The 113,869-nt window shown below is 44.2% G+C and overlaps 4 protein-coding genes across 6 annotated transcripts; 2 read left to right on the forward strand and 2 right to left on the reverse strand.

Moving 5' to 3' along the window:
• Positions 1 to 365: 365 nt before the first annotated feature.
• Pex19 (peroxisomal biogenesis factor 19) lies at positions 366 to 7,838 on the reverse strand. 2 transcript variants are annotated; one of them, XM_059280755.1, is made up of 8 exons: positions 7,746 to 7,838; positions 5,874 to 5,983; positions 5,288 to 5,453; positions 4,630 to 4,715; positions 4,267 to 4,428; positions 1,870 to 2,046; positions 1,607 to 1,651; positions 366 to 1,444 (listed from the first exon to the last, which is right to left on the reverse strand). In XM_059280755.1, the coding sequence occupies exons 1-8, from the start codon at positions 7,813 to 7,815 to the stop codon at positions 1,361 to 1,363; spliced, it is 900 nt and encodes a 299-aa protein (XP_059136738.1). In that variant the 5' UTR covers positions 7,816 to 7,838; the 3' UTR covers positions 366 to 1,360. The 2 variants fall into 2 exon arrangements, with proteins under 2 accessions (XP_059136738.1, XP_059136739.1); XM_059280756.1 differs by lacking the exon at positions 5,874 to 5,983 and having other exon boundaries at positions 7,746 to 7,818.
• Positions 7,839 to 15,714: 7,876 nt separating this feature from the next.
• On the reverse strand, positions 15,715 to 63,409 carry Copa (COPI coat complex subunit alpha). The gene is made up of 33 exons (XM_059281087.1): positions 63,256 to 63,409; positions 56,922 to 57,035; positions 55,607 to 55,680; positions 53,288 to 53,368; positions 51,146 to 51,222; positions 50,004 to 50,113; positions 44,560 to 44,669; positions 42,178 to 42,277; positions 40,933 to 41,068; positions 39,775 to 39,857; positions 35,593 to 35,743; positions 34,603 to 34,669; positions 33,497 to 33,572; positions 31,331 to 31,413; positions 29,985 to 30,124; positions 29,345 to 29,430; positions 29,103 to 29,241; positions 28,091 to 28,253; positions 27,850 to 27,996; positions 26,592 to 26,781; positions 26,378 to 26,473; positions 23,695 to 23,783; positions 23,385 to 23,508; positions 21,792 to 21,881; positions 21,509 to 21,618; positions 20,380 to 20,457; positions 20,146 to 20,214; positions 19,158 to 19,294; positions 18,712 to 18,898; positions 18,517 to 18,627; positions 18,083 to 18,244; positions 16,597 to 16,791; positions 15,715 to 16,363 (listed from the first exon to the last, which is right to left on the reverse strand). Exons 1-33 carry the CDS (start codon positions 63,293 to 63,295, stop codon positions 16,304 to 16,306), a joined length of 3,675 nt encoding a protein of 1,224 aa, XP_059137070.1. The 5' UTR covers positions 63,296 to 63,409; the 3' UTR covers positions 15,715 to 16,303.
• A 46-nt stretch (positions 63,410 to 63,455) lies between these two features.
• Positions 63,456 to 79,436, forward strand: Ncstn (nicastrin). Of its 2 annotated transcripts, none has more exons than XM_059281088.1 (17): positions 63,456 to 63,606; positions 64,933 to 65,037; positions 69,533 to 69,656; positions 70,052 to 70,173; positions 70,591 to 70,736; positions 72,253 to 72,403; positions 72,707 to 72,816; positions 73,000 to 73,152; positions 73,703 to 73,807; positions 73,926 to 74,003; positions 75,193 to 75,365; positions 76,547 to 76,649; positions 76,759 to 76,854; positions 77,145 to 77,232; positions 77,459 to 77,613; positions 77,931 to 78,143; positions 78,725 to 79,436. In XM_059281088.1, the coding sequence occupies exons 1-17, from the start codon at positions 63,522 to 63,524 to the stop codon at positions 78,845 to 78,847; spliced, it is 2,130 nt and encodes a 709-aa protein (XP_059137071.1). In that variant the 5' UTR covers positions 63,456 to 63,521; the 3' UTR covers positions 78,848 to 79,436. The 2 variants fall into 2 exon arrangements, with proteins under 2 accessions (XP_059137071.1, XP_059137072.1); XM_059281089.1 differs by lacking the exon at positions 63,456 to 63,606 and adding an exon at positions 69,312 to 69,426 and having other exon boundaries at positions 64,951 to 65,037.
• Positions 79,437 to 91,078: 11,642 nt separating this feature from the next.
• On the forward strand, positions 91,079 to 91,480 carry Nhlh1 (nescient helix-loop-helix 1). The gene has a single exon (XM_059280106.1). It carries the CDS (start codon positions 91,079 to 91,081, stop codon positions 91,478 to 91,480), a length of 402 nt encoding a protein of 133 aa, XP_059136089.1.
• The last annotated feature ends 22,389 nt before the right edge of the window (positions 91,481 to 113,869 follow it).

The following is a 113,869-nucleotide window of genomic DNA, read 5'->3' on the forward strand; positions in this document are numbered from 1 at the left end:
AAATATATATTTAAAAAGTTATTTTCCAAGTGAACCAAGACAGCTAGTTGGGCTAGACTATCCATAAAATATATGGCGACCACGGTCCTTAGACCTACTGAGGTCAATTTAAAATAGGTAATTTAGAAAACATGTTAACAATATACCATTAACATCAATTATAATGTAAGAAGTTAAGACTGAAATACCAAGGAGATGATGACAGTATCCTTTTACCAAAGGAAGGGCAGCCTGAGCTGGAGGGCAGGGCCATGGTAGAGCTTAGCAGAACATTACACAGAACTATCTCCTAACACTTCCCATTCTGCAACTTATAGAAGCTCAGCAAGATTAGGAGCAGACCTGGATGAAAAATAACCCACACATACGCTCAGAATATTTATTAGATACTGTCCCCTGGGGCTTGCAGGAAAAAAGACTCAGGCCACATCCCTTTCCCAAGCACCTTCCTGAACTAAGGATTCTAGGGAATCTGATATCCCAACTAAGCCAGAATGTATCTGGGTAGAATGGCCATTCATTTACCAGATCTGACACTACAGTTATGTGTTGGCCAGGGAAGGGAAGGGTCCAGTGAGAATGGTAGAGGTACTAGATGAAAGGAAACAAGATTGGCCTTCATCAATCACAACATTGGTTCAGAGGGGCTGGAATAAATAAGAGTCTAAAAAGAGAGGGAAGAGGACAGCCAGGGGGCAAAGGAAGGTCAAGAGCTGGGTTCACCTAAATCACAGAGTTGTAGAAAGAACCAGGGTAGCAACTTGAGTCCTCAGGAGGAAACAGGAATTAAGAGTACAGCACCTAGGGACAGGAAAAGCCCAGGGCATCTCTTCCAACTTGACCACAGGTAAGTGCAAAGTTCCTTTCCCTTCAGAGAGTTCAAAATGAAGGTAAGGAGATGTAGTGACATACAGCCCCAGGGCAGGCTACATTTCTCCTCATTCCCAGAGGCCCTGCCTAATGGAAACACCAAGTCTGAGGACTCAGCTCCTGCTCCCTAGCTCCAAGAGAGGGAGCAGAAACAAGGCACGAAGTCCCTGGGAATCAAGGGGACATCAGTATAGTCATATATAACATTACTTTTGGGAGCAGGAAGAAGTGAAATGCCCCAAAAGGGATGCCTTCCTTCACCTGGCAATGAATTGGCCTGTTTCTAACAGCAGAGCGCATGATGGAGTAGGGCTCATAGAAATGGCCTAGAGAACAGATCCTCAGCTGGTATGGCACAGTCTTGAAGGGGATGTAGAGAGTGGGAGGCAGCTGGCTCCCAGAGACGACACTCCTGACTCAGTTCACAATGGTTCTGCTGACTCCAGATGCTCCCCATGGCTCGGACTCAGGGAGGAAAACCTGTTGTGTTTCACATGATCAGACACTGTTCGCCATTGGCACCTGGTGGGCCCGATAGATTGAGGGTATCCAGGTCAAAGTTGAGGCCAGGAGGCTGGAGAAGAGATGAAGAGGCTGAGAAAACCACTTGTATTTCAGGTCAGAGCTTCTGAAGGTCCATCCCTGGCAGCCACAATGATCACCTTATATGAATTAACTAGGGATTACTGGAGTCTGCAGACTGGGAACTGGGTTAAAATGTAGAAGACATACTCACCATCTCCCCAGCCAGCTCTTTTGGAGGATGGCCCAAGTCCTGTAACTAGAAAATAAAAAGAATAAGCGATCATAAAATAAAAGTCACAGAAAACATCACAAAAAGCAACAAAAGGAATGTGACTAGTGATCTGATTCCTCTGACCATGGTATGCAGCCTTGGGTTCCCTCCACCCAGGCTTGGTCGTGTAGCACCCTTCCCAGACACCTCCGTTCAACCAGCGTGGACAGCTCCAGGAGGAAGGCAGTGAAAGGAGGGCTTACCTGCTGCATAAGGTCCAGCACCGTCTCGAAACGAGCCCTGTGAGTAGCCTCACTGTCCGTGGGTGTCTCTGCCTCAAACTGCTCACATATTTTGCCCATAACAGTGTGCTGCTCCTGATACTTTTCAAACTGCTCTGGAGGAATAGATTCCTGGTGACTCTGCAACCATTCTGGATACTAAGGAAAGAGGGAATGGGTGGGAAAGAATTAAGTGAACAAGGAGAGAAAGGGACTTAAAATGTAAAGAGCATGAAGAGGGAAAAAAACGCTACATAAGCAAGTTCATTGTGAAAGGACAAAGTACTGTTGACTCCAACAGACCATCTGGATATACTGGTATTTATGGTAACTGCAGATTAGTAAACTATGTGTGAAAAGCAAGAAAGTAATCATTTTAGGCTCTCAGGATTGTTCTAGTTTCATTTCTGTTGCTACAACAAAACATCAAAAACAACTTGGGGAGGAAAGGGTTTATTTCATCTGATACTTCCAAGTAACAGTCTATCACTGAGGGTAGGAACTCAAGCAGAGACCACGGAGGAGTACTGCCTACTGGCTTACTTTCTTGCGTGTTTTTTTTTTTTCTTATATAGTCTAGGCCTATTGGCCTAGGGATGGTGCTACCCACAATGGACTATGCCCTTCCAACACTAACCACCAATCAAGACAATTCCTCACACACATGGCCATAGTCCAATCTGATCTAGGCAATCCCCCAACTGAGATCCCCTCAAATGACTCTGGGCTACGTAAACTTGACAGCTGCAGCTAACTAAGACATGGTCACATATGATCTCTGTTGAACATTGTTGTTCTCTGTTATTTTTTTAGATTTATTTATTTTTATTTTGTGTGTATTAGTGTTTTGCCTGTATGTATGTATTTGTACCATGTGCATTCCTGGTGGACTTGAAGGTCAGAAAGAGGTGTCAGATCCCCTAGAAATGGGAGTTATAGATGGTTATGAGCTACCTACCATGCTGATGCTGGGAACCAAACCTAGGTCCTCTGCAAGAGCAGCAAGTGCTCTTTAATAAGCCCCCTCTGTTGTTGCTGTTGTTTTTTATAATTTTTAAAAATTCTATCAATTTTTTATATGAATGTTTTGCCTGTATCTATGTCTGTGCACCATGTGTGTGTCTGGTGCTCTCGGAAGCTGGAAGAGGGCATCAAATCCCCCAGAACTGAAGCCACAGACCATTGTGAGCTGCCATGTGGGTGTTGCAAATTGAACCCAGATCCTCCAGAAGAGCAGCCAGTGATCTTAACTGTTGAATCTCTCTCCATTCCTGTGTTTTTAAACTTAAAAATATAAAAACCAGGGCTAGGGAGATAGATGGCTTAGTGGTTAAGAGTACACACTGCTCTTGCAGAGGACCCCAGTTCAAGTTCAACTGCCAGCACTCATGTTAGGTGGCTCACTGCCAGTTGTAACTCTAGTTTGAGGGTGGTCTGGTGCCTGTAGCCTCCACAGGCACCTGAACTCCCTCCCTCCCTCCCTCCCTCCCTCCCTCTCCCTCCCTCCCTCCCTCCCTCTCCCTCCCTCCCTCCCTCCCTCCCTCTCTCTCTCTCTCTCTCTCTCTCTCTCTCTCTCTCTCTCTCTCTCACACACACACACACACACACACACACACACTCCTAATTAAAAAATAGTAGTAAAAATAAAATTTTATGTAAACAGCCAGGCGGTGGTGATGCACACCTTTGATCCCAACACTCGGGAGGCAGACACAGGCAAATCTCTGTGAGTTTGAAGGCCAGCCTGGTCTACAGAGAGAGTTCCAGGATAGGCTCCAAAGCTACACAGAGAAACCTTGTCTCAAAGAAACAAAACAAAACAGCAAAACAACAAAAAAGAAAACAATGTAAACAATACTCTTAGCTTGAGAGTTGGACTTAGACTTTACAAACACTGGTCTGCAGACTCCTGGTGTTGCTACTCATTTCCCACTCAGTCATCTGTTGCCCTGTGATGCCAAAGAGCTTCTCTTTCTCTACTTCATTTCTCTAGTGAAACGATATGCTTTTTAAAGCAAGAACTATCATTGAAACTACTCTCAAACTGTTCATAACACCCACCACAAAATCCTGTGAGTTCTTACTAGAAATACAAGAAGGAATGTATCAGTCAAACTCAAGAATCTTGAACTAATTTAGAGAAAACTAAAGCTGAAGAATTTCCCCTTCTAGCTCAGACAGTCCCTGTGTGAACAAATGATCAGATCATCTATGTACCTTTATTCTCTCAATAACAACTTCCACCTTCAGCAAACAAATGTTTAAAAAAAAATGTACTTGTACACTCAAATTACCCTTTTACTATGCATAATCTGAGCAAAGTGCCCATGAGTTGATATAATGAAGCAAGGCGAAAAAGCAGAGTAGAAATTCACAAACCTTTTCCGTGATCTCCTTTAGGGATGGGTACAGTACATCTTTAGACAGTAGGTTCTGCATGATACTCTGCATGATGGGGAGAATGTTCCCTTCCCCATCCCCTTCATCCATGCCCAGCCCTTCCATGGCTTTGGTCAGCTCCTCTTCAGACATGCCCGAGTTCTAGACAAGATAAAAGAGAGGCGAACTGGTTATACTGCCTTCCTGGAATGCTTATCACACTTTCAGATGGAAAGAACAATCTAGATGTGCCTGTAACAAAAATCAAGGCAAGGTCAGATTTGGGGAGATCCCCTAGAGCATCTACTTTGTGAGACTGCTCAGGATGCATCTGGGAGTGGACCCCTACTCCTTTCCCTTTACCTGAAGGTCAGTGGCATTTTTGGCTAGCCCACTTAACGTCTCCTTTAGGCAAGAAGTAAATTCTTGTTGAGAGTTTGCATCACTGCCTAGGAGAGATGAAAAGAACCAAGATTACCTAGGATTTGAACTGTCAGCTTGTCTAGACTGACCTACTTACCAGCCTGGATATAAAACATTTACTAGCAAACTACTACCACTTCAAAATCTTAACCACTCTTTGGCCATCTTCATGGTCATGCTATAAATCTGTACAGATAATGTGTTAATTGTTCTCCACGGTAACACTGTCCTTTAAAAGGGTTGGTTTGGGATAATCTTATTTATTTATTTACTTTTGAGACAAGGTCTCACTATGTAGTTCTAGCTGTTCTGGAACTCACTATGTAGACCAGGCTGGCCTCGAACTCACAGAGCTCCATCTGCCTCTGCCTCCCAAGGGTTAAAGGAATACACTATTATACCTGGCTGGAATAATCTTTTCTTTATTACTTTCCAAAATAGCCTAACCTTTTCTTTCAGCAAGCAGGATTCCCAGACCTGTTTCTCTTGCCTTGTCCCATTCCATCGCTGTGACACTACAATGGTTATCAATTTTACAATCCTGGTACTGTCAAGCAATAAAGAGGTCTGTTCAGTATTTTTGTTTGGGGTTGCTCACCCACTCTCCCAGCTGCTTCTGAGAGCTTTTGGAACTGTTCCACCAGGTGGGGCTCTTCTTCAGCCAGCTCCTTCATTGCCTTCTCAAACTCCGCGGTGGCCTGGGAAGCCAGCTCACTGTCAAACAGTTCCTGGAAAAACTTCTCTTGGGAGGCGAAGAGGGCATCCTGCAGGGGGAGGTGGGCAAAATTCACCTCTTACAGAACCACCCTGAGTCTAGCCTCCTAAAGGAGCTCAAGTGGTAGTTTTGGGAAATGAAACATCTCCCCCACAAACACCTCCATTTAACACTCTATCTGCCTCTTCTCAGGGGGCAGCAAGCAAAGAATCTGGCCACTGAAGGAATAACAGGGGGGAACATACAAATCCAATCACTTAAAACTGCTCTTTTCTCAAGACACTTCTTTTTCATCCCTCAGTACAACCCCAGGTCCTTGTTTCACAGGAGCTGAGGCCTGAAAGAACACTCAGCAGCGTGAGGCAAAGGCATCCTCCCACCCACCCTTCTGGCCCACAGGGGCCTGCCCCACCCCTGCTCTGAGCAGCATGTCCATCCTCCCCCTCCCTTAAGGGGGTGGGATTTATACTTTGGCAGTGTCTCCTGGCGATCTCTTCTGGGGCCCTGAAGCATCAGGGGCCGAGGTGGTAGGAGGGGGTGCTGGGGAGGGTTTGGCTTTATCGAAATCATCAAGAGCACCTTTGGAAACAAGAGACATGATGGGTATGTTGGGGATGGATAAGGCTAGAAAACTGTGTGATTCTGAGCAAACTATCAGGAAAATAATCATATAACGTGCCAGATCTCCTGAACTTCTCTCTTCTTGGTGTCTCTCTTGCCTTGTCCACTGATCAACAGGCTTCCCACCTTTCCTTGGGAATCACCTAATTTATCGTGACCGATTGGTAAGAAAACCCTTTACATAGAACCAGTGTTCATCCCAGAACTAGGAGGAAAGGATTAAATAAGCTGTGCAGAGATTTTTTTTTTAATAAAAGTTTTGAAATATTTATTGAGTGCCTAATAGGCCAGATACAGAGGTCTAAGGAACTTGATTGCTTGTGAAGAATGACACATGAATAAACCTGTCTGGCACGTAATATTATTCAGAAGTCCAAAAACGAGAGGAAATGCCTAACTGGTAGACTATCAGAGTGAACTGTGTGGTCAAGCGGCAGAGAAATCTTTATATGCATACTATAAGGTTCCCTAAAAACCCCACACAGTTATCTAACATGAATAGAGGGGAGAGATAAGGCTTATTTCTTTGAACTCACTTTGAGGCCCTAAAGGCAATAACCTCTTGTAAGAAAGCACAGGATATCCCACCCAACTTTCCATGGGCCCTACTACAAACTCCACTCATTCTACTGGAGGGTATTAAACGCTTAAATTATGTTCCAATTTAGTTGTCCCTCAGCAGGCACCTAGAGCTCCCCTTGGCCTTACATGCAGTAACCCTGGGCCAATCGAGCCCCTTGGCATGCCTCACTAAATCTGTTCATTTTCTGCCCGCCTACATCACTGTGACTGAGCAACAGATAAAAGGCTCACCTTTGCCCTGAAAAGCCTGTGGTGTCACCACCACTCTGCTTGCCAGAGCTAGGGAAAGGGCACTGGCCTCACTCTGGGCAGGAAACCAGAGAGAAGGGCAAGAGCGAGAAACAGAGGAACATCCGCCATCATTTCAGGAAGATGAAATGTTTTCCCCTGGGACTGGCTCACTCTCAGTTTCTCCAACGGATGAAAAAGGGTGTCAGGCATGGTGGTGCATGGCACCAGGAGGCAGGGGCCAGAAAAACCACAAATTCAAGGCCATCCTTGAGTGTGAGGCCAGCCTAGACTACACGAGACAGTCTTTCAAAACAATAATTTTAAAAGTAGTTTCCTTGAACTACTGACACGAAAGAACTAAGGGCCTGGTAGAAGAATGAGGACAGATTGTGAGGTAAAGAAGTTAAGAAAGATATGATCATGGACATAAGGGCCCTTGGAGTCGAAGGTTATTTTGTTCTGCGGATGCTGCTGACAGGAGAGGAGATTTCAATAATTTACTAAAGCCGGTCCTGGAGGCTCCAGCCTGTAATCTCAGCACTCCCAGAGGCTAAGGCAGGAAGACTGCCACGAGTTCAAGGCCAGCCTGTGCTACAGGGTGAGATACTGCCTCAAACACAGTCCGACAGTCTAAAGCAAGGGAAGTTTGGGGCGGGGAGGGGTGGGTCATGAAACATCTCATTACGGTTAGTTTTCCCCTCCGCAGTAAGATTTGCGGTCTGGACTGATCAGTGACCAAGGTGAACACCCAGCTCCCGCTAATAAGGACGGCCGGGGTCGAACTCAGACCACCTCCCCCGCCAACCATTAGAGAGTCTCCCGCTCCGCCCCCAAATCTCAAGCTCATTTAACCCCCAACGGGTCCTCGCCCCCGACCCCTCTAGCCCTTCCCATCATGGGCTCTTACTTTCCAGAAGCTCCTCCAGTTCCCGGTCCGCTTCGACCCCAACATCGCAACCTTCCTCAGCGGCCGCCATCTTGCTGCCTCCGACTTGCCGTAGGAGGTGGAACCACTGGCGCCACCACATGCCCCGCCCCTAACCCCGCCCCCACGACTTGGGCAGCCAATGATATCGTTCTACTGTGCAGGACCGCCATTTTTAAAGGGACAGGAAACGTGGGTTTTGTTGTTGTTTTTGTTTTTCTTCTGGGAATCAACCTAGGTTCCTGCACGAGCTGAGCAAGCGCTGCACCCCTGGAGCTACACAGCCACAGCCGTTACTAGATAGGTTGCGCAGGCTGGTCTAGAAATCGGGCTCCTCCCTTCAACATTTCCCAAATGTTTGACCCAACAGGCTCAGCTTGATGTGGGGGCCAGGGTTGGGGGCAGAAGAGGTGAGAGGATTTATTTGCTTTCGTTTTGTTTGTTTACTTTCCCTTTCATCTGAAACTTTTAGTCTGGAGAGGTTTTGTTTTCAGTCAAATTCTTCTAATCCTACTGCCTCCACCTTCCAAGGGCAGAGAGTACACCTCAAGGCTCAGCTAAATCCAGAGCTATAAAACTTCTGGTAATGTGCATTTTTTTTTTTTTTTTTTTTTTAGGCTAAGACAGAATTGCCAAATTGAGGCAATCTTGGTTTCATCCCCAGAGCCTGCATGGTAGGAGAGACTTCTACCACGCACTGAACTCTGCCTGCCTCCTGTACTCCTTGACACATACACAAAACAGATGAACAAAATAAAGATTACCAAGTCGATTTTCAGCAAGTAGCAAGTATCTACAGTTGTATACAGTCTTATTCTGGGCACAACGAAATAAACAAATAAATCAGAGTTGGTCCTACCTGTAAGGGTTGACTGGAGGTGGAATTGGAAACACAGATGGTAATTAATAGAATTAAGACAGACTCAAAAACAAACATAATTCTTTCTCTGAATTAATCCTGAAAGATTGTGTATGCATTTGTTTTGTTTTGTTTTCTCGAGACAATATTTCTCTGTGCAGCCCTGGCTGTCCTGGAACTCAATGTAGACCAGGCTGGCCTCAAACTCAGAAATCAACCTGCTTCTGCCTCCAGAATGCTGGTAATAAGGGCATGTGCTACCACACCTGGCTCTGCTTTCTATTCTTACTATTGATATCCTTAACATCCTGTCTTAATGCTAATTTACCCCGACCAACCGCTCTTTCTAACTTCCTAATATATTGTGAATAGTGACAAAATAGTATTTTATAGCTTTCCCCTCCCCTTTCTTGCTTGAAGAGGGGGCTCATTTAGCTCAGGCTGGCCTAGAACTCCTTATCCTGTTGCCTACACACTCCAAGTACTGGGGTTATAGATACTCACCACCATTCTCTATTCTGCTCATAGCATTTTTTCGTCTTGTTTAAGGACTTAATGGCTCTCCACTGCTTATTGATTAACTTCAGATTCTTGACTGATATTCACAATTATTTCATATACAACCATTCTTCTTTCTCCACTTAGATAAGTGACAAGAAGCAGAGATCGTCAACTTTGTTCACAAACTCACTTTAGATTGTGTATAATTTTGTGATTTAATTTGCAAACTTATAAAAAAGACTTTTTTTGTAGACAGGGTCTCACTATGTAGCACTGGCTGGCCTAGAACTCACAGAGATCTGCCTGCCAAGACTGAAAAAAATATTTTTTTCTCAATTTTCCCCCATTTTTATTTATTTATTTTTCTATTATCAGCTTGATACAGTATAAATTCTTATCCTAATATAGTGAAATGTTTGATTGAGGCTTGCCCAGTAATTGAGTAAAACTAAAACTTATTATAAGTCACAGTCATCCTAGGGTCCCCCCTGCTATATAGCCTCCCTGGTTCTGTGGGTTGCAGTCTGATTGTTCTTTGCTTTATATCTAGAATCCACTTATGAGTGAGTACATACCATGCTTGTCCTTCTGGGTCTGGGTTACCTCACTCAGGATGATATTTTCTAGTTCCATCCATTTGCCTGCAAATTTCATGCTGCCATTGTTTTTTTCTGCTGAGTAGTACTCCATTGTGTATATGTACCACATTTTCTTTATCCATTCTTCGGTTGATGGGCATCTAGGTTGTTTCCAGGTTCTGGCTATTACAAATAGTGCTGCTATGAACATAGTTGAGCATGTATCTTTGTGGTATGATTGAGCATTCCTTGGGTATATGTCCAAGAGTGGTATGGCTGGGTCTTGAGGTAGATCGATTCCCAATTTTCTGAGAAACCGCCATACTGATTTCCACAGTGGTTGTACAAGTTTGCATTACCATCAACAGTGTTGGAGTGTTCCCTTTGCTCCAAATCCTCTCCAACATTGACTGTCATTAGTGTTTTGTTTTGTTTTTTTGTTTTTTGGTTTTGGTTTTTTCCAGAGCTGAGGACCGAACCCAGGGCCTTGCGCTTGCTAGGCAAGCGCTCTACCACTGAGCTAAATCCCCAACCCCTCATTAGTGTTTTTGATCTTAGCCATTCTGACAGATGTAAGGTGGTATCTCAGAGTCGTTTTGATTTGCATTTCTCTGATGATTAAGGATGTTGAGCATTTCTTTAAATGTCTTTCAGCCATTTGTGATTCTTCTTTTGAGAATTCTCTGTTTAGCTCTTTAGCCCATTTTTTAATTGGATTGTTCAGTATTTTGATGTCTAGTTTCTTGAGTTCTTTATATACTTTGTCAGATGTGGGGTTGGTGAAGGTCTTTTCCCATTTTGTAGGCTGTCTTTTTGTCTTATTTACCGTGTCTTTTGCCCTACAAAAGCTTCTCAGTTTCAGGAGGTCCCATTTATTAATTGTTGTGCTCAGTGTCTGTGCTGCTGGTGTTATATTTAGGAAGTGATCTCCTGTGCCAATGCGTTCAAGAGTACTTCCTACTTTCTCTTCTATCAAGTTCAGTGTAACCAGTTGAGGTCTTTGATCCACTTGGACTTGAGTTTTGTGTGTGGTGACAGATATGGATCTATTTGTAATCTTTTACATATTGACATCCAGTTATGCCAGCACCATTTGTTGAAGATACTTTCTTTTTTCCATTGTATAGTTTTGGCTTCTTTGTCAAAAATCAGGTGTGTGTAGATTAATGTCAGGGTCTTCAATTCGATTCCAATGGTCTGTATGTCGGTTTTTATACCAGTACCAAGCTGTTTTTATTACTATAGCTCTAGAGTAGAGCTTGATGTTAGGGATGGTGATGCCTCCAGAGGTTGCTTTATTATACAGGATTCTTTTAGCTATCCTGGGTCTTTTGTTTTTCCATATGAAGTTGAGTATTTTTCTTTCCAAGTCTGTGAAGAATTGTGTTGGGATTTTGATGGGGATTGCATAGAATCTGTAGATTGCTTTTGGTAAGATTGCCATTTTTACTATGTTAATCCTACCTATCCATGAGCATGGGAGATCCTTCCATTTTCTGATATCTTCTTCAATTTCTTTCTTTAGAGATTTAAAGTTATTATCAAAAGGTCCTTCACTTGTTTAGTTAGTGTTATCCCAAGGTATTTTATATTATTTGTGGCTATTATAAAGGGTGAAGTTTCTCTGACTACTTTCTCAGTCCTTTTATCATTTGTGTATAGGAGGGCTACTGATTTTTTTGAGTTGATCTTGTATCCTGCCACTTTACTGAAGGCGTTTATCAGCTATAGTGGTTACCTGGTAGAATTTTTGGGGTCACTTATGTATACTATCATATCATCTGCAAATAGTGAAAGTTTGACTTCTTCCTTTCCAATTTGTATCCCTTTGGTCTCCTTTTGTTGTCTTACTGCTCTAGCTAGAACTTCAAGTACTATATTAAATAGATATCAAGAGAGTGGACAGCCTTGTCTTGTTCCTGATTTTAGTGGAATCACTTTGTGTTGCTCTCCGTTTAATTTGATGGTGGCTGTTGGCTTGCTGTAAATTGCCTTTATTATGTTTAGGACTGTTCCTTGTATTCCTGATCTCTCTAAGACCTTTATCATGAAGGGGTGTTGGATTTTGTCAAACGCTTTTTCAGCATCTAATGAGATGATCATGTGGTTTTTTTTCTTTCAATTTGTTTATATGGTGTATTACATATTCTCATATGTTGAACCATCCTTGCATCCCTGGGATGAAACCTACTTGGTCATAGTGGATAATTTTTTTTGATGTGTTCTTGGATTCGGTTTGCCAATATTTTGTTGAGTATTTTCGCATCAATGTTCATGAGTGAGATTGGTCTGTAATTCTCTTTCTTTGTTGCATCTTTGTGTGGTTTGGGTATCAGGGTAATTGTAGCTTCATAAAAAGAGTTTGGTAATTCTCCTTCTGTTTCTATAGTGTGGAACAATTTGAAGAGTATTGGAATTAGTTCTTCTTTGAAAATCTGGTAGAATTCTGCACTGAAACCATCTGGTCCTGGGCTTTTTATGGTTGGGAGACTTTTGATGACTGTTTCTATTTCTTTAGGGATTATTGGTCTATTTAAATAGTTTATCTGGTCTTAATTTAACTTTGGTATGTGGTATCTATCCAGAAAATTGTCCATTTCTTCCAGATCTGAAAAAATATTTTTAATTATTTAAAATTGTGTGCGCATGAACATACACTTTCTGGTATGTGTATGCACTTGCGCTCAGGGACAAGAGGTGGCAATCCCTCTGGAGCTAGACTTACAGGTAGTTAGGAGCTTCCAGATGTGGGTGCTGGGAACCAACCTTGACTCCTCTGCAAGAGCAGTATTTGCCCTTAACTGATAAGCCGTCTCTGTAATCCCCAAGATGTCTAGTTTTTGAGACAGGGTCTCACTCTTTAGCCAAGGCTAGCCTTGAACTTGGGGCACTTGTGCCTCAACCTTCCAAGGATTTGACTTATGGGGTGAACCCCCATGTCTGATGTTTGCCTGTACTTGCAGGATGTTTAAAACTTGAGAAAGGCCGGGCGGGGGTGGCGCACGCCTTTAATCCCAGCACTCGGGAGGCAGAGCCAGGCGGATCTCTGTGAGTTCGAGGCCAGCCTGGACTACCAAGTGAGTTCCAGGAAAGGCGCAAAGCTACACAGAGAAACCCTGTCTCGAAAAACAAAAAAAAAAAACAAAACAAAACAAAAAACAAACAAAAAAAAACTTGAGAAAACATTTTCATAGTACACAGACTTTTGAGAAAGCAGTCTTAATTTGAGGATTATATTTAAGAAAGTAACTCTTAGATCTGAAAACATAAAAGTCCTGTACTCTTTGAAGCAGGTATTCCTCTTGTAGTTCAGCCTCAGGTACACTTCCCCCACCCATACAATGTATGTTCAAGTTTATTTATTGCAGCAATGCTGGTAATTGCAAAAGGTTGCCCATAACCCAGATACTGTGAAAAGCTTTCATAACTCACAATAAAATATGCACGGAGAAAAACTGAAAAAAAAGTGGATATGTAGGGAAATACTTTAAAATGTGTATTGAATGAGCCGGGTATAGTGGCACATGCCTTTAATCCCGGCACTTGGGAGGCAGAGGCAGGTGGATCCCTGTGAGTTTTGAGACCAGCCTGGTCTACAAAGTGAGTTCCAGGACAGCCAAGGCTGTTACACAGAGAAACCTTGTCTTGAGAAAAACCCAAAACAACCAAAAGTTTAAGGTCCTTGGCTATACAGGTCACAGCCTGTCTTAAGAAACAACACAAAGAAACTAATATATACTTTGTACATCTCCCCCCCCCCCCCATGGATATAGATAGCTCAGTAGTAGAATGCTTGCCTATCATGTGCGAAATCCTAGGTTCAAAATTCCTAACAAAATCCCTGCATTTCTCTAGTTTTTGAGAAAGGTGTGTGCTACCATATGTAGTGCTAGGAACTAAATCCAGGACCCTGTACACACTAAGCCAGCCAGCACTCTACAATGAAGCTACATCTCCAGCTGTGTATTTATATGCATCCACATGTTGGTTTATGCTTGTGAATGCAGGTGTCCATGAAGGCCAAAAGAAAACACTGGCTCCCCTGGAGCTGGAGTTACTGGTGGTTGTAAACCATCTTGCCTGGAACTAAACCCAGGCCCTCTGGAAGAACAATACTTGCTCTTAACTGCTGAGACACCTCTCTACCCTACTTTGTTGTTTTTGAGATAGGGTAGTCCAGGCTGGCCCTGAATTATCCTGAACTTTATAAAAAAAAAAAAAAAAGATTTTGTGGTTGAATGTTTTGATGGGTATGTAGGTTTATGTACCATGTGCATGCAGTACATGTGGGCACCAGAAGGGTGAGTTAGATGCCCTGGAACTGAAGTTATGGATGGTTGTGAGCTACCATATGGGTGCTGTAGAATTGAACCTGGGTACTAGAAAGAGAGATGGATAACTGCTGAGCCATCTCTCCTGTCTCTGGTCTTAAAACTTTTTTTCTAATTTTAATTTTTTTTCTTTTTTTTTTTTGATGGGATTTCACTGTGTAGCCCTGGCTGACCTGGAACTATGTAGAATGAACCAGGTTGGTCTTGAATTCATATATTTGCCTCTGCCTCCCAACTGCTGGGATTAAAGGCATGTGCCACCATGCCTGGCTGGCCTTAAACCTTTGATCCTGTTCCAACCCTGTAAGTGTTAGAACAGATGGAGCCACCAGGCTGGGCCTGAATGTATTTTAAATCAAGGGAGTGATACATCATTTAGCCAATTATTCTTAGTATAGAAGCAAAATGCCCTACTGACAATTGTGACAACATTTCTATCAGTTTGACATCATCTAGAATCACCTGGTAGAAGGACCTCAGAGAATGTCTGTGAAGACTTATTATAATTGATATGGGAACACCTGCCCACAGTGGGCACCAGCACTTGCCGGGCCTGAGGTCCTCAATTTAAAGGAGAAAGCTCCCTGCCTCTGCCTCCAGTGCTGGTATTGAAAAGAGGTAGACTTTTCTTTTTTCTCCAGTCTCGTCAGTTCAGGGCCAGCCAGGGCTACCTAGCAAGTTCCAGGCCAGCTAAGTGAGATCCTGTCTCAAAAACAAAAGAAAACTCAGTTGAGTACTGGCAGGAGTACTTGGATTCATTGTTCTCTGCCCTTGACTGTGGATATAGTGTGATTAGCTGCTTCAGATCCCTGCCCCCTTCACTTCCCTGCAGGGATGGACTGATTGGAAGCTGGAATGAGTCAAATAAACCCTTTCTCCCTGAAGTTGCTTTTGTCAGGGTGTGTTATCACAGCAATGGGAAAAGAAGCCAAAACAACTATGTATTGATTGTAAATATATAATTTATTATGTACTAATCATCTTCTATGTGAATATAATGTCAAATACATAGAACAGTGATGGACACTGATAGATGCTCAGCAAATATTGGCTGTAATTAGCAACAGATAGAAAGCTGCAGTAAAAAATGGAACAGAGAACTTTTTAAAATTTTTATTTTATTGGTGTTTTGTTTGCATGTATTTCTGTGAGAGTGTCAAATCCTCGAGAACTGGAGTTACAGACAATTGTGAGCTGCCATATGGGTTCTGGGAATTGAACCGGGGTCCTCTGGAAGAGCAGCCAGTGTGCTTTAATCACTGCGTCACTTCTCTAGCCCCAAGAGAACTCTTTTTACCATTTTCCAATAACACAGATGGCCGGATGGTGGTGGCGCACGCCTTTAATCCCAGCACTCGGGAGGCAGAGCCACGTGGATCTCTGTGAGTTCGAGGCCAGCCTGGTCTACAAAGTGAGTTCCAGGAAAGGCACAAAGCTACACAGAGAAACCCTGTCTCGAAAAACAAAAAAACAAAACAAAACAAACTACAGATCTATGCTTCACAAATCTCTTAAGAAAACAATTTCTCCTTGCAGTGTATATTAATTTAAAAATGTATATGATGAATATAATAACTAAAAAATGATTCTGAAGCAAAGAATCTGCTCTGGTGAGAGAGCTATGTGGATGTGAACAGGGGCATGAAAGTAAGTGTCCACCAAGTAAATGGCAAGCTAGGGAATTCCATAGAAATTTACTTTATTTAGTGTGAGCACAAAACATAAGAACAATGGTTATAAAGGACAGAAACAAATCAGTGAAAAATGACACATTTTGAAAAAAAAAAAGACTTCTCAGCCTGCAAGTGTCTGGGCCCACAGAGGGAAGGAACCTACTGATGACATTAAATGCCCAAAGAAAAGATGGGGTAGTTAAGAATTTCATGTGGCTGAGGAAAAACAGCATGTATTAGATTCCACTGTTTTCCAGTGGCATGGAAACAAAGGTGGTGGGTGAGAGAGGAATAAATACTGAAAGAATTTGCTAAACAAATGTCCAGCACAAAGTTTTCATTTGTTCCTTGGAAGACCCAAGTTGAAAGTCAAAGTCATCTATGATCACAACCAGTCATCTTCAGGAGAGAGGTTGCAGGAGCAAGAAAGTCCAGCATGAAAAGTCTGATTTGCCACAGAAGAGAAAGGACATGAAGTTTTAGGGAGAACCAGATGTCAACAAGCTGAAGAGTGAATGTAACGGGAGAGTGGCGGCTGGGGGCTAGAGACTCTGAAGGGAGGGACAATAAGTGATTAACCCATGCACATGAAGGGGCTTTAGCGAAACTGAAGAGGACTGATCCTCAGACCAATCACATCTTTGCCAATCTCCGTCACCTGCGGAAGTGGAAAACAGGATCAAGTTAGAGATCAATAAGGCTGAAAACCCCAGAAAGCTCATGCCCTACACCCCCCAACAAGCTTGGTACTGAGAAGTGGACAGTGGGTAGAAGCTCTAGCCTTCTCTAGTGTCACTGCCTCAAGGAGCTGGGTGAGAAAACAACCACCATGCTTCCTTCTCCTGCCCCTCCCCTCAACATCCTAGACACATTCTTGAGGATAGTACTCACTGTGGTGACCCGGCAGATTTGCCCCTTGAACTCGGGGGAATAGCAGGCCCCACTGAGTGGACACTTCTCCACCGGTTTTCCACGGTAGATGGGCCGGTAAGATGCAGCACAAATGTCAAAGGGGTTGTGCATGTCGTAATTGAGCTGGCAGGCATCTGTGGGGTTCTTCTCACAGGCAGACAGGATTTTTCTGGTCTAGAAGAAGGAAGAAACGTTTTATTTGAGAGGACAAAAAGCAGCACAAATAATCTTTGATGCAACTATATGCTGGGCATGATGCTCTAAGTCTATAATCCCAGCACTTAGGAGCAGAAGGACCTCAAGTTCCAGGCCAGCCTGAGTTACATACTGAGACCTAATCTTAAAAAACAGAACACAACAATAAAAGTAACTACACTACAGGAACACAGGTCCCATCCTATGTATAGGATGTATGTGAAAAATTAACAACTGCCATTGCTGCTGAGTGTAGTGGTGCATCCCAGTACTCCGGAGGCAGAAACAGGAGATTCAGGAGTTTGAGGGCCAGTTTGGGATACACAGTGAAATCTTTCTCTTTCTCCAACATGGCTCCATTGCTCTAAAGCCACAATTTCAACAAAGTCTGGGGATTAGATTATCAGGGTTGGGCCCTGGAAAGAGTTAAAACATATTTCTATTGCCCAAGAAGATTGTTTTTGGATGGCATAGATAATGGAATACATATGAGACATACAAGAGGTCAAGATGTGTCACCTGGAGCTTAAGGACTGATGCATTACCTGCAGGTGCACTGGAGCTTAAGGACTGATGTATTACCTGCAGGTGTACTAGAACTTAAGGAGAGATGCATTATCTGAAGGTACACTGGAACTTAAGGGCTGATGCATTATCTGCAGGTGCACTGGAGCTTAAGGACAGATGCATTATCTGTAGGTGCACTGGAGCTTAAGGACTGATGCATTACCTGCAGATGCATTGGAGCTATTCTAGATTGCAAAGCCATGGAGCAGTAAGATGCAGCACACATGTCAAATTAAAAATTAAATCAAGCTGGGTATCGTGGTGCATATTTTTAATCCCAGCACTTGAGAGGCAGAGACAAGCAGATCTCTTTGAGTTTGAGGACAGCCTGGTCTACATAGTAAATTCCAGGACAGTCAAGTCTACATAGAAAAAAAAATGGAGCCAAACTTGGGCAAGGTATTTTACTTCCCTGTATTGCTTTCTCATTACTAAAATATAGTTATAGGATCTATTCCATTTAAACATCTATATAAAGTATTTTAGAATGTCACTTACCCAATGCCATGTCTGAATAAATTATTGCTTTAGTTTCAAGGGAAAAAAAAGAAGCCCCAAGGTCAGAAGGTAGCCAGAGGGTGGCATTCCATTGGCTTCTTTTGGGTTGAATGCTATTATACTGTTTTGTTTCAAAGACAAGGATCTTGGGCTTCTACTCTTTCCATTTGGTGCCCCTAAAGTCACTGATGGAATTCCCCTGTACCTGTTGGGCCACTTCAGGCTTGGGCCCAAGTTCCAGTAGGCGCCGGGCAAAGGTGGCCGCTGTCTTGAAGTTCTTGAGCTTGAAGAAAAGGTTGAGGGCTGTCCGAAGCACCAGGATCATATGCACAGGCTGCAGGTTTGAGTGTGTGAAATAGGCTGCCATCTAGTGGACAGAAAGGAACACAAGCCAGGCTGATGCTCAGCTGTTGTTTATAAACAGGTACACAATCGTAAAGAACAAAACAACAATACAAAGCGAACACGATTGGCTATAAGACAGGGATTAGTTCTACCTATTCTCAGGAATAAGGGTGGAGAAATGGAGTACCTCTTTATGGAGATGAACTCCAATTTCTCTTCCTCCCCGAAGCCAAGAAACATCCGAACCAAACAATTTAGATGGTGCCTTTGCAGTGCTGGCCCCACACATCTTACCTCGCAGATGCGCTTCTGCTGGTCTAGGCTTTCCTTAGGTAGCTTCTTCCTTTCTATCTCCATGCACAAACCCACAATGTATTCACGGCAGATGGTGATGAGCTGCTGGGCCTGAAGAGGTAGCAGAAGACAGTCATGACATACACAAGAATATGGAGGTGCCCAGGACTGGGCAAGTGGCTAGATTCTTCCTACCTCTGCAATCTCCTGTTTATTGTCCACAACAAGAAGAGGCACACTGAGCAGGATGGAACGAAATTTTTCCACAGCTTCTTCAAACTTGCCAACTGTGGTAAGCTGGTAGCACAGCTGCAATCGTTGGATCAGGTCATTAAGCTTTAGGCCTACAGCTGGTACACCATTCTTTAGCCCTGCATCCTTCCTGGAAAGGGAAAATTAGAAAGAAAATAGGATAGTCAAGAGTTAAGGACTCATGCTCTGTTTCTAGCAAACACAATCACCAACATCCTACTGTGAAAGTTGCTGGGGATAGGATGAAGCTGGTATAGAGCAAACTCCAAAGTAACAAGCCACAGATCTTTTCTTCTGGAAACCTTAGCTCTGGGGCAATTCCATGTCACTGTGGCTAACATCTGAAGTGGCTACTCCAGCTTGGAACAGCAAGGAGCAAGGGGACTTACCAATTACGATTGGGGTAACTATACATGGACGGCAAGCAGGGCAGTGCTTGGTAGGTAGTACGGCCTCGAGCATATGTCTGTAGGAACAGTTGCTTATAGGGGCCAAATTGGATTACTCCCACCTGGTCGTGAAGAAGCTAGCAAACAAGAAAATAGAAACATAAGGATTTATTTTCTTTCTGTTTTGGTTTTTTGGAGATAAGATTTCTCTGTGTGGCCCTGGCTGTCCTGGAACTCTCTCTGTAGACCAGGCTGTCCTGGAACTCAGAGATCCACCTGCCTCTGCCTCTAGAGTGCTGGAGGATTTGCTTTCTACCAATTAAAAATTAAGTCAAAGCCAGGTGGTGGTGGCACCTGCCTTTAATCTGGGAGGCAGAGCCAGGTGGATCTCTGTGAGTTCGAGGCCAGCCTGGTCTACAGAGCGAGATCCAGGAAAGGCGCCAAAACTACAGAGAAACCCTGTCTCCAAAAAAAAAAAAAAAACCTTAAGTCAAACCTGGGCAAGGTATTTTACTTCTCTGTATTGCTTTCTCATTGCTAAAATACAGGTAATAATAGGATCTACTCCATTTAAACATCTATATAGAGTATTTTAAAATAATCAATACACAAAAATAAACAGACTCGATGGTTGTTGCAGTTGTAATTATCATTATAACACTTGATAGATAGTGTGCACAATACACACCTGTGCGAGAAGTGGTACTGATTTTTACCAATGTAAGCCAGAAAGAGTCTATAAAGCTGTGGAAATGGCTGAAGATCCATCTTAAACGCGCTTACTGACAAACACAGACCAAATGGAGAACCGGGAAGAGGCCTTTGTAAAGCTAGTTCCTTTAGCAAGGCCAATAACTTCCATGAAATATACAGCTTGGCCCTTGTGGGTCAGACCACTCCCATGTGGTTAAAAAGATTGAGTCAACCATTCTCCTGGGACTCTGGAATAGACACTCAAGAGTAAGGGCCAAGGTTTTTAAAGACTTACCCGCATGGCTGTTTCAAAAGAACCTGCCAGGATGTGATCAACTGGAAGCTGAGAGTTATTACACCAGATCTAGGAAGAAACAGAAAATCTAAGCCAAATGAAAAATTTCCTTTCTCTTTCCAATTCTCCTCCTCCATATCTGTTAAAAGTAGCCAATATTTTTTTTAACACAATAATCAAGTATTAACCAGCTCAGAAGCACTCATCCCTGTATAATTTTGTTTTCCTGCTTACTTGAGTTGGGCTTGTTCCCTTGGTTGGAGGCACAAAGAACCCATCTTCAGCACCACTGGCGACCCCAGAGGGTACATCCTAGAAGAAAAAAACAAAAAAAAAAACCAAAAAACCTAAGGCTTTATTTATTTGTTTAAACAGAGTCTGACAAAGCCTCAGACTCTTTGTGTAGCAAGGATTGAATCCTCCTGCCTCAACCTAAAGGGCTAGGATAATAGTCATATGCCACTGTGCCTGATTTATATATTGTGGGGATCAAAACAAAAGCTTTGTGCATTCGAGACAAGCACCCTACAACTGAACCATGTTTGCAGGCCCCAATCTAAGACATTTAAAAAAGCTGTCCAGGTACTGTGTTCTGATGAATTCAAGACACAACCATTTAGATGCCTACCTCTGCTTGAAAAAAGAGGTGATGGTTATGGGAGAGACAGAATGGGAGCCACCTCACCAAAGACAAAAAGACACAACCTTTTAGATCCCTACTTCTATAGGAGAAAGGGTGAAGGTTATAAGAGGGATAGAATAGGGAGCTAGCTCACCAAAACAAAAATGACATACCAAAAGCTCCAATTCAGATTTTAGACACTCCCCTCTTTCAAATGGAAGATAAGTATCAGATTAGAGACAGGCTGTTCATCCCCTTCTCTTATGCTACAGAAGAATGGAAACAAGGCCAGACTCTGGCTCTCCTCTTTCAAAATGTATCAGATTAGGAGGCTGCTCTGGATCCCTCCCCCGCTTTGTGGAGACTTCAGGATAGGCACAGTGTAAGAGGGTGTGTGTGTGTGTGACAGAGAGGGACAGGGACACACAGAGAGAGTGCACCCCACCAGTTTTTTTTTTTTAATATTTATTCTTTTTTATTTATATGTATGTGTCTGTGCCTGTGTGGGCTTATGTGCACTATGTGCATACAGGTGTCTGGGGAGGTCAGAGAGCATGAGATCATTTGGAGCTGGTGAGATCATGGGCAGTTGTGAGTCATCAGATATGGTTGCTGGGAACTGAACCCTGAACCTCTGGAAGAACAGCAAATGCTCTTATCCACTGAGCTGTGTCTCCAGACCTCCCACCAGTTTTTATAGGGTGAAAAGGAGAGAAGTTCCAGAGCAGGAACTTCACATACCAGCTCTGGTGGGAGCTCCAGATCTTCTTCTACATCCCAGCCACCTCCTTCTTCTTGTCCCTTGCCAAGAGCATCCTCTCCCAAACCTTCTGAGGCCTCCACAAATCCATCTATAAGGAAAATCCAGGGTCAAAATAGATTCGGGTGGTAGCATACCCAGAAAAAAAGCAAAATATTAAGAATCTTATTGACTCCATGAGTTAGAAGCTTACAGATTGCTCCACAGATAATTTCCTTCCATGGAGCCTAGCATCTCAGAACAGTCCTAAACTAGAATTCTTACCTTCATCTAGCTGCAGTTCCGCATCCTCTCCCCAGCCTTCAGTACCAACAGTGTCAATGTCAATGTCAGCAGCCAATGCTCCTCCCTTCCCTACCAAAGGAAGGACAGAAGGGAGATGGTTAGAGACTAGCAAGTCTCAAGTCCCATCTCCTCTACAGACAAGGTACATGCTTTCCAAAGCAGTTGCTCAGGGCTGTGTCCTCAGGAATATATGCTCTCCACTTAGAAAGTGATAACTCCGAATGTCAGTAAACGTGTTTTATTGTATTAAGTCTCAAAACAAAAAAATTCAAACAAAAAACCAACAATAATTGTCAAGGTTCTGTCCTGCTCTGCTCTGTCCATGCTTGTGTGTGTGTGTGTGTGTGTGTGTGTGTGTGTGTGTGTGTGTGTATGTGTGTGTGTGTGCACAATTCCAGTGCTGGGAATCCAAATTCAGGCCCTCACTCTTGCATGGCAGGTTTTGCCGCGACTGAGCCATCTCCAAAGTTCCCATCCATATATTATGAGTTATTGGTTTTGTTGTATATATGCTGTGCTAACTTGCAACAGATTCTGCAAAGAGAGGAAATAGAAGAGATAACCAGACCCTGGGTTCAATTTCTGTTCAGGTAGGAGAGAATTAACTCCCTGTTACTAAAACCTGGCTATCTCTGGCTGCCTACTCTTGGAACTTCTTCCTGAAATCTTTGCTAAGTCACCATTACTGCAGTCTGTGCGGTGAATGAGGAGACCAAGGAAAGAACGGAGCCAGACACAAAATGCCTGAAGTCTGCTTAGGCTTTTACATAAAGGTGAAGTAGTGCAAATGTCCAAGCAAACAGGAGGGCAAGGATGGCAGTAAGCAGTGGTTGTCCATAGATACACACATAGCACATGATAAACAGGAAAACAATGAGTGGAGATGACTGCATGTACGGTGAACTAGAGAAACACACCAAAGTGTTTACAGATGTCAGCAGCAGCACAGGCACCCACCGACATCATTTTCTAAATTTATTTTTTTTGGGGGGGGGGGGGGGCGGCGGTAAGGGGGTAGGGAGTTGAGAAAGGGTTTCATATGACCCAGCCTGACCTTAAACTAGTTATGTAATGTGTGATGGCTGGTTTTGAACTCATGCTCCTCCTGCTTCAACTTCCTAATTGCTGAGATTCCAGGTGTATGCCACATCTGGTTCAAATTCTCTTTAATGATCTCAAAAAGCCTTTCCTCAGTTTGTGAGACTACATCCTACCCCGGCTAGCCTTTCAGTGCTCTGTGAAACCTCACACAGAAAAAAGAACAGATGAAACTGTTACTTACTGGTACTTTCTAAGATTGTTTTTTGTTTGTTTTTAAGACATGTGTAGTCCAGGCTGTCCTAAAACTGACTATGTGGCCAAGGATGACCTTGAATTTTTGATTCTCTTATCTCTACATCCCTAGCTGGTATTACAGGTGTGTGTCAGTTATGTGCATAATGGCAGGGACTGAACCCAGAGTTTCATACACACTGAGAAAGCAATCTACTAACTGAGTACATACTCAGATCCATTTAGGATAGTTCTCTATAAAACAAATAACAAAGTGCTATAGGAGAAATGAGCACTTACCCTTGCTGGCAATGGAGCCTTCAAAGAACCCCTTGGACACAGTCAGTAAGGGCCAATTAGTATCCAACGGCATGATAGGTGCAGGCGGCTGGAGCAGCTTGGCATTAGGATCGATGTCTGGGATCTGAGAGGTGGAATAATAAACACGTTAAACATCAACAGCTCTATCATTCAGCTAAGGTTAGGCTGCTTCCTCTAGACAGCTTTAAGCCTCTCTCTGCAATTTGCTGGGAGAATGAAATTTATGGGTTTAAATTATGCCAAGATGAGAACGAGTCGTTTTACCAGAGACACCTGTGGAAATACTCACTGTCTCCTTCTCGGGGTCAAATGTTTCCTTCAGACTCTCAGCTTCTTCATCTAAGCCATGTGTAGCAGCTGTGAGATAGGCCAGGGACTCTAAAGAAAAAACAGGCTTTGTGGTGTAAGGACTTTTCCAAGAGAATGCTATTTTGGTAGACTTCTGAGGGAGAGGGTGACAACTATCTCCTAGTATCCAAATGCTTCCATATTACCCAACCATAAGTGCAGGCTCAAGTTGTTAACTAGCCTCTAATGTCAGAATATGTCAGAAGTGACGAAACGTCACAACCAAGACTAGCTTACAATAATTGTGGATTCTATTTTGGGTGTCATCTTGTTTACCTGTTCTGAGGGAAACCAGGTGCCATGTTGTGAACTTGTGATAGAGAAGGTAACATGGCAAGACGACACTGTCCCTCAGACAAAGGGGAGCAAAGACCCAAGTAACGGCCACATCCATAAAGTGAGTGTGGAGATGCACTCTTCTCCTGTTGGTCTTTGAATGTCTATAGTTCTGAAGAACACTCTGAAGGCAGCTTCAGTAGACACCCTGAACCAAAGCTAAGCCACACTCTAAACATGAGGAGATGTTTTATTTATTAATGTTTTTATGTTTACTGTGTATGTATGTTTGTGTGGGAGTCTCACAGGACACATGTAGAGGCCAGAGGACACCCTGTTGGGAGCTGGTTCCCTCAGCTGTTTTAGAATATAACTTGGAAAGGGGCAACAGACACCACAGATGTGGCAAGAGGTCCCTGAAACAGCACAAGAAGCATGCTAAAGACATGGATGAAAAAGTAGGGCTTTTCAATAAAAACAAAAAGAGAAGAAACTTGAGGAGCTAAAAGCAAAGGCCAAGGGGGAAGTAAAAAACCTCATCTATCCAGTGGGTTCCTGGACAGTCGGGGCTTCATAGTGAGACCATCTTTAAAAAATCTGGTAAAAAGAAACATGTTTGTTGTGCCTGATGACAGTGACCCTTGATTCCATTCCTATTTAAACATCTGAGTTCACTGTCACATCTTTTGCCACTTACTAGGAGTGTTATATTAGAGTCTATCATAAATTAAATATTTGTTAAAAAACAAATTAAAAAACAATTATAATTTAGGTATCCTTTTTTGGAAACTAGACCATAAATGTTTCAGATTTCAGAGATTTTCAGATTTTGTAACTTTTGCATAGAAATTACAGTAGGAATATCCTCATCTCCTCATCAGGAAATAGGAAATCTGGACCCTCAAGATGGCTCAATAGATAAGGGCTCTTGCCACCAAGCCTGGCAGTCTGAGTTCAATTCCTGAAAGGAGAACCAACTCTCATAAGTTGTCCTTTAAATTCAGAAATTTCTTTTTTCTTTGGTTTTTCAAGACAGGGTTTCTCTGTGTAACAGCTCTGGCTGTCCTGGGACTCACTTTTAGACCAGGCTGGCCTCGAACTCCCAGAGATCTGGCTGCTTCTGCCTCCTGAGTGCTGGGATTAAAGGTGTGCACCACTACCACCCGACTAAATTCAGAAATTCCTAAGCATGTACTGACATTTAAGAAGCTGTATTTTAGCTAGTAAGTTCCAGACTAGCCAGGGTTACATATTATTTGGATTTTGGAGCATTTCAAATTTTGGATTTCATTTAGGAATATTTAACCTCTACTAAATTTTAAGGTAATTTTTTTTTTCTTTCTTTCTTTTCTTTCTTTTTTTTTCTGGTAAGGTATGTGCCACTACAGCTCATCTCTTTAATTTTTAAAAATTAAAATTTTTTTTTTTTTTTTTTTTTTTTTTTGAGATAGAGTTTCTCTGTGTAGCCCTGGAAGTCCTGAAACCTGCTCTGTAGACCAGGCTGGCCTTGAATTCAGAGATCCACCTGCCTCTGTCTCCCAAGTGCTGGGATTAAAGGCGAGCTCCACCATTCCCAGCTCTGGGTTGGTAATTTCTTACAAAGCAACTAATTCATAATTAACCCAGTTACTTATACTTAAGCACCATCATCAATGCTAATAACAACCTTGGACTTATCCCTGACTCCTCTCTATCACAGCCTATATCTACACCTTGTACTTAAATCTTTTTTACTAGATTATTATATTTTATATGTGATTGGCCTGCATGTATGTATGTACATCATGTGCACGCTTGGTGCTCATAGAAGTCAGAAGACATTGGACCCCCTGGAACTAGAGTTAAGTAGAGTTGTGAGCCCCCATATAGGCACTAGGAACTGAACCCAGGTCCTCTGCAAGAGCAACAAGTGTTCTTAACAGCTGACCCACCTCTCTAACCCCTTGTTTTTTGAGACAGAGTCTTACTCTTAGCCCAGGATGGCCTCAAACTTATGGAAATCCTCTTGCCTCACTGTCGTCCTGAGTAATAAGATTAGATGGGAGTCACCATTCCTAGAACTTGTTCCTTAATGGATCTCAAATTCTAGCATAATATTTAGTATTCAGTGAGTTGTCAACAAACAATAGCAAGAACAAATCAAGACCTGTGAACTGCATGAGTCTAATCTCCACAGAGGAAGTTAAGGAAGCACCAGGACTCCTTGTCTGGCTCTACCACCATTTGGTTTAGAAGAAAAAATTTAAACATAGTATCATACAATGTGAAAAATGTACAATAAAGGGCAATTCCCAAAAAAGACTTTTCAAAGTGTCAAAGGAGTTGGTGAGTCCTGGATAGATACTTACTCTGTCCACAGTTCTTCAGGATTCGCACCCTCTCTGACACATCACCCAGGTATAGGGCATTCTGATAATGGCCACTCATGTCCTTTCGGATCTCAGCTGCATCAAATCAACGAGAAACCAACTTAAGCCTTCTTGCTAAAGATCTCTCTCCTTTATTTACCTTCCTCCTTCCCCCAAGTCCCACACTTCCCAGTCTTAGTTTTAGGGAACCCACCAATCTTCATCATCTTGCGAAGTTTCTCCAGGTTGCCGGTAATAAGGTACAAGAAGGAAAGTTTGTCGAAGTTTTTGGTACGCTGATAGCACATTTCTACTATCTGGTGATTTCCCTGTAGCAGGGCCACTTCTCCCAGCTTCTCCCAGCAGTTCTTGTCATCCAGGGCTTTGGCTGCTTCTAGAGCAATCTGAAGAATTCCCGTGGTCAGGGTTTAGTGTGGGCACTATGACTCAAAACCAGGGGAGTCCATCAAAGCATTTGTCTCCAAAATTTCCCAAGGACTCTCTATACTTGCAATCACTACTTCCACTCTATTTCTATCAAGAATTCTGCGTACATGAGACTGGATCCACAGATGGAGACTCACACCATCGTTCTCACCCTCTGAATTTTCCTTGCACAGTACAACCACCTATCAGTTACACAATCCACAGAGACAGCCCTTACTTGTGCTGTCTTATTTCCTATCTGCTGGTTCTGAAGCTCCACAGGGGAAATAGGAGAAGAAATGAGACGCAGATGGAAAAGCAGCTTTCCTAAGTCCTTTCCTCCTGAAACAATGCCCACGCCCTCTGGGTCTCAACATTTCATAAGGACTTCATCCAGCAAGATCAAGCATCAAGGAAAACAAACAGATTCTTTAGATTTCTTACTATCTTGCTTCTATACTAGAAATTCTTTTTTTCCTTTTTTATTGTTTTTTCCAGACAGGGTTCCTCTGTGTTTCAGTCCTGGCTGTCTAGGAACTCGCTTTGTAGACCAGGCTGGCCTTGAACTTGGAGATCCATCTGCCCCTACTTCCTAAGTGCTGGGATCAAAAAGTGTACGCCACCACTGCCCAGCTTAGAAATTCTTAAATTCAGTTTGAAAACAGTAACAAGAGGCCATTTCCTGGGAATCCAGGAGTGGACCTAGCCAGAGTTCATCCTCCTGGCTAGTATTTGATTAAAGCTTGCTTCAAATCTGACCAAAAGGAGGGGGAAAAAAAAAAGAGAGAGAAAAAAAGAAAACAGTCACAAGAGTGGAAATACTGTGGCAGAAGAAGAGACAGGAAGAAGCAGAAACAGAAACGACGACAGGAAAATGGCTCAATGTAACTAAAACCATCCTAATTTCCATTCTGGCTAAGGCACAATCCCAGGATAACACTTCCTGGAGACCAGCCTGACACCTAGCATCTACTAAGTGACACTGACTCTAAGCTTCTCCCTTTCTCTACAGCTTTCTGGGACAGACAGCTGTATATTCCTCTCACCTCTATGTTTCCGCACTCCAGAGCCAGGCTGAAGCGAGTTTTCTCATCCTTTACAAAATGCAGGGCCACTTCCGGATAACCCTTTTTCTGGAGATAGGCAATGATTGACTGGCCGACTAGCTTGGCGTTCCTCACCATGTGCAGTACCTAGACATTTGGTTTGGAAAGCAGGAAACAGATTGCTTATAAGGAAAAGGTGCACTGCCTCTTATACTTTTTGTTAGGTTTCCTTGCTTCCTACCTCATCATACTTTCTGTTGATCAGGGCCAGCTTGAACTTGAACTCAGTGGGGTCGATGGTGAGTACCCGAGGCCGACACTCCCTGTCCAGGCAGTAGACATTGTTGCCCTTCACTCTTGTGACATAGATGGGTAAATCCAGAGTTCGGATGATCCCATGGTCCCTAGGAAGAGGGGTAGAAGGCACAATTCAGGAAGCGAGAGGAAATCCAGCTTTTAAATAATGAACGAAGCTAGGACAGTCTTTTCCTGTTACCCTTTCTTTCATCAAGCACTACTTAAACAATGGTACAGCCAGAAGTGTTTCAAATTGATTTTATTCTTTTCTACGACAGAACAGATGCTATGGACTTTTTATTTTTATGTTTTGCAGTATAAGAGATTGAACCCAGAGCCTTTGGCATTCTAGGAAAGCACACTACCATTGACAGCCTCCTTTAAAAAATAAAAAAAAATCATTATTATGTATGTGGGCAGGATGTGGTGTAGAAATGTGTGCTGCAATGCATGTGTGGAAGTCAGAGGACAGCTCTGAGGAGTCAGCTCTCTCCTTTCACCTACATAAGGGTTCTGGGGTCAAACTCAGGTTGCCAGGCTCACATATAAAGCATTTTTTTTTAACCTGCTGTGCCATCTCACTGGTCCCTCTAGTCCTTTATAATTTTTTCCTAAGTTTTGAGAAATTTTTTATGTATATGTGTGTTTGTATGTGTATACAATACGTGGGGTGAGAGGAGTTGGAGGAATCTGGAGATTGAACTCAGGCTGTCTGGCCTGTGAGAAACTGCCTCTACCCACTGAGGCATCACACATACACACATACACATAAACACATACAGAGCCATATACACACACTGCACCCCCCTCCTCCATGAATGTCTTTAGCACACATATATACCCTGTTAGTTTTTTCATGGAGAATGTTAACAGAGAACTGCAGTTATATCTCTTGAGTTAGCACAGTGATTTCAAGAAGACACCTTCTCCCACTGTGTCCCAGAGAATTAACTTACCCAGTGGTGACGGCATATTTGATGTGGTTGCTTGTGGTATAGATAAACACCCCACTCTCATCCCAGGCCCCACTCTTGACACGAATGTTCTCATGAATGTTACATAGAGCATCCAGCTTGCGGTTACAGATCACAATGGCTGTAAGAGGCAAAGGGCATGAGTGCTCTGTTGGACAGGGTGAGTGCAGTAGACTGGCAGGGGGGAAGTGGGCTCTAAGACGGTGGATATAATGAAGACTTACCATGTTTGGCCAGTAGCGCTACATGAGACATGTCTGCTGACCAGATAACATATTTCACCTTGGAAATCTTCACTGATGCCAGAGTCCTGGGATAGCAAGAGAAAGGTAATCACGAATGGGCCTAATCCCTTGTCTCAAGCTATGACCTATGTCTTTTTCCATCTTTAATTAATGTAAAACTCAACTTCTCAATGGAACACCAAGGGAACATTGCTCACTGTAGGTCAGTGAGCTCAAATGTTTGGGCTCACACTCTGCACTGCCCCTTCCTTATTCCTTGTCCCCATCCCTCCTATAGGCACTAACATCTATCAGTTTCACCACTAGAATTACAAAATTCCTTAAGAACAGGAACTGTGCTATTCACCTCTGTGTCCTTCTCATTCTAAGACCTGAAAGCATTCCTTGTCCAGGTAGGTACTATAAAAATACCTAAGTACACAGCCCCTTGCTACCCTGCTGGAGTGCATGCACCGGGTGGGAGAGTAGCCATGGAGGGGAAAAAGGACTACTAACAGTCTTAGAGTTAAGTGTACAAGAAGCAGCTAGGCCACATGCAAGCTGAGGAAAAAAGCTCCTAGGAAATATTTCTACTCTCCCTCACTACATCTCTGTCTGTCAGGGGCATCTGTCATGTTACCGCTTTTGCTGGACATCAAAGAGTGTGATGGAATCTGCATCCCGAAGCAAGAGGTTGCCAGTGCCAGCATAGAAGATTTCATCACAGTTGGGCACCTGGATTTTTTTGGTGATCTCATTCTTCAGATTCTTTATCAGAAGCTGAAATGAGTACAGATGGAGTTATGAGAAGTGAATGAATAAGGTAACAGCTAATGATGTCCCTCAGCAATTGTTCGTTCAATGAAGAATTTTTTTTTTCCCTGTCCAAGTCATTTATACATCAGGTTGATCACTCCAAGACTGTCTCCAGGGCCTTATTATTAACCTCTGTCTTTTCTCTCTTTTTCCTTCTCCAACTCCCTCAACATTTATCCCTCAACATTTATTTATTTATTTATTTATTTATTTATTTATTTATTTATTTATTTATTTATTTATTTATTTATTTATAAAGCTCCTGTGTGTGTGTGTGTGTACATGGTGTCCATGTGTGGGGGTCAGGGGACAAATTGAAGAAGTCAGTTCTCTCCTTCTACACATGGGTCCCAGAAATTGAATTTAGGTCATCTACCTTGGTAAGGGTCCTTACCCACTGAGACATCTCAATGGCCTCTAACCTCTCTCTTAAAAAAAGAAGTCCTAAAAGGCTGGGCCAGGACTACATACCCTGTCAGGGCTACAGAGAAAGTTCATTGCCACTCTACTCAGATCCTCACTAGTCTTAGTGAGATCCTCAAAATTACACAACAAATAAAGAAAAAAGTTGATTATAGTGGCAGAGCACTTACCTTGCATGAACAAGGCCCTAAATTCAACCCCAGGACTTAAAACTCAGCAGACAACAAAAAAAACTACTCACCTAAATCTGAGTTTCTTAATCAGTTAGAAAGAAAACAGCCAGGAATTAAGCTTTAGTTGAGGTTTTATTGGGAGACCTTCGCTATCTATCTATCTATCTATCTATCTATCTATCTATCTATCTATCGGCAGGGTTTCTCTGTGTAGCTCTGGCTATCCTAGAATTTGTTCTGTAGACCAGGACTACCTCAGCCTTAAAGGTGTGTGTCACCATGCCTGACTCTCTAAACTTAATACATTTTAAATACCAATAAGGGGAGTGGGACAGGGAGGAAAACCTGTGTACATGAACAATATAAATATACTTAAAGTCTGATGGTCTTAGCTCCTCTAAATTCAGAAGCCCAGAGCCCCAGTGACATCAACCCAATCAAATCAACTTGTCCTCCCTAAGGGATTAGCCTAGGGTTAGAGGGAGACCCGGTGCCCAAGGATCACAACAGTGCTCTTTACTGTGCACTGCCATCATCCTCCCTAACTCAGTCTCCACGTTTAGCCTTAACTCACCGAATGCATGCGATCTAGGACAGCAAACCGGTTCCGAGCAACCCAAACCGCCGTCAGGCCTGAGGATCGTTTCCCTTCAGGGGCTGGAGAGAACAAAACCAAAGTGTGGGAGCATGTGGTGAGCCGCTAGCAGGTGACGGAGTCAGGTGCCATGGAGCTGCCATTTTGGCTTCGCCAGTTCAGCTGCCTCCTAACTAATTCAGCCATAACCTCAGGCTACTGTCAGGGACTTTTCCCCACCAGTTCCCTCCAAACTCCAGCCCCCACCCCTGCCAAGCCTCTTATCTCTAGGCCAAGTGGCTGCATTTCAGCCAGCACCACATACTGGCAGAAATGCTGCCCATCTTGGGAGACAGCACACTCCATCAAGCTAACGAGCAGGGCCTTCCTGGCCAAGCTGAGGCACAGCAAGCAGCCTGTCAAAGTTTCAGCCCTCCTATCTACACAAGCTGGAGAAGTGACAGAACCCCACCCCAGGACGCAGCTGCTCTGCTGCTTTTAACATGCTAACGCCGGCCCCCTAGCTGGGCAGGGTGGGACATGGCACTTCCAGCTAAATCTTGACAGGCTCAGTGCTGGGCAACACAGCATCAAGCTGTTGCTCTGTGAATGTCAATTCAGCATTATCGCCCTGAGGAGAGTCATAAAATGTTCCTCAGATTGCAGCTGATTAGAATTTTGAAATGGATACTCTACTCTCTGAGAAACTTGTAAAGAATATATTCAAATAGTCTTATCTGTTACACCAATGGAAAACAACAACATGCTGGCCAGCCTTGCTTTATACTTTTCTGGTACCTGGAATGCCAAAGAATTTGCAAAACAAATTTTTACCACAACCTATACTACTCCAGCTTCTGCATTCTCTCTGGTGTCCACCACTGGGCCACACCTTTATAATTATTATCCCTCTTAAAGGATGGATAACAGAAGTTCTATTGACTGTTAACAGATATGAAAAAAGAACAAAAACAAAGGTGGGCTGGGAGGCACTAAATCACAAATTTAGTTAGGGAGGCTTAGCTGACTAATTTGTGAGGGAGACTTGACTTTATGGATCCCAAATATATATGTTTCCTGTTTCTCTCATCATCTCACCCTGAGCACATTTAAAAGAGTAAAATGAGTTGGCATAATGTGTAATTCCAGTACTAAGGGGAACCATAAGTTCTAGGCTAATCTGGGTTATACAGTGAGACCTTGCCTCATACACATACACACTCCCTCCAAAAAAGAAAACAAACAAAAGAGAGTATTACAATAACAATGACCTGTTGGTACTCACAAAAGGGACAGACCTAACAAAATATTTCTCAGAACTTTGGAGGATATAAAATATCAAAATGTGCCGGGCGGTGGTGGCGCACGCCTTTAATCCCAGCACTTGGGAGGCAGAGCCCAGCAGATCTCTGTGAGTTCGAGGCCAGCCTGGACTACCAAGTGAGTCCCAGGAAAGGCGCAAAGCTACACAGAGAAACCCTGTCTCGGAAAAAAAAAAAATCAAAATGTACTAGTAAAAGGCAGGGTCTGTGGAATAAACTTTAGACTGGGCAAGGCCTGTTAATCCACTGGAAGAACTGCATTGCAAAGAGCATAAATGAGATTCCACTGCATTCTGAGAATGGTTTGTCAGCAAGTTCTAATAGTAAGGACATCAACAAGGGATGGTGGTGATGAAAGAGGCAGGCAGGGGTCTCAGCTGGATCCTGGGATCCCAGGTGGGTCATGGGACTGTTAGCAGCCTCATCTTTTTGACATGCAAAAGGAAGCAAATCGGATCTGGATATAGATAGTCGAGAATAAATCCCCAGTCCCAGGATGAGACATTGTAAGACTGGAGCCACATTTTTAAATAAATGAAACTACCAGGGTGAAAGTCATATCAGCTGACAATAATCTAGGATAACATGCTGTGCTGAAAGAGAAAATGGAGAGTTTCTAATAACCAAATTATAAAATATATATATCTAGCTGGGGTAATAAAATGGAGGCAGAACATGAATATTTCACACTACAATTGCCTCTGGTGCAACTGTCAGCAGCACCTGCCAACAGACATGAGTGATGTAGCCACAGCCTGCGGATGGGATGAGAAAAACTTGAAAAGAAGTGATGATACAGGCAAGGAGAGCTGGAAGCAGAGCGGAGGAGACGAAGAGCACCTACCATCAGGATTCTGGGAGTCTGCATCTTTGGGGATGGTGTATAGATCGTAGGTACTATTCTCTAAATTGCTTGCTCTCTGTAGGGGAAAAAGGGAAACACGTTTAGTGAGCGGCACTGAAGACACTGGTTTTTTTTTCTGACAGAGAAAACTGCAACACAGGCAACATTGAACGTATACTTCCAATTACCTGCACCCAGAGGGTCCTTGAGTTATTTCCCTAAGAATTATAATGCTCTTAGCCAAACAACCAAGCACTGATGGCACTATTCTCATTATCCTCTAAAAATGCAGATACTATCTGAATAACAACAAAGATTTCTCTCTATTCCACAAATTAAAAGATGAGGAACCTGGTGCCTCATCTGAATATACTTGTCAACTTAAAAGTCTACTTGAAAAAAGAAAAGGAAAACAAAACAGATCTAAGAAGACATTCAAGAAAACTGTCATGAGAATATGGTAGTGTTAGATACTAAAAGACCAAGATTACGTATAAAAAGCTATACAGGAAAAGCAAATTTCATTCAGCCACCAGGATACTAAAGTTAGAATGCCATTTCTTCATTTTTTTTTTAAGATGGTGTGGCAGGAAACAGGGAGGGCCCCGATAATTTGGAAGGTGACTTCACTAAAAAGAACCAGCTTTCCAACACAGGTCTTCTATGTTCACCTGAGCAGAAGGGACAGAAAAGGCACCTCCTGTATATAACAAACAATTCCAAACATTCCTTCTGACCACTTCACAAACCCTTAATAGGTTTATGACAACTGAAGCCATTTAGTGTGAGCTCTGAGCGTCCACTGGGTTAGCTCTTACAAAATATCAATTAAGAGATCCATCAGGAAGACACAACTTGCCTAACAGGTGCCTATATATTTAATTTTCAGTACTGGGGGAAAAGAGCTTTTAAGAGGCCATTAGAGGCCAGGTGAATCTCTGTGAGTTTGAGGCCAGGCTGGTCTACAGAGTAAGTTCAAAGACAGCCAAAGATACACACAGAAACCCAGTCTTGAAAAAACAAAAAATGCCATTAGAGGTTCTCTAAGGGCAATAAGATACTTAGAGAAACTGAGAAGAACCTAGAGAAACTCCATAATTACTTACAGTGCACAGCAGGACTGCATTTTCTGCTGGATTGTATGACATGTTGAACACTGGAAACTTGGAACCACTACATAAAAAAGGAGGAAATAGAGTAGGTATAAGAATAGAAAAGAATTATCCCTTCAAAGTCTAGTATACATACACTCACTACTTCTATACTGAGGAAAAACAGATACCCTTTCCATTAAAACTTGACTACTTAATAGTTCAAATGGCAAAGAATAGCACTAGCCACATTTTTATCAGAAGGTGGTGAGTGGTGATAGTTTTGCTTGGTACAAATTCCTATGCATAATTGCAGTGGACACCACAGTGTGGCATGATGTGATTTCTCTGCCTGTTTTCTTCTGTCCCTGGGACTGTTCACATAAACCCATCTTTTTGTCACAGTGAACCTAGCGGGTGGTTATAAAGCCTGCATGCCAGTGTTTGCTACCATGAATGTTTCAGCATGATGCAGCTGGCATTCAAAGCACAGTTCCTTTGGCCAGGCATCCCAGAGGTTATATCTTCCAGAGACACAGCTCTGCTTTTTAGGGATGCGGTATTTTTCTGTAAAGGTAGAGTTCTGATAAACTTTAACTCTTCTAAAAAAAAAAAAATCATTATTTTCTTATTATTCTGAACTGTAGACATTTAGGTCTATCACTCCACTCTGCCAGAAGGTTCCTCAAGGCATTAATGACAAAGGCCAAAACATATATTACCAAATTGGGCTATTCTCTATCTAGGAGCTTTCTATGATCTGCAAGAGTTGCAGACATTAGTAGGAAAATATCTATGGCACAAGGCCACTAGCAGTCCCAATAGGGGACTTCCCATTCTCCTCATGGACACCTCTGTATCTCCCATAATGGGATTTAAACTGAGGAGGTTTGTTCAGTGGGAATCCATATTTGATAGCTAAGACACAAAAGGCTGGTTAAAGAGCCCTGCTTGAGGAAGTGCAACAGATGAAAGGGTTTAGAAGAAGAAATAAGTCAGACTTGCCTCCTCAGTTGCATCACAGCTACATCTTTGGAACTGTTGAAATCCAGCTGACGTAGGAATCGGTCCTTTACATAATGCAGCATATTGCCATGCACAGCATAAGCTGGACGCTCACGTTCCAGCTTAAATACAATCATCCCACCATCGTGGCCTAGATAACAGAGAGAAGAGAGGAAACAACCAGCTGTAGGCAAAAGGACTGCTAGAACTAGGAGATACACAGAGGAATATATTCACATGCTAAAAGGGTCAGGGGCATCTACTACAGTGTGGAGATGGATTGTGCCTCAAGGGTTCATACGAGAAGCTTGGTGTGAGATGCTGAGGTGGTAGAATCTTTAAGAGATGAGGTTAGTAAAATGTTACTAGGTCATTAGAGAAGCACCCTGGGATTCATGTTCTCGTAGGACCCTGGTCAGTAACCTGGGGAGAATGTTACTATACAAAGAGTACCCTGAATTCTCTCTGGATTTCTACCTGGTCATGTGATCTCTCCCTCTTGAACACTCCTATCATGTGTCATGCTGTGTCATACTGTGATTGAGCCAAAAGAACAGTCATCAAAGGACAAATGGTTGGGCTGCTCAATCTTGGATTTTCAACCTCCTTAACGGTAAATAAAAGAAACACCTTTTCTTCTTCAAATCTATTTATTCTTATTTTATGTCTACATGTAAGTACCTGCATTCACATTATATGCACATTGTGTATGCCTGGTGCATGAGGAAGCCAAAAGAGGGTGTCAGATCCCCTGGAACAGGATTAACAGGCAGTTGTAAACTACCATGTGGGTGCTGGGAATGGAACCTTAGTCCTCTGTAAGAGTAGCAAGTGCTCTTCACCCATGAGGCATCTCTCCAGCCCAAATCTCTTTTTTTAAGTACCCAATGTGAAGAATTTTGCTACAGCTATAGATAACAGAACAATATAACATCTAAATGCATTCCTAAACTCTCACAATTCTTAGAACCTTTTTCCAAGTAATTTTCTGTCACTCATCTCCTTGCCCTTTCTTCTTGAACCCAGGACCTCATACAAGCTAGAAAAGCACTCTACCAGTGAACTATATTCCCAGCCCTGTCAATCTTCTTAATATTATTTCATACTACCATATTTAAGTACATTTTTCTGTGTGTTCTCTGAAGGAAGAATTTATACTATTTTTCATTCTTTCTAGTCCTTAGCAAATAAGAAAATCATAAAAACTATCTGCTTAAAAAAATGAATGTTGGGCTGGAGAGATGGCTCAGTGGTTAAGAGCACTGGCTGCTCTTCCAGAGGACCCGGGTTCAATTACCAGCATCTGCATGGCTACTCACAACTGTCAGTAACCACAGTTCCAGGGGATCCAACACCCTCATGCAGACATGAACTGAGACAAAACACCAATGCATATAAAATAAAATTAAATAAAATCTCTAAAAGAAAATGAATGTTAACTTGTTTCTACACTTATTTGTTCACTGGGTGAGGGCACACCATGATATATGTGTGGAGGTTAGAGGACTACTCATGAGAATCTGTTTTCTCCTACCCTGTGGGTTCTGGGTAATAAACGCAGGTGGTCAGGCGTATTGGCAAGCACTTTTGCCAGCTGAGCCATTTTGCCTTCACATGAAAGTTGATTTAAAAAGCCTTTATGAAATAAGTAAGTAAATTAAAAAAACGAAACAAAAAACTTTTTGTTTCGTTTTTTTGAGACAGGGTCTCTCTACATAGTACTGGCTATTCTAGAAGTTACTCTGTAGCCCAGGCTGGCCTCGAATCCAGAGATCCTCCTGCCTCTGCCTCCTGTGTGCTGGGATTAAAGGCGTGGGGTACCATGCCCAATGTAATAAAAAAGCTTTGGAGAGGACCTGGGTTTGGCTCCCAGTACCCACACAGTGACTCATAATCATCCATAACTCTAGTTCCAGAGAATTAGATGCTCTCTTTTGAGGCACACATGCAGTATACAGATATACATGCAGGCAAAACACTCATACACAGAAAAATAAAATAAAAAAAAAAATCAAGTTTTCAAATAAAAAAGAAAATGTTTCCAGGTGGTAGTGGCACATGCCTTTACTCACAGCACAGTGGAGGCAGAGGCAGGCAGATTGCTGTGAGTTTGAGGACAGCCAAGGCTACATGAGAAACCCTGTCTGGAAAAGCAAAAAACAAAAAACAACAACAACAAAAAGTAAAAATAAAATGTTTGTACCTTCCCGATTAGCATCATCCACCCCTTAAATAATCTCATTTTTATATTCCAACTGCCTGCCCACATATAAACCAGCTTTATTTTCATACTCAAAATCTTCCAGTGGCTTCTTTTAAAAACTTGATTTTTTTTTTAAATTTTATTTTTCTGTGTATGAGTGTTTTGCCTGCATGTATATCTGTATACTGCATGTGTGCCTCAAAAGAGAGCATCTAATTCTCTGGAACTAGAGTTATGGATGATTATGAGTCACTGTGTGGGTACTGGGAGCCAAACCCAGGTCCTCTCCAAAAACAAGGGCTCTTAACCATTGAGTCATCTTTCTAGCCCCTTTCCAGGGGTTTTTAATTCATTAGGAATAAACTTTGTTTACTTTTGAGGAAGGGCTTTTCTGTGTAGCCCTGGCTGTCCTGAAACTCACTCTGTAGACCAGGCTGGCTTTGAACTCACAGAGATCCACCTGCCTCTGCTTCCCAAGTGCTGGGATTAAAGGCAGGTGCCACAACTGCCCAGCCAGAATGAAATAAAATAAAGTTCTAGACATTGTTGTGGAATATTAGTTTAAGATGCGTTACATTTCTTTATACTGTGAAATATGTTTAATGATGCAAAGATGTGTGGCATTGTTTTATGTTGCATTTGTTTAACTCTGTGAAGCTATGTTACTTTGCCTGTCTAAAACACCTGATTGGTCTAATAAAGAGCTGAATGGCCAAGAGCTAGGCAGGAAACAGGTGGGGCTGGCAGAAAGAGAGAATAAATAAAAGAAAAAGAGGGAGGAGTGAGAAAAGGGGAAGGAGCGGAGGATGCCAGGGGCCAGCTACCCAGCCACACAGCCAACAACAGTGTAAGAAGTAAAGAAAGACATATAGAATAGAGAAAGGTAAAAGCCCAGAGGCAAAAGGTAGAGGGATAATTTAAGAAAAGCTGGCTAGAAACAAGCCAAGCTAAGGCTGGACATTCCCAAGTAAGAATAAGTCTTCGTTTATTTATTTGGGAGCTGGGTAGCAGGCCCCCAAAGAGCAAAGAGTAAAAAAACAACTAACTACAAGCCATAGCCTATAAAATCAAGCAAAATCTGATGTAGTCTTACTTCCTACTACTTAATGCCTTATTATATTTCCACTGGCATCTCTAATATTCCCCTACCATGCTAAGAACTTCTCTTTTTTATCCATTCCATGTTCTTATAACATGTCCTATAACAGTCTTCCTTTCTCATTCCATTTTCTGAACACTCAATATCAACCGGGAGTACACACACTGACTATCATCATCTTCCTTTTTGCTTCATTTTTGTTCAAAGCATTTTCAAACACACATCACTTTACATACTTGTTGTTTATAGTCTATTTCCCTTAAAGCTCCATCAAGACAGGGACTCCTTTCCCCCACCCCCACCCCACCCCCCCACCCCCCCCACCCCACCCCACCCCACCCCGAGACAGGGTTTCTCCGTGTAGCTTTGGTGCCTGTCCTGGATCTCACTCTGTAGACCAGGCTGGCCTCAAACTCACAGAGATCCACCTGGCTCTGCCTCCCGAGTGCTGGGATTGAAGGAATGAGCCACCATGCCTGGTAAGACAGGGACTCCTTTATGCACTGCTTTGACACCAGCACCCAGAGTAAGGTCTGATATTTATAATGTATTTGACAGACAAATGAACTAGACTTGGCTTCTAGTTTCTCAGTCTGAGAACTCTAAGTGTTCAATACAGTCTCCTATGAGCTCCTAGGAGCACATCCAAGTGAATGAGCTGAAGGTTAAACAGACCTGGGTGGAGAAAAACACTAAAGAACACTATCCCAAGAGTAAGAGAGGTAAAAATGAGAAGAGCTTCAGTTTCGTGGCTCTGAGAGCTCTGCTTCTTTCTGTCATTCTAAAACCATGGACTGGAGACAAAGCCAATGGAAAATCACTTTCAAACCTTACAAACGTTTAACTAAATCAGAGGGGTAGGAGAAGACATGGTCTTTACCTGCTGCAAACAGGTTAAGGTTGGGATGGGCAGCTAGGACCCAGAAACGATCATGATCCCTGCGGAAAGTCTGAACCCCAGTCCTAGGAAACGAAAAAGTACACAAAGAAAACTGTTAATTAAGAATCTTCAGGCCGGGCGGTGGTGGCGCACGCCTTTAATCCCAGCACTTGGGAGGCAGAGCCAGGCGGATCTCTGTGAGTTCGAGGCCAGCCTGGGCTACAGAGTGAGTTCCAGGAAAGGCGCAAAGCTACACAGAGAAACCCTGTCTCGAAAAACCAAAAAAAAAAAAAAAAGAATCTTCAGTACATCATACACAAGAAAACTGAACAGGAAGCATATAAGCTGACTTTAAAAGTGCATCAGGCACAGAAAACAGTGTAAATGAAGTTATGGATCAGGATACAGTCTTTTTCAAACAAATCCTTTATTGTGACTTGTCAGTTTCTCCCTTATCATTTCCTATTGTACTTTCATCTCACAATTCTTACCTCCTTAGCTAAACATTCAAGAGAAGGAAAAAACTCAGACAAGTTTAGAGAAGAAAAAGAAAACAAGGAGAGTTCTATCTAATAAATGTGTTGATATTTCAGTCTTCAAGGTTTGTTTGCTTATTTATTTTTTATAGTAGTGGGTATTAAATTTAGGGCCTCATGCACTATAAGCAAGCATTTTTACCACAAAGAATTATACCCTTCAAATTTTCATAATGTAGGACTTGATTTTTCTTCATACTAAAGAGAAAAAAGAAATATTCTAACTTTTCGATTTTCTTTTTAAAACAGTATTATTGTAGAAGATGTATGTGTGTATGTGTGTGCACATGGCTTACTCGTGTGGAAGTCAGAGGACAACTTTCGGGAGATGACACACTTCTACTGTAGGTTCAAGCATGCCATCAAGTTTGTATGGAAAGCTGAGCCATCTCACTGGCCTTTTTTTTTTTGAGACTGGGTCTTAGGTAGCCTTGGTTGGCCTCCTACTCACCATATAGCAGAAGATGACCTCGACCTGATGATCCCCTTGCCAACACCCAAGTGCTGACATTACATGTATGTGCTACCATGGTTGGTTTCTAATCTGATTTTCAAAGACAGAATAAGACAGAGAAGGGACCTTCTCTTGAGTTTGGTCACATAACATAAATAATTTCCTTACCGCTTAGACATATCCCAGACTCGAATACTCTTGTCCTCAGAATTGCTGAGGATCAACTCTTGGCGAGGGTGGAAAACAGCACAAGACACGTTGTTGTAATGGCCCCGGCAGGTGTCAACCTCCCATGCCTTTGATTCTGAAGAACAAAAGGAATTATCGCAATTCTCTATAACTCTGGGATCTATAAAGCCAACATCCTTTAAAAAAAAAAAAAGATTTTATTTGTATTTTTAATTATGTGTGTGTATCTGTGTGTATAGAGCCTGTGGAGGCCAGAAGGCGGCACTGGATCCCCCGGAGCTAGAGTAACAGGTGGCTGTGAGACACCCGATGTTGATGCTAGGAACCACAATCAGGTCCTCCGCAGGTCCACTGAGCCGTTTCTATTGCCCCAATGTTTTGAAGAGACAAGGTTTTGCTATGTGGCTCAGGCTGGTCTTGTACTTGTGATCCTCCTGCCTCAACCTCACACATGCTGAAACTGCAAGGATATACCGCCACATGATCTAGAGCTAGCTGTGATACTCTCACAAGTACCACTGCAAAATATTAAGTTTTCCCCAAATGCGGCAATGTTTTTTTTTTGTGTGTGTGTGTGTAAGTCACTTCTTTTATGTATTTTGTTTGTTCTGTTTCATTTTGTTGTTAGTTACTCTGGCCCCAACACCCTCTTTTTTGAGGTGACACAAAGTTTTGCTTTGTTGCACAGGCTGGCTTTGAACACCTAGGAACAAATAATCCTACGGACTCAGCCTCTTGAGTAGCTGGAGCTACTATCACATACTATCTCAGCTCTAAGTTTCCTAGTTTTTCTGTACATATTTGTTCTTTTATTCTGAGCCCTTATTGACTGCAATACTTATATTAAAAAATTCTTTATGCTTTTATTCTATTTTATCTTCTTGGTATATATCACTAGCTGGCATTTTAGAACAATATAAACTCTATAGCATGGAGTTTTCTAGTCACAATAATATAAACAGAGTCCTGAACACAATCTAAAAAAAAGTTACTATTTGTCAAATGCTTGCATGAATTTTTACTCTTAACTATGCTCTTGTCTCTCAAAATCAGGTAACAGTCATGGGGGAAAATGGAAGAGATAATGACTATGCACTTAGAACTAGTAGGACATAATCACCTAAGGCAAGAAAACAGATCAAAGTCCAGAGAACCTGGCTACTTTCCCTTGCTAGCCAGCGGTCACTTTCTTGGATATGGCAACACCACCGCCGCGTTACTCACCATTCATACGCCAGATCTTCACTTGCCGGTCGTCTGCCCCAGATACAATAAGGGGCATCGTGGGGTGGAAGGCAGCCCAGTTTACTCCACGATCATGACCCTGTTAAGAAGAAAAGGTGGGTCTTCCAAAACAGCTTTAGAGACACAATTCACAGCAACCATGCTGGTGGTTTCTTTTTCTGCATATGGGTGCTCTAATTCGGGGCCTTGCACATGCTAAGCTAGCACCCCACCACGGAACTCTTCCCCAGCCCTCTGAAACACTCTTCAAGACTCAAGGGACTGTGCCACACTGTAAAGTTCGTTTGCTGTTGTTTTATTTTCATTGGATTTGTTTTTTTGAGACAGGGTCTTGTTGCATAGACTGAGCTGGGTTTGAACTCCAGACCTTTCTGTTTCAGTCTCCTGGAGTACAGATATGTGGCATTATACCTGGCTCATTGTAAAGGTCTGGACATTAGAATAACCATGTCAATCTGTCCACTACTACTTCAAATTCTCATGGGTCATTCCAAAGATTTCCACCAGGAAATTCAGTTTTATTTGTATCTAGGATGTTTTTTACCTTCCTTTTTACTTATCTATGCATGTTTTATTTCTCTAAGTAATTGTAACATCTTAAGTATAAAGACCTATTTTATAAGTTAATGCAGAAGTTTTCAAAGTATGATCTGGAATCCCTTGGGAGAGTTCCAAGATCCATCTGGAAAGTCTGTAAGTTCAAAGCAATTTTCCTAATCCTAAGACTTTATTTGCCTTTACTGTTATTATCTATGTTTTCCATAGGATACATGATCGGTAATGACATCAGTGTTCTGACAGCTAATGAGATGTATGCTGACAAAGTCCATATTGTTAAAGGTTCTCAGTTTTAGGCTGGAGGTGTAATTCAATGGTAGAGCATGTGCTTACTGTGTGCAAGGTACCAGGTTCAATTCCTAGCACAAAAATAAATAAATAAACAAATAAACAAACAAAGAAAGGAAGGAAGGAAGGAAAGAAAGAAGGAAGGAAGGAAGGAAGGAAGAAAAGAAATAGAAAACAAAAACAAGCGGCTGAAGAGATGGCTCATAAGCTAAGAGTACTGACTTTTCTTGAAAAGGTCCCAGGTTGGTTCCCAGCAACCACATACAACTGCTCATAACTGCTACCTACAACACCAGTCCCAAAGGATCTAGTGCCCTGTTCCAGTCTCTGAAGGCATTCATATGGTACAGATATATTTGCAAGTAAAACACTTTTTTAAAAAACCTGTTTTATTTCAAGTACGGCTAACATTGACAGATATAACACATAAATAAACTCTTTGGAATTCTTATAAAAATTTAAAAGAGTATAAAGACAAAAAGTTTAAAGATGATGACTTCAAGATAGCCTCTACTCTATTTACATAGCCATAATTCATTCTTTGAGAGAATTATGGATAAGGTAGTTGATTCAGAAGCATTTTTTAAGGGTATTATTTATTTGTAAAAGCATCTGGTTTCCAAGTTAGAGCCACGTTTCGAGCCCAACATTCTCTGCATACACCTGGACTTCGGCCAACTGTGTGATTTCTCTAAATCTCATTTTTTTTCCATCTGTGAGATGGAAAACAGTACACATTTAGTGAGTAGTTATATGGTTTAGACTGGTTTTTTTTTTCTAATTAAAAAAAAAAATCTAGTTTCTTCTTCCTCTTTCTTTTTTTGACAGGGTTTCTCTGTGTAACAGTCCTGGTTGTCCCAGGTAGACCAGGCTGGCCTTGAACTCACAGAGATTTGCCTGCCTTTGCTACCCGAGTGCTGGGATTAAAGGCGTGCACCACCACTAGAAAACCTAGTTTTTTTTTTTCCCTTGTGCTTTCTATTCCCCACTGTGAACAAAGTTTCTTATACATACTGGTTCTTGGTCCTTCTCACGGAATTTCTTTAGGATCCCTCCTTCCACAAGACCTAAGATTGGGCTCTGCTTTGTGACAGTGACAGAGCACATGTCCAGCTTTCTTCTTTTCTCCCCACTGGATTTGTAAGATGACATAACACTCCCTGAGATGACACATAATCTCCCTTTCATTGTTGGCTTACTTACAGTTCTATTCTCCCAACCTCAGATAGTGTCTGGCACTGAAATCCTTGCTGAAGGAATGAAAAATGTGGGCCACCGAGATGGCTCAGTGGATAAAATGCTTGCTCCCTAAGCCACAGTTCAAATGCTGGTACCCACAAAAAGATGGAGAGAACCTATTCTACAAACTTGTCCTCTGGACTCCACACATGTGCTGTGGTACACATGCCCATACACATCACACACTCATACAGAGCTGAATATGAAATGAATAGCATACTGAGATGCTCCCCTAGAGGGTAACACATACTCACCACCAATAACAGAGATAAATACCTCGAGTACATGCTTCACCACTGCATCTGTGGTTCCGAACAGGTCAACCCCGGTTATTCCTCTCACATCTGACTCCACAGCACCAGGAGACAAGTTTTTTTTCCTTAGACCTTTGGAGGGTTAAGGAGTGGGATGAAAGATGCAAATATAATGTCATAAGAGCAAAGTAGCAGAACCACACAAAGGTATACTGAGAGACTAAGATAAAATGAAACAGTGGCAAATAAACATGGAAGGAAGACAGGTGCTCATAAGCACCTACCTATGTACACACTAGCTCCTTCCTTAACTCTTAGAAGACTCCCTACTGGGAGCCAACCCACATTTCCAACACAACTCAGTTCATTAAATCTCACCTCAAAGGGCTGTCTATTTAAGATTAATAGCACTTTCCATTCTTCAATCTTCCCCAAACGTGGCCTCAAATGCTAATCATTCAATGTCTACTTTCCCATCATCTTAAATTTTTATTTTTTTACTTTAAAAAAAAATGTATTTTATTATTTGATGAGTATGGGTGTTTGCCTGCATGTACATCTGTGCACCACATGCATGTCCAGTGCCCTCAGAGGCCAGAAGAAAGCTACAGATCCTCTGGAACTGAAGTTACAGATCTTTGTAAGCTGCCAAGTGGGTGCTGGGAATTGAACCCCCAGGTCCTTTGGAAGAGTGGTCAGTGTTCTTAACCACTGAGCCCTATCTCCAATTCTCATGATAAAAGCAATGTAAAGAAATACCCCCGAGGAGATTGCATTTCAGTGTTTTCCAAACTGGAAGCAAGTACAGAGACGTTGTAGATGTATCGCAGAACTACACATATTAAAACAGCTATCTAGTATGGAGGAACTATTACAAATACTGTGAGAAGATACAGCAATAAGTTACTAGCAAAAAGTGTACTCATACTTGCCCCTTGGACAGGACACCAAATAATTAAAACTGTTATGATTTTTCATGTTCTTGCATAAAAGGCTACTTATAGATATAAACATATGTATTTTTCCATTAAAACCTATAGATGCTAGTTTCACTGGGAGGAATTATTTTTTGCTGATAATTTTTTATTGTTTTGTTTGTTTTTTGAGACAGGGTTTCACTGTGTAGCCCTGGCTCTGCTGGATCTCACTCTGCATACCAGGCTGGCCTCAAACTCACAGAGATCCACCTGCCTCTGCCTCCTGAATGCTGGGATTAAAGGTGTGAGCTGCCACCGCTTGGCTGATAATTTTTAAATGATAGGCAAAAGACACCAGGATAAGAAGTGTCTTATTTGTGGATGAGCCATATTTATGATTCATCTACACATCTTTAAAAGATGACTACTTGAAGTAAGGTGTGGTGACTTATACATGCGATTTTCGCACAGGAGGTAGAGACAGGAGGACTGCTAGTAATACATGTATATCATACCAAATTATATATAACAAAACAAAATTGGGATGAAAATCCTTTTAAAATATTTGGGAGAAAAAAATGGTAAGATAAAGTTAGCTAACATTTGTTAAATTTTTTAAACAGGCACTATTTTAAAACAGGGAATAGGGGCCTAGAGAGATGGCTCAGCGGTTAAAAGCACTGGCTGCTCTTCAAAGGTCCTGAGTTCAGTTCCCAGCAACCCATGGCAGTTCACAGCCATCTCTAGTGGGAGCTGATGCCCTCTTTTAGCATGCAGGCATACACGCAGACAGAGCACTCATACATAAAACAGGGACTAAATAAACCATATCATTGAAAATAAAACCTAAGAAGCTTCAGACTAAAATGTGGCATCTGTGGAGAAAGAAAAAAAAGGTTAAGTTCAATGACTGAACTTACGCCATTGTTGTAAACTACACTGTATTTCTTCTGTTAGGATAGTACCTAACTTCAGCATTGGAGGAGCAGTTTACATTAGTTAATGCCTAACTCAAGAGAACCCTTGTAGGTATAAGTGAGGAAAAGAGAAGCACTCTCCTCAAGCTTCATAAATACATGACCACAAGTATGTCTTTTACTTATTTCATTTGTCCCTTTAACAGGATCTGTCAACTTTTTCTAATGAGGCTAGTGTATGAAACAGGTTCAAAGAAAGATACAAAAGCAGACAGCTGTGAGGAATTTCACCTCCAATAAGCTTCAACAAACACATTAAAAAGAAAGCTGTACGACAGAATTGAAGCCTTTGTTGCACTTGCCTGCAATGATCCAGGAAAAGGGGAAGGGCGAAACAGATGAATAGTGACAGGCAGTGAAAAGATACTTAGAGAAGAAATATTTGAGCCTTCAACAAGCCAGTCACTAAGACTGAGCGACAGATGGAAAATTTCTACAGCAGCTACCCAAATCCAGAGGGAGAGGAGAACACTCTCAGAACGGACCAGTTATTGTATGCCTCCCAGTGGGGACCAGAAAAAGCAGGAAAGAGAGAGGGATGAGAAAAGGATTTGGCAGCATATTAATATATTTTAGTGGATATTTCAAAAAGTGAGCCTGAATTACATGGGCTTGACATGCAAAGGTGTAAGCATATTAAAATAATTTAACTGACAGTTTACTTGGAAGCACAAGCTAAAACAGTAACCCATCTTCCACAGCTAGCTTTTAAAACTCTTCCTCTAAAAACAAATGATTTTGCCAGGCTAACAGAATATTCAGGTTACAGTAAGCTCCAGGGGTTAAATCCACATGGGAGAGGAGTTAAGGGATTGCTTTGCCTTTAAAGAGCTCTACATTCTCTTGTTGTTACCCACTAATTTAGAGTGCTCTTTTCAAGAGAGCCAAAATAATCAGAAATGTCACAGTCCCCTAAATTTGGGAGCACTCACGTCCTTTATTCAGAAGGTGCTTTCCTGTCTTGGAAATATTATTGTTAGACCCTAAGAGATCTGAAAGCTGTTTTCTCTTACTGTGTTCAGACTTACCTGAACTAAAGCAAAATGGAATTCTGAAGAGTATGCTAATTTTGAGGACAGGAAGATGTAAGTGTAAAAAGTCTAACCCAATGCTCTTCCACTTATTTAAATACCAAAGCATCTCAAAGGGATTACTTTAAGTCAACAGAGTCAGCAGAGAAATGATAAAGAGCATTCACATTAGTATAGCAAGTTAGTACAATATTCTCACTATAACATTTACCAATTATAGCAATTGCAATACCACATAGCAATCCATGCAATTCACACATTCAAGAGCAACACAAAGCCCACTAAGGTCATACTCTCCCTCACTCCTCTAATCTAAGGTCCTTAATTTTGATGTAAACATGTTTTCTGACTGTAAAAAGTGAAGAAAATACTTCTTGCCCTGGGCATTTCATGGTCACAAATGAGAACCTAGTCACTTTACTTCCCCAAATTGCTTCTTATTTTAATTAACAGATTTATAAATATATATTTATTTCCCTAATCACTTTAGCTAGACCACAGGGAACATGCTGTGCTAGCAGCAGGTGGCACAAGTGGTTCTTTTACAGTGGAGCAGCATAAGGGCTGAACATTCTCAACCAATGCTTTAGGGACGAACCCCTAATACCTAAAAACAACAGTTTGGGAATGAAATCAACATATGCTCTAGGATAGAATTAGCTGTACACCATTCCTGGGAGAACTGAGAAAAGTCACTCAAGATACTTCCTCTAGGGGCTGGAGAGAAGGCTCAGCAGTTAAGAGCACTGACTGCTCTTCCAGAGGACCTGAGTTCAATTCCCAGCACCCACATGGCAGCTTACAACTGTCTGTACACAGACATATGTGCAAGCAAAACATCAATGCATATAAAATAAAAATAAATTAAAAAAAAAAAAGATACTTCCTCTAGCATCTTTCTCACAGAACTCAAACTGTTCTACATAACTTTCCCTGATCAGCGGGGACAGCATGAGCTGGGAGCCAACCTCATTAGGGACATATATCCCGAGACAGAGAGAGTGTCTTGAATGTGTGCAAGGAGGAACCCTATGGAAAGCCACAGCTAGGTTACTGCAGAGTGAACGCTAAGCTCCCCAGTACTGGCAGTGAGGACAGGGCACAGGCTCACAGTGCTGTACTGAGCTCCTCCTGTTGGCATGGCTGGTCACATCTGGGTGTACTTCAAATAGCCTAGTCAGTCTGACGGAAAACTGCAATGGCAAAGCCCTAGAGGATGAACATAACTGCCCTATCTCCAAAACAGTCTTGTTTACACCACTGTCTTACAATTCTAAGCTATTGAAAACTGCAGAGACAGCATGGTACAATGACCCACTCTCCAACTGCCCACCTCTCTCCTTGACTTGTTTTGGGTTTTTTCCCCTTTTGGTTTTGTTGAGACAGGGTCTCATGTAGTCCAGGCTGGCCTTGAACTAAGTAGTCAAGAATGACTTTGAATTCCTGATCCTCCTGTTTCTACCTCCTAAGTGCTGGGATTACAGCATGCAAGACCATGCTCAATTCCCTTGGTACAATACATAAACTGCAATTGCTATTAAAATGTTCCAAATGTTGTATTCAGGAATCCATTCTTTTCACTTGCTATTCACTAATGGTTTATAAAAACAGCGACTACTAAATGGTCCTAGACCATCACTGTCAGAGAGAAGCTGGGTGTTTACCACTTTAGTAGTATAAAGAGAAAGCTAACTCCTTTACTTCCATAGAGAAGCAGGTAAGGGCCCACGAGGGCCTTCCTGTTTTGGGAAGAAACACTGTTTTGCAGTCTCATGACTTTCCTAAGAACTCAATCACTTAGAATAGAAGTGGCAAAAAAGATAATTCAGTCAGTGAGGTTTTCGGTTTTTTTTTTAATGTAACTGGGTAGAGCAGCACAGCATTTAGAGTCTCAGTTCCCTATTCCAACATGAAGCCCCTCCATACATGCCATAGATAGAATCTTCTCTCAGTATTTAAATTCTCTGTGTGGCAACATTTTAGATCTCTGTATGACATTAAACTTTCAATCTTTATCTCAAAAATCATTATATATAAATTATGACAGGAGGAATTGGCCTAATTATCCAAAGCTCTTAGAAAGCTTATTGAATAAAAAATTTGCCAACTCCTTCCCTCTCTATGTTCCTCACTATAGAAGAAATCTAATAGGGAGACATTTCTACTTATAAATAAAACAACAGGGTTCACAAATCCTGTTTATTTGAATATTCTCATTTTTCTTCTTTTTTTATAAAATGTGTATCTTATTTGAGGGGAAAGCTTGGTTCTTAATCAAATAATTTAGATGTACATATTTTAATGAAAATCTGAGCTAACTAAAGAAATCAAATTTGCTTCCTAGAGTAAGCCACTTTCACAGGAAATACTGCTAACATGAAGAACATCAAAGCAGATTCAATACCTTCAAAAACAAAGATAATATACAGGAATGGAATGTTCTGAATTTTATTGTTCTAAGCCGAATACCCTTGCTGTTTTAAGCAATTGCAGTTTTGCGCCAGACATAACTAGATTGTCCCCTGAACTTGGGCAGCTCACCAGAAATATCCCAAACGCGAACAGTCTGGTCCAGGCTAGCTGACACCACCAGGTCTTCAGAGGGGTGGAACTGAGCACACATTACATAATGGTTGTGTCCCGTTAACACACTGCAAGGAAAAAACATGAAATCAAAGGGAGAAGTCAACAGGCTCCTACGCTAAACACCTTTCTTCATAGTCAATGGATGCTTTTCTGATTATGTTTTTGTGGCAGTAATGCAAGTCATCCTAACCATTCTGAACTAGTAATAAGCAATGCCACCTGGGCAAACAATGGTTCCTTTTTTGTTTGTTTGTTTGTTTGTTTGTTTTGGTGGTTCTTTTAATCCCGAGTGCTGGGATTAAAGGCGTGTTCAGCTAATAGCTCTTTTTGAAATTATATATTTTTTGGCCAGGCAGTGGAGGCACATGCCTTTGATCCAAGCCACGAGGCAGAGGCAGGCCGATCTCTGAGTTTGAGACCAGCATGGTCTACAGAGCGAGTTCTAGGACAGCCAGGGCTACACAGAGAAACCCTGTCTCGAAAAACCAACCAAACAAACAAAAACAAAAAAAGAACGTAAACAGACAAAAAGGTTTTTTGTTTTTTTAATTAGTATTATTTTCTTATTAGGGAGTGGCAGCAGTGGGTGCCATGTGGAGTTAGTTCTCTCCTTCCATCTTTACATGGGTCAAACTCAGTCACCAGGCTTCTGTGGCACCTCTTTGCCTACTCCAACAGTTCTCTTTTCTGACACTAATTGTTTAATATTTAAATATTACTAATTTCATGGAACTGAGATTACATAACTCTCAGATTAAAGACTTATGAAGATTTGAAAATAAATGCAATCTTAGTCCAAACACTAAGGTTCATTGTCTATATCCCAACTCTAGCTTTATGGGAATAAAACTGAACAGGAACTAAACCTTCTACTCCAAAAGCCTAGTTATATGACCTACTCTTCTTGTTACCACAAATCCAGTCTGATATTATTATATTTAAAAGAATCCTACAAATATGATCAGTAATTAATCAGCAGACATGGCCTGCCTGGGAAGGAAGATGACTGACTTGAGAAGTGGCTGATTATAAATACTTAGAAAGAATAAAAAAAAAAAAAAAAACCCCTTTTTTGAGGCTGCTGCCTCTTGGTTTACCAGACACAGGTTCTAGATTGCCAGTTCCACACTCGAATGGTCTGGTCATCTGAGGCACTCAGAATCCAAGGATACTCCTGGAAGACATTTCAGATAGGGCTCTAAACAATTTTTTTTTTTGGTTTTTCGAGACAGGGTTTCTCTGTGTAGCTTTGCACCTTTCCTGGGACTCACTTGGTAGTCCAGGCTGGCCTCGAACTCACAGAGATACACCTGGCTCTGCCTCCCGAGTGCTAGGATTAAAGGCGTGTGCTACCACCGCCCGGCTCTCTAAACAATTTTGTTCTGTCAGGCCAGAGCCTTATGCATGCTTGACAAGTATTCTATTACTGAGTTACATCCCCAGCCCTTGTTTTTTCAGACACTATGTAGCTTAGGCTAGCCTTAAACTATGTAGTCACAAGTGCCCAGCTTCTTATTCATAGTTGTAGCTCTAGTTTTTAGTAAAGAGACATATACATACTTTCAACCTTCCTATGTGGCCTTCGCTGTTCTGGAACTCACAATGTAGATCATGTTGGCCTCATAGAGATCTGCCTGCCTTTGCCTCCCATGTGCTGGGAGGCATGCCTTTAATGCTAACCCCAGCACTTGAGAGGAAAAGGCAGGTGGATCTCTTTGAGTTTGAAGTCAGCATGGTCTACATTGTGAGTTCTAAGACAGCCAGAACAACATAGTGAGACCCTGTTTCAAAAAACAAAACAAAACAAAATTCTGTCCCTAATCCCTACCCAACACCTTTAATTTTTTAAGGAAATAAGTAAACTCAATCAGTAAATACTTGCTTACTTGAATTATAGCACTGAATTATAAGGAGATTTTAGACATGACAGAATTAGACTAAGAGGCTAGGCATCTCTATAACTTACTCTCTAATCTACTATCAAACCAACAAATGGCAAGGCATGGTGACTCTCACCTTTAACTCCAGCACTTGGGAGACAGAAGCCAGGGGGGTCTCTGAGTTAAGGGTCAACCTGTCTATATAGTGAGTTCCAAGGCAGACATGGCTACATAAAAAGCTCATTGAGAGAGAGAAAGACGAGAGATTAAAGAAGAAAGAGAGCCTAAGCCTGGCTAAGGGAACAGGCTCCACCAGATCTCCAAATCCATGGACAGAAGAACCTGATTTTTTTTTTTTTAAAGATTTATTTACTATGTATACAGTATTCTGCCTGCATATATGCCTGCAGGCCAGAAGAGGGCACCAGATCTCATTACAGATGGTTATGAGCCACCATGTGGTTGCTGGGTATTGAACTCGGGACCTTTGGAAGAGCAGTCAGTACTCTTAACCGCTGAGCCATCTCTCCAGCCCAGGAACCTGATTGTTAATACTTCAAAATGTTTATTAGTTCATCCAAATGGTGTGTTACTTTAACCTTCTGAGCCTATCTAATGCTTAATAACAACACCACACATGGGATCAGCCTACTTATTTGACAGATCAGCAAACAAAATAAAATCCCTACATTTCTCTACAGAAAAGCAACGACTTCCTCTTAGAGCCCACTGGAGCCAATTAAACTGAGTATAACCTCAGTTGTCTATCTCTGTCTCCCTAGCACTGGTATTACAACTCTGCGCTACCACGCTTGGCTTTTCATTTTTTTTAATTTTCATTTCTTTTATGAATGTTTTGTCTGCATGTACATCTGTTTACCACATATATGCCTGGTGCCTGTGAAGGTCAGAAGAGGGCATCGGATTCCCTGGAACTGGAGTTACAGGTGGTTGTGAGCCACCATGTGAGTGCTGGGAACTGAACCTTGGTCCTCTGCAAGAGCAGCCAGTGCTCTTAACCACTGAACCATCTCTCCAGCCCCCATGCTTGGCTTTTTACATGGTTGTTGGGGATTGAACTCATATCCCTATTTTAGTGAGGAAGCACTCACCAACTGAACTATCCCCTCAACCCTAAAGCATGGTCTCCTGAGGCTACAGAGACTACTGCTGGGGTATAGCTCAATGGCAGAGCATTTTGCTGGTCTTCACAAGACACTAGGTCCAATGCCCAGCACGGCAAAAAAAAAAAAAGGAAGGAAGGAAGGTTGGTTGGCTGGTCAGTTGGTCAGATCAGGCATATAGATTACTATGGAGAAATTACAGCACGTTGCATAATGAAGGTCAACAGCCACTTACATGATGAAAAAATGTGGTACGGATATAATCCAAGTGCCCAAGCAATGTGAAGAGACAACGCCGAAGTTTATAATTCCAAACCTGGGAAGACAGAAATTCAACCAAAGAACAGGATGTAAGCATCTTGGACTTCTCAAGGTCTCATCAGGTTCCTCTTCTCTGCTTGTCTAAGACAGGGATTCACACAGCCCAGGTGGTCCTCGCACTTGCTATGCAACCAACAATGACCTTCAATTGCTAATCCTGCCTCCAATTCCTGAGTGCTGAGACCCAGTTTTATATGGGGCTAAACCTCAAAAACATTAGGTAAGTATTCCACTTAAATGAGCCACACCCCCAGCCTTGAAATCTATTCTTGGAGAGATAAAGTGGCTGCACTGTCTTTTACCTTTATTGTAATCAACCTTCAGTGAGCTGCCTATTTCTGTTGACTAGCTCACCTACCAGTAAGGTGCTGCTATTACTAATAAGCTCCTAACTCGACAGTCTAAAGGTTTCTTCTTAGTCTGTATCTTACTCTGACGACTTCATCTTTCCCCAAACTGCCTTCTTCCTTGGCTTTTCCTTGGTTTATCTCCAAACTATAAAATTACTCTTTCCTATACCAATCTTCTTTTCTCCTTTAAGTAGAGTTGGGGTTTAATACAGATATCTTAATGCAGACTTAAGCACAAGGGATAAGAGAAAGAGAGGTACTCAGAAGAAAGTAAGACACACCCAAGAGCGTGAATATAGGTTTCTCAAAGGAAAGTCACAGAATGTAAGACATATCCACACATGGGAATGGGCTCAAGGGACTGTTGTCTCTCTCTTTCTTAGATTATCATTTGTCTATCATTCAAACTATTCCCTGTGCAGCATCTTCGACACTAAGCTTTAGCTCCCTCCTTCCTGCTGACAAATTCCAAATATCTTCAGTGAGTCTCCTAGGTACCTCAAGCACATTAGAACCAATACAGAATGATCCATTTTCCCAAACTCCAGAAAACTATACCTACTACAGATTTGTCTTTCCAAGTTAATGACCTATTAGGGCTGGGGATGTAACTCAGTGGTAGAGTACTTGCCAAAGACACATTAGGCCCTAAGATCAATCCCCAGCAGTGAGGAGAAAAATATAGCAATGGTATCTCATTCACTTTTCTTTATCATCCCTCCAATATCCACCATCAATAACCACTGGTTCTTTTCTTAAGCTCTCATATCCATCTCCTTCTCTCCATTTCAAATGGTATTGCCTAAGTTTAGGCTCTGGTTACTTTCCACAAGCATTTATAAAATAGTTTCCTCATTGGTATCTATGTCTTTAGTCCTTCCCAATTCATCCAATCTTTTCTGTTATTATTTAAGTAATTAAAAAAATTAAAATAAATTTAAATCTTATACCACTCCTATATATAAGCCCCAGTATTGGTTCCATGCTTGTGTAATAACAAGAGAACTCCTGACCACTGCAAACACACTCATGATCTCACCTACCTTCAAGGTCCATCTATCTTCTGCCCCCTCTTTTACCATCTCTAGATTTTCTCTCTCTAACAGGAACTGGAGATTCTCAAACACATCTAGCTATGTCATGTCCATCTCTGAACCTGGGATGTTCTTTTCTGTTTTGAGTGTTTATTATATCATTCACCAAACTATATGTCTTAGTTAGGGTTTCTATTGCTACAACAAAACACCATGAGCAAAAAGCAAGTTGGGGAGGAAAAGGCTGATTTGGTGAATACTTCCACATCATTGTTCATTATAGAAGGAAGTAAGGACAGGAACCCAAACAGGGCGGAAAACTGGAGGCGGCAGCTGATGCTGAGGTCACGAAGGGTGCTGCTTACTGGGTTCCTTCCCTTGGCTTGCTCAGCCCACCTTCTTATAGAACCCAGGACCACCTGTCCAGGGATGGCAGTACCCACCATGGGCTGGGCCCTCCCCCATTCATCACTAAATGAGGAAATGTCTTACAGCTGGATCTCATGGTGGCATTTCCTCAACTGAGGCTCCTTCCGCTGATGACTAGCTTGTGTCAAGTTGACACATAAAACCAAGCTACATGCTATCATTTGAGTATACATTTATCTCTTGTATTAGAATAAAGGCTCCTTGAGAACAAAAGTTACTTTGTATTTATCTATTCAATTTCCACACAAAAGAAGTTTCTGATATATAAATATTCAATAAGTGTTTGCAGGATAAATGTTTTGGATAATGTTATAAGTCTAAGTTCTATAAAATGAATTCTCCTGTCTTTCAGTTCCTTAATTCCCAAACCTTACCACATTCTCCTATCCATTATTCCCAGCTGTGACAGGTCACCTGTACCTTAATCTTATAGTCATCTCCTCCAGAGACAAACAGTGGCTGCTGCTTATGGAAGTCAATGCCTCGCACTGGACCTAAGGAAGAAGGCAAGCAATGTAGGTTAAGGGAAATTATCCTCTACTTATTTGTGTATGTGTGTGGTGCATGTGCAGAGGTCAGAAGACAAGTTGCAGAGTTAATTCCCTCCTCCTACCACGTGGGCTGTGGGGCTGGAACTCAGGAAACTCAGGCTTGGCAGTGCTTGTTTATTGCCCTCTGAGCCATCTCACCAGTGCCTATTAAGAATCTTTCCATTTAACCAAAGTACAGACCCTTTTTTATTTTTTATTTATTTTTTTATTTTTAAAAGATTTATTTATTTATTATGTATACAGTGTTCTGTCTGCACACCAGAAGAGGGCACCAGATCACATTACAGATGGTTTTGAGCCACCATGTGCTTGCTGGGAATTGAACTCAGGACCTCTGGAAGAGCAGCCAGGGCTCTTAACCTCCGAGCCATCTCTCCAGCCCCCAGACCCATTTTTATATATTTACTTTTCATTAGCTTAGATCTTTGAGGGGTACACCACCACATGGATTCTGTGTCTAATGGCCTTTGCAGGAAGGTTGCTTCAGAATTTGTCATGAACCATGCCACTGCTTCTATACCTGAGTGTCCTTTCCCCAGATCACTCTGGCTTTTGGTTTGCCTTCAGGAGTCGTGTGTGTGTGTGTGTGTGTGTGTGTGTGTGTGTGTGTGTGTGTACACATATGCATTCATCTCTTTCCTAAGTAGAATTCAGTTTCATCTCGGCCATAAACACCTTCAATTTTAAGAAGAGCTGTGTGCTCTCTTTGGTTTCAGACACCTCACTATAGCCAGCAAAAATAACCTTGTACCACAGCCTTCCAGACAGATTTGCCTTTTAGAAGTTCTGTACCCAGCAGGCCTCCACAGGTGTCAAGATGGTGGAAAATGCCCCAGTAAGATTCTTCTTCTTTTTTGGGGGGTGGGGTGGGGTGTTGAGACAGGGATTCTTAGTTGGGGAATGATTAAATCACCCTACAGGATGATAAATATTCAGCCTTTAAGAAATATTCATCTTCATTATGTGCATATGCATGTGCACATGTGAAGTGCTGGTGGAGGCCGAGAGAGAGAGCACCAGATCCCCTAGAGCTGGAGTTACAGGTGGTTGTGAGCCCTGGATTGATGTGGGGCAGGGAACTGGACTCAGGTCCTCTGCAAGAACAGTTAGCACTTTTCACCACTGAGCCATCTCTCTAGCCCCAATAATTATATATTTTAATTTTCCCCTAGAAACTAACTTACCATCATGTTCATCAAACTTGTCAATGAGAGTACACATCCGGTAGTCCCATAACTGGATGACCCCATTGTGTAAACTGGTCAGGATCCAGGGTCTTTTGGGATGAAAACTAAGGCCTGGGGAAGGGTGAAAAAGCAGAAAATTATACAATGAGGTAAGGTCCCTAATGTCTTCTTTTGTCAAGTCTGGTAAAAAAAAAGGAACAACTAGATTAACCAGAGGCTATCCATCTATTCCTTCAACATGCTTGATAACTTTTCCCCTAATTTTTTTTTCTTTTTTCTAAAGATTTATTATGTATACAGTGTTCTGCCTGCATGCTAGAAGAGGGCACCGGATCTCATTATAGATGATTGTGAGCCACCATGTAGTTGCTGGGAATTGAACTCAGGACCTCTGGAAGAGCAGCCAGTGCTCTTAACCTCTGAGCTATCTCTCCAGCCCTCCCCTAATTTTTAAAGTATGTCTGTGTAGCCCTGGCTGTCCTGGAACTCACAGAGATCCACCTGCCTCTGCCTCCCGAGTGCTGGGATTAAAGGGGTACAGCTAGCTTTTTATTGGATACCAAATACAAAAAATCTTATTGTTAGGCATTTCTTTAAACATTGCTGGGCTTTGTTCTGAGGTGCATCTTAGCTGGAATCACCTGACAGATATGACCTTAAGTTTTGTTACTGTGAATCTACAGCTGCCTTTATAGTCTAGGTCTAATTGGAACCACTGCTAAGGGAATACCCACCAGAGGGTCTCTAGAGGATGTTCAATAATGGCAGGAAATCCATTTCTCCAGCCCCACAAGAAATTTTTGTTTGTGAGCACAGACTATTTTCAGCTTTGTGTGAGCTCCAGGGATAATTGCTCTGCTTTCTCTTTTCATTCTTTATCTAAAAGTTATTAAGATTCATTTTTGTGGGGCTAGAGAGATGGTTCAGAGGTTAAGAGCACTGGCTGCTCTTCTAGAGGTCTTGAGTTCAATTCCCAGCAACCACAAGGTGACTCACAACCATCTACAGTGGGGTCTGATGCCCTCTTCTGGTGTAAAGGGGTACATGCAGATAGATCACTCATATATACATAAAACAAATAAATCTTTAAAAAAAAGATTGTTTTTGTGTTATTTTTAATTATGTGTAGGTGTGTGTGTGTGTGTGTGTGTGTGTGTGTGTGTGTGTGTGTACATAAGTGCAGGTACCTATGAAGGCCAGATGTGTTGGATCCTCTGGTACTGGAGTTACAGGTGGTTGTGAGCCCCCTGACATGGGTTCTGGGAACTGAACTTGTGTCCTCTGGAAGAGCAAGTGCTCTTAACCACTAAGCCATCTCTCCAGCCCTCAATTATTATTTTTTCTCTTTTTAAAAAAAGACAGATCTCACTCTTATGTCTAGGCTAACCTAAAAATTACAATCTTACCACCTCAGCCTCCCAGTGTTAGGATTATAGGTATGTATAACCACCATAACTATCTCAATTTTTTAATACTTTTTTTTAATGTGTACGAGTATTTTGCTTGTGTCTATGTGGACCACATGCATGCCTGGTGCCTATGGAGGTCAGAAGAGGGTGTCAGATCCCCTTTTGTAACTGGAGTTACAAATGGTTATGAGCCACCATGTGGATGCTGAGAACTGAACCTGGGTCCTCTGCAAGAGTAGCAAGTGTTCTTAATACCACTGGGCCATCTCTCCAGCCCCACAAATACCTCCTGATGGCTCTTTTCTAATATCTTTTCTTGGATATTTTTCTCACATGGATGTACCTATCAACACTCTAACAAAGGCCTGAGGGAACCCATACAGACCTCTAGTGCTCTCCCTTTTCTGGTATTTTTCAAGTATATTTTAGTCATCTTTGTTGCCCCAACTACTAAGCTCCTGTTCCTCAGCTAGACCACAGGGTTCTTCTCTTTTTCTTCATTACAGCCCGGAATCTCGCTCTAAGCACTAATCTAAATAAACACAGGACTCATCCTGTTTATTTCCCTTCCCTAAAGAAATAATTTCCTGTACTCTTCACTGACCAATGTCTGAAACCTCTGTAGTTCTGTTTAGTTGTTCAGCGATTTAAGGCAGGAAAGCAACAAATCTAGTCCTTGTTACCCCACTAGGATGATAAGACGACAAACGAGAAGAAAGAGCTGCTGACGGTCTGAAGTGCGTCCGGGTTTGTAATGCAGCAACATATCAACACAGGCCTTACTATTTTATGGACATGAAATTATATGATGCTATTTTGTAAACCTTTCTCACTTAAATACATGACATAAATCGTTTTACACTTAACGGAAACTCATTCTTTTTCTTTTTTAATAACTGTAAGGAACAAAGGCATCAAACTTAAAATTTTTAATTACATTTATTTATTTACTGGGTGTATGCACATGTGTTTTCATGTGGGTACACACATGCCATGGTGCATGTGTGGAAGTCTGAGGACAACCCGTGTGTGTGTGTGTGTGTGTGTGTGTGTGTGTGTGTGTGTGTGTATGTGGGCGATATATCGAGACATTGCCTTGAAAAAACAACAACAAACTGGCAGGTGTCAGTTCCCTCCTCCTACCATATGAGCCCTGGGGACTGAACTTTGGTCACCAGGCTTGGTATAGAACTTTAACCACTGAGTCAGCTCACTAGTCTAGCACATCTTAAGCTGTTTTGGAATTGGAGATTTACTTCAGTGGGAGAGGGGTGGTTTGTCTAGTGCCTTAGGCGCACACTCACACACACACACTCACACTCACAAACTGAGCATGGTGTCACACACCTGTAATCCTGGCATCTGGGAGGCTGAAGCACGAACATTGTGAGTTTGAGGCCTGCATGGTCTATAAAGCAAGATTTTGTCAAAAAAAAAAAAAGAAAGAAAGAAAGAAAAAAAGAGACAAACAAAAATAAAAACACCTTACTCTTAGAAAACTTGTAAATTTCACCTCTAGTTTCTGGCTATCAAAAGGATCTGCTAAAGCTGGGTGGTGGTGCACATGTTTAATCCCAGCACTCGGGAGGCAGAGGCAGGCAGATCTCTGAGTTTGAGGCCAGCCTGGGCTACAGAGTGAGTTCCAGGACAGCCAAGGCCACACAGAGAAACCTTGTCTCAAAAAATAACCAGAAACAAAAACAAACCAAACAAACAAACAAACAAAAAACAAAAACAAAAACCTCACTCTTTAGACTAGGCTGGCCTTGAATTCAGCAATGTTTGGGGGGTTTTTTTTGTTTGTTTGTTTTTTTAGTGAGAACAATGGGAATTTTTTATTTTGTTAGAATATTCAATAGTTTTTCTATAAACCTTCTGGCTATATGATAATGTTCCTAGGAATTTGCCCAAATGGTACATCAATAAAGACAATACACTATTCAATAGTAAAAATAAATAACCTACAGATAAATGCTATGTTTGGGAATATTCAATCACATTGTGAACCCCAAGTTAAATGTTTGGATGTTTGGGTCTCACTTTGCAGTTTAGACTAGTCTCAAACTCGAGAGATCTGCCTGCCTCTGTCTCCTGAGTGCTAGGATTAAAGGTATGCACCATCATATGGCTTCAGCAAATCCTTTTGAAAGCCAGAAACTAGAGGTCTGCCTGCCTGTGCCACCACACCCACCAATGTTTGGGTTTTTTTAAAACAGGGTCTCACTTTGTAATTTAGGCTGGTCTCAAACTTGTAGCAACCCTCTTGCCTTAGCCTCCCATGTGCTGGGATTACAGGTGAGAGCCACCACATCCAACTCTGGTAATCTACTGCTTAGTTGTAAAAACAGTGTATGAATATACTCTATCAGTAAGTTTATGAAGGCACCTATTTGCATGGTGTTTCTTTTATTTTTATGATATACTGTTAACACCTTCCTTTTTTTCTTTTGCATAGGTCTCACCATGTAGACTCCAATTCATAGCAATTCTCTTGCCTCAGCCTCTCATGTGCTGGGATTTACAGACATGAACAACAGTGTCCAAATTAGCACTTAAATTTTTTTTTTATTTTTAATTGTGTGTGTTCTAGAATATTATTTTAAGGTGTGTTACTTTTGCTTATGTTGCATTTGTTTAACTCTATGAAGCTGTGTTACTGTGCCTGTGTAAAACACCTGATGGTCTAATAAAGAACTGGCCAATAGCAAGAGAGGAGAAAGGATAGACAGGGCAGGCAGTCAGAGAGAATATATAGAGGGAGAAGTCTGGGAAGAGGAAGAAGAAGTAGCCAGAGAAGGAGGAGGGCTCCAGGGGCCAGCTACACAGCAAGCCACAGAATAAGAGTAAGATTTATAGAAGTAAGAGAAAAGAAAAGCCCAGGGGCAAAAGATAGACGGGATGATTTAAGTTAAGTAATGCTAGCAACAAGCCAAGCTAAGGCCAGACATTCATAAGTAAGAATAAGCCTCCATGTGTGATTTATTTAGGAGCTGGGTGGTGGGCCCCCCAAAAGAATAAAAAATAAACAACAACATGTGTGTCTGTATGGGGGTTATGTGCACATTAGTGGTGCAGGTGCCTGAAGAGTGACAGAAGAGGGTACTAGAGCCCATGGAGCTGGAGTTATATGCAGTTGTGAGCCACATGACATAGATGATGGGAACCAAACTCTGTATGAACAGCATGCACTCTTAATCCTGATTCAGCACTTTTCATGAGCTGATTCCCCCACACCTTTCTACTGACCAAGAAGACATCTGAAAAGAACTAATAGGAAATGAAGACTCATTTCAACTACTCAAGTACCAGCAACTGGTTTTGTTTGTTTGTTTGTTTAATTACGTTTGGGCACATGTGAGTTCAGGTGCCCATAGAGCCCAGAAAAGGAGATCAGATCATCTGGAGCTGGAGTTGCAGGTGGTTGTGAGCTGCCAAACATGGGAACCTGGAACCAAACTCAAGTCCTCTGCAGCAGCAATAAGTCTTCCTAAAAGAGCCATCTCTCCAGGCCTAGAACCCTTTTTTGGGATAGTGTCTCACTGTAGTTTTGACTGGCCTGGAGCTCACTGTATGGACCATGCTGGCCTCCAACTCACAGAGATCAACCTGCATCTGGCTCCAGGGTGCTGGGATTAAAGCCACCACAACTGCACCAGAGATGATGGTTCTTTTCTTTCTTTTTTGCCATTTTGAGACAGGCTCTCTACATAGCTATGGTGGTAGTAGGAATTCTTAATGGTAACCTTCGTGACCAAATTTCTCATGAGACTTAGAACTGCTCAGAATATAGCCTCATATTAAGTAGCCTCCAGTTTTTGAGTTACTGAGTCTGGCCAGGCATTATTATAAACATATTTAATATACTTTCTCATTTTAATTATTATTATTATTATTATTATTATTATTATTATTATTTTTTGGTTTTTCGAGACAGGGTTTCTCTGTGTAGCTTTGAGCCTTTCCTGGAACTCACTTGGTAGCCCAGGTTGGCCTCGAACTCACAGAGATCCGCCTGGCTCTGCCTCCCGAGTGCTGGGATTAAAGGCGTGCGCCACCACCGCCCGGCTTAATTATTTTTATAAGAGAATGTTAATTACTCTTATTTTTAAAAATAAGAATATAGAGATTTAGAGATAGTAAGTATGCAGTCTAAGGCCATATAGGTTGTAAGTGGATGTTTCAGAATTCCTAAGCAAGTACACGTGACCCAAAGAACAAATTCCAAACCACTTCACTATAATGCATTTTAGGAAATATTCCAGATATATTTTTAACCAGATTCCCATAGACTTAATTCTCCGCTTTTCTAATTTCAACATTCTGAAAGCGCGTGCTCTCAAGCCTTTGTCCTTCAAAAATTATTACCAAAAAACTGTTATTGTGATATTCAAACCTTGTATTTCAGCGAACAATCTTAACAGTCTCAGGACTTTACGGGGCTGTAGGCACATAGGCAATAAACTCCAACGTCTGCACTGGACATTGAGATGGTGCAGCCTGGCTAATGGAGTAGCCCAGTGCCTGACTCCAAAAAGAGCGACAGTGACAGAGGCTGAGAACCAGTCCCCAGCGGTACTCCATATAACATGGTCATCAAAAAGCATGAAAGTCACAAGGCCTTCAGAACAGAAAGAATAAAAGCCGGAGCACAGACCCTAGAAGAGGGGGATGGAAACAGAAAGCGGGCCTCAAGGATCTCCCACAATGCAGGAACCATTTCATGAGTAAATCCAAGTCCCAGCCCTCACTAAGAAGCGCAGAAGACTGCAGAGACTGCACTAGCCCTAACCCGCCTCCCTCGGGTATTCCTCTTGGTTCGAGTGGGCCCAATTCGGGCGGCGAGTCCGCCCATTCTCTCTTCCCTAGTGACAGCACCGCCCCTAACATCCAACCTCCGTTGTTCCCCTTTTCTTCTTCACTACCTTTGACCCGCGCGCTCTTGGTCTCGAATTTGGTTAGCATCTTTCAGGCCTCCGGCTCCCAGGTCCGATTACCCGGTCCCGCCGCTCCCGGTTGCCCTCCCAAAGGCTCCACGTCAGCAACCGGAGGCCGCGGCTCCCGGAAGCTCCCCAGACACTAACTTCCGGTCTTTGCAGCACTGGACCACAGAGACGGTGCCGGCGGAAGCCTAGAGAGGCCGATACGAGACTGGAAGGGACCCGAGGCTTCCGCCCAGCGGAGAGGCAAGATGGCTACGGCTAGGGGCGGCTCTGGGCCTGACCCAGGAAGTCGGGGTCTTCTTCTCCTTCTGTCTTTTTCCGTGATCCTGGCAGGTGAGGTCACCCCACCCCGGAGCTCCGCTCTGTAAGGAGAACCGTCCGGATCGGCCCATCGCAAGTGCAGGCGTTGCCCTTCTGGTTCCCATTGCCCCTCTGTCCCCCCGCCCTGTAAATCCTTGTCTTTCGTTCCCATGACATAAGTTCCCCCTTTGCCTGGACCTTCATATCTTATCTCCCGAGGCACGTCGTTTCGCTTATTTGTCTCTAACCTTTTTCTGGGTTTCCAACCTGATTCCCTTCTACCTTATTAGCATGCCTAGTTTTCTTTAAAGCCCCAGCCACCCCACCCACATTCAAAAGGAACAGGTGTAAAAAGCTCAGCCTCCTTTCTCTGGTTTAGTATATTTGAGACCGTAAGTCTTGTTTTGTGGGCGCTTTTGCAACACTGAAAAAAAAAAAAAATGAGAACCCTCATTTCCTCCTGTTGGTGGTTCTATACTAAATGTGTGTTCCTTATTTTCTTTACTTACTAAAGTGAGGCTAACGTGGGCTTGGCTGCTTTAAACTGTTAAGAGGAAAGTCACGATTCAAGGAATTTTAGACGTTTAATGTATATGCATATTTTCATTTTTCAATATAATATTTAGTGATTTTGCAATTATGAATTACAATCACTAACATCTGTAATTCTTTATAGTGTGTTCAACTAAGAATTGAGCAAAGCTATAAATGTTTTCTTATATGTATATGGCTTTCTAGTTAAGCCCTTACATGCAAACATTCCTGTCTATAACCATGACTATATCTTCCCCTACATTAACATTGGTTTTGACCATCTTCAAGGAAGAAACAGCAGCTTCCCCATACTCCAGGTGTGCACACAAATGATCTGCTGTTTGATTAACTGAACAGATGTGTGGTGTAAGGTTTCTCCTAGGTCTGTTCAGATTTTTAGCTAGGTTTTGTTGTTGAATGCTTTTCTTTGTTTGGTTTGGTTAATCTATATTCTTAGACCAGAGGTCTTTTGCTAACTAATTAGTAATATACATACAAGATAGAAAAAGCAGAAGTGTTTACCCATGCAACTAGATGCTGACACACCTAAAGTCAAAGACTTTTCTTTTGAAAAATAATTTTTTAGATTTATTGTTAATTGATCTTCATGGAGTGTAATAACTTCCTAAGATACATAGCTAGGTGCTTTTATGCAACACTTATGTTCCAATAATGTGACCAAAAAGTGAAAACAATGATCATTAATCCCATGTTAGAAAATGTGATAGTGAATGATTTACCTAAACCATGAATCAAGCTAATGATTATAGAGGCTAATACCAAATGTCTTTCACTTTTTCCTAATACTTTTTATCTTCTGGTCAGGATTGTGTGGGGGAAACTCAGTGGAGAGGAAAATCTACATCCCCTTAAATAAAACTGCTCCTTGTGTACGCCTGCTCAATGCCACTCATCAGATTGGCTGCCAATGTAAGTTGAAATTGTGATTTGTATTTGTGGCCATTAATAATTCAATCTGTATCCTGGATACTCAGAATTACTCATGTCCTGCTTAGGAATCTTGGTATTCAAATCAGAGTGTGTGTATAGGAGGTGATTATCATCTGCCAAACCAGGCAAGATAATTAATAAGAGCTTAAATTTAGTAATATGTGCATTTTATTTTTACCTCTGCAACAATCCTTGTTATTAACATTGTACAAACGATAGAACTAAAACTTACAGAAATTGCTTAATTTCCCCAGCATCATCATGATAGTAAGAAATCATGCTAGGATTTGAACCCTGGTGGGACTCTTAACTGTCTTACCATAGAGTTCTCTAAGGAAAAAGAAACCCCATATTCCGTGGAATCTAATCATCACTCTGGCACTCTGAGTGATCTTTTTTGAACCAAAAGAGGCTTTTTTTTTTTTTTTTTTTTTTAATTTGAGTGGAACCTTGCTGTGTAACCCAGTCTGGCTGTAGCCTTCTGCTGAGTTCTGGGACTGCAAACATGTACCACTACTTGTCTGAGCTTTCTGATGTTATTTTGTGATGCTGTTGATTGAATCCCTACCCTCAAGCTAGTATCCCCAACCCCCAAAACCAGCTTCTTCAAGGACAGTATACTAGTTGAAGAAAAGGCATTAAAAATGCTAAGCAGGGACTTGGAGAAATGGTTCAGTGATTAAGAGCTTGTTGCAGGGGGCTGATTTTTGGTTCCCAGCACCCACATGGTGGCTCTCAGCGATCCATTACTCCAGTTCTAGGAGACGTGATGATGCTTCTAACCTCTGTTGGCACTGAGCACACATGTGGGTGCACATACATACATACAGGCAAAACACTCACATATAAATAATTTTTAAAAAATATTTATATACGTATGTGTTTGTTTGTTTGTGTGTGTGTGTTTGTCTGTTTTTGACAACTAAGGGCTGGGGACATGGCTCCGTGGGTAAAAAAGCTCTTGGGCATGCATGACAATCTGAATTTGAACTCTAGAACCCACATTTTAAAAAAAAGCTAGAGGCATAATGTGACTGCTTATAATCCTAGCACTCCTATAGAGAGACAATAGAATCCATAGAAACTCACAGGCCAGGTAGTCTGTTGTGTACAGCAAAAAAACAGCAAAGCGATCCTGTCTCAAACAAGAGAAGACAAGGACAGATAGCTGACGTTGTCTTCTGTCAGGCATGTGCACACAGGATATGCACACACGTACACATAATGCCAAATAGGGACTGGAGATGTAAGTAGTCGGTAGAGTGCTTTCCTAGCAAGTAGAAAGTCCTGGTTTTAGTCCCTAGCACCATATGAATTACATATAGTGGCACTTCTATAATCACAACACCCAGGAAGTAGGGTGCCAAAGCCAGCCTGAGCTGGAGACCCCGTTGCCCATCCCATCCACCAAATAGTTGTAAGAGAAATAAGGGAAATATTTGGACTTACCCTTATGCTTTGTAAATGTGTTCCAAAACAGAATTCCATGACAACACTACTATTCTCAACACTGTATAAATTGCTGGAAGTGTAGCTCAGTGGTAGAGCACTTGCCTAATATGCACAAGGCCCTGAATTCAATCTCTGGGTACTACACATATTAAAAAAATAAGATAAAAATCACAGCCTGTTTTCTGCTTAAGCTATCTATTATCATCAGATTTTAGTCTTCCATGAACGGTAGCTCTGTCAGGATATAGTTTTGTAGATAAACAGGGTCTGATCTTGGCTTTATCATCAAATCGATCATTTCTGAATTTTAGCTTATGCTTTTAATAATGGCTGGAATAGTGATACACAAAGCTGAAAGTCAAAGTATCTTTTTTTTTCTTTTCCCATTTTTAAGACAGGATTTTATTATATAGCCCAGGCTGGTCTTGAACTTGTGATCTTCTTGCCTCAGGCCTCCTAATGCTGCAAATGTAGGCATGGTCCTCCATTTCCTGCTTCAAACACTTTTCAAATAAATGTCTATTGTTGATGTGGAATAAAATATCAAACAGTATTATGTGGTTTCGGAAACCTTCCATCTTGGTAAGAAGAAACTCAGTTACTGGAAAGTAAGGAATTTGCTCGGGGGTAGTTAATACTTTTCTACCTGTACTTCTGTGAGCTAATTGTCCCATGTCCCCCATACAAGAAACACTGCTAGTAGATTCATTAGTTATAGACAGTCTTAAGGTTTTTTTGGATTTAGTTTCTCATCTGAGTTGTGGATGAAGGAGAACTAGGTCCAGGGTAGAATGAGATCAGACTGCTGGACATGCCCGACCCTGACTGCAAGGACCCCATCCTCCTGAAGCTGGGCTCTAAAAACTCTGCTTTGGAGATGAGTCATTACATTGCATATTCTTCAGGCAGCCCTGTGGGAAACAAAGCAGTAGCCTCTGGAGATAAAGCCACAGCCAGTGCAGAGAGAAGAGGGAGTGGCTGGACTCTGGCCATTTCCTCATTAGGATCTTGTTTCCTTTTCAACCTACTTATTCTGAGTCTTGCTTCATCACATCTGTCCATTCCTTCACAGGCAACGCCCTTTTTAATTAGGGTTGGGAGCATAATGAAACTGAGGAGAAAATTTGAGCTCCAGATTTGATTTTCTGATTATTATGACCTACTTCTATTGGATCCTTAAAGTGCTCAAAGAGAGCTACCTGTAACTTTGTTTGCCCTCTATCCCCACTGTAGAAGATGAATAGGGATAAGAAAACTGTCCCTTACTGAAGATCCAGAGAAAGCAAACGTGTTACTTAAAACTATGCAATCACCAGTTAGGACCCAGATGGGAATCCAGGTTTCTTTAGTCCAGAATGCACAGTTGTCTCTTCCCTGTCCTCCCTTGAGCTGAAGTTACCTTTATCTATCTATTTTCAATTTACTACACTAGCTTTTCTTTAGCAAGTACTATTTTCTTCTTTCTGTTGTTTTACTTAAAACCTTCGTTAGTATCTGGAGCTTACCTGGGGCTGTCCCCGACTCTGCTGGTCTTCCATGTTTTATTATTGCTATGGACGTGATCCTGTGAAGTGTTCACTATATATAAGCCATAGGTAAATGTTGTAGACTGTTCTCTGTATTTACTTTTTATTAGATGTCCTGAGAGAAGCATTCTGTTTGGTTAGCAATTGGGAAGTACTTGATGGTTTTCAATCTTCTGCCAGTTTGCAAGTCTGTTTCAGTGCTGTGGTCTAGAAGCGTAGAATTACATATGGTAATTTTAGCAAATACATATATCCAGGTCCTACTGAGAGAAGGCCTAGGCATTTATATTTTCTGAAATTCCAGTGGCTGGGAGTACAGCTCATTGGTAGTGTGAGTATTGTCCACAAGGCCTCTGACTCAGTCCTAAAAAGCAAAGCAAAGAATACTTTCATTGTAATTGTACTCCACAGTTGTGCTGAATAACAGGTCTAAAGTAACTCTTGAATAGCACATCCAGTCTTCCCTAGGATGTCTCCACGTGGATCCCTAGAGACTCAGGATATCATGTCAAATTGTAAACATCCTGGTCTGTGGATCATCCATCCTCTGAAGCAGTACTTCTGGTCTTTGTCACATAATGAGATGCATAGAAATATTAGATTTATTATTCTTAGGTCGTCCTGGGTAAACAAGGAGTCTACCTTTGAGAGTCTTTTGAGATCCTAGATTCCCAGGAAGGAGTCTGGTGATTATCAGCATGTCTTCAGTCCATTCCAGGCCTATCAATTGGGAGGCTCTGCTCTAGAGAGCTCAGAGTTCTAGATTAAAATCACCTAAAACTGGCCAGGAGCAAATAAAGACATTCCCAAAGGAGGCTGGAGAATGGTGACCCAAGAAGGCTATTGAGATCTTGGAATCTGTGTCTTTTCAAAGGAAAATCAAAGCTAGAAGTTGGAGCTGGAAATGGAGAGTGGCACTTTCTGGAGGAAAAATCAGATTTTGAAACGTGGATGTCTAGTGTTCTAGAATCTTGTATATATGGTTAAGTGAGGTTGTTGGAATTGGGCAAAAAGAAAGGGACAGTTTCAGAGCCTTTCCAGCATCTAATGAAAAGGCTGGGAAGGCCAGCAAGAGGACTCAAGGGTAAAGTGCCTGCTGTGCAGTCCTAATGACCCTAATCAAGGTCAAGCTTTAAAAAGCAACTCCCACAAGACTTCCAATGAGTCCTCTTGGGCTTTTGTTCTCCTTTTCCTCCTTCAAATGGAGCTGGGGTCATTCGGCTCTTCAAGTCTAGAAGTGGCGGTGTTTACCCTAATATTTTGTGACACCCTTAGAGATAAAAGATCTGCAGAAGCTGGAGGTGGTGGCCTTGAATCACAGCACTTGGAAAGCAGAGGCAGGAGGATCACTGCAAATTCAAGGCCAGCCTGGTCTACACAGTCAGTTCAGGTCAGCCAGGGTTACATAGTGAGACCCTGTTTAAAAAAAAAAAAAAAAATCTGCAGAATTATCAACTGTGGGAGGAGCTTTAATTAGACCCATTCTGTCCCGGCAGCTTCAATTAGTGGGGATACAGGGGTTATCCACGTAGTGGAGAAAGAAGAGGATCTGCAGTGGGTGTTGACGGATGGCCCCAACCCCCCTTACATGGTTCTACTGGAGGGCAAGCTCTTCATCAGGTGAGAACTGTATGTGTCTTCCTGGGACTATATGTAGAGAGAAAGATTTGTTCCTTGACTGATGAGTGGCGACTTCTGTTGCTCTAGTCTGGTGTGGGGTAGGAAGCAGCGTTTATATTCAGAAAAGAGGAGATAACATCTAAAGGAATCATCTTATTGATCTCAAAATTAGACCTTCTTCAGGGAAGAAGGAGGGGTGTCCAAAAAGTCATTCAGGGACAAGGTAGATGAAACCCTGATCTCAGGTTGGACCATGGTCCAGACTCAGAAGTTATGCCCCAAAAGAAAAGAAGTAAGTTGGTAGTTCTGAGTCCCTAATTCTCTAGTTGTTTCCATCCTGAGTATTAATCTGTCTGATATCTTCCTGTCTTCTTTCACGTCCTTCTTTGTTCCAGGGATGTAATGGAGAAGCTGAAGGGGAGAACCAGCAGAATTGCTGGTCTTGCAGTGACTCTGGCCAAACCCAATTCGACTTCAGGTTTCTCTCCTAGTGTGCAGTGCCCAAATGACGGGTTCGGTAAGGGCCTCGAAAGAGCATGAGAACCTTCTGTTGTACAAAGCGTATGGTTGCACCACTGTCAGGTGTCAGGGCAGGGGGCATATGTCTGTGACTGTGTACAACTGACTCGTCCCTACTCCCCACCCTCCACCACCCCCCCCCACACACACACACTTCATCCTCTTCCTCTTCCACCATTCCTTCTTGTCACATGCTCAGGTACCTAATCTGCCAGCCTAGGGTTCCCTGATCCCGGTTTCTATTCTAGTGGGGCTGGTGAATGACTGACTGATGGCTGCCTCTTAGAGTCATTGCCTCCTTCTGTACTCTCAGCCCCAGCCTCTGACATCCTACCCTTCATACTTCTCCTGGTCCCGACATACTTGGTGCCTCAATAAACTGTTCCCTACACCCCTCCCTGCTTCCTTCCTTCAGGTATTTACTCCAACTCCTATGGGGCAGAGTTTGCTCACTGCAAACAAACATTGTGGAATGAACTGGGCAATGGCTTGGCTTATGAAGACTTTAGTTTTCCCATCTTTCTTCTTGAAGATGAGAATGAAACCAAGGTCATCAAGCAGGTACTGACTCTGCCAGTGAGAAAAGATTATTTTCACGTTCCTGTCCTGTTTGGAGGGAGGCTTGTTCTGCTGGTGCACACCTTGAAAGATGGCTCCTCAGAACAACAACCAAGGAGTTTGGTCAAGTGTGATGGTGCATGCCTGAATCCCAGCATTCAGGAGGCAGATACATAGCTAGTTTCAGACCAGCCAGGGCTACATAGGAAGCCCCTGTCTCACAAACAGAACAAGAACTAAAACGTTTATTGTTTAGTGTCTTGACATTTCCCTCTACCATTGCTTTCTGTCTGATATTGTAGCAATGAAAGCTTTTAGACTGGACAGAAGTACATGGAAGAAGAATATGAAGCAAGGTATTCAGCCACAGTTAAGAACCAGATAAAAAGCTGGCAGTGGTAGCACATGCCTTTAATCCCAGCACTTTAATCCCAGGCAGAGGCAGGCAGATCTCTGAGTTCAAGGCCAGTCTGGTTTACATAGCTAGTTCCAGGACAGCCAGGGCTACATGAAAAGAACGTTGGACCAGGTATGACGCCTCATGCTTAATCCCAGGCACAGGCTAGAATAGGTCAACCTGACCAGTACAGTGAGACCTTAGCTGATACAGAACAAAACAAAAACTCAAAGAGAGCACTGGACTAGGAGTTGAGAGATTGAGTTCAGTAAATCCCTGAGGTTCTTTCTCTGTGTGTGTGTGTGTGTGTGTGTGTGTGATATGTATATATGCACATATATATAAATGAGAATATAATGTAAAGGCCAGAGGAAGACATCCGATATCCTGCCCTATCACTCTCCATCTTACTCCCTTGAGACAGGAAACCTGAACTTAGGCTGGCAGCCAGCAAGCACCTGCAATCCTCTTGTCTTTTCTCCCAACATCACGGGTTACAGGTGCATGCTCGGCCATGTCCAGCTTTTTACATGGGTGCTAGGATTGGAACATAGCTTTTCGGGTTTACACAGCAAACATTCTTACCCACTCAGCCATCTTAGATCAGTTGTATACAGCTCTAATACGTCTGTCTAGTCTAGCATCTTCATTTTAAGTCAAGAGATTTGTCTTTAGAATGACAAAATGAGTTGCTGGCCATGAATTTTTATTCTTTATTTATAGCCAGTGCTCCTCATATCAGGTCACACTAAGAACAGGGGCTGGAGCCCAGCATGGTAGCACACACCTGTACTGTCAATGCTGGGGAAGCCGATATAGGATTATGAGTTTGGGGCCATGGTAAATTGTAGCAAGATCCTTTGGTGACTGACGCTTGGACCACACCAGTTAGAATCGGATAAGTTCACCTGCTCCAACCAATCTGTTGAGTCCATGCTGTTTGTACTGATTGAGGAATTTTTCTCTTTGACCTTATATGGTTATCCCAGGACACCTGTAGCTTGGGGACTTATGTCTCCCAAAAGGGAGTGGCTTAAGAATGGAGCTGGGCCTTCCTCTTCCTGGAAAGCGAGAGAGGGCCTCCACAGGTAGCTGTCTCAGTGGGGTCCATCTCCTCTCCAGTGCTATCAAGATCACAACCTGGGTCCGAATGGCTCTGCACCAAGCTTCCCGCTGTGTGCTATGCAGCTCTTCTCACACATGCACGCCGTCATCAGCACCGCCACCTGCATGCGGCGCAGCTTCATCCAGAGCACCTTCAGCATCAACCCAGGTAGGCAGAGCCAAGCCATGCAGGCCAACTGGGGTGAGGGAGGTGGACCCAGCCAGGGAGGTTGGTGAGATCATCCAGGGAAGAATGGGCCCGGGCAGCAGGCACTGGATGGGAGAACTTTAAAGAGATGGCAGCCTGCACCTGAAATGGATGGTGGCAGAGAGCCAGAGCTAGAGCTGTTGAAGGTGGGGAATGTAGTCCTTGGAATTCATAGAGACTCAGTCTAAACGGTCTTGAAGGCCTTCTCTACAACTACCCTCTCCCTTAGTCCTATTGATCTCTCACTGTTTGTGTCTTACTCAGAGATCGTCTGTGACCCCTTATCCGACTACAACGTCTGGAGCATGCTTAAGCCTATAAATACATCTGGGGCATTAGAACCCGATGACAGGGTTGTGGTTGCTGCCACCCGGGTGAGTGTTGCCCCTGTGCGGCATGGGCAGGGCTCTGTAGATATGTCTGATTTCAGAGTGAACACATTGGGGAGCTGGGCTCTTGGACTCCTTGGCTCCAATACTTACCCAAAGAGAAGGCTTGGCTCTATTGGTCCAGTTCTAAAGCACACCACCACCCTATCTTGTCTTCTGCTATTCCAGCTGGATAGCCGGTCCTTCTTCTGGAATGTGGCCCCGGGGGCAGAGAGTGCTGTAGCCTCTTTTGTCACGCAGCTGGCTGCAGCTGAAGCTTTGCACAAGGCACCTGATGTGACCAGCCTACCCCGCAATGTGATGTTTGTCTTCTTCCAGGGGGTAAGGGCCTTTCCCCTAGGGCAAGATGGCAAGGAGGAAGGGGATGGTAGTGGTAGGAGAGGAATTATTGACCTGAGCTGTTAATCGGTTTCTGCATGTGTCTCTCTGTTTCCCCCTTGGAATCCTCTGCTTTAGGAAGCTTATGTTTCCTGAATCGATGTGTCACCCCTTCCCTCCCCCATTAACAAAACCTGTTTGAGCCTTCCTTTCGTGTTTACTGTCCCAATCCCTGTGGTGCTACAGCCTGGCTGAAGTGTAAGGTAATAGCAGCCAGAGCTGTGGAGATAGAGGAGACTCAGGAAGCAGCTGTGTAACAGCTGATGTTTGCTTTGAGCCTTTACAAAGGCTGCTTTCCCCACTTCTAGCCCCCCCCCCAAAAAAAATCCCATGATGCATGCATGTGAGAGACAGCTGGGACGTTGTTGGGGCTGGTAGGTCACATGGCTGTAAGATGACTGTTGGCTGAGATGACCCAAGAAAGCAACCCACCCGCTTTGTTGACCTCAGACTGCCCTATCCCTTGGGAATCTCTCCTGTCTCCACCCCTCAGGAAACTTTTGACTACATTGGCAGCTCAAGGATGGTCTATGACATGGAGAGCGGCAAGTTTCCGGTGCGGCTAGAGAACATTGACTCCTTTGTGGAGCTGGGGCAGGTGTGAGCCTCCATCCTCGACCTCTTCCTTGAACTTAAGCCCATCCCCTGATGTCTGTCTCCCAGACATGGGCCACAGCAGGAGACAGATCATACATGTTGCTCTTCATCCTTCCCAGGTGGCCTTAAGAACTTCAGTAGATCTCTGGATGCACACAGATCCCATGTCTCAGAAAAATGAATCTGTAAAGAACCAGGTAACCCAACAGATAAGAGAAAGGATAAAATTAGGTATTGGCTAAAGATGAACACCACTGCTTTGTGAAAAGAATTATAAACACGGTGGTATCTCATTCGTTCCCTGGAATAGGTAGTTCTCTGTGATCATTCAGCACCTAAATACTATCACTCCTGACAAGTGAGTGACCCTTCTTTTTTTCTTCTTCTTCTCCTCCTCCTCCTCCTCCTCTTCTTCTCCTTCTCTCTCTCTCTCTCTCTCTCTCTCTCTCTCTCTCTCTCTCTCTCTCTCTCTCTCTGTTGTTGTTGTTGTTTTTCAAGACAGGGTAGCCTTGGCTATCCTGGAACTTACTCTGTAGACCAGACTGGCCTTGAACTCAGAGATTTGTCTGCCCCTGCCTCTCAAGTGCTGGGATTAAAGGTGTGACTTGCTCCTTCTGTTCTAGTCTTGCTGTCCTATGAATCCAGTTGTCAAGGCTACCTGCTGGAGTCCTGCCTGCATTAGGCTCCTGCCCAATTTTCCCTCCATTTTATTGGGGGAGGGGGAGCGCGGACATAGATTTATTTTATTTTATATGTATGAGTATTTGCCTGCACCATAATGCGCCATGTGCGTGTCTGGTGCCCAGGGCGGTCAGAAGAGGGCAGATCCCCTAGCACTGGAATTACAGATGGTTATGAACCACCATGTTGGTACTGAAGATCAAACCTGGGTCCTCTGCAAAAGCAACGAGTGCTCTTAACCACTGAGCCATCTCTCTGCCTTGGCCGACCTCTTCCTTCAAGCTTAGTCATGGCTCTTCCTCCCTACCCAGTGCAGCTGTATGCCTCCTTTTCTCCTTGGAGCGGTCTTGCTGCCATTCCTGGCCTCTGCTGTCGTCCCTGCTTTGGTCCTGCAAAGACTTAGAGAATGGCTTACAGAGTTGGCATTCTGTTGTTGATTGGCCCCTCCAATTCTGCACAACAAATGATATGTGAAACACCCACTGAGAGTAAGGCGGAGTCCCGAGGACAGAACTTACCTGTAAATGTGGAAAAACCAGGCCTCTTTGTGCTCTAATTTCCTAACTGTGGAAAGAACCATGGGAACTGTAAGAAATTCAGTCTGGGTTCCAGAGCGTTTGAAGACTGTATTTAGGAGAGCATAGGCTGAGAGATCCCTCCCACCCCCTCCCCGCTCCCAGCAGTCTGCTTCTGTTCCTTCCTCAGGTGGAGGACCTTCTGGTCACTCTGGAGAAGAGTGGTACTGGTGTCTCTGAAGTCTCCCTCAAGAGACAGAGTCAGTCACAGGCCCTTCCACCATCGTCTCTACAGCGATTTCTTCGGGCTCGAAACATCTCTGGTGTAGTTCTGGCTGACCACTCTGGTTCCTTCCACAATCGGTAAGTCCCCTGGCCCTATACCTTCTTTGTTTTCAGAGGCAGTCTATTCTGTAGTCTGGGAGGAAGATTGCTGTCTTCTCCCACCCCATACACTTCCTCCAAAAACTCCAGGAAGTTTGGATTCTTCATCCAGTAGCCATTCAAGGAGGCCTGGAAGGCTGCTCCTTAACCTTTAGCACTCTTTATGCAGTCATTCTCTGCTGGGACTCCACTTCTCCCAGGTTCCCAAGGGGCCACCGAGGGAGATGGAAGGGAGTCCCTTGGCTGGAGGACAAGAGTGACTCTGTCTGGGGTCCACAAGCAGTGTTCTTAGTCTGAAATGTAACATGTTCTCACCACGTGGTAGGTGCACGTGGCTGAGTGTACGAGGGGACTCTGAAGGTAAGAAGGCACCCGTTACCTTTCTCCTGGTTCTGGGGGCCTTCACGTTGCTCCTAACTTGAGGCCAGGGTAACAGGATTCTCACTCGGGCTAGGTGGCTCGCTCTCTAGCCTCGTTGGGGTCAAATGAGTTGTTAAATAAAAATGCTTAAACTTTGATTCTCTGACCCTAGCAAAGATCCTTTCTCACTCATTCAGGGGTGATGGTTCTAGATTATTGTCAGCTTTCCAAATCCTTTTGTGTGTGTGTGTGTGGGGGGGGGTACTTTGGGGTAAGAGATAATTCACTTGATTATGTGATTGACTTGGCTCTGTGTGGGGCAGCAATTTATTCCTGCATAAGGAGCATTTGAGTAGGAAGGCTAAGGGTGCTCTTTAAAATCTGTTTCCTTGGAGCTCACGGGGACAATCACAGTGACCTGATCCAATGTCTGTATTTGTTTGTGAGCACACCTGATCTTAGCACCGACAGCTCCCCTCTGTCACTGTGAGCATTCGTGAGAACACTCACGCAGGGCGCTAGTTCTCTGAAAAGCCAGCCAGCCTCCTGTGTGTCCAGTGTTTAGGGCTGGCTTACTTTTTATACTTTGTCCAGCAGCAGAGGATTCAGATTTCTTTACCCCAGCGTCATTCCTACTTCCTCGTTTCTAGTACTCCTCAATAATGGAGCCTACTTTTCTCTCTCCTTTTCCCACTGGATGATGAAAAATGAGATAGCAAGTTCCCACGTGAGGACATTTAGGTGAGAAAGGCACGAGGACCTGGCTATATAGCCAGGGCTCATGCTGACTTTCCTGGCAGGTATTACCAGAGCATTTATGACACCGCTGAGAACATTAACGTGACCTATCCTGAGTGGCAGAGCCCAGAAGAGAATCTGAACTTTGTGACAGACACTGCCAAGGTAGCACTGCCCTGGGCTGAGTGGGAGCATGGGGAACACAGCAGAAATGCTACAAGTGAAGCCCTGGGAGACAGGTGAACCATCCAGCCCTTCTCCTCACCTGCTGCAGGCGCTGGCGAACGTGGCCACAGTGCTGGCACGTGCATTGTATAAGCTTGCGGGAGGAACCAACTCCAGTGATTCGATTCAGGCTGATCCCCAAACAGTAAGAAAAGATGGGCCCCCCCTGGTCCTTCTGTTTCTATTAACACAGGCTGTCCCCCTTCTCTGTGGTCCTCGTCAACTTTCTAAACTTTGGAATTTAGCATGCCTGTTCATGCCTGCAAGGATGATACCCTTGAGAGTTCTTGAATGGGCTTCATCTACATCCTTGTGAATTGGCCACTGTCTCCCAGCCCGGGTAGAGTTCCTATCTTACAACTCATCTCTGCTCATTGTTTTCCTGGTCTTGCTGCACGTCACAGCCTTTTTTTCTTCTCGGTGTCCCAACTCTAGGTAACACGTCTGCTCTATGGGTTCCTGGTTAGATCCAACAACTCATGGTTTCAGTCTATCCTCAGACAGGACCTCAGGTCCTATTTGGGTAAGCATCTGCTGTGAGAAGAGGGATCCCTACCTGACACAGTGCATAGAGAAAAAGGCATCCTTTTGGTTTAATCTTTACCCTCTCTGCTTTCTTTCTCCCTGTTTGCCTTTCTTGATGTTTATTGGGTCCTTTTCTGTTAATCTGCCCCCTTCTGGCCCCTGCCCATTTCTGCCCACCTTGACCTCACCTTCCACACCTTCCTTTCCCTTTGGCCTGCAATCAGATGACGGGCCTCTTCAACATTACATCGCTGTCTCCAGCCCTACCAACGCGACTTATGTTGTGCAGTATGCCTTGGCAAACCTGACGGGCAAGGTGACCAACCTCACCCGAGAGCAGTGCCAGGATCCAAGTAAAGTCCCAAATGAAAGCAAGGATGTGAGTGGCGGTGGGTGTCGGAGGTGTCCTGGGGCCTCTTTCCCTTGAAAGAGTTGAAGATCTGCTGGGCAGATATGGGGATTAGCGTGACAAGGGAGAGGGATACGGTCCTACGAACCTGCATGTTGAGGAAGCAGTAGCCTGGGTGAAGTGAGGCATGTTGAGGAAGCAGTAGCCTGGGTGAAGTGAGGCCACCTGTGGGGTGAAGGGTCAGCTAGGTGATGGAGTTGGCCGGAATATGGTGCTAATAGGGGCACAGGGAGCAAGTGAGAAGAATGTCACCTCAGCCCTGTGCTGTGACCTGTCTTCTTGTGCAGCTGTATGAATACTCCTGGGTACAAGGCCCTTTGAATCCCAACAAGACAGAGCGGCTGCCCCGGTGTGTGCGCTCCACAGTACGACTGGCCAGGGCCTTGTCCCCTGCCTTTGAACTGAGTCAGTGGGGCTCCACAGAATATTCTACGTGGTCCGAGAGCCGCTGGAAAGACATCCAAGCGCGGATATTCCTAATTGCCAGCAAAGAACTTGAGGTGAGACCGGGCTGGGGGGGGGGGAGGGGGGGTCGAGTTCCGCTGGGGTCTTTTTACTACCTCTTGTCTCAGTTCTGTTAGGTTCCTTTCTGTTGTTTCTCATTTGTCCCAGAGTTAGAGCAAAACCAGCGCAAATCTGTGGCTGGTCTGCCATTGCCTCCCATTAGGAGGCCTCTCTGCACTGATAGTTAGAGTGCGTACTTATTCGGGAGAGCCCTGTTTGGATCTGAGATCTGTATCTCCCACTCCCGCCTAGCATCTAGTTTATGGCCGGGCTGGGAGGAGTCAGTCGGCTGGTTATTGAGCTCCTGTTATAAGTAAGTCATGAGAATAAGTATAATGCCAGAGGCCCAAGGCCGTGGGTCCTGCCTACCTTCAGATCTCTTAAAGAACAGACACTGCTCTTTTCGCCTAAGGAGAGCCCGGTCTGCTCACTGGGAAGATGCCGCCCATGGCTGTTGCTTGTTCTTGGTACTTGAGTCTACTGCTTGAATTCTGATGTCGTTTCTTCCCGAGTCACCTAAGATAGGGACGGCACCTGAGAGCTCTTTTCTTTCCTGCCCATACCTTCACCCTTGCAGTTCATCACCCTGATCGTGGGCTTCAGCATCCTCGTCTTCTCTCTCATCGTCACTTACTGCGTCAACGCCAAAGCCGACATCCTCTTCGTTGCTCCCCGAGAGCCAGGAGCCGTGTCTTACTGAAGAGGACTCCAGCTCTCCCGCCAGCTGTGGACTTCACTTCCTAGATCAGTTGTTCCGCTGGGAACAAACCACTAATTTGTCACTGGACTGCCTCTGGGTCTGTCTTAGACCGGGGTTGACACACGGACTGGAACTGTGAGTGGAGACAGGGAGAGATGGGCAAGTTGCCTCCCTTCCCCGCTCCCCTTTCCTGTTCCTCCTTCTCCAATACCAGGGGTTATGATAGAAGCTTCCTGCTCCTGTGTGACGCCCCGGTCACCCACCCTCGTCTGCCCTTTCTGGGGATACCTCTGTCTTTCCGTCCTGCCCTGTACCTCCCTCTGATCCCACTGTCACCCTGCCCCCACCGCTGTCCCAACCACCTGCTGGACCAGGAAGAAGGATGTGAAGGACTGAGCATCAGGATCAAACTGCCTCGAACCCTTGGGGAGAAGAATGGGTTCTCTAGCTGAGCCAGCTGTCTTTCTCACTGTCCTTTCTCCAGGTCCCCCAGATGATATGTTAGGGTGGGCATGCTGTTAGGTGGGTATCCCACCTCTAGCCCACAGTGCTCAGTTGTACCTTTTATTATTAAACTGTAATATCTATTTTTGTTGGGGTTTTTTTCCTTTTTTTTTTTTTTTTTTGTAAATATATAAATAGGAAGTTTCATTAAAATTATCCCATACAGTTTGTACTTGTTGCTTTGTATTCTTCCCAGATCACGATGTTCAGTGACCCTGGACCAGAACACAGTGTGTGTTGCCTTGCTTTCCAGAAGTCAGATACTGTTAAAACAGATGAAGAAGGGCTTTGACAGCCCCAGAGCCTCTCTTAGAAGAACAGTATTAGCAGAGTTTCACTTATTTTATTTTTTTGGTTTTTCGAGACAGGGTTTCTCTGTGTAGTTTTGGTGCCTTTCCTGGATCTTGCTCTGTGACCAGGCTGGCCTTGAACTCACAGAGATCCGCCTGGCTCTGCCTCCTGAGTGCTGGGATTAAAGGTGTGCACCACTGCTGCCCGGCTCTACTTATTTTATTCACTCTGAGCAGGTACAGGGATGAAGCAGATGCAACCCTTAGCCTTGAGGAGCTCAGGGTTGGAGTGAGAGGCAAAGACAGATCTACAACCGGATGTAACATTTAGTGCGATCAACAGGAGCATTGTGATGTGCTGCAGATGGGATTCAAGGCAGTGGATGGGAGTGACTGTGGGTTAGGATTTAGAATTCACCACATTGCAGAAACACAACAAGCGAAGGCATGCATTTGGGAAATGGTAAGTGTACTCAGTGTGGATGAACCATGAGCAGGAGGTGATGAGGCTGGGGGGGCCACACCAGAAGGTTCTTGGATGGCATGCTAAGGCGTTTGGGCCCTCCACCAAGGATGGACTTTTTGTAGCTCACCACATGGGTGGTTTGGGACCGCTTCAGAAAGAACCTCAGCTCTTGGAGACAAATTCCCTGCATCTTCATGGAGGCAAAATTGTAGAGTGGAGTAGAGCAGAGCTGCATGTGAACGTGGGCTGTGGCTGAGTCAGCGGAGGGTGGGAGAAGAGAGCCAGCAGGGGTGGAAGCCTAAGTGGGGCTTTCTGTCCTTGTTGCTGGCCAGGAGGCTATTGCTCACACATGCCTAAAGACCAGCAGAGATGGAAAACTGGTTGTTTTCACAGTTCAAACAACTGCTCCTTGGTTGAGCTGTTTACCTTTTCGAGAATCCTGCTGAGAGGAGATGATTTGTCTCCAGGTTTCTCTCCAGGCTCCCTGGAGGAAGCATGTCTAGGGTTCTGAGATAGGAAATACACCCTGCTGCTCTCCTGCCAGCCCCCAGTTGGAGCTGGAAAAGCTGTGTGTTGTGCTGGCACTGGTGGGAGCCGAGCACAGCTGCCACCATCGGCTGGGCCGGCTCCATGCCTCCCTCGGCCAACAGGTCTCCCAGCGGACAGAGCAGTCAACTCCCTCATCCTGCTGGCAGCTTCCGGAAGCGGGGACGTGGCTGGGTACCAGAGAGGGGGCTAAATAGAGAAACAGAGGCTTGGGCAGAGTCAAGGGACTGGGGTGGGTAAAAAAGAAGAGGACAAGATGTTTCCTGATCTTAGGGAAGAACACAGACTACCAGCTCATCTTCTGTCTTCCATGCGGCCTTGCTCCGTGTTGTACCGCTCATTATTCCCCCCGCCCCCTGCCAACAACATCAGAACCCACCGAGACTGACCTTCAGGGACTGCCAGACACTCTCCCTCTCTCCGACCAGTGTGCTGGCCTCTCAAGAGCTACCCCTTATGCCCTGAAGACCAACTGGCCTGCAGCATCTTAGGGGCCACATACTCTGTAATCCTGTAGTTTTCCTTTGTCCCCTGGACAGGCCTGTGCCTTCTGAATGTGTCATTGTCTAGCCCTTTCTCTTTCCCGAGGGGCTTCTCTCCTGCTCCACTCTTGTCAGGCCCTTCTCTTCCAACCCAGGGAGAGAGTTGCATGAATGACCCCCGTGCCTCCATCCTAGCCTGGCTACCCACCGTGACGCCTTATCCCTCAAGTCTAACCGGGAGGCTTTCCTCCAGCTGGTGTCTTCTCCAGTCTATTTGAATAAAGGGGAGTACTATTTTCTCTTTTTAACATCTTGGTTGCTGTCCAAAGGTACATTCTAGGAAGAAATATTTACTCTGTGTGTGTGTGTCTGTCTGTCTGTCTGTGTGTACATGTATGCATGCACACTCACACGTTACCATAGCATGTGTGTAGTCAGAAGACAGCCTTGGGGGGGGTCAGTTGTCTCCTCTCATGGGACCCAGGAATCAAACGTGGGTTGTCAGGCTTTCACATGGTGAGCACATTCATTTGCTAAGCCATCCCTTTGGTCCAAGATTTTTTTAAAAAATCTGTATTCTGGTGCTCTGTGCTAAAATCCCACCTTACTCAATAGAACTTTGTGCCTTTGAGGGAAATTAATTAATTCATTTTGAGGTAGAGTTTCACTATGTAGCCCTGACTAGCCTGGCACTTGCTATGTAGCATAGGCTGACTCAAACTCGCAGAGATCCACCTGCCTCTACCTTCTGAGTGGTAGGATTCACGGAGTGTGCCACAGCAAACTTGTTTTTTTAATTTTACTCTTTTTAAAATTTATTTATTTGTGTTCTATGTGCATTGGTGTTTTGCTTGCATCTGTGTCTGTGTGAGGGTGTTGGATCCCCTGGAACCGGAGTTACAGACAGTTGTGAGCTGCCATGTGGATGCTGGGAATTGAACCCAGGTCCTCTGGAAGAGCAGCCAGTGCTCTAAACTGGCTCTTAACCATTGGGCCATCTCTCCAGCCCCACCTTTTTTTTTTTTTTTTAAGTTAGCATACAAAGCGATGGGCGTCATTATGATGTTTTCATACGTATGTGTTATTTTCCTCTTCCCTCATTACTTTCCCCGTACTCTGCATCCAGGGACTTACGGTTTCTAAGACCTTAGAAATCATGTGCATTTCCTCCTCCTCCTCCTCCTCCTTCATCCTTTTTGTCGAGACAGGGTTTCTCTGTGTAGGTTTAGTGCCTGTCCTGGAACTCACTCTGTAGACCAGGCTGGCCTTGAACTCACAGAGATCCACCTGCCTCTGCCTCCCGAGTGCTGGGATTAAAGGCGTGCACCACCACTGCCCGGCCCTGTGCCACCATGTCCAGAGGCTCAGCTCATTTGATATGATAAATGGGAGAAACTAGCCCAGAGGAGTGATGCTGCTTGTGTAGGGACATACAGTAAGGGAGAGACCGAGGTGAGACTAGAACATGCCTTACAGCTCTGCTGCTGTAGCAGTAGTAAACATTTACTGAGCATAGCCAGGCGAGGCGCTTTGTCCTTGCACGGTAAAAGCATAAAGAGATGCGGCATCTTTTCTCTGAGATTCCAAAGTTTAGATGGAGGGAAGGGATGGAACACAAGATAACCCTGAGTGTGCTCCATACTAGATCAGTCTTAGACAGGTTCTACCCAAGTTCAGAGGACAACGGGTTTGCTCCAGGCTGAGGTCAATGGACAGGAGCCTCGTGTTGAAGAGCTCAGGACAGTTTTTGGTCGGCCGCTTGTGTGACATTGGGAGGGGCACTGACCCTCTCTGGGCTCCAGAGCTGTCTCTAGAGTGTAGTCTTTGACAAGGGGCTGCCCTCTCTAGTCCACACTGGCTCTGTGAAGGAACGACTGGGGTTCTAGCCGCCTCTTTCTTCTCCCTAAGCTCCTGGAGGCCAGGGCCATTTGAAAATATGGTCAACTCATGAACTCTCAAGATAGCACAAGGATCAACTCTGGAAAGGGACACTATTGTCCCCTAGCCCAGGGACAGGAGAAATTTGATAAATTTGGCATCATTTCCTCAAAAGAAATAAAGAAGAAGGGAGAGAGGGAGGAAGGAGGGGAAATTGAAGGAAGGGAGGAGGGAGGAAGAGAGGGAGGGAGGGAGGGCAAGAGGAAGGAGGGAAGAAGGAAGGAAGGAGAAAGGACAGACAAAAAAAGAAATAGATGCACGCCTTTAATCCCAGCACTTGGGAGGCAGAGGCAGGTGGATCCCTGTGAGTTCGAGGCCAGCCTGGGCTACAGAGTGAGTTCCAGGAAAGAAATAGAAATAAAAGGGAAAGCTGGAGTTGTGCTGGAGAATCTGAAGCTCTTGGAAGGCCAGGGGTCCCAATGGGCTTCTGGGTAAACTTTTATTTCTCATGAATTTAAACTCAGAAGGTACTTCTGTGCTGCAGAAGGGCAGTGTAAACCCTGGGCCCAAACAGGGAAACACAAAGCAAGAGTGGAGGGTCATCTCAGGGGGCCTAAGGAGAAGTCATTCACCCGAGGTGATGCAACCGTGAGCCAACGTTACCATCCTCTGTCCCAACTAAGTGGTTGCTCAGGGGTTAGGGGCTGGGACCCTGGAGAGCTCGGTCTTCCCCCAACTCAAGTCAGAGATACTAGATGGGTGGGATTAGGACATCCTGAAAAAACAAGATTTCTGAAAGGAAACGGGAAGCTGGGTTCCTGGTAGGGCTGAAGGAGGAAGGGGAGGGAGAGGGAACTGAGCCCAAGGGGAGAAAGGCCAGGCGGGTGTGGCCAGGAGGGGAGTAGGCCCAGTGCTGGTGGCGACAGATGGGAGGACACAAAGAGGAGAGCTTCGGGGAAGACAGATGGATGGGGGAGGGAAGAGAGGAGGCTGGGGGTTGGGGGTACAGTGGTTGGAGGCTGAGGCTGTAATGAGATTGGAGATGGGCTCTGAGGTGAGTGGAGAGGAAGAAGAAAGGGGAGGCCGCCTTAGGAGACAAAGGCGACTAGGCCTAGGGGGCTGGGGCAGAGGGCTTGGGCAGGGTGCTGAGAAGGGGGGGGCTTCCAGCTGGGCTGGCAGCACAGAGAGTGACAGATTGTGTAGTTAGCCAGAGTGGAGACCCCGCTGTCACCTTTTAGAGGCACAGAGAGGTAGAGACAGAAAGACGGACTGACAGAGACCATGTGGAAACCAAGAACAGAAACTGGAAGATGAAGACACACTAGAGCAGGGCTTCCATTTCCAAGAGACAGTAGCTCCTGCTCAGGCTTCTCTCGCCTGCCTTGGCTCCTGTGACCCAACGCATCTATCTCCAGTGGCTGACGGAATAACAGCTCAACCACAGCTACTCTCAGAGAAGGGTCAGGCAGTGTGGTGCTGCAAGAGTTAATACTGTTTGCTCTCCCTGCCAGCCATTTGCCTGGTTGGGTCCCCAGGGCTCCCCACATATGTCACCCCCTCTCCTGCCAAGCCCACTGCTTCCCAGCTTCTCCAGACCCTCCCCTCACCCTCAAGGACTAGCCCCAGCCCCTGTGTCTAACCTACGCTCCAAACCTCCCTCCCCTCAGAACCTCATAGCTGCCTAAGGATAGCAGGAAATTTGTGACCTACAATCTGAAAAAGTGGATGCCCATGAACGCAAATAACAATAAGCCACAAAGGTATAATCATTGTCTCCATCCCCAAAGTCTGCTCTTGTCTTCCTTTGCAGGGAAGCTAGCCCCTACACACACACACACACACACACACACACACACACACACACACACACACCCATAGCTCCCAACATGGAGAGCTCACCTCAGGTTCCCTCAGTCATATTGCCTTACATACATATATGAATGAAACTTCCTGGATCCTTTTAACCACCATGCATATGTAGAGAATTGGGGTGAACACTCCACAGTTCACTCAGCCTCCCACGAATTGTTTCACTGGGTATCACAACAGCCCAATGGAGAAAGGCAACATTATGCCCATGTTACAGATGGTGAAAGGAATCCAGTGAAGGTGGGTGACTTGTCCAAGGTCACAAGGACCTGGACCCAGGTCCAGCAGACTCCGGGGTCAGTAGATACAGTGCTTTCTATGGTTCTATGCTACTGGTTCCTCTTTATTACCTGCCTGTGTTCTTTTCAGCCCTAAGAAGTAAAACCTGAATTCCTGAGTGAGGCCTGGAGCTGGGGATCCCCAGAGCCTAAGATCTTGAGATGACAGATGCGGAGGAGGAAGAAATAGTCCCCAGAGTATGTGGGAAAGCTAGGGCTGGATGCTTCGGGACAGAGGTTGCAGGGCTGAAAGTATCTGAGCTGAATAGCCTGCAAGGGGGAGGCTGGGGACAGGAGTTTGGCTCCCTCCTCCAGTGCCCATTCCCCCCATCATTCCTTTCGGCTCTGTGGTCTCTCAATATTCTGCTTCTGTGTTCCTCAACGCCTTACTCTTTGGGATCTGGGTCCCCCACTTGGGTGACCCTTTGATACTTGATTATAGTGTCTCCCTACCGTATTGCCCATAATTTCTCTCTTCCTGACAACTGCTCTCTGCTTCCTCCATGTCTACCTCTCCCTCCCATCTTATGGCTTCTCTCAGACTTTCTCAGATTAGAATTTACCCTATCTCTGAGTATGTCCCTCCATCCCTGAATCTCCATAACAGTCTCTTTTCAGGTTTTCCCCCAAGTTTCTATCTCTTCTTATCCTGCATCTCCACCTGCTGCAAAGACGTGGCAACCTGGCCCCGCCCTCCCTCCTTCTCTGCCTCTCTGTCTCCTCCATGTCTCTGCCACCTTGTGACTATATCCTCCCTCTCCTCTGTGTCTCCTCCATGTCTCTGTCACCTTGTGACTATATCCTCCCTCTCCTCTGTGTCTTCTCCATGTCTCAGCATCTCCTCTTCGCTCCTTCATCACTTCCCTCTGCTTCTCCCTGTCTTCTCTCATCTCTCCCATGACACTTCCTCCAGAGTCTCAGTCTCCCAATTTCTTGGATGGGTTGGAGGGCAGGAGGGTGGGGGAAGTAGGATTGTTGTTGCTGGGGGCTCATTAGGTGGAGATTGGTTTTTAATCAGCACCATGGCAATGATGATGCAAGACCCAAGCTGCCACCTGATCCCCTGCCCCCCCCACCCCCTCCTCAGGCCTCCTTTCCCCTCCAGCTCAGCCCATCTGCTGGCGCCTGGGCACCTGTCTGGGCCTGCCCAGGTGGGAGTTGGCACCTCCCAGGCCTGGGGGTGGGGAGAGGAGGGTGAGCTTGGGGAGGAATTATAGGACTCCCTACAGGGAAGGCCTCACCCTGGAGAAAGCCCAGAAAAGGTTGAGAAGATACAGTGAAGTGGCAATTCCCTCCCACGGCTTGGGCTCCTACTAGGGTCTACGCCATTACAAGCATGATCTCACTTGATCCCCATGGCAACCTAAACAGTTACAATTTACCCTATTTTGAAGAAAAAAAAAAAGACATGGAGGCTCAAAGGTCATCACTTGTCCAAGGTCCTACAGCTAACCGAGCCCGCTCACTGTGTCCACCCTCCCCAGCCGTGGCTTGTTTCTGATACTGAGGCTCAAGGGAAACGTCCTACAGCTGAATACATGGGAGAATTTCCATGCTGAAACGCAGCCCACTGCTTCTCTGTGCTTCCCTTGGCCCCAGAAACTTGCTCCCCTCTCAGGCCACCCTGCAACACACCCACACAGACACAAACACACGCATATGCACAGGCACAGACCCTGGAGGCGGCTGAGCTGTTGATGTGAACTTAATCAGTGCTCATTTGCACATGATTTTGTATCTACTTTTCTTGCTGCTCATTTGATGGGCTGCATACTCAGGCAGCCTGGACTGCCCTGCCCTCCTCTCCTAGAGCCCTTCCAGTCTCCGTTTGCCTCTCGCTTGGATCTCCTCCTCCTCCTCCTCCTCCTCCTCCTCCTCCTCCTCCTCCTCCTCCTCCTCTTCCTCCTCCTATCAGCTCCTACCGCTTTCTTCCCAAGCCCCTGATTCCCTGTGAATCAGCTCAGGCTGGCCAGTCTAGAAGAACTCCCCATGGGGGGGGGGGTGCGGTCTCTATCCAGAATCTGACCCCACTCCTGACCTGGTGATGGGGTAGGTGGGAAAATGGGGCCTGGAAGTGAGACTGTCAGGGTGCTTGAGTCCCAGCATGACAAGGGCTAGGACCTGAACAGTAGTGAGAAGCAGCCCGACAAGCTGTGAATACTGTCTGTATGAGAACTTACGGGGAGGACTTTCGGGTCCTCTTCCACATTTTAGTGCTGGCTGGCCTCTTAGTCTTTTCATAGTTTCGATGTTAGTGCTAGGGAGAGCCTTCTTCCCAGGAAAAGGGAGATATGGAGAAGAGGCAGTCAGAGCCACTCTGGGACTCGGAGTGGAACTATTTTAAATCCAGCCTCTTTGGAGTCTCTGCCCTGCTTGCTACTTCTAGTGCGGAGACTGAGGGGGTTCATCTGTGGTCCTGCCCTGGCTCTCGCCCCAGCCCCACCCCTTCCCCAGCTCTCTATTTCTTGCTTATGAAATATGCATGGAGAACAGATGTCCCTGCTCCCCCACTCCCCGCCCCCCTCAGGGCCAGCCCCCGCCCCCAGCTCCCAAGGGGTTCCCGGATCCCTCTGCCAATGGCTGCCTGGCCTGGCTGTTTAATATTGATGAGGGGGCTGCTTGGGCCAGCCAATGGAGAGCTGGGGGTGTGTGTGTATCTCCATATATATACACATGAGGCTGGGCCAGTTCAGGTGTGTGTATGTGTCTGTGAGTGTGTATGAGTGTGAGTATGAGTGTGAGTGACTCCAGTGCTTGACTAAGACCACCCCTTCTGCCTAGGCCCTACATCTCCACCATGTGTACCCCCCTTATCTGTCCTGGAGCCTGTTCAGCCACAACAACCTGTCCCTAAGAGCTCTAGAAACTGGTCACTAACTTTGCCGACAGATGACCCTTGAGGAGCCAGAAGAGGCTGGAGCTCTCTACACTGTCCCCCTCCCTCGACAGCTTGGATCCTTTGGCGGAATCCTCCCAGGTAAGGGGAAACTATGGGCTGGGGAAGGGTGGGCATACCACTCCCAATCTCTGGCTTGAGTCCCCTCCCAGGACCTTCCCCTAGCTGGGTCTCTCTCAATCTCTGCCTCTCTCTCTCTCTCTCTCCCCCCCCCCCCCCCCCCCCCCCCGACTTCTCTTGGATTCTTTGTGCAGCCTCGGTCAGCTGCAGTTGGAGGAAGTCAGGTGGGGATTCCTATCTTGGATGCTTGGAATTGTGGCTTGCCTCCTCCTTGGAGCCTGAGACTTTGAGACCAGACTTGGAGGAAAGACTTGATGGGGAAATAGAAGCTGCTGCCCGGAGTGGAGGTGGGGAGAAGGGAGGGGCAGGTGGAGATGGGTTGTGACAGATGGGGAGCAGGAGAGAGAAAGGGAGAGCATCAGAGAGTGATGGAGGATGCAGGAACATGGGGATTGGACAGGGAGAGAATCCAGTTGTGATAGATGTACTCGGAACCCCAAGGCTGAACTCTTGGTTCCGGCCCACCTTGGGAGCGGGGAATTAGGGACACCACATGTACTGGGAAGTGTTCTCCCACCACCCCGCACTATTTCTCTCCTCTCTTCCTTCTTTGGACCCTAGAAGATATAGGATGTTCATAATCTCAGCTTTAATCAGCTTCTGTTATGTTGTGTTTGGTGGTCTAGTGTCCCCCCACGAAGAGCTTAGTAACGGCTCTAGTCTCAAACCTGTCTCCTGTGTGGTGGGGTGGGGGCAAGCCTAGGAGAAAGGGTGGGTCCTGTGAGATGGTCTGTCAGCTGGAAAGCCAGGGCCAGGGACGAAGGGGATGGTGACTGGGAAGGAGTCTCGGTGCTTCTGTTTCTATTAAGGCTGAGCTCACTGTGGAAGACCCAGTGACTCTGGGACAACAAGCAAACTTAGCTGGCCTCCATAAGGATAGCTCCAAGAAACTTCCTATGTCCTCCTTTGCAGGCCATGTCACAGGCTGTGAGTGAGTTTCCAGTCTTCCTTGCAGAATTTCCAAGAGGCCATGAAATGGCAAGGGCTAAATGTGCTAAGGATGGAGCTGGGGGATCTGCTGGTCCTTAAGCAGCAGTATGTGCTGAGAAGAAATATCTTTCTTTGGTTCTCATGGGCAGGGTGGTAGGACCTAATGTCTACGGAGGTGACGTTGAGGAAGTTGTGCCAAGCTCCATATATCCCAGTCCACTCAACAATGACCTGTCTCTGCATTTGCTTCCCCTTCCCTGCAAGAAACAAGGGGGGCAGAAGGTTCCAAAGTCAAGGCTTTGCAGTCCTTCCCTCACTCCTGGGAAAGGGCCAGCGTCATCGCCAACCTCCCTTGGGGCTGTTGGTCTGCCTTTCCCCTTATTTATTATGTGCCCTCCCCACAAATGCACACACACACACACACACACACACACACACACACACACCCCAAAATTTGCTACCACAACAAATAAGGGTAGAGTGTGAGAGTGTTAAGTATATTCTCATTATGTGAGACTGATCTCCAGGACTTTTTCATCTTGTGCATGTGAAGTTCTATGCTCCTTATAAACCAGCTCTCCTTCGCCTCCCCCTCCAACCACTCCACTCTCTGTTTTTATGAATTAGACTACTTTAGAAACTTAAAGAGTGGAGTCTTAGTACTTGTCTTATTGTGTGTTCTTACGTCGTTAGTATAGTGTTCTCAAGGTTTAATCAATGTTGCAGTATGACAGGAGTCCCTTCCTATTCAAAGCTCATCGTCTCTTATGTATACATCGTATTTGCCCTTCTTTTATCCACTCCTCCACTGGTGAACATTTGAGCTGCTTCTGCAAGCTTAAACGTTATGAGCGAGCATGGGTGTGTCAATATCTCATGAATGCTAGAACATAACTGTATTTCCAGTTGCAATTTTTTTTTTTTGAGGACCATCCAGGCTGTTTTCCATTGCAGTCAATGGTTTTCCATACCACTTTACAATCCTACAAACAACGGTTCCTATTTCTTCACATCCTTGCCAACACTGATTTAGTTTTAGTTTTTGCTTTTTATACTATCTGTCTCTAGTGGATGTGGGGTGATGTTTCACTGAGGTTTTATTTTGCATTTTTTAGTGATCAGCGATGTACCATGTATTTTTATAATCATGTTGGCCATTTGTGCATCTTCTTTGGAGACATGTCTGTTCAAGTCCTTTTCCCGTTTTAAAATTAGGATATGCACTATTTTGGTTGTTCTGGACTTTCCTCTTTTGAGATTGAATATTACTATGTATCCATTCTCAAATTCACAATCCTCCTGTCCCAGTCTTCCGAGTGTTGGGGTTGCACAGGCTTATGCTGCCACACCTGGCTAAGAACTTCTTTATATGCTCTGGATGTTAACTTATTATCAGATATATGGTTTGTGACCGATTCCTTATTCCGTAGTTTGAGTTTTCCCTGTGTTAATTGTTATTAGTGCACTACAGTTAAGTTTGATGGAGAATTTTGTTTTCTTTTTGTTTATGCTTCTGTTCTCATATTCAAGAAATGACTGCCAAGTCCAATGTCTCGACAGATTTTTCTCTGTTTTCTTCTAGGAATTGAGCGGTTTCAGGTCTTCAGTTCTCCTGTTCAGTGTTAGCTTGCCTGCCGTGTCTTTTCTAGTACTTTCTCTTTCCTCTATTTTTCCTCCCACTCCTTTCCACCCGCTGGGCTCTAGCTTTGGACAGCCCTGACTCCAAGTTTCGGCTGTCAACTCTTCCACCCCTTCAGCGGTCAATTCTTAATTCTCCTCCTCTGTTTCAGGCTCCAGGCTGGAATCCTGACCATGGAACCTTGAAGTGACTCTGCTTCCCTGAGCTCAGTAGCAGACCCCAGCACTCCAGGCCCTTCCAGCCTCTCTCCTACAGTAGCCCGTTTTCAAGCTCCAAGAGGGAGGGAGGGGGAGGGAGGTGATCCGGCTTTCACTAGGCCGGGGGCTTTTCATCATGATGCTCAACTCCGACACCATGGAGCTGGACCTGCCTCCCACCCACTCGGAGACCGAGTCGGGCTTTAGCGACTGTGGGGGCGGGCCGGGTCCGGATGGTGCTGGGTCGGGGGATCCCGGAGTGGGCCAGGTCCGGAGCTCGGAGCTCGGAGAGTCGGGCCGCAAAGACCTGCAGCACCTGAGCCGTGAGGAGCGCAGGCGCCGGCGCCGCGCCACGGCCAAGTACCGCACGGCTCATGCCACGCGGGAGCGCATCCGCGTGGAAGCCTTCAACCTGGCCTTTGCCGAGCTGCGCAAGCTGCTGCCCACTCTGCCCCCAGACAAGAAGCTCTCCAAGATTGAGATCCTGCGTCTGGCCATCTGCTATATCTCCTACCTGAATCACGTGCTGGACGTCTGAACTCAGCCCGCCCCCGGCCCTGGATTCTCCCCTCCTCCCGGGGCCTCTCCTGAGCCCCTTGTCACCACGCATTACTTAGAATGGCCGTCTCCTTCCCATCCCGGAGGACCAGGCCCACGCCTCTGGTCCTGAAGGCCAGTTTCTTTTCACTGACCCAGGCATGTTCTCATGGGTTCTTTCAGACAGCTGGTCAGAGCCGCTTGCCAGAGTGGTCAGAATGGAGTCCTTGCTGGATTTACTAGCCTTAGCCTCTAATCAGCTGCTGCCTCTTCAGCCCTATGTCCAAGTTTTCAGAGACGCTAGACCCAGATTCTCTTTCTGGCAATGGTGGGATTCCACTTCAGAAGGGGAAGTGACTAGCGGCGGAGAGGGGAGTGGGTTCCTAAGTCCCAGACTTCTCTAGCCATGCCTGGGGGAGGGATGGGCTCTTGGGACACAGAGAGATGAGTGAGGTGACTCCTGGGTAGCCAGGAGTTATAGAAAACGTTGGCCTTTCCTTGTCTATCTTGTTCCTGAGGCTTAGAATATACAGACCTCGGACCTCAGCTCTTACTGGTAGTGAGTGCCTTGCCTTCTTGGAGCAGTCTGGCCACGCCCCTGTCCCTTCTCACTTCTGCCAGTTCAGTTTTCTTCCTTTCCCGGTGGCGGCTAGAAAAAGGAAAACCTCAGTCCTGGGACGGGAATGACATCTTCAAACAGCCTAGGGCACCGTGCAGACGGCCCAGGCCCTGGGTGGGGCACTCGGCAGCAGCTGCTTCCAATCCCAGCAGACCTTGAAAACATGCAAACCCCATCAGCTCCTCCCTCAGACGCAAGGGGATGCCTGCTACTGGCCCCTGTGCATGCTCTAGGGCCTTATTACACTTTCCCCGCTTCCTTTCTTAAGCTGCCCTGGGAAGGAAGGTGCCCCGCCCAGGCTGCTGAGCCCCACCTGCCCATTGTAGCCTGTGAGTCCACGGGCCTTAGAATCCCTGTAGAAGAAATGAACTCACTGCTTTTCTATGCTCCATCCACCCTCAGACCAAACTCCTAGCTCTACAAGGATATTTATTTATTTATGTATTTATTTATTTATTTATTCATTTATTTATTTATTTATAAATATTACTATTTATTACTGAGTTATGCACTTTGGGGTATGGTGAGGGGGACTCCCCACAGCTAGCTCTAGCTGGGACCCTCCTTTCTCCCTGGTAACTTCTTTCCTTTTCTTGCTCTTTCTCCAATGCAGATGTGTGTGGGGAGTCCCTTCACCCACCATACCAGCACCCCTTCCTCAGTTCCATCTGTTCCCATCTGTTTCCTCTGGAATAGTGTCCCTCCCCCTGCCCCTCCCCTTCTGGGTGTCCTCTCTCAACCCCTTGACAATCCCTCTCCAGTCCTATCTATCCATCTCCATTCCTCTTATCGGCCCTGCTTTTTCCAATACCACCAAGAGCAGGCCCCAGGATCTGTGTCTGGTGTCCTGTGTGTAAGTCTCTCTCTGGCTGCATTCCTAATTTCTTACAAAAAGAAAAATTAAAGTGACCTCGATCTAGTACCAGATATGGCTGTGGCTCCTTTGTGTTGGGAAGCTGGCCTGAAGATGAATAGCGAGGGTCCCAGGCGTTGAAGCCTCTTCAGAGTGTCGGTATCACGAAAGCTTCGTGTGGTAAATAAATGAAGACAGAGAAGAGGGGTTACAGAGAAAAGAGGTCATGCATAGGCCCCAGGTCTCCTTCCAGAAATTCCATCTTAGCGTTCACTGAGTGGCACTTTCTGTTTTTCAGATCTTCTCACTATGGTCTTGAGAGAAGGCAGCTGAGTGTCCCAACAGAACCCAAGTGAAACCCGTGTCTGTAGGTCCACGCTGCTGGAGAAAGCCATGGTATAAAATCAAGGCATTGCCTTTTCTTTTATCATCTCCAGGCTTAGGTCAACGTTACTTGGAACCTCAGTGCTTTGTCTGTTCTGTGTTCCCCAGCACTAGATGCAGGATGGAGCATGATGGAGGACAGGATACCGAGAGAGTGAGGAAAGGGATTAAAAAAAATAGAGAGTGCTCAGTGGCTGGGTTTGTGAGGCTGAGGCAGGCAGTCACGGATTCAAGTCTAGCCTGAGCTCCTGCCCGAAAACACCAGAGGGGGAAAAGTTTCTGAGCTGGCATCAGAGAGATTCTAGAGACGATCCTGAAATCAATGCATAAAGACATGTCACCCCAGAGTCAGAGAGCACCTTGGCCAAAGCCACACAGCTATTAAGGACACAGTTAAGACTCAGACTTAGATATGGCTGCTTTTGGGGGAGCAAGTGGGTCGATGGAAGACAGGGTCGAATGTAGCTCAGGCTGGCTTTAAATTTGGCACACAGCCTAGGACAATCTTAATTGAGACCTTTCCACCTGCTAACCTCCCGAGTGCTGGAATTACAGGTGTTTACCGCGATATCTGGTATTTGCCTCCCTAAAATGACCCAGCCTGACAGGTGGTGCTCTTTTGGACCTCCTATTTTTAAACAGGAACACTGATAAAACAGAGAGACCCATTGCATGCTTAGGAAGGCAAAAGGTCTGGAGATCACTCTACAAGGAAAACAGAAGATACATTTGGGGCTTTTGTTTTATTTTTGGTTTGATGCTGGGGATGGGACCCGAGGTCTCACACATTGTAGGCAAATAAATGCTCTACCACCGGGGCCCGGAGGCGGGTCTGGGGGTGTGTGGGGGGGGAGGAAGGATATCTCTCTTGATAAAAGTATATTTAGGGGCTAGAATATATATATATTCTATATATATATATTATATATTATATATATATTATATATATATAATATTTATAGTATAGTTAGGGGCAGTTCAGTTGGTAAAGTGCATGCCTATCATGCATGAAAACCTGGGCTTCCCTGGCATTGCATAAAAGGGGTTGGCTGCACACCTCTACCCCTGGCACTCGAAGGGGGAGGCAGTTGGATCAAAGTTATTCTCAGGTACAGTTGAGGCCACCCTGGGATATGTGAGAGCCTGCCTCAAAAAACAAAGCAAGCAAAAAGTAGATTTAGAGGTAAAACCATCCTCATCTTCAAATACTAAATGAAGAAACAAAAAATGGACGTTCTGTGTGGCTCCAGATGTTGAACCATGACCACTGAGTAGAGGCTATGGGATAATAGATTTTAAATCCAAGAAAAACTTGGCAGTTTTTGTAGTACCTGGAGCTGCCCAGCCTCAGAATCACTTGCCCTAGAAAGAGGAATGCAAGCAGAGGGGCTGGAGAATCTAGTATAAAGAGACAACTACAACACATTCCCACTCCAGATGGAATTCTGGCTAGAGACTGTGGAAGAGCCTTTCCTAATTTAGGGCCGTGTAAGATGGCTGAACGTAAAAGCAGAGGGCGGGACATGCTGAGACATCCTCTGGTACCTGAAGGGTGATTACAGAATGCCATTAGCAAGAAGGGTTTGGATTTGAGTTGGAAAGGAACTCCTAAGATCTGATGCCTTCTCTTTTGCATGTGAGTTAAGTGAAATATCCTACACCCACAGCCTGGCAAGAGGGTGGGCTGAACTGAAGCCAGAAAAATCTAAGAGCTACTAAACACCGGTGTCGGAAGGACCCTGGAAGATCCCTGGGTCCAGCTCCCCCTGACACCCCCATCCTTATGTGTCTTCCTCCCTGCCTTCCTTTTAAATTTTTGTTTGTTTGTTTTTCAAGACAGGGTTTTTCTGTGTAGCCCTGGCTGTCCTGGAACTCGCTCTGCAGACCAGGCTGGCCTTGAACTCATAGAGATCAGCCTGCTTCTGCTTCCTGAGTGCTGGGATTATAGGAATGTGCCACCACCGCCTGGCCCTAATTTTTAATTTTTCTTTTTAAATTGAGACCAGGTATCATCATGTAGCTCAGGCTGGCCTCTGACTTGCCATCCTCCTGCCCCAGCCTCCCCAGGGCTAGAACTACAAGAGTGCACCACTGTACATGGCCAACACCTTTGATTACTTATTTACTTACTTATTTTTATACAAAGCCACATTAAATAGGCCAGGCTGGCCTTTACCTTGCCAACCACCTGTTTCTGCCTCCAGAAAGCTTGGATTCCAGGTGTGTGCCACCGTGCCTGGTAACACCTTTGTTTCAAAGACAGGTGCCTATCCAGAAAAGTGATGTGACTCACTATGGTGACAGACTGGGATTATAAACCAAGTCCCAGGATCCTGAGTGTGATTCCAAGTGTCAGCACTATGCCTCTGTGCTCAGGGACCACCTCCCTCCCTCCCAGGCTGGAGAGCAGAAGGGTTAGGGGCCCCTCCCCTCCCAGGTCCCTGGGCCCTGAGGGTGATGAGAGAGGGTTACAGCTGTTCTGCTGCTAACTCCGAATTTCTTCAGATAATCAATTGGCCTCGGCTGCCGCTCTGCTCTGCATGGCAGGACAGGGAAGGAGGCAGAGAGTGAGGGGGGAGGGAACGGGAGACAGGGGACAGAGTGGAGCTGTGAGGGAGACAGGACAGTCCCTGGGCTGAGGGAAGGAGAGGAAAGTGGAAGCTGCACAGCGAACAGGCAGTGAGAGAGGACAGAGGCAGAACAACACAGCTCATTTCGCATTGCTCCAGAACCCAGCTCCAAAGCAGGGCACGGTGACTCACGCCTGGAATCCCAGCACTAGGGAGGCAGAGACAGGAGGATGCTCCCAAGTTCGAGATCAGTTTGGGCTATATAGAGAGTTCTGGGCCAACCAGGGTTACATAGCAAGACCCGACCTCAAAAAAAAAAAAAAAAAACAAAAAAACAAAAAAACCCAAAAAAACCCAAAACCAAAACAAAAAACAAAAAAACAAAAACAAAAGAAGAAACTAAATGAAATGACCAGACAAAAACAAAACAAAACAAAACCCAGATCCAGAGCCAGCAGGGTGTGAGCGAAGGGGATGTCGGGTAAGAGGGGAGGCTATTTGGAGACCCAGATGAGGGACAATCTGACACATCATCCTTTCCTCTTCAAGCGCCTATGCACAGCATGGCGTCTTGCAGTTGCTCATCCCCTGGTGACCATAGGCTGATCTTCTAGGCCTGTCTGCTATAATCGCTCCCCAGCCCTCTGTCTCAGAAAGCCTTAACTCAGTGACAGCAGAAGGCAAGGCCCCAAGGTCTTCAGAATGGGGTCTCTAAGCCAGTCCTCCCTGCGCGTGACACACACACACACACACACACACACACACACACACACACACACACAGTGCAGTAGACTGGCAGACATATGGCTCCTTTGTGCCCACACAATGGAGGCCCTGTTTGTGTCCCTTTACAGCCTGGGCATAGAGTGCGGGTGCTCCTCTCTTGGCTCACCCACCCCTTCCTTCTCCAGGACCCATGGAGTGCTGGCCTTGTTTGTCTCCTCTTCCTCTCTTTCTGGAGAGCCCCATCCTTTCTCTTTCTGCTTCTTTCTAATGACCTTTCCGGCGGCGCTTTCAAATTTGACCAGGCCTGGAAGGTGAGTTAACAAGAAAGTCACCACCAGGGGTCATTAACACAGGAGAACAACACACAAACCCATTTGTCTGTAAGACTGGGAGGTATGGGCTGGGTGGGGAAACAGGGCCAGGCGGCAGCAACACTGTGCAGGGGGAGAGAAAGCCCAGCCCATACCTGGCAGCCAGAGGACTGGTGGTGACCCAGTTCCTTTCCTCCCTCCCTTTTCATCTCCCTCCCCTTCTTCCTCCCCCCTCCTCCTCTTCCTATTAGTATTTTTGAGGCAGAGAAAAGAACTTGCTGCCATCCTCCTGCCTCAGCCTTCTGAGTTCTGGGATTACAGGTGTGGGCAGCCTGGTCTACAGGGAAAGTTCTAGGACAGACAGAGCTACACAGAGAAACTGTTTCAATAAAAGGAGGGAGGGAGGGAGAGAGAGAGAGAGAGACAGAGAGAGAGAGAGAGAGAGAGAGAGAGAGAGAGAGAGAGAGAGAGAGGAGAGACACAGAGAGAGAGACCCATACAGTACATGTTCATTAAATAATACCATGGGGACAGTAGCTAACAGGGTCAACATGTACTTCAGCGGAAGAGTCTGACCCTGAACTCCTCTTCCACGAGACCAGCTGTGCTCTAGGGAGGATGGCTATACATCCTTAGAGAAGGGGCCCTTGGAATCAAGCCTCTCATAAGGGTTCCTGAAAATTGGTCCGGAGTCAATCATCTTTGGAGAGTTGGGAATAAGAAATCTGTGAGACATATACTAAACTAAGTGGAGAAATTATAGCCAAGGAAGCAGGGGTGGAGTGTAGGTTGAAGAGATAGAATAGGGTGTCAGAGACGCCTGCAAGGACCTATTTCATTGGCTTCCTTCTCCAGTCCCTCTTTTCTGCAAACCTCGATCATTGCTTGTTGAACACTGCCCCCTGCTGGCCACTAGTAGAGATGGTGTTCGGTCTTCCCCTTCCTGATGGAGAGCAGCTTAGAAACTGAAAAGGGGTAGAAACCGTCAGTCGGCTGACAAAGAACAGAGAAATTGCTGGTGGGGCGTGCGACCTAGGATTCTGTTTCTGGAAGACGAAGGAATGTGGAGTGCTGACTAGGTACGTAGACTAGACTTTGTGTTTTATTACATCCATTAATTGACTAGAATTTCAAATCATTTTTGTCTGTGGCTGTTTCGTTTGGTGTGTGTATGCACCTGCACCTTATGCTTGTTTCTTGTGGGCACATGTGCACACACACTCATGCACACACACATACACACACCAGTGGAGGCCAGAAGTGCTGGATGCCCCAGAGCTGGAGTTACAGGTGATTGTGAACCACCTGATGTGGGTGCTGGGGACCAAACTCTGGCACTCTGCAAGAACAGTGTGCACTTGTAACCTCTGAGGCACTGTCCAGTCCCTGCACTGTCCAGTCCCTTCGTGCCTTTCTTTCTGTAGGAATCTGGGTGGCAGCTGTTAGGTAGGGAGTAAGAACAAGGCGCTGCTTTCTCCTCTCCCCGGGAGGCCTCTTCTCTCCCTCTGACTTATACTTCTTCCTTTCAGCCCCATCAGCCACATGGCTGTTAGCATGTTGCAGTTTTTGGTTCTTGTCCCACACTTCATTTTCAGCTTAGACACTTGTTTTTATCTCACATGGAAGACTTGGATCTTCCAGGAGAAGCGAGGGGAGAGAAAAGGGTCTGAGATCACAGCCTGTCTGCTATCTACCTCTTTTTTTTTTCTTCTGTCCTCCACGATATTCAAGTCCTGTTCTCTCTGTCTCTGTCTGTCTCTGTCTGTCTGTCTGTCTCTCTCTCTGTTTTTCGAGACAGGGTTTCTCTGTGTAGTTTTGGTGCCTGTCCTGGATCTTGCTCTGTAGACCAGGCTGGCCTTGAACCCACAGAGATCCGCCTGGCTCTGCCTCCCTAGTGCTGGGACTAAAGGCGTGCGCCGCTGCCGCCGCCACCACCGCCCGGCTGTTTTCCCTTTTATAATCTTAGAGGATTCTATTCCACCCAGTGCAACAAGTCTCTACTGAAAAGCCATGTGTATCCAGCACTGCTGCAGGTTCTAATCCAGGCTCAGCCAGGCCCATTCGCATCTACTTAGGATGAGATGTGTGGGCATAGACACGGAAACACATGAGTTACACTGAGGCATAGAAGTGGTTCAGGGAAGACTGAGGAGGGTAGGAACAGGTAAAATCTAAGCTGGATTCTGGAGGCCAATGGACTCCCCAGGCCTGCAGTGTGGTTACAGCATGCTGCCAAGCACCCCCTTCACACATTCTCTTCTTCACTGGACAGAGGCACTCTCTTCCCAGGTGTGGGAGTGCTGACTCATGGGAGTCTCTCTCCAAGACTTGCCTTGGGAGGAAGAAAGCTCTTTCCTGGGGGCATCTGCATGCAATGACTGGTTGGTGTGGGCTATCCCAAGCCTGAGAGTCCTTGTGGGATCTCCAGAGGCCTCTGTAGCAATCCTGTGATTACCTCACACCTAACAAGTTCATTCCTGGGAGCTCTTGCCTGCGGGACCATGTCAGAAGGAAAGAGCCCAGTTCCCACCATAGACATGGTTCAGTAATAGAATGCCTGCCCACTTAGTATGTCTGTGTGAGGCCCTGGGTTCAATCTCCAGAAATGAAAATAACAAGCAGAAAACACAGAACAAAAACAAAACAAAACCGTGTTTTAGAGGGGTGTGGATAATCCCAGTGCTTTTGAAGGTAAGGGGGAAGAAAAAACCCACATCCATTTCCCAGGGAACTCTCCCTGGGACAACAATATTCTAGGTAGAAGGCATCATTGACGTGAGGGTGTGGAGCCCCGAGAAGGTTTATTGTGCAGTTTGGTATTACTTGGACAAAATATGCCAGGGGCTGGTGGGACAGGAGAGGGATGGATAATGGTCAGGTAAGGTAGATAGTGCCCAGTCCTTTGCTGCACTTGGGTGGGAAACAAACAGTGGGCAGGTTCTAATGGGGTGCTCAGGTGCCGTCATCATTTTATATCTTCAAAGGGTCACTTTGAGAGGCTGGAAAGATGGTTCAGCAGTTAAGGGTGCATACTGCTCTTGCAGAGGACCCAAATTCGGTTCTCAGCACCCAGACTCACAACTGCCTGTAACTTCAGCTCCAGGGCATTTGACATCATCTTCTAGCCCCTGAAGGCACTATATTTGTATGCACATACACACATAATTAAAAATAAAATAATATCTTAAAAAATAAATAAAGGCAAGCTTACTGGTGTACTTCCATAACTCTGATACTCAAGAGGACTTTGGGTTTGAGTTTAAGGCCAGCCTGGGATATGTAGCATAAAAAGTAAATAAATAAAACTTCAAAGAAAAGTAGAAATCTTTATAAAAAAAAAAACAACAAAAACAAAACTATCCTTGTATTGATGGGAACATTATTCATGCATACATTTGAGTAATTGTGTGCATTTTTATTTATTTTATTTATTTATTTTTTTTTTTGAGACAGAGTTTCTCTGTATAGCCCTGGCTGTCCTGGAACTTGCTCTGTAGACCAGGCTGGCTTCAAACTCAGAGATCCACCTGCGTCTGCCTCTTGAGTGCTGGGACTAAAGGCGAGCACCACCATGCCTGGCTGTGTGTACACATTTTTTGAAGGTAGATTCCCAGAAATCAGTTTAATAAGAATGTGTCTTAGTTAGAGTTTCTATTGCTATGAAGAGACACTATGACCATGGCAACTCACTCTTATAAAGGAAAACTTTTAGTTCATTATCATCATGGCAGGAAACATGGCAATAAGCAGGCAGGCATGGTGCTAGAGAAGAAGCTGAGAGTTCTACATCCAGATTGGCAGGCAGCAGGAAAAGACTGCCATATTGGGCCTGGCTTGAGCATCTGGTACCTCAAAGCCTGCCACCCCTATGACACACTTCCTCCAACAAGGCCACACCTCCTAATAGTGCCACTCTCTGGTGACCAAGCATTCAAACACATGAGTCCATGGGGGTCATTCCTGTTCAAACCACCGCAGAATGTATATTTAAAAATTTTAAATTTCATTATTTGTGTGTGTGTGTGTGTGTGTGTGTGTGTGTGTGTGTGTGCAAGCCTTCACATGACACGACACATTTGTTGAGTTAGGGAACAACTGGTTGTTACCTTGTTGAGGCAGACTCTGTCTTATTTCTGCTGCTGTGTTGCACACTCCAGGTTACCTGGCCTAGGAGCTTCTGGTCTATTTGTTTGAGTCTGCCTCCTATCTTGCTGAGGCAGTGCTGGGATGACAGATTTGGGCCACCACTTCCAGCATTTTACATGGATTCTGGGGATTGAATTCAAAGCATCAGGCTCATGTCGCTGGAAATTTGACCCACAGAACCACCTCCCTGATCCCACATTTAAAATTTCGATAGCTCCTGGCAATTGTTCCTCTAAAAGGACAATATTTTATTTTATTTTTTTCTGAGTCAGGATCTCACTGTGCAGCACTGGACAGCTTCAGACTTACAATGCTGCTCCTTTCCTCTGCCCCCAAGTGCATATGCATTAGTCTGTACATTTCACATTTCAAACAATATTATAATGTATATCTCACAACATTTTCTTCTCCTTTCTTTTTTATTCTTATTGAACACTGTATTTTAATGTTCTTTTCTTTTCTTTCTTTCTTTCTTTGTTTTGTTTTGTTTTTTTCAAGACAGGGTTTCTCTGTGTAACAGTCCTGGCTGTCCTGGAACTCACTATGTAGATGAGGCTAGCCTAGAACTCACAGAGATCTGCCTGCCTCTACCTCCCGAGTGCTGGGATTAAAGGTGTGTGCCACCACCGCCCGGCACTGTTCTATTTTTTTTTTTTAAAGTTACAATTTATTTTTATTTTTTGAAATTATAATATAGTTACAACACTCCCTCCCTTAACTTTCCCCCTCCAACCCTCCAATATCCACCCTTTACTCTCTTTTAAATTCACAGCCTCTTTTTAATTAAAAAAATAATTAAATAATTAAGAGGCTGGAGAGATGACTCAGAGGTTAAGAGCACTCTCTGCTCTTCCAGAGGTCCAGAGTTCAATTCCCAGCAACCACCTCATGGCTCATAACCATCTAAAATGAGATCCGGTGCCCTCTTCTGGCACGCAAGTATACATGCAGGCAGAACACTGTATACATAATAGTGATAATGACAATAATAATAATAATAAAAGAATTAAGAACTCTTTAATTATTATATTTAATTTCTTTAATTTCTAATAACATATAACATATACATTTATGAATAACAACATATATATATTAACATTACTTGTATGTATATTATTTCAGGACTGACTACTTGGTATTTTATAACAAATTGGTGTGCTCTTCCCTGGGAAGTTTATTTCTCCAGGTATTATCATTCTTTAGTTGCCTGTAGTTCTTTGACTAGGGGTAGGGCCCTGTGAGATCTCCCCCTTTCATGGTAGCACGTCTGTTGGTGTCATTGATCAGATCTTGTTTGGGCAGCCATGTTGATGAGATTTCCTGCGTGTGGCCTCTCTGACACATCTAGGTGACGTAATCTCAAATGCTCTGTTCCTCTGACTCTTGTAATCTTGATGCCCCTTCTTTTGCAATGATTCCTGAGTCCTAGATACAAGAATTGTGTTGAAGGTGTGTCATCTGGAACTGGGTACCACACAATCTCTTGTTATTTGCATTTTGATCAGTTGTGGTTTTTTGTTTTTTTTTTTTTGTTAATGGTCTCCTTTTGTTGCAAATAGAAGTTTATTTGATGAGGTGTGAGAACTACATTTATCTGTGTGTATAAGGATAAATATTTAGGATCCAGTTAGGGATTATGTTGGTTTAGTAAAGTGGTGGTTTTAAGTTCTCTTCCAAGATCCATGACTTCTCTAGCCCTGGGTTGTTGGCTGTGTTTATAGTACCAGGCATGATTTCCCTCCTGCTGAGCAGTCCCCAAATCTAATTAGAGGGCTGTTGGTGACCTCTAAGATATATGTGCCACTACTGCACCCTTATGTTATTGTGACATGTCAGTCGTTGTGGTTCATAGGTGTCATAGCTGGGTGGGGCTGTTGGTTGCCTCCCTCTCTTGGAGGATTGGATGACACCTTGTGGTACCATGAAAGCTAATCCTTAGGAAGGAGATTTTTCAGGTCAGATACAGCTCAGGTCCTCTGAGTCCTGTGTCCAAAGTGCATGTGTTTTCAGCAATTGGGACTTATCTTTCACCTCTGGGAGGCAACCAAGGGCAGTAGCAAATAGCCAATAATATTTTGGCTGTCTTTTGGACAGCCTGACCAACCATTCAAAAGGAGCTTCTCATGCCTGCTGTCTATGCCTGCTGATCCATAGATAGTTCATATATATATATATATATATATATATATATATATATATATATATATATATAATGTGCATACTCTGTAATCTATCATATAAGATTTTCCCTATTTTCTGCAATAACCATCCTTGATTATGCTATTTTGTGTATCATTTGCAGGGTTAGTTAATAATATATTCCTAAAAATGGAACTGGATCATAGACTATACACATATTCAATTTTAACATATATTTCTAAATTGTCCTATAAAACACACAGATTTATATTCACACCAGTAGCTCATGTTGAGTTCCATTTCCTTGGTAGGAAGACTTCATTAACATTTTATATTATCCAACTTTAAAATTTTACTACTTAGGTAAAGTGATATAAAGTGAAAGATATTTTTCTGTTTGATTGTCGGAAGTTTTCTAACTCTAAGATTTTTTAGGATTATAAACCTGCAGGAGCCACAGGATTATAGATAGTAACTTTTGCCATGCCAAATTGTCAGTTAATTTTTGTGTTGTCAGGGATTAAACCCAGGGGTAGACAAGTGCTGTGCCACTGAACTAGATATCTTATTTTTACTTTTTACTTTGAGACAAGATCTTACCAAGTTGTCCAGAATGGACTTGAACTCAGTGAGATCCTCCTGCCTCAGCCTCCTGAGTAGATGGGATTACAGGTGAGAGTCATCAGTCCCAGTTTATGAAGAAAATGTTTGCATTTTGGGTCTTAGTCTTCTCTGCTCTAAAATCATAACAGAAAAACCCTACATGTTCCATTGTAATACTTATTATTGTTTAGTTGTTGTTCTTGTCCTTGGGTACTCAGGGCTGAACCCAGAGCCTGATGCTGGCTTAGTTCGTGTTCTACGACCGAGCTTCATTCTCAGCCCCACTATCTGTATTTCATTAGATGTAAAATCCAGGTAACATTCCAACTTTATTTTCCCCACAGGTCACCCAATTATCCCATACAATAAATAAAACATCAATATTTTAAAACATTTTTTATAAAGATTTATTTATTTTAGCTGGGCGGTGGTGGCGCACACCTTTAATCCCAGCATTCGGGAGGCAGAGGCCAGCGGATCTCTGTGAGTTCGAGGCCAGCCTGGGCTACAAAGTGAGTTTCAGGAAAGGCACCAAAACTACACCACCGCCTGGCTAGGGCATTTTCTTAATTAGTGATTGATATGAGAAGGCCCAGCCCATTGTGGGTGGGGCCATCCCTGACTGGACTGGTGGTCCTGGGTTCTAAAACAAAGCAGGCTGAGCTAGCTATGGGGAGCAAGCCAGTAAGCAGCACCCCTCCATGGTCTCTGCATCAGCTCCTGCCTCCAGGTTCCTGTCCTGTTTGAATTCATGTCCTGACTTCTTTTGATGGTGAATAGGGCTGTGGAAGTGTAAGCCAAATTAACCCTTTGCCTCCCCAAGTTACTTTGGTTGTGGTGTTTCATCACAGCAACAGAAACATTAAGTGTCCTTAATTGTGAAGTCAATTCACCACCTCTAAGAGTTATTTTTAATACCATGGTTACAAGTTCTTTATTAAACATGTGCTCTTCACCTATTTTCTCCTTAGTCTGCAGTTGATCTTAATTAAAAGTATCTTGATTTCAGCACTCAGGAGGCAAAGACAGACAGATCTCTATGAGTTTGAGGGCAGTCTGGTCCACAAAGGGAGTTCCAGGCCAGTTAAGGATACACAGTGAGATTCTGTCTCAAAACAAATAAAACAAGTGTCTTGAGAATAGAAATTCTCTTTTGGGTTTCTCTGGGTAGCCCTGGTTGTTCTGGAACTAGCTCTGTAGATCAAGCTAGCGTTGAACTCAGATCTGCCTGCCTCTGCCTCCCAAGTGCTGGGATTAAAGGCATGTACCACATCACCTTGCTCTAAAATGGAAATTCCTAATTCAGGTAAATTATAATTTATCATTTTCTTTTGTGTTCTTTGTTTTTGGCATCATACTTCAGAAATGTTTGTTTATCCCAAAATTACAAAGATTTTTATCCTACTTTTTTTGTTGTTGTTTTGAGACAGGATCTCACTATATAGACCTGGCTGATGCTGGACTATTACCAAGCTATACTACAGCTCTAGTTTTGTGATCACCTGGGGATGAGTTATTAATTTTTCATATGGATCCCCTTCTATATTAGTGAAAAAAAAATCAGCCATTTGTGGGTGGATTTGTTTTTGGACTTCCTATTGTGTCCCCATTCAGCTTGTCTGTCTTTATACCTGTACTCCCACTGTTCTGATTAGTTTATGTTTAAACTAATGTTTATATGTTATGTTATGAGTCCACTTTATCCTTTTTTCAAAGTTGTTTTGGCCCTTTGAATTTCTATGTTGTTGTGAAATAATCTTTTTGTACACTGTGAAGATCTGTCATTTGAATTGGTTTAATAAAAAGTTGAATGGCCAATAGCTAGGCAGGATTTTTTTGGGGCAGAGAGGACCCTGGGAAGAAGAAGGTGGAGATGTGAGGGAGATGCCATGAGACCCAGAGCGAGCAAGATGGGCAATACATAGATGAGGTGATCGAGCCTTGAGGCAGTACATAGATTAATAGGAATGGGTTAATTTAAGTTATAATAGCTAGTTAAAAGCCAGCCTAAGCTATTGGACAAGCTTTCATAATTAATAACAAGTCTCCGTGTTGTTTATTTGGGAGCTGGCAGGCAGGACAGAGAAATTCGCTTGCACTACGTGATGTTTAGAATCACTTTGTAAATGTCTCCCTCCCCCTTGCCCTGCTATATTTATTTTTATTTATTTCTTTTTTAAAATATTTGTCACTTATGTGTACAATTTATTTTTAGTTTTAAATTGTGTGTGTGTCTGCATGGGTCTGCACATGTGTGTACAGGTGTTCTCAGACTCCTTAGAACTGGAGTTACAGGCAGTTGTGAGCCTCCATGAGGGTACTGAGAATGGAGCTCATGCCTTCTGGAAGAGCAGCCAGTGCCCTTATCTGCTGAGCCTTCTCTCCAGTCCATTTTCTTTTGTGTAAAGGTGCTCAGCTTGCATGCATGTCTCTGCACCACTTGTGTGCCCAGTGCCCACAAAAGCCATAAGAGGGCATCAGATCCCTGGAACTGGATCTACAGAGGATTGTGAGCTGCTGTATGGTACTGAAAATTGAACCCGGAGTCCTCTGGAAGAATCGCCAGTGCCCAAAACTGCTGAGCCATCTACTGGCCTCCCCACTATGCCCTTCTGAGACAGAGTCTCACTCTGTAGCCCAGGCTGGCTTGGAGCTTACTATGTAGTCCTTGAACTCATGGCAATTCTCCTCCTGCCTTTTCTTCCTGTTTGAATCACAGGCATGAGCTAGTGGCTCATCTTGTTAATTTATATATTTTTTAAAAGGAGTGTATGGTTTTGTTTGGATTGAATTTATTCTATAGGTCCAATCTGGGGAGAATGAAATATTTTTTCTTTCTTTCTTTCTTTCTTTCTTTCTTTCTTTCTTTCTTTCTTTCTTTCTTTCTTTCTTTCTTTCTTTCTTTCTTTTTTCTCTTCTTCTTCTCCTTCTCCTTCTCCTTCTTCTTCTTTTAAATATTTTGAGACAAGTTCTCACTCTGTATCCCTGGCTGGCCTTAGACTTGCTGGGATCCTCCTGCCTTGGTCTCCCATGTGCTGGGATTTTAAGTGTGTGCCATCACACTCAGCTGAAAATTAAAATCTTAATATTACTGAGGAGTTTTTCAGTCCATGAAAATGTACACCATTCCATTTATTTAGCTCTTCCTTGATTGTTCTGATTAGTGTTTTGTAGTTTTCAGCGACCTTAACTTGAATACCTTTTGTCAGATGTATCCCTAAAAAAATTTTATTTTATTCACATCACAACACACACACACACACACACACACACACACACACACACACACACACAGGTTTTGTTTGGTTTTTATTTTGAGACAGGGTTTCTCTGCATAACCTTGGCTGTCCTGGACATACTCTATAGACCGGGCTAGCCTTGAACTCAGAGATCTTCCTATGTCTGCCTCCTGCGTTCTGGGATTAAAGGCATGCACCACGACACCACTGCCCAATAACATTGTATATGTTTTTTACTCTTATAATAGCATTTTATAGTATTGTGACATAATCTTAAGGCCTCATAATCTCTACCATTGGGGTACATCTTCAAGCCCACTCACCTCCCTGCTTTTGAGATGGGGGTCTTGCTATGACTTCTACGCTGGCCTTACACTCCTAGATTCCAGCCACCCTTTTGCCACAGTCTCCTAAGTAGTTGGGAACATAGGCCCATAACATTGCAAGCAGCTAAACTGTATTTTTCATTGTGTGTGTATTTATTGCTAATGTTAAGGATTTTATTGTATTCCTTTAAGAGATCTCTTAGGGATTGTAGAGATGGCTCAGGTTAAGAGCACTGGATGCTCTTCCAGAGGATCTGTGTTTGCTTCCAGCACTCATATGGCAGTTTGCAACTGTTTGTAACTCCAGTTTCGGGGTATTTGATGTCTTCTTCTAGCCTCTTTGGACACTAGGCATAAATGAGGTGTACAGACATACATGCAGGCAAAACACATTCATAAACACACACACACACACACACACACACACACACACACCACACAGACACACACACACCACACACCATACAGACACACACACACACCACACAGACACACACACACACAGACACACACACACACACACACACACACACACACCGAGAGAGAGAGAGAGAGAGAGAGAGAGAGAGAGAGAGAGAGAGAGAGAGAGAGAGAGAGAGGAGAGAGAGAGAGAGAGAAACTCTGTTCAAGTTCTAACCTTTGGTAGTTGTGAATTTGACCTTGCTTGGAAACAGGGTCTTTGCTATCACAGTCTGTGGTAATTGTTAGGGCAGCCCCAGGACACTAACACAACTAGAAATAATCGATTCCTACTCCCATCTCTGGAATTTGAATTAAGAGCTTTGCACGTACTCTACCACTGATCTATATCCTCAGCCCTCTTTTGTCATTGTGTGTGATGTTTAGTGTGTGTGCCCCACCCCTGTTTTACTTTTTTGAGACAAGGTTTCACTCAGTTGCTCAGATTGGCCTTGAAATCATTCTTTAGCCTAGGAAGGCCTCGAACTTGCAATCCTCCTGCCTCAGCCTCCAGAGTAGCTAAGATAAACAGGTCTGGGCCACCCAAGTTTGTCTGTATTGATCTGTCTTTATAAAATGAGCTGGGAACTATTTCTCCTGCTTCAATTTCATAGAAGAGTTAACATAGAAGGTCTAGATGCTGGCTCTTGGTTTAAGAGTGCTTGCTGCTCTTCCAGAGGACTGGAGTTTGGTTCCCAGCATCTGCATTGGTCAGCTCACACCTGCCTGTGATTCCAGCTCCAGGAGATCTAACACCCTCTTCTAGCCTCTGCAGACACTTGCACACACATGATATACCTCATAATACACATATATAATACACATAAAAATAAAAAATGTCTCTATTATGTATACAGTGTTCTGCCTGCATGTATGTCTGCAGGCCAGAAGAGGGCACTAGATCTCATTATAGATGGTTGTGAGCCACCATATGGTTGCTGGGAATTGAACTCAGGACCTCTAGAAGAACAGCCAGTGTGTTTCACCTCTGAGCCATCTCTCCAGCCCTCAAAATAAATCTTTTTTTTTCTCTAAGGAAAGAAAAATCCCATTGGCAATAGATAGGAGGATGGACTGGAGGGGATGAAATGGGTTTGGAACTGGTAAAATTCTGAATAAATCAAATTGGGCATGGGCACTGAAGGAAGATAATGTATTTCTTTGAAAATTTTTACATTTTAGGTACTGTGCTGGCTAGTTTTATGTCAATTTGATACAAGGTGAAGTCATTGGAGAGGAGGGAGCCTCAATGAGAAAATACCTCCATAAGATTGAGCTGTAGGCAAGCTTCTAGGACAGTTGATTCTCAACCTAACTAATGCTTTGATCTTTAATACAGTTCCTCATGTTGTGACCCCCAACCATTGTAGGCAGATGTTCCTTTCCCAATCCTGAACACCAGTCCCAAATAACTGTAAGAGACTTAACATAAATTATAAATAATCGGCCAATAGCTCAGGCTTGTTACTAACTAGCTCTTACAGCTTAACCCATTTCTATTAATCTGTGTGCTGCTCTGAGGTTCATGGCTTGTACCTCTATCCCATTTTGTATGTTGACTCATTCTCTGTCTGTCTGGTGACTCTTCTGACTCTGCCCTTTCTCATTCCATCATTCTCAGTTTGGCTTTCCTGCCTAACTTTATCCTGTTCAGCTATTGGCCAGTCAGCTTGTTTATTAAACCAATCGTAGCAACATATATTCACACAGTGTACAGAAGGATTATTCCACAATAAACTATAAAATTATTTTTGTTGCCACTTCATAACTGTAATTTTACTACTGTTATGAATGGTAATGTAAATATCTGATATGTAGGATGGTTTTAGGTGATCCCTGTGAAAAAGTCACTCAACCCCCAAAGGGGTTAAGACCTGCAGATTGAGAACTGCTGCTGTAGGACATTTTCTTAATTGGTGATTAATATGGGAAGGCCCAGTCCATTGCGGGTGGGGCCACCCCTGTGCTGGTAGTCTTGGGTTCTATAAGAAAGTAAGCTGAGCAAGCCATGGGAAGCAAGCCAGTGAGCAGCATTCTTTCATAGCTTCTGCATTAGCTCCCGCTTCTAGGTTCCTGCCATCTTTGAGTTCCTGTTGTGATTTCTTTTGACGATGAGCAGTGATGTGGAAGCATAAGCCAAATACATCCTTTCCTCCTCAACTTGCTTTTGGTCATGGTGTTTCATCACAGTAGTAGAAATCTTAACTAGGAAGGGTACCCAAAGAATACACATGTCTAAATGCCTAGTAGGAAGTTGGAAACTTGAATCTGATGCTTAGATGAGAGACCTGGAGTCTGAAGTGTCAGTAAGTGAGCACTGACTGAACTGACAGGAGAGAATGACATTGTTCTGGGAGAGCAGTGTGAATACTGAAGGAGCACAGGGATGGATTCTAGGCATTTAAGAGGAGGAAGGACATCCTAGGGAGCTTCGTAGTAAAGTAGAAGGAAGGATACTGATGAGGAATCCACCTTTAAAAAGGTAAGGTGAGACTGTGGGTGTAGTTCAGTTGGCAGAGTGCTTACCAAGCATGCATGACATCCTGGGCTCAGTCACCAGCACTATATAAATTGGACATCGTGGCACATACCAGTAGTCCCAGCACTTAGCACTTGGGAGGTGGAACAGGAAGATCAGAAGTTCAAGATTATCTTTGGTTGCATAGTTCTGGTGTGGGGTCTGTGGTGGAGGGAAGAAGGTAGAAAGAATGAGAAGGAAGAGAAAGCTGAAGCAAAGATGGGTACTGAGTGGAGGGAGGTATTTGATTTGATTTGTTTGTTTGTTCCGAGACAGGGTTTCTCCGTGTAGCTTTGGCTGTCCTGGAAATCTTTCTGTAGCCCACACTGGCCTTGAACTCACAGAGATCCTACCTGCCTCTGCCTCCCAAGTGTTGGGATTAAAGGCGTGTGCACCACCATCTGGCTGGCATTTGATTTTGTTATGTGAGATGCAGATGAGTGAAGAGGTCAAAGTCAGGCATGAGAGAGACTGAAGATAACTGACAGAATCCTCCTGGGGGGGGGGATAGTCTCTGAGTAAGGACAGTCATTTATTCTTCCAGAGAAGATGAAGGAAATCAAAAAGTTTGTGGTGATGAATGAGATTTGTACTTTGTCCCCAGGTGGTGGCACTGTTTGGAAAGACTCTGGGTATGGTCTTATTGGAGAAAGTATGTCACTGGAGGCAGGCTTTAAGAGTTTAAAGCCTGGTGTCATTTCAAATTTGCTCTCTCTGCTTACTACTGTCAGTTCAAGATGTGAGCTCCCAGCTTCGTCCCCAGCCACCAAGTCTGCTGTTTCCTGTTCCATTTCTCTACCATGGTGGACTCTCATCCCTCTAGAGCCATAAGTCAGATAAACCCCTCTATAAGTTGCTTTGGTCATGGTGTTTTACCACAGGAACAGAAAAGTAACCAAAACAAAGTTACTGTAGCGATTCTACATTAGAACTATTACTAAGGTAACTTAAAAAAAAAATACCCATAGTGTTTTTTTCCAAGGACAACACCTTGGAAGTTTCTGGTTTAATCAGTATGGGATTAGTCCTGGGCATTGCTATATTTTCAAAGTTTCACATGAGATTATAATCTATGATGAAGGTTTGAGAATCACTGGTTTAATTTGTAGGTAACTTTTTAGATTAGTGATAATGGAATTGGATTCAAGGAAACTCACAATTAAGAAGAGCTGAACGAGTAGAGAGCCACAAAAGTTTGAGACAGATAAAAACGGGGAAAAGAAAGATGTTAGAAAGGAAGGGAATGGACAGTAACCTAGTGGATTTTACACTCCAGGGTCTAGAAATGATGCAGCTCAGTTCTCCTCCCCTTCCCTCCTCTCCTTCTTCTGTTGTTGTTTTGTTTTGTTTGAGATTGAATTTCATCATGTAGCTCTGGTTTACCAGGAACTCCCTAAGCAGACTGGGCTAACTCCTGGTAGAGATGAGAGGCCAACTCACAGAGATCTACTGGAGCTAACGGTGTGTCCTGGCACATTCCAGCGGACTCCTTCTTCTCCTTTCTTCCTCTTCCTCTTCTTCCTCCTCCTCCTCCTCCTCCTCCTCCTCCTCCTCCTCCTTCTCCTTCTTCTTCTTGCCTTGAAATGTCTCAATCCTTCTGCTTCTGCTTCTGGAACGCTGAGTGTGTCATCACTCTGGTTTACAAAGACTTTTGTCAGAATTGAGAACAGCCCTTCCAGGAAGATGGGCAAGGGCTAGGAAGAGCTCTATCTTACCCCTAGATTTATCTATAGAACAGTAAGAAGATGGAGGCTGCAGTCTGGCCTGTGGGTACCTTATTGTAGTCACCAAACCTGATAGGTACGTGAACATTTCTAGTCAGTCACATTGAAACAATTGGTGTTCCCAGCACTTAATGGCGGCCCATAACTGCCTATAACTCTAGTTACAGGGGATCTGACACCTTCTTCTGGCCTCCTTGAGCATCAAGCACACATCAGGCATACATGCAGACAAAACACGCATGCACAAAAAATAAAAATAATAAATCTTTTTTTTTTTTTTTAAAGAGCAATACTGTTTAAAAAAAAAGTCCTACTTTCCATTAAAGCAGAAGACCTAGTCTTTATCATGAGAGCAAGGACTAATATCCAGGGACAGCTCTTTTTGTTGTTTGTTTGTTTGTTTTTGTTTTTCAGGACAGGGTTTCTCTGTGTAGCCTTGGCTGTCCTGGGACTTGCTCTGTAGACCAGGCCGGCCTAGAACTCAGAAAGATCCACCTGCCTCTGCCTCCCGAGTGCTGGGATTAAAGGTGTGCGCCACCCTCCGCTGGCCAGGGACAGCTTTACTGACACAGGAAGCAGGCAGACATTTTTCTACAGCCTGGACTGTCCTCCTGAGGAAAAGCTATTCTCACTTCTTGAATCTTCCCTGAAAGACAAAACCTCCCAGGGTTTCTAAGACATAGGATGACTGCTTGCTCCATCCTTGCTGCCCACAACCATGAGCTGGCAAGGAATTAAAAGAACTTTTACTGAAGGCCTTGACTTTGGACTAGGAATTGCCTTCCTGAAGAAGAATCCTGAAAGAACCAGGGGTGCCCTAGGCACGGAACAAGGAGGCTTGACTGGGAATTGACTGGGGCCTTGTGGATCTATGGAGGGGGCTCCTTCTGTTACTTCATTAGTACCTTTTACATGAATAGAATTGAGGTTTAAATAAATAAGTTGTCTGTGCATTCAACATGCAAGAATGGTAAGCCAGACCTGGTGGTATTTGGGAGGCTGAGACAGGAGGGTTTTTAATTCCATGCCAGCCTGACTACATAAAGAGACTCAGACTATATAATGAAACACACACACACACACACACACCCTCAAAGTCTAATTGTCCCACCAGGTTTCTGGCCTCCTGGTTTCCAGCCCCACTCTGCTTCTGCAGGTTGTCCTTCTCGGGAAAATTGTGGCTGGACGTCTCTTGCCTCAGAGCTCTTCGTCCTAAAGAATTAGGCTAAGTCCTTCAGCCCCTGAATGAATGATCCTTGTCGTTGGATCTTGGCTTCCACTCTGATTTGAAGATGTGTGAAATGCATTCTACAGGTGAGAGAGGAGGGTTGTTCGGAGAGGGGTCGGATAGGACACACTAGAACAATTACATTCACTATCGGAGAGCTCTATAAGACAGTATTGTCACTGCAGACGTAATTTCTCAATTACGTCTCACCCTCAGCGGAGAGAAAGGAAGAACTGAGTGTATTCCAGGCTCTCGTCTCCCAGGCACTAACCCTAAAGTCTCGTGTATTGACATGACATCTTGACTTACATTTCAAGCTTTAGCTGGGGCCAGTCTACAACATCATCTGTAATTCTGACGTCAGAAACTCGTTTCCAATTCTTTGGGGGGGCCTTCTGAGGTCTGGGAAATAAGCTAGCAGAGCACGAATATAATATACACTAAACATAACAGAGAGCCTGCTGTGACGTGGCAACCCCAACACTGTCCAATTATAAACTTGTGTTCAACATTGGAGGTGTGCTTTGGACAGGGCGGGGGATTCT

The sequence above is a fragment of the Peromyscus eremicus genome, chromosome 15 (assembly GCF_949786415.1).
Source record: "Peromyscus eremicus chromosome 15, PerEre_H2_v1, whole genome shotgun sequence".
Classification (NCBI taxonomy): Eukaryota; Metazoa; Chordata; class Mammalia; order Rodentia; family Cricetidae; genus Peromyscus; species Peromyscus eremicus.

Coding starts and splice junctions, on each gene's coding strand:
- Copa (XM_059281087.1), bottom strand. CDS start 63,295: ATGCTAACCAAATTCGAGACCAAGAGCGCGCGGGTCAAAG. Junction 26,474..26,591: donor TCGCAAGATGATGAAGATTG/GTGGGTTCCCTA, acceptor GATTTGATGCAG/CTGAGATCCGAAAGGACATG. Junction 21,882..23,384: donor AGGCTCCATTGCCAGCAAGG/GTAAGTGCTCAT, acceptor TTCCTTTGGTAG/GGAAGGGAGGAGCATTGGCT.
- Ncstn (XM_059281088.1), top strand. CDS start 63,522: ATGGCTACGGCTAGGGGCGGCTCTGGGCCTGACCCAGGAAGTCGGGGT. Junction 63,607..64,932: donor TTTTTCCGTGATCCTGGCAG/GTGAGGTCACCC, acceptor TCTTCTGGTCAG/GATTGTGTGGGGGAAACTCA. Junction 65,038..69,532: donor TCATCAGATTGGCTGCCAAT/GTAAGTTGAAAT, acceptor CTGTCCCGGCAG/CTTCAATTAGTGGGGATACA.
- Nhlh1 (XM_059280106.1), top strand. CDS start 91,079: ATGATGCTCAACTCCGACACCATGGAGCTGGACCTGCCTCCCACCCAC.
- Pex19 (XM_059280755.1), bottom strand. CDS start 7,815: ATGGCGGCCGCTGAGGAAGGTTGCGATGTTGGGGTCGAAGCGGACCGG. Junction 5,454..5,873: donor CGCCAGGAGACACTGCCAAA/GTATAAATCCCA, acceptor CTCCCCCTGCAG/GATGCCCTCTTCGCCTCCCA. Junction 1,652..1,869: donor TGCTGGACCTTATGCAGCAG/GTAAGCCCTCCT, acceptor TTTATTTTCTAG/TTACAGGACTTGGGCCATCC.